This window comes from Meleagris gallopavo, chromosome 3 (genome assembly GCF_905368555.1).
Source record: "Meleagris gallopavo chromosome 3, MGAL_WU_HG_1.1, whole genome shotgun sequence".
In the NCBI taxonomy this organism is placed as follows: domain Eukaryota; kingdom Metazoa; phylum Chordata; class Aves; order Galliformes; family Phasianidae; genus Meleagris; species Meleagris gallopavo.
Genome location: NC_139406.1, coordinates 60,419,020 through 60,559,019, shown reverse-complemented (window position 1 = coordinate 60,559,019; position 140,000 = coordinate 60,419,020). Strand labels below are relative to the sequence as shown.

The 140,000-nt window shown below is 43.2% G+C and overlaps 3 protein-coding genes and 26 non-coding genes across 32 annotated transcripts; 25 read left to right on the top strand and 4 right to left on the bottom strand.

The window, feature by feature from the left end:
* The first annotated feature begins 38,177 nt into the window (after positions 1-38,177).
* CRH (corticotropin releasing hormone) lies at positions 38,178-39,795 on the top strand. The gene is made up of 2 exons (XM_085221192.1): positions 38,178-38,633; positions 38,844-39,795. Exon 2 carries the CDS (start codon positions 38,858-38,860, stop codon positions 39,359-39,361), a length of 504 nt encoding a protein of 167 aa, XP_085077318.1. The 5' UTR covers positions 38,178-38,633; positions 38,844-38,857; the 3' UTR covers positions 39,362-39,795.
* Positions 39,796-40,640: 845 nt separating this feature from the next.
* TRIM55 (tripartite motif containing 55) lies at positions 40,641-76,839 on the bottom strand. 4 transcript variants are annotated; one of them, XM_010709003.4, is made up of 11 exons: positions 76,511-76,839; positions 75,923-76,095; positions 68,701-68,866; positions 66,772-66,867; positions 62,627-62,860; positions 61,596-61,618; positions 61,371-61,495; positions 59,110-59,336; positions 56,811-57,086; positions 54,564-54,651; positions 40,641-41,010 (listed from the first exon to the last, which is right to left on the bottom strand). In XM_010709003.4, the coding sequence occupies exons 1-11, from the start codon at positions 76,697-76,699 to the stop codon at positions 41,000-41,002; spliced, it is 1,608 nt and encodes a 535-aa protein (XP_010707305.2). In that variant the 5' UTR covers positions 76,700-76,839; the 3' UTR covers positions 40,641-40,999. The 4 variants fall into 4 exon arrangements, with proteins under 4 accessions (XP_010707305.2, XP_010707304.2, XP_010707306.2 ...); XM_010709002.4 differs by lacking the exon at positions 54,564-54,651; XM_010709004.4 differs by lacking the exon at positions 54,564-54,651 and having other exon boundaries at positions 56,846-57,086.
* Positions 76,840-86,276: 9,437 nt separating this feature from the next.
* On the top strand, positions 86,277-86,349 carry TRNAR-ACG (transfer RNA arginine (anticodon ACG)). The gene has a single exon. It is a non-coding gene; the product is annotated as a tRNA-Arg (tRNA).
* Positions 86,350-88,159: 1,810 nt separating this feature from the next.
* Positions 88,160-88,249, bottom strand: TRNAY-GUA (transfer RNA tyrosine (anticodon GUA)). The gene is given in 2 exon segments: positions 88,160-88,195; positions 88,213-88,249. It is a non-coding gene; the product is annotated as a tRNA-Tyr (tRNA).
* Positions 88,250-88,556: 307 nt separating this feature from the next.
* On the top strand, positions 88,557-88,629 carry TRNAR-ACG (transfer RNA arginine (anticodon ACG)). The gene has a single exon. It is a non-coding gene; the product is annotated as a tRNA-Arg (tRNA).
* A 356-nt stretch (positions 88,630-88,985) lies between these two features.
* TRNAR-ACG (transfer RNA arginine (anticodon ACG)) lies at positions 88,986-89,058 on the bottom strand. The gene has a single exon. It is a non-coding gene; the product is annotated as a tRNA-Arg (tRNA).
* Positions 89,059-89,319: 261 nt separating this feature from the next.
* TRNAY-GUA (transfer RNA tyrosine (anticodon GUA)) lies at positions 89,320-89,409 on the top strand. Its single transcript is given in 2 exon segments — positions 89,320-89,356; positions 89,374-89,409. It is a non-coding gene; the product is annotated as a tRNA-Tyr (tRNA).
* Positions 89,410-91,340: 1,931 nt separating this feature from the next.
* DNAJC5B (DnaJ heat shock protein family (Hsp40) member C5 beta) lies at positions 91,341-126,354 on the bottom strand. The gene is made up of 4 exons (XM_010709020.3): positions 126,248-126,354; positions 103,423-103,636; positions 99,259-99,433; positions 91,341-93,976 (listed from the first exon to the last, which is right to left on the bottom strand). Exons 1-4 carry the CDS (start codon positions 126,352-126,354, stop codon positions 93,882-93,884), a joined length of 591 nt encoding a protein of 196 aa, XP_010707322.2. The 3' UTR covers positions 91,341-93,881.
* TRNAY-GUA (transfer RNA tyrosine (anticodon GUA)) lies at positions 106,661-106,750 on the top strand. The gene is given in 2 exon segments: positions 106,661-106,697; positions 106,715-106,750. It is a non-coding gene; the product is annotated as a tRNA-Tyr (tRNA).
* TRNAA-AGC (transfer RNA alanine (anticodon AGC)) lies at positions 107,078-107,150 on the top strand. Its single transcript has one exon. It is a non-coding gene; the product is annotated as a tRNA-Ala (tRNA).
* On the top strand, positions 108,201-108,290 carry TRNAY-GUA (transfer RNA tyrosine (anticodon GUA)). Its single transcript is given in 2 exon segments — positions 108,201-108,237; positions 108,255-108,290. It is a non-coding gene; the product is annotated as a tRNA-Tyr (tRNA).
* On the top strand, positions 108,618-108,690 carry TRNAA-AGC (transfer RNA alanine (anticodon AGC)). The gene has a single exon. It is a non-coding gene; the product is annotated as a tRNA-Ala (tRNA).
* TRNAY-GUA (transfer RNA tyrosine (anticodon GUA)) lies at positions 109,744-109,833 on the top strand. The gene is given in 2 exon segments: positions 109,744-109,780; positions 109,798-109,833. It is a non-coding gene; the product is annotated as a tRNA-Tyr (tRNA).
* TRNAA-AGC (transfer RNA alanine (anticodon AGC)) lies at positions 110,161-110,233 on the top strand. The gene has a single exon. It is a non-coding gene; the product is annotated as a tRNA-Ala (tRNA).
* Positions 111,278-111,367, top strand: TRNAY-GUA (transfer RNA tyrosine (anticodon GUA)). The gene is given in 2 exon segments: positions 111,278-111,314; positions 111,332-111,367. It is a non-coding gene; the product is annotated as a tRNA-Tyr (tRNA).
* TRNAA-AGC (transfer RNA alanine (anticodon AGC)) lies at positions 111,695-111,767 on the top strand. Its single transcript has one exon. It is a non-coding gene; the product is annotated as a tRNA-Ala (tRNA).
* On the top strand, positions 112,821-112,910 carry TRNAY-GUA (transfer RNA tyrosine (anticodon GUA)). Its single transcript is given in 2 exon segments — positions 112,821-112,857; positions 112,875-112,910. It is a non-coding gene; the product is annotated as a tRNA-Tyr (tRNA).
* Positions 113,237-113,309, top strand: TRNAA-AGC (transfer RNA alanine (anticodon AGC)). The gene has a single exon. It is a non-coding gene; the product is annotated as a tRNA-Ala (tRNA).
* On the top strand, positions 114,363-114,452 carry TRNAY-GUA (transfer RNA tyrosine (anticodon GUA)). The gene is given in 2 exon segments: positions 114,363-114,399; positions 114,417-114,452. It is a non-coding gene; the product is annotated as a tRNA-Tyr (tRNA).
* On the top strand, positions 114,780-114,852 carry TRNAA-AGC (transfer RNA alanine (anticodon AGC)). Its single transcript has one exon. It is a non-coding gene; the product is annotated as a tRNA-Ala (tRNA).
* Positions 115,696-115,768, top strand: TRNAA-AGC (transfer RNA alanine (anticodon AGC)). Its single transcript has one exon. It is a non-coding gene; the product is annotated as a tRNA-Ala (tRNA).
* On the top strand, positions 116,822-116,911 carry TRNAY-GUA (transfer RNA tyrosine (anticodon GUA)). The gene is given in 2 exon segments: positions 116,822-116,858; positions 116,876-116,911. It is a non-coding gene; the product is annotated as a tRNA-Tyr (tRNA).
* Positions 117,239-117,311, top strand: TRNAA-AGC (transfer RNA alanine (anticodon AGC)). Its single transcript has one exon. It is a non-coding gene; the product is annotated as a tRNA-Ala (tRNA).
* On the top strand, positions 118,365-118,454 carry TRNAY-GUA (transfer RNA tyrosine (anticodon GUA)). Its single transcript is given in 2 exon segments — positions 118,365-118,401; positions 118,419-118,454. It is a non-coding gene; the product is annotated as a tRNA-Tyr (tRNA).
* On the top strand, positions 118,669-118,741 carry TRNAA-AGC (transfer RNA alanine (anticodon AGC)). Its single transcript has one exon. It is a non-coding gene; the product is annotated as a tRNA-Ala (tRNA).
* TRNAY-GUA (transfer RNA tyrosine (anticodon GUA)) lies at positions 119,793-119,882 on the top strand. Its single transcript is given in 2 exon segments — positions 119,793-119,829; positions 119,847-119,882. It is a non-coding gene; the product is annotated as a tRNA-Tyr (tRNA).
* Positions 120,097-120,169, top strand: TRNAA-AGC (transfer RNA alanine (anticodon AGC)). The gene has a single exon. It is a non-coding gene; the product is annotated as a tRNA-Ala (tRNA).
* Positions 121,256-121,345, top strand: TRNAY-GUA (transfer RNA tyrosine (anticodon GUA)). Its single transcript is given in 2 exon segments — positions 121,256-121,292; positions 121,310-121,345. It is a non-coding gene; the product is annotated as a tRNA-Tyr (tRNA).
* TRNAA-AGC (transfer RNA alanine (anticodon AGC)) lies at positions 121,672-121,744 on the top strand. The gene has a single exon. It is a non-coding gene; the product is annotated as a tRNA-Ala (tRNA).
* Positions 126,355-140,000: the final 13,646 nt, after the last annotated feature.

Here is a 140,000-nt window from a genome sequence, read left to right as displayed (position 1 = left end):
CCTAGGCTGCAGGTACTCAGTGTGGCAATGTCTTCAGAGAATTTAGGTACCAAATACTAATAAGTCTTTACTGGGCATGTGTGAATAAAGATCCTTGAGAATTAGTTAATTCGTCAGAATAGCAAAACTCACATCTCTGACATCAGAATGAAATTTCTGATCCAGACCAAGGCTCTTGAGTTCCTCAATGTGAAATTTCTTTCAACTTGATAAAAAAAATAGTTTTTCTTTAAGATCATTCTTAAAAGCACCCAAAATGTTATCTGCTGAATTTAAGAAAAATTATCATTGTAAAGCAGATACCTGTGGAAAATATGAGTCAAAAAGGTGAAGTCTGTCAAAGAGTGAAGCACTTGCAAGCTCTTAAAATAGGTTTCTGTGAAACATCTTCTGGAAGTGACCCCATCAGATTTCTCTATTCACAGCCTCAACTTCAAGTCGATTGAAGTTGCATAACATAGCATTTCACAATCAAGCAGCAACTTACTGCTTGCTCTACTAACTAACCTTTTAGCTCCCTCATATGTATTTTATTTCTTATAACAAGCTCATATGTGAAGACTTGAATGTAGAAGATTATATATTCAATTCTTTGAAAGCTGGCAAGAAATCTTACTCATCTAAGAAGTGAAGAAAGAAGTCAATCAGACTTCTTCAGACTCCTGGGTCAGCCAAAACAGTCCTTTGCTGGAGGGCAAAGGAAAAGCAATCACGGAGCATCAGGACACACTGTTATGTTTAAAACACAGGAATAGCGTAAAATGGATGTGCTTGTAATTACAATCAGAAAAAAAAACAATGTTAATAAACATCTAAAACTGTTAATAAATATCTAAATAATGTAGGGATCCTAGTGGCTTGTTTTAGATGTTACAAAACCTAAATGAATTTCATAGCCTTGCAGTAGCAGATGGAAGCCTGTGATGGAGCTGTGTCCCAATAGCTATCCCACTTTCTCCTATCCCACTTTCTCCAGCTCTCAAACCCTGAGCATCCTGGTGCTCCTCAGCTGCATCTCTCTGGTGAGCTCCATCAGAGATACACAGGAATGGGGAACATGTATGCAAGTGCCTTGACCTATTTATTTTGCTGAGAGGAAACTGAATAAAAGCTACATGCTATTATTAGGCAGCCTGCACCTCCTGGACTTCTCCTCTTCCCCTGCCAGCAGCATTCAGCTTGTCAGAGGGACAGTGAACTACCATCGTTCAGCTCGTGAGGCCACTTGTGGCTTAAATGAGATGGAGAAAGATCATCTCTGTCCCCTCTTTATCAAAAGTGATGACACATCTGAGGAAACGACTGCCTGTCTCCAGTGAGGTATGAAGAAATCCATGAATTATTTATTAGTTCAATTAGTTGACATTGGTGAAGAGTGGCGAGGGCTGTAAAATAATTGCTTATTGATTTGTCTCTTCTTCCTTGAACCACTTCGCAATTTTGGTGCGACACAGCTAAAGTACAAGGGCTTGGGAACCCACTTGCTTTCCATTCCGGTTACAGTGGAGCTGGCATTGCAAATAATGAGACTTCAGCTTTGGACATGTTCAAATATTGGTGCTGGCACAGCAGATGGAATAACTTCATTTGCTACAGCACAGATGCTGTAACCCCATTATTTTCTACAGGCATGTTAAGCAACAATCAATAACTCTCTGTCTACTTATGGCATTTGGAAATCTCTGGAGACTAGTTATGACACTCATTTGTTTTTCATGCTTGCCATTAAATCATATTCAAAACACCCTAGAACTTCCAAAGGTGGCTAAATAATTTTTGTACATATTAATACTAATGAAAAAATCTACACAACTTCAGCGAATGACAGCTATCTTACCTCATATAAAGAAGGCAGCAGGGATAACAGCGTATTTTACTGTCAATCAGAATTCTGCACAGCTTCAGTAAACTTCTTGAGCTGCTTCTTTATTGTTGCTACATCAATAATTACTGATGTTTACAGTTTATATCAATGCCTATATCCTGGGATCATCAGGTAGGAGACAGCCTGAGAGTGATGTCTGTACGTGCTTGCGATGGTGTAGATATCACTTTTGTTGAGCTGTTGCTATAAGTCACTGCTCTTAACTGTGGAGGCTCTTCACAAAACCCTTTAATTAAACGTTTTGAAACTTCAAGTAAATTGCAAAAGAATTATAGAACAAACGGTGTGCTATTTTGAATAAATCAGAAGCTTTAATGGCATTACTGGAAACAAACAGATCAAATCACCTCCTAATCCTCGTGGAAACTCACATCATAGGGCAATGGTGTGACTAAGAAGCTGTACCATGGCTGAGAACCTCCTGCATTTTGGAGCACAATGGTTCTTGAGTTTTTTTACTGTTGTCAGATTGCAAGTTAGAACATGACAAATATATCATCGTTAGTCATCATGGTCTATGGTCAAGAAAATGTCAGGTCCACTCAAAATCATTTCCAAGCACAGAAGAACATGAAGACATTTCTATCATAGAACTAGCCTGCGGCAGACAAAAGTGGGTATGACAAGTGCTGACATTTAAACCTTTGAATCAAAGTTAGAGGTCTGAAGAGAGAAGCAGATTTTCTTTAGCTGGTGACTACCGTACTCAGACTCCTAGAGTCACGAACTGCAGGGCCATTTGCTTTTCTGTATTGGCCAAAAAAGTTGGTCCTCTGCACTGAGCAACTTGTCTGAGTAAAAGTCTGCAAAGTGAATTCACCCTGTTGCCTTCACATTACCAACAGTGCAGTTTTATCAGCACCGTTCTCATGGGACACACAGTGTGTCACCTTATTGTGTACAATGCTGGCACTCGCCAACACCAGGAAAATTGAACTTACGTTCTTCTATGCTGGGGTGACCCTGGCTAGGCGTTGAGACCTGCCCAGCCACCCACTGGGAGACCCACGCTGTCTCCCCTCAGCGTGATGGGGGAGAGAATGACAAGAGGAAAGACGACTGGTGGGCTGAGATCATGCAGGTTACTAAATGAAGGGAAGAGAAAGGTGAAAGGGCAGTCATTCCCATGATGCTCCGCTAGTCTTTGATCAGCACCTACTGGCCAGACAAAGCCCTCAGGCTTGATAGCTGAGCAGGATGCTCTCAGGATGGGGATCCCTTTGCTCAGTGTGCCATCTGTCCTGGCTGTGACTCTTCCCAACGTCTTGCCCACCCTCAGCATGCCCCCCAGGGAGCACAGTGACAAACACGATCTTGAAGCTGTGCCAGCACCCTTCAGCAGCAGTTAAACATGGGTGTGTTATCAGCACTGATTTAGTCACAAATCCAAAACACAGCACCAGACGGGCTGCTATGAAGAAAGTTAACTCCATCCTGGCTGATCTGGTACAATTTCATACAGGTGCTTCCTTGTGAAATACTTGGATTGAGGTTCTTGCCTAGCTCTAGTCCCTGATATGCAGAGCCGGTCACGGTTTGGCCAGAAGCCACAGCCAGAACAGGCCAGGGAGAAAAGAGGTTTGAGAAGTCTCATTTGTTCCTGGCTGGTCTGCCAGGAAATGAAGGGAAACTTCATTTGCTTTAAAATAAAATAATCCTACTCTAGGAAACTACACATAAAACAATTGAGAATACTAGTATGGTTGAAAGCTTCAAGCACTGAAAGGTACAAAAGGTACAAAAACAACATGATTTGGTTGCCTTTGCGATCCCTGAACAGTGGATTATCACACCTCATCTGTTTGCCCTCTGACTGCCTTCAGCTCCACATACATACACCGCCTTTTCTACAGACAACTTTAATGCCAGCATTTCCTTAAGTGCTTGCCTTAGCAACGCCAGTGTTCTCAGCAGTTTCTCTTTAACATAATGTGGGTGATCTGTAGATATTTGGAAGAGGTTTTTGTGCTCTGCTGTTGTCTTTTTTTCTTCTTTTTTTTTTTCTTCTTTTTTTTTTTTCCAATAAAATATATTTTCAGCAAGCAACATTGAAGACCTTTTTCCTAAGGGGGGACCAGAGTAAGAAATGCCAATTCATAGTTTGGGCATTCAGCTCATCCAGTAGGTCTCCTAAATTTTTCTTGCAATCTCTCTGAGAAGTGAGCACTTTCATCAAGTACATGTGATACATGTGAGCAGGAAATTAGGAGAAAGTTTCCAGTAGTTAAGGGTTCTTATGTTCAAGTGTTATTTTGAAAATATTTCTGGTTAAGTGCTAACACATTTTCAAGTGTCATTTAACAGGTATAATGGCACTTCATGTGGGAGGTGAGCGTACACCAACAACAGTACTCCTTCAGCATGACACATATGTTCATTTTGTGTGCTGGAACACTGCGGTTTTTACAGGCACCTTGTCAATATCTACACTGCTATTGTTCACAGAATAATCCGATGGGTGGTGTTCCCAGGAGGACTGTAAATTTAATTACTGTCAGAGTGCTTAGAGGCATTTTTGTACCTCAAATCAAAATGCATAAATAAATAAACAAACTTCTCGCTTCAGTAGAGACACTTTCTCCCAGCCATAACGCCAAGTTCTGCTGCCAGCTCCTGCCAACTATCCCAGTCCCCATCCACGTATCCAGGAACAGAAGTAGAGCTTAACTCCATCAGCAGCCACATCAGTTTCTGAGTGCTCTGGATAAGGCAATTTTTGCTGAACTGAAGAACCAGGATAAATACAGCTGCTGGGAAGTATGGTTGTTCTGCAAGGGGAGTTACGGCTGGCTGAGAAAAAGGTCAGAAGCAGCCTCCAACCAGATCATCCATCCAGGTGGGTGTTTGACAGCCTTCAGTGTACTCCTGGGAGGAATTACAAGTCTTCTGGAGGTGAGCTTCCCCTTGGGTCCTTGCTTTGTTTTATTCTGCAGTGGCAATAGACAGTACTTCCATCCTTCCATCCATTGCCTTTTCCTCTCAGCTATACTGAAGGTCTTTCTTAGATTGACACCATAGTATTTTGTTTCCTGACAATTTTTTCTTACACAGTTTAGCAGCTAGTAGTAGCAAAGATGTCAAAGGTCAGATCAAATATGTGAATTTTACCTTCATCTGCTCTGATTGTGGAGTTTATGCTCTTGGCATTGACCTGTGTGGAACACCAAAGAGGGAGCTACACACTTTTTTCTATACCTGTATTCTGCTGATGTTTAGATAAAATAAAATCACAGCTAGTTTTAATAAGTCAATATTAACACACTTTGAACAAACAAACTTTTCAGTCGTTAAGAATTAATGCTTCTAGCACATTTTATAAGGCGATATAAAAGGTGACACTGGATAAATATTTTTCTAGTTTCTTCCTTCCAGATGTCTTTGTTATCTTATGTGGACTCAGAGTTCTTGAATAAGGACACTCTAAAAATAGAGGTGCTTGCTAATGTTCAGAATTAAGGCTGCATGACTAACTGATGGTTGGCAAAATGGGGAGCAAAATGTGTACAGCTTGAACCATGTGTAACTGTCCTTTTCTTTTCACTGAACATTTTGGTTGCAGTAATTCCTACTTTAACTCATAATTTAAGGGATAGAACAGACCCCACCGCAGCATGGGAGACACTGGATCAGTTTTTACTCCTGCAAAATGAATTCAAGACCACATCTCTCTCTGTCTCAGATTTTGTAAGATGGGGGGTGGGGGTGGGGGGGGGGGCAAGAGAAGGCAAATAAAGAAAAGGTTCTAATCTGCTCTGGTTCCAATCCCAGATGAACCGTCAGTCTGTTGGGACAACCTTTCACTTGACTGCCCTCCACAGGACGTTCCCAACAATCAGACTGCTGTGTGGTCTCAGTCTCTCTAAATACTTACTGCAAAATGGTCCAATCTGAAAGGGGAAAACTAAGTGGATATCCCTTGCTTACTTTTTAGATCATTTGAAAGTAGTGCAATTGAAGGAAATGCATCTCCACTGGTGACCTTATTCACGGTGAGAATGTCAAATGAAACTCCCCTATCTCCCAGTGGGCATCCCATCTAACTCCAATTGCTTCCTGACAGCATGATCCCAGCTGTGAGCTGTATAGGATACTGAGCAAACATACAGAGAAAATGATTAATGTGCCTCGTGAAGGGATGAAAATCCAACAGATCTTGAAATGTCTTTTATTCTCTCTTTCTCTCTCTCTCAAAAAAAATAGTATAATAATATATATATAATGCTAAGAAATTAAGGGAATTAAAGAACTAAGTAATTAAGATTTTCCCAAGCTTCCCCATCCTCTATGCCTTCCAAATGGAACTTGATATTTAGAACACTGTCTGGATTCAGCTCCAGTCACATAGAGGGGATAACTGCAATCAAATCTTCCATATCCAGCGAAGGAAGAACCTCATTTAGAGATTACATTCTTACCACTTACAGTCTAGTCCACAAGTATTACTTGTCTAGTATACACTATTACTAATTTTAATTAAATGTTGGAATCGTTGTTCTTTTCTTCCACAGAAATCCTAGCCCTCATGGATTGCCAGGTTCTAAGAGATGTCACAGATAAATGCCTCTGCCCAAAGATCTAGATGGAGCACCATGTCTTATTGTGGAAGGGGTGAATATCCAGTAAATCTAGAAAGGTTAGAGCTAGTGTTCCCATGTTTGGATGCATTTTAAGTCAAGCTTCATGATAAGTGATGTTTATTTTTCTCAGTTATGGACATTTTACCACAGGCTTTATGCCTGAAAGAAATGTGTTTAAGGCCCACTTGTTTTACAGCACAGAAATTATACTGAATTTAATGGTCCAGATTTTCCACTCTATTGGCATAAATTCATGTTGGTCATGTGGCCTCAGTGATTTCATACCTCACATGCAAAAGAACAAGGGCCAAGGCCTAAAGGCTGGTGTATATCAGCTGGGAACAAAACCAGCATGCTTTGTTTTAACAGAGGTGCAGAATTTCCACTTGTCTTTAGTAAGTCACTTGCCTTTAGGCACTCATCAGAAGTCCCAGATAAAAAATTCTGAATAAATCTGTTATCATTTCCATCTCTTAGACGTGTAAACTTTTGATGATATAAACTGTTCTGGCAATTATCATTTCATACGTGTAACAATAGGATTATTTAAAAGAAATATTGAAACTATGATTACCTTTTAAGGATTGACCAATTTGTTTTCTTTTTTCCTAATATTTTTGTTACTTCTTTTTAGCCTATTATTTCTGCTTTGTGTTTTTACCATACGTTCAGGAGCATCACGTGTATCTAAAGCTGTTGGGGCCTTTCCTATCCCTTGCATGTCTTTAGATTGAACGCGCAGCAAACGAGCAGAAAAAGCCATAGACTTTTTATTTTTATTTATTTATTTATTTTGGTACCTTGGTGTGTGATGGGAGCTGCTTCAGATATTTTTTTTGTACACTGTTGTGTGATGAGAGCTGGTTCAGATATTAGGAAGCAGTTCTGAACATCATGATGATGTGTGAGAAATGTGAAACTGTGTCTGAATAAGGAGTCAACTCAGGAGCTTGTCACAGATGATGTAATAACTTCAGGACACATACATTCACCCACTTGATTTACCCTGAATTTCCATGGGGTAACTGAGAACAAAGTTTCCCCACGATCTTTAAGATGAGTGCCAAGTGTGCCCAATGGATTCAGGAAACATTTGGGGTGGAAGAAAACCAGTAAGGGCCCACTCAACCTGCAAAAGATAGCTCAGATCATCACACCTCAACTCTAGATGGGAAAGAAAACCATTAGTTCATTGGAAGATGTTACAGATCTATTTAAAGTAAAGGTCACTGATCTGATTTATTTCTTTTAAGTAATAAAGACCTTCTCTTCCAGAAATATGTATTGCAAAAGTCAGCTTGAGCCCTTCAGGTGTAGGTAGAGGGCATCACTCTGAAAAAGGTCAGAGCAAGCAGCAGCTTCTCTTCTTGAAAGGAGCCAAGACACAACAAGGACTTAAGACTTGTTCTGCAAAATCATGCTTAGATTTTGAACAAACTATTTTCAAATGTAAATGGAACTTTACAAGAAAGTTCTCAGTCTTTCAGGTATTCTAAGATATGTGAGCAAGGCTGTTAGACAAGAGCCATCTGATGATGAACCAGCTTGATAAATCATTTCCAGTTGAGAACATAGTAGGATTATATACCGTTGTTACATTTATTTTTCCACCAGTAAATGAATGTGAAACTTCAATTTTATTTTATTTTATTTTTTTTAGATGGAGCCACACAAATTAAGAATTAACAGTGCAGGGTATATCAATTTGAAATGTTTGGAAGAAATTTTTTACTTCTGCTGTTGACTAAATAAATACTTAGTAGCAGAATTCACGAAGTATGAGTACTTTGTATTATCATTCCAGTAATGACATTTTGTGACATTAAAAATAATGGGGGACATTAAAATGGTAAACTGGAAATACAGCCATGGTCTGGAATATGCAGGTGAAAGAATTATGAGAATGTGATAGAGAGGTAGAAAAACCATTTCAAAAGAAGTACATCCAGAAACACTGAAATGTTTTTTCATGTATAGATTAAGTAATTTTGCACACAGTGTAAGGAACTGAGTGTTGTGTGCTGATTGGCATTAACAAGCTATCTTTTTTAAATACAACACAATTTTTAAGGCCAAATTTAAAATGGTCAGGCATGTAATTTGTAGCCATGCTCTGGTAAGCTGTGTGCATATCGGACCTCATTTGCTGAGTAACTGGGGAGTGTGTTGCAAATCTAAGAATAATTTCAGGAATAGAACTAATTCTCACTTGGGTACGGATTGGTTGCCACTGATGTGTATTACCAAAATTTTACTGTGTTCCAGGTTGTCACTCACTTGGCTTCTCTTGTCTTAAGCCTTTGTGCTGGCCTCATAGCCTGATGCCATAGTTAGCCAATAACAAGTAAAACTGAGCTGTTATCACTGGCAAGATTGTTGAGGCAGATGACCCAGCTTTATTCTGTTTGCTTTAGGTTGAAATACACTGCTTCTGGCAACATGGACTGTTGAGATTCTATGGTTTGCTAACAGGGTATTCTGTGACCAATCCAGAATTAGAATATTTATGACTTTTAAATAGAAGAAGAGAAAATGAACTTACATCTGCCTGCAGATATATCCATGCAGACATATTTGGCTGTTTTATGATCTGCCTCATCTCAGTGGAGTTGATTTCATTAAAGCCAAACTTCCTCTTTGTCATTTCATTCTTTTTCCTTCAGACTAATACACTCCCTGGATGAATGATGCCCCAAGGTGCTATCAGAGTTCCTCTGAAGGCAATTATTCTTGTACAAGATTCATTCTGGTGAGAACTCATCCTCCTTAGCAATCTACAGATCTTGAGCCATTCCTGTAGAGTTACAGTGACAATATTTTCTCACTGTAGGTACAGTTTTGATGATGGAGAAATGTTGATAGCTGCAGAGCTTGCTTTGAATCTGGAAAAGAAACAGGGCCCACTTAGTCTGGGCATTGTGAGTGTGGTGAACCTGCATCCATGTATGAGAATGAGACTGTCATGAGACTACACTGCAAAATACGCCCCAAAAACACAAAATCATGTCTTTTGCATATAGAGGGTAGAGCAGCCTAGGGAACATTGCTGCAGGCACTGTTTTAGAATAGTTCCATTAGGCTGTGGAACTAGTCGATATGATGGCATAAAATTCAATCTGCTAAATGGAACTTCGCTGAGGTTTTAGTGGGTGTAAGTCAGTGTAACTCCATAGAAACTGATGAGTTCATGCTGATTTACATTAATTAATGGATATCCCACAGTTTGTTGCTTATTTCTTTTAGCCTGCTCAAATTTTTGGTATCTTGCATTTTCTTTAATTACTTAAAGCTACGGTGAAGGATTGACTTAAGAGAAAGCATCTTCCACTTACTTGACATTCAGTGGGCACAGATTCTGAAGATGCTTTGTGATATCTAAATCCTACCAAATTTCTTTAGAAACTGAACATCTGCCTCCCAAAGAGTCTTTTGAATATTACTTCCAAAACTGATGGAGAGAGTGGGTCCCAAATTGGCCAAGAACGCAGTAATAGCTTCAGTGACTTCAAGTGAGGTAAATACTAAATATAAATTTCCAGTTTGAAACAGAATCCACTGACAGCAACCACAATCTGAGATCCTTTCATCATGCACGATTATAATCACTCATTGGCATGAAGCACCTATCTGTCACATTTATAGTTAGAAGCAGTGGAGGCAGCTGACATCTGACAGGGATGGAGCAGACCTGACAAGCACCCCCATCTTGGCTTGCTCTTCCCCTCCCTTTCATTCCTGTTTTTCAAAGGCTGGTAAGACATCTCGTCTCCATGGTGCAGGCTCTGCCCACCCCAGTCTTAGTGCTGCAGAGGGAAACGTGACAGTATGGAATGGCTTCACAGTCTCTGTGCTGTCCTGATGATAGAAGGGGCATGGGCTCTATTCTTCATAGAGTGGAAACCCATTTCAGACAGGGCTTGTCCACATTCTGTTTGTTCGTGTTCAGGAACTTCTTTTTTTTCTGGGCACTCTTTAAAAGCACAGCAGTGCTGGATCCTTCCTGAATATAGTCTTGGTAGTACAGATTGGTACCCAAGAACACAATGATCCTCCAGAACAAGAGGGTGTCACACCTCTTCCACAAGGAGCATGCATTCTTTCAGCTGGTCAGGCCTGTAAGAATCAGTGTTGTCACAGAAGATGAATAACCACATCATGACTAAGTGTTTTATCTTCTGCTTCTTTTAAAATCCATGAGAAGATAATGTCTACCTACCCTTTTCCTGGCAAAGCTCACCTCTTTCCTCACACTTGTTTACTGCAGGAAGCCATGACTTGATGGAGGTCACTCTCCATCCACACCCAGTCTGTAGTGATTCACTCCCTTCCCAACAGCAAATGGAGGAAAGAATCAGCTCAAAAGCTGGTGCCAACATGTCTCCTCAGGTCAATTCATATGATTATAATAGATCCTAATTTTAATAGATCCTGCCATACATATAAGATTGTCTACAAAATAGCTTCAACAGACTAAGAGAGAAGAACAGTGGGTGTCTTATTTCTAGGAAGCCCCTTCAGTTTTGCTAAAGCTTGCTGTAGAGAGGACTGGGAATTTCTTACTGTTTATTTTACAGTATCAAACTGATCTAAACTGGTCTCTAAAGATAAGGCTTGTTGATAAAATTTGCCATTAATACTTAACAGACAAATATTTCAACTTATTTTTCTGAATTGCTATGCCACAATCACAACACTTTTAGTCTTTCCATTGCTGAAAAAAGGAAAGACATTTTTTTCTTGTTTTCTTACAACAGCACAGATAACAGAATAACACCATCATTGAAATTGGTGGAAGAATTTGTCCATCAACATTTTGTGAGTTTTAAAAAACAGCAAGGAATTGAAAAGAAACCCATTGTTTCCAACTTTGGTAGAGGAACTTTATCTATCAGACAGCTGCTGTAGTCTACCTGCAGTTGATTGATGTTAGCTTAATAATGATGATCGATTGGATCATCAGTGTCATCCTTAGAAAGAATGTACTTTGGCTAATGACATCAGTTGACTAATAGATTCCTGTTTAAATGTCAGGGGGCCAGAGAAAGACACTCTGCTAAGTACTTACATTGTACCTATTGAAAAAAAATCAAATTGTCTGCCTTACAAAGGACTTTTGTGACATAGTTATAAGACCTCTTTTTCCTCTACTACCAACAAGCAAATTTTGCTTAAAGATGCAGCTGTGTAAAGCTGAGTTGCTCTATTTGTCTTCAAAGTTTGGCTCAGCCTTTCTAGAAATCCTTAGATATAAATCACTGAGCTGTTTGCTGTTGTCATTACAGAGGGCACATCTCCAGCCCTGAAAGCAGATGCACTGGATGTGGCTTCTCTGTCCATTGTTCGCTGTCTTAGAAAAAAATATTTTGGATTGAATTTTCTCTTCCAGTTTGCTTTTGGAGAAAAATTCTTCTAATTGCATTACACATCCCATGAACATCTTGAGAATATCTTGTATCGTTATTGCTGTAGATAAACTGCATGTCCACATCCCTTCAAGCAGAAAAAGCTGAATAAATTTTACACTAATAGACACAAATTAATGATTCCAGTTGGCTATGAAATTTTCAAACATAATTTCCTATTGATTTTTAAATTGGATTCAAGGAAATACTTGCTTAATGCAGACTTGCAGTAGGTAAATGGGAATGTCATCTTATTACTATTTACTGTATGGATTCCTTATGGGGAGGCACAAGCTATGTCATAAGCTATGACTAGCATATTCATTTAATTTAAGGAGGTTGTTGAACGAGAGGCTTGCTCTTCTCTGTAAGTGCACAGCAGAAGATAACTTTGTTCTTTGAGCTTGAATCAAAACGCACAGAACTTTGAGCAGATCAATTTATTTTAATAGTATATCTAAGAGCTTTCTTGCACTGAAATTTAGTTTCTGGACTGAATTTTAGTTTATGCTTTTCAGAAGACCACTGCCAGCGTAAAATGAAGTTGCAGAGTAGATAGAGCCAGTATTACATATCCATGTTTAGATTTCTCTGTTCACAAGCGTGTCTAATTAAATCTACTTGCCCACCTAGCAGTGATTACATTTTTATAATTTGAATTTGAATGTGTTCAAGTACATGAATTAATTGGGTGGCTCAGGCTCCCTGTTAAGACAAAAAACTTCATGGAAAGTTAACTACAGACTCTGCCTGAGCAAAACAATCAAATAAAATATTACCGAATAGGAATATTTGCTTAGAGACCATGAGAAATTTAATCCCTTCTGATCTTCAGTTCACTTGAACATGTTCCTTCTGGGGCAGGCAAATCTGAGAGAACTGCTGTGGCAGTGAGGAACAACTGAATTAGCACTGCTGATCCCCAGAGAGTCAGAGGAGAGTCTCTACCTGCAGAACAAGCTTTATCCACCACCAAGCTCCCAGGGAGGCAGAGAATAGAGACTCTTGCCTGTTTATCACTGTACAAAACAGGGGAGGAAGCAAGCTAGGGAAGTGCATATATAGAAAAATATTCCATCCCAGGAAGAGGCTCAAACATAGATGACAATGCGAGAGAATCTGCAGCACTTGATTTTATAAGTCCAGCTTAAATGGCTAAGTTTAACCATGGGAAGCTGAGAGCCAAAAGACTTTTATTGGACTGATCTGGCAATGGGCAGATTCTGATTTATAGCAGTGTTTTTCCAACAACATCTTTGGCTTTAGATTGTGCTACCTTGCTCCATCAGCATGGAGGATTGATGAGAGAATCATAAAATGGTTTGAGTTGGAAGGGACCTTTAAGATCATGTAGTTCCAATCCCCTGCTATAGGCAGGGACACCTCCCACTAGACCAGGTTACTCAAAGCCCCATCAGCTTGGCCTTGAGTGCTTCCAGGGAGGAAGACATCCACAACCTCTGGGTAACCTGTTCCAGTGTCTCACCAATGGTATGTATCACAGTATGAACATCACAGACTTCCCTTTGCTTTTCTTCCCCTGCATCAAACTACCTCTCAATGCCAGAAAGGCAAAGACAAAGGTTCTCAAGGAGATAATGCAGATCTGAGCACCCTGGATAGGGAGAAGGATTTTATTTGTGGGGTTGTTTACACTGCACAGAGTGCAATGCAACCTGAAGAGACCTGAGGAAGTTTTATATGAGCTAATTCTAGTTCCAAAAAAAGCCTTGGTACTGCAGTGCAGCACTTGGGGTAAAGCAGGCTATAAGCAGGCAATCTGCTGCAGGAGTGGCTGTGCCAGTAGAAAATGCCCCAGGTTTCATTGCTGCCCGCTGTCAGGCAGCGTTGCTGCTCTGGTCTGCTTACTCAGATATGTTTGTGAGTGCTCCCAAACACATCTCAGTGGAAATGAGCAAGTTAAATCTGAATTTGGTGTTTAAAGCAGGCTGCTTCACTTGACCTGGCTCATACACATAGCTCAGGAGGTACAAACAGAAAAACCACTTCCATAAGCTGGGTGGCTGTGCAAAGCATGGAGCTGTAGCTTTGTGTGTGCTGCCGGGAGGTTAGTGTCTTGTGCTGCACCATGTCCCAAGTATATGTTGCTCTTCCCCTCCTCTTGTCAGAGGGGGCTGTACTGTCCCCTCATGAGGCTCACAGAATATATATTGGGCTGTTATTGTTCAATCTCTTCTTAAATTAGCTTTGCAGTCTTAACCTTGGCAGCTGTCATTGATATGGAGTGAAGATCTCAGCTAGGTAGGTGATTCCCTCTGGGATTCTGCAGCTCTATGAAGATAGTTGGTGGGCTAGGAGGGTCCAGGATATTATTTTTAGGAGCATGAAGTACGTCTCCTGGGTGTCTGACTTCAGAGGACTTTGAATTGGGAACAACACCCAGCTCCATGTGGTTCAGCAAGATAAAAGAGCTGAGCACTCTGTGCTGCTCAGCGAATGGCGAAAGCAGATCTCGCATTTCAGAGGGAAGGTAAAATCTTCCTATGAAGGCAACAACTCAGTAAGTGACATGGGTTTGAAATTGAACCAACTATCATAATCAAAGAAAAAAATAATACAACTTGGAAGGTCAGCACAGAATTGCTCTTTTTAATTTTGGGATGAGGAGAAGCGCTCATCGTCCCAATGCATGTTGCATTGTTTGCTCATTCCACCTTTATCTTCACCAGAGAATAAAAGCATGCTGAGGCTGTCTTTTAACAAGAGGAAAAACAACCTGAAAAAAACATCTCCATCTCTATCTACCTGCCTACTAGCCATCCTCTAATTTAAATCTTTATAAGTTAATGATATATTACAACAACCTCTGCAAATTTAAAAGGTGTATGGAATAGAATTCAGCATTTTTTGGAAGTATTTTTGATTTTTTTAAACATTTTTGTTTCTCTGGAAAATTGATTGTCTTAACAGTGCCTTTGGCAAAAGCGTCTTTTAAAATTTTCTGCTGAATGGATCATGCTGTGATTCACGGAGTGGAATTGTATAGGTCACATCAAACTTCTTTCTTTGAGGAAAACATGATGTCACATATACAGCCCAATGTGATGTGTCAGAGCACATGTGAGGTCATGCCTGAAATGTGATAGAAAGCGTTCTCAGATTCGCTTAAAATCTGAGGACAAGCAGCAAGGAGCAGCAAAGTGCTAGATAAAGCTGTCTCATGATGTTAATAGTATGAACTCTTATGCTTTTCTGTGACATCCTTAATTCTGAAATGTGACCATCTCTGGAATGAAGGAATTGTTTTCTATTTTAAGTGCTGCTTAACAGGATCTTTGCTTTTTTATTTCCTTAAGATATAGTGACTGAAGATGAATTTCTTGATTTCAGTGACATACTCAGGTTTACGCTAAAATACAAAATCTTGTGGGATACTGAGATCCTTAGGTTTACAGTTTTAATTCTACTTGACATAGTACCGTTGTGCGTAGAATGTTGCTTCAATAATAACATGAGAAGAAGACTTCCCCCTAAAAAATTATCAGCAGTACATTGACCCAGAGCTACAAATGTATCCTGAGTCCTTGACTCAAAATATACTTCTGAAAATTCAGACTATTTTTGATGACCACTAACACTATGAATCATATAATCATAGAATAATATAATCAATAAGCTTGGAAAAGACCATTAAGATCATCTTGTCCAACCATTAATCCATCCCCACCATGTCCACTAACCCATGTCCCTCAGTGCTACATCTAAATGGTTCCTGAACGCCTCCAGGGATGGTGACTCCACCACCTCCCTGGACAGCCTGTGCTAATGACTTACCACTCTTTCTGAGAAGAAATTTTCCTAATATCCAACCTGAACCTGCCCTGGTGCAATTTTAGGCCCCTATTACCTCTTGTCCTATCACTTTTACCTGGAAGAAGAGGCCAACAACATGTGTGTCAGTTGTACATCTATTACTATGGATTCCCAAGTGTGTCGAGGAACATGTTTATCCGCTTTCAGGTTAATGTTGTTCAGGAAAGAACCAGTGATAAGAAAGAAGTTTTACTTACAGCAGACTGACAGTTACAATATTTAAACTATTCTCCATGTGCAGGCATGAACTTACAGATATACACGTATTTTAGAAGTTAATAACAATTTGACTTTTGTTCTACCAAGTAGTAACAATTTTTCTTGGTACATTTTATGAAAGTGGGCACAGCCATCATCTCAATGAGAATTTATGCCGTAAATTTAGCTCCAAAACCTCTTAGAAAAGAAATCTATTTTGCAGTATCACATTCTAATAAATTTTTGGCCAGATCTGCTCAAAAATCTGAGCAACATTTGTTTTTGCTTTAGCCCAAGCCTACCCTCATTCACAATGTGAATTATGTTTTGTATGTAGTGATGATCCCTTTCTAATTACTCTCATAAAAATTGTAGCTCATTTTTTTTCTCTCAGTTTTTTTGCAGCGGTACAGTATTTTTCTTCTTTACTCATACTATGGCAAAGAAAATTATATGTCCATGCCATTGATCTGTCAAATAATAGATCTATATTGGATTATCGTATTTAAAGTTTCAGTCAAGATTTCTAAATATTCCATAACACCGCACTGTTCATGGGAAGAGTTGCCAGATGAAAATGATTATGTCTAAGTTCTGTGCTTCTTAACATTTAGCAACCTTTCCTTCCCTATTGAAAATCTTCACTGTTTGGTAAAAGTGCCAAGTTTTTTGAAGTGTGGGATCAAAATTCATTTCATGTCTTTGCCTAAAAAAAACAGTCTTTAATTTCCTGACTTTTCTGTAAGAACAAATGCAGTTAAAAAGAGCTGATTGCTCTTTTCTGATACTGCCATTGGAGTTATGTTCTGGGAAATGCAAGTCATCATTTCTTCTTCTCCTAAGCTCTTCTGAAATGTCACTCTCGACACATACTGTATATACACTGCAAAGTGTGCCCAGATCCAAAATCCAGGCTTGGATCCAAACCTCTGGTCTGGCCAAGTTTTTCGTTTTTACTGCATACAGTCCACGCACGTGTCTTTGCTTCCATTCTGATGCATCAGTTCAAGAAGAATTCAGTGCTAAGGAGTTACAGGAACATGTCCTTAACCCCCCTTTAAATAGAGCCATGTGAAGGACTAATCCATGGGAGAACTTGTCTGCGTACCGCTATCTTAGCGTCTGGTGTGCCCAAGGATGACCACAGGCCCTCCTGTATTTCCCACTGGAGATGAGATGGGCTTCACTTCACCCTGAGCTGCCTCCTGCTTGCTGAGATGAGAAAGAGTTGATCTGGCTCCATGTTACTGCAATGCCACCCAGCTTTGGTCCAGCCACACAAAGGCAAAAAGAACCATTTTGGCTTTTTTACTGCAAGAGGTGAGGTTGTTCTCAGGGTTAGCACTGATGGCATCCCTCTGCTGGGACCAACATTGGGCAGGCTGTACCCTCATTTGCATGTGAGGAAGGACCTGTGCAGGCAGACCTGGGTAGGGAGCTCCTGGGCCGCAAGCTGGCTCACATACAGGTCCCTGACTGATCAATCTGGCTACCACCAGCTTCACAATTTTACAGAGACAAGACGGAGAGTCAAGAAAAGTTAAATCCCAAGCAAAATGCATTCTCTCATCTTCAGGTGCACATCAGCCTCCATGAATAACACTTCATCCCCAGATCCTTGTTTCTGTTTATTCCCTGCTCCTATCTATATTCAGAAGAAAGGAGAAGCTGTTTCCTTAAAATATTCATAATCTTTTTTTGTGAAACCAGTCTAAGCTCTAAATTTAACTTTCCCCCTAAAGCCACAAAACACAATTGTTAATGAATTCTCTCTCTTTTTTTTTTTTCCTATTTGGGGAGGAAAAGAAATTGTTTATTTTTAACAATTCAGTTCAGAGGAAAAATTATAACACAGTGAATAGCAAGTAAATTAGCAATTCCCTATTTAACCAAACCAGCAGGTCTTCAATTAACAAAAGCAATTTGTGGCCCTTAGATTACAAGATCAATCAGGCAATTTATTTTTATTTAATGTCAGGGAATTGAGTAATTGTAAATCACTCAAAAGCTACGTGTAGGCTTTTTATTTACCTGTACAGCATTGATATAGCTGATTTAACATTACTTTTTTATTCCTTTTATTTTCTGAAGTTGGGATTGCTGATTGTATGCAATGAGTCCCTAATTAAGGGCAGTTATTTGAGACCCTCTCCAACACCTCTGTTGCAGACAATACCTTCACTCTCTTTAAGAAATATGCTTAGAAAACCTGACACCCTGCCAAAGGTACATTAACTATACCTAAACTGGGACAGGGAAGCTATTCCAGATACTCTGTTTTGTTTGCAATTTTACTTGAAGTTTAAAAAAAAAAAAAAAAAATATATATATATATATATTTTGTCAGGCAGGTATGTTGCCACACAGAGCAGCTGGTGAGTTAGCTGGACAAGGGACCTCAAATGGAACTTAAATATGCCAGTTCTTTTATGTTCTTGTTCTGAGGCTGGATTTTATTGAATTGTAGCTCTAAGTAATAGGTAAGAGATACAACCATTATGCACAAGATGGAATGGGGAAGGATGAGACCTAATTGAGACCTTCTTTGCCTGTAGGTCTTTACTGCTTACCACGCCTAGGAAGCAGGAAGCTTTGCACGTGGTCTCTTTTGGTCACTTGGCTACCTATAGACATTAGACATATGTCAGCATCCAACTTCAATCTAAAGGCAGTAGCAATTACATCTGTACACGCAAATCAAGATCTTGTTCTGAGGTATTGAACTTGTGCCATGAAGTGGAGCCAGTCATACCTGTTGATACTGGGAAGCCTAGAGACTTAGCCAGGAAGAAGAAGATATCAGGATGTCACAACTGATATAACAGCCATTGCCTCCTCAGCTTCTGCAGCCCTAGAGGAACACTGGGACCAGCAGAATTCAGAGCAACTTTAAGACTGGTCTGAATTATGCCATGGTCTAAATCAGTTCTTTGGAGCCAGTAGCCCACAGAAGCAGTGTGAAGGCATGCTGATAAGCACTAGTGTAATTGACGTTCTGCTTTACAACATAGAATTAGGGCTAGAGATCTTCCTTGGAAATTCAAACAGCAGTCAGCTGCATTACTGGATTGCACTGCTTTGCCATTGAAGATTAAAAGAATTGGATGGCTAAGATTAAAGTATACTTTCACTGTGTGAAGGCATACAATCCACCTACTCAGAGAACAAGATGAGTCATTCTAAAATTCAGTGCATCAATACATTAGTATTTATACACAAATAAAATCTGAATTACCAGTGGCAACAAGTTTGAAAAAGATTTGAAGCGGAACATACCCCTGGAAGAAAACATTTATGATAGAGAAGATATCAGTTTTAAAAAAGTCTGTTTCTAGAAAGGCTGATGTCAGAAGAGAAATAATAGATGTATTTTGCAAGACTGGTCCTGCTGCTGGTTCTACATAGCCATGGACAAAATAGGCTTGAACATCTAGCCTGAAATCCTCTGTGCATCATGTATATGCAACTCAGCATATCCTCTAACTGAATTCAGTAATGTCTGATGAAAGACCTCTCAGAAAGACACTTGGTCCTGTTTTGAAAACACTAAGAACAGGAAAGCCTAGTTCTTGACTAGGCAGGTTGTAACAACAGTTACCCAGTTTCACAATAAAAATGGTGTATCCCTTGTCTGATTTGAATCCGTGTAACCCATGTTTTGCTCCAGTGTTCACATCTTCTTATGCCTTTCCTCACTGAATTAGAGAGCTCAATGGAGCAGAGCAGCAGACAGCCACTTTTCAGTCAGTCATGTGTCTTAATTACTTTGTCAGCTATATGCATGTTCCTGGAAAGAAACTTGGAAATTCCTCCAACTGCTGTAGCCTCAGCCTGGCCTTCTGTTCCTGGAAGCCCATATTAATTATTTCCACAGCTGTAAAACTGAAATTATACAAAGGTGATTCAGCCTGTTAACATCCAGTACCTCTGGGAGAATAGTGTGCTCTCATGCTGTCCACAGACTTCCACTGACTACTGGCTGCTCCTTCTTGCTGCTGAGGGCAGGATTCAGCCACAGCTTAAAGGCAAGTGTAAGATGTGGCTAGGCCTGAACTGTACAGTCAGAGCACTCCTTTTCAGTAGCATAAAGGCTCTTCAGTGTTCCTGTGTCAATGCAGAGGTACCTTACAGTGAATAATAAAAGGAGACCACATTGAGATCATAGAATCATAGAATGATTAAGGTTGGAAAAGACCACCAAGATCATCTTATTCAACTGTCAACCTATCACTACCATGCCTGCTAAACCCTGTCCCTCAGTGACACATCTTTCATCTCAGTACAAGCAAAAATTTTAGAGGGTGCATCTATGCTATTCTAGACCTGATTAGTAACCTACACAGTGAACAGGACAGTCTTGTGAGGAAGTGCCAGCTTGGGTCCTCTGTAGAACAACAAAGTCCCACCTCTCAGCAAGGTGAGAAGATACTGTGTAGTGCATAGCCCATGCAGGGGTTGATTCCTAAATGAACTCAGTAAATACCAATCTATATAGGTCTATATAGCTTCAGCAAAGCATTTGAGACAATATGTCCAGGACACTCTTCTCACACTTTTGGACTTGTGAATGTTTGTAGTCTCTAGTTTCTGTGCTGAAATCCTAATGCAGCCTTTGCTACCTTGTTCTCTTTAAGTCAGTATAGACCTAAACTACAGTGTCCAGGCCACATCTGGAGAAGAAGAAATCCAGCTGTACATCTTTCAGTGATCCTTCAGCTCCACTGCTTCACCTTTGGGATGACACACGTCACAGGTGATTTAATGTTTTCTTCCATAGCTCAGGAGCAGACTGGTTAGTCACTGGGGAGCTCAGCACAACTTAAATAAATTTCTTCCACTACCCAACAGACATTTAGTCAGCTAGGAAGAAAACAATCACCAACAGAAAACAATCCTTGCTTTCAGTTAAGACATTATGAAACTTCATCATTCCAAGTGGTCAAATGTGAGGAAGAAATGAGGAAAATTTAATTAGATATTGCATGGCTTCTCCTCCAGATTAAATGTAATATATCTGTGGTTACAGCTTCCCTTGAGAATCCTCCTACTCATGTCAGACATACAAAAGTGTTAAAACATCTGTGACAGCATGGTGCATGACATAATATGTAATCTGTGGTCACAACTTCAGGGCTAACTTCCAGCCAAAGAAGGTGATCACACTGCAGATACATATGCTCAAGGTCTGAGGCTCTGAGCATTTTTCATAAACTTAATCTCAGAAAATGAGATGGATTTGTACAGCTGGTGCAATTGGAATGCAAAGCATGCCACAGTGTTAGGTGTTATAGGAGACTGCCCTTCAAAGTGATATAGGATAGCATTCCTGTGTTTGGGAACAACACCTTTCTACAATTTCCAGCACTTGGCATTCCCTGACACCACTCTTTGAGCTGCTGTATTTTTTCCTAAGGTCCCTGAAATCATGTAAACACAAGAAAGCATACAGTTGTCCTGAGTTTAGACAAAATACTGTGACAGTGTGACACAAAACCTATGAACCCTCCCTTTTCTCCAGAACTTGGAGAGCAGTTAGTCAGGAAGCAACAGATAAAATTTCAGTCCAATTGGCTTTTGAGACAGTCTAGGAGATATTTGTCTTAAGCAGTCTAGGGGAACCTGGTCTAGATCTTGTATCTTTCTGGTAGTTTGTGGACTTACCTCTATTTTTTTGTATGGTATCAGTGGTGCGTTTCAAAATAGTGATACTTAGTAAAAGCATATGCACACTCCTATGCATATTGGGAAGGCAAAACAAGGAGGGAGGAGAAACAAACTTTCATCTAGTTTTCACAACACCTAATTCTCAAATGGTGACATTGCTCAAGATGGTTCATGAATTTATTTTTCCTGAAGGATCGAGTGGTTCCTGTTGAATGAAGTTGAAGAAGATTGCTCTAGGTGAAAATAAACTATATCTAGTGCAGACCTGGTTTTAAAAAGTCTTATTCTGAAAGTAGTTATGATTACCTTTCCAACTGAGGACATATATCCAAAAAGTTATAAGATGGACTTGATATTCAGTGTTTCATTAATGGTATGGATGATGGAGTAGAGACTATACCTGTTAGACCTGCATATGACACCCAGCTGGGAGGGGCAACATGAATGGTAAAGGAATTAAAAAATATTGACAAAGTGAAAAAGAAACACAGGGCTAAAAAGCTGCAGCCCAATAAACAAAATTCTATTCTTGGAACATGGGTTTACTGAAAAGAGTCTAGGAATTACAGCCTGAATGCACATCAACCATGTCACACTGTTGGGATAAAACAATCCATGAGGATGTGTAAAGAAGAATACTATTTGCTTTACTCACTGCAGATAAGGCTCTTCACTTTAACACTGTGCCCACTTTTGGGCATCATCTTGCAAGAAAGATGTTGAGTCCAGAGGAGGGTGATGCATTCTCCATAAGCAAAGTGTATGTGGATCAAGGAAATCAGTGGGGAGGGGTTATTACAGAGGATACTGAAAGACTGATCGCAGTCTTCAAATAATGTTGGGTTTGTTAGGTTGAAAACTCATGGGCTATGTGGATACCGATGTTAGGTTTTAGGAGACCTTGCTAATGGTCAGGAAGGATTGATAGGAGAGGATGTGGAGTCTCTGTGATCCTACTTTGAGGTGACACAGTGGTTTGATACATCTCAGCCAGGGCCACCAGACAAGTGAGGCTGTCTGGGTGCACAGCTGCCAGCAGCATGGATGTCCTATCTACCTTCTACTCTGTTACAGTCAACTAGGAGTAATTTGTGGTGTATTTCACATGTTCCACCTCCTATTTTCACTTGTGTTGAGCTTCCCCTATCCCAGGTGCCGGATTTTCCATCTCACCTTTTCACTGCTTCTATATATTTTTACTGCTGATCATCTGCATGAGAGTGCTTTTCTGTACTATTTCTTTCTTGCTTCACACCAAATAGGAGCTTTTAATGAGTTACCTTCCAATGCTGAATTAGTAAGAAACAAAATAATCTGTATTTCACTACATAGTTCAGAAGCCATAGAAGCAGAGAGCCTGTACCTTTCATATAATAGAGAGTACAGTAAGAATTACTGTCAAAACAGTTTCACAATGCAGAGCTCTCGAGTACATAAGAAACATTAATGAACTAAGTTGCTCTATGCAGAAAGTAGCAGCTAAGAGTAAGTACAGTTACTGTGGTGCAAACCGGGTCTAGCTGAGAAGAAAAACAGGCTCCAAGAAACTTGACTCATGATATATTATCATAAGATCAACTTCAGCCTCAATAGACAAGCTTCCCACATTGATTTTGATTAAACTCTTGTCACATGTAAAATTGATTTCTACTGAATTATTTCTATTCACACAATGCGAAGGAGGCAGTCTGTCCCTATGAGTATAGAAGGTCTATGTGTCCTTCAAAAATATATAGAAGATAGCCTACCCCTCCAGCATTGATTATTGTTTCAATACATGCAGGAACAGGAAAGCATTATGCATGTGCATTTCCCAATGGCTAGTTTCTGCACTGAAGGGAGAAGTAACATTTGCATTCCTTAAAGAACTGATTGAGATTCTAAAAACAGATTGGAAACTTAATGGTAAGAAAGGCACAGCTTGAAAGTCTTTACTTTTTGGCATGAAAGTGCAGACCAGATTGACACAATCTGTGACGTAGTTTCTAATGAAGCATTTGTAATGAGACATTTAAAGCAACTCAAGAGGCCTCTCTATCCTGCTGGGAAAGGAACACAAGGAGCACATAGTTGAAATTCATTCAGCAATGAATACATAAGCTGATCTTGACATGAATTTAGAATAGGATTCAATTGTAGATAGGTGCTTGGGGAAGAAGTTGCTTGTAACAGAAAGAGAGAGAGAGAGTGAGAGATAAATTAAGACCTAAAATAGTTGGAGGAAACTCTTGGGAAAATTACCAAGAAGGGGAGAGGTATCTGCTTATTGAGCTGTTGAATCATGGATTTCAGATTTCAGTCAGAAAACTTTGTGCTGGGATTTCATGCAGAGGCAAATCTGGTTTTCTCAGAGGTAGGTGTGGAGGGTGGGACCTCCAGATTTCTGTTTCTCTTTAAATGCTCACCAACACAATTTAACAAGCCCATTTTGAACCTCTGCTGTAGCTGGGATGACTGTGATTGAAATGCTTTTTCTTTTCTTAGTGTTTAGATGTTTATTAATTAGGCAACTCCAAGCATCCCACTAGTCTTGGACCCACTAACATCATTTAAAGCCATAGTTTACCTTATTTGCCTGTTAAAAAAAACAAACATGTTTCCCTACAGAAAGCCACAACAAGATGACTATGCTCTAACTATCTGACCTGGCTTCTGTAGCTCCATTGTCTGATCCTAAAAAATAGTTTTCGTTTGCTTCCTTTGTTAATTAGTTAGGGATTAATTTTCTACCTAATCTTATGTGGTTCCTTGAATATAGAGTGCTTTGAAGTGCCAAATATTGCTATTATGCTGATTAGGTTATTAGGTAATAATCAGTAGCTGAAATAGGACTTCTCAGAATGAAAAAAAGTCTGGCACTCTTCCACCCTCTTTTCCACCCTACAAGTAACTGACTTGCTTTGAGGTGTGTGCATGGCATGCTTGTAAACACCTCTCTGAGATGCGTGTAGTCATACACACAGATGCCTTTTAACATCTGGTCATGCAATTAACTTTTGGATGTCATGACAGTGATCATTTGTAATGACATGAGCAGTATGCTCTACACTCCAATCATCCTTCAGGGCTGTAAGGCAGAGATGTGAATGCCCCGAAAGACTAATGCTTTGATTCACATGCTTTGACTTTTGCCCCAGTTTCTGTGCTTAATTTTTCCTCCTGGCTGGCTGTAGGCTTTCAGAGGTGCTAATTGAAAACACTTGGTACGAGGAATTAGGTGGAAGTTAGGCTGAGTGAACCCAGGCTCAAGCTTCCTTCTGTGGCATGTGAACACTGGAGAAATGGCTGATTACAAAGGCTGTCATCTTTCTCAGGAATTGTGGGCCGAAGTCTAGCTCAGTCACAAGGCAAATTCTTGGTCTTGAGACACCCTCTGGTTGATGTCACTCTTGGGATGTAAGTCAGGAAGGTACTCCAGCCTCCAAATTTAGGTCTGCAGCATCTTCTTGGCCTAGGCCCTGAGAGCACTCTGCTGAACCATGTCACTGGAAGAGCTGGATTTATGTTGTCAAGTGTAATAAACCCAAATGTTAGCATGAATTTACTAACAAATGAAGGTAATTGGGCTCTTTAGGAGGCAATGAGATGACAGCTTTTACTGTACTTCAAATATCAGTCCCAATTACTGTAAATACGATCATGATGCAAAACATTAATTAAGAAAATCTGAACTGTTTGAAATGTAGAGTCCCATATGAATGATTAACTAAATGCAAAATATTGTGCCTGATTAGAGGCATTCTACAGAGAAATCCATCTGTGAGCCTGAAATAAACCCAGTGGGAGCTGAGGAGAGAGCGCAGCACAGGGGCTGCACAGTTGGGATGGTGTAGGAAGCTACTAGGCTGTGCAGATCTCCTGTAGGGTTATTGGGCTTCCCGGACAGTAACACCTGTGTACCCTGTATTCTGTACAGTAAGAATCTTCAGAAAGAACACCTCATGGGTAAGGAAGTCAGGCAGTATTGGAACAGTTTTGGACTCACTTAAAGTCACCTGGGATGACGGAAGCAGAGAACTCTAGTTCTTATGTAATGGTATAGCAATGAGCAATCATGGAAAGATCAGGAGCTACAGCTCTGTTTGTAGGATACCACAAGTGCTCTTTCTGGTTGTGTGAATCCTTGTGATATTGCTTTAGCATGTGTTCTTAAATTACTGATGCAAAATGCATCTGGAAATGCTGGCTCTAGCTATTTCCCATGGTACAAACACATTTGCTGGTCACACTGAAGACACAAGCAAACCTTAAGACAGAGAACATTCTTCTGAAGTAAATAATATCTGGATATGGCCTTTAGGATATAGCTCAGTAAGAGAAATAAAGTAGGATTTTTTTTTTTTTAAGGAAAGAAATAATCTGACCTTATGACTATATTTTATTCATGTGTTTTTTGGCAGAGATGGAACATGAGAACTCAAAACATTGTCTTGTGTTTTGTACCTTATTTGAAATGCATTGGTCTTCTCAGTTCATTAGAAATACTAAATAACTACACTATTGCTGTTTTATTATGAAACTAGGAAATGTGTTGCCAAATGGGATATTTTAAGCAAAATATTCTGTTGTAGTATAAATGTACTATTGTTCCCCATTTGGACATATATCTGTAGCCACTGAAAAATAAAAGCTCACAAAATGGCATTGCTTTGTCAAAACCTTGGTGAAAGATTCAAGCAACAAAGGATAATTGCTCTTAGTTTGGACTCCCTTTTTCAGTCCGTTCTTAGCCTGAAAGTCCTCTCTCTTTTTTTGGTGATGGTGCCACGTTCACTGCTGGTAGAGCTGCTCACCACCAGATCTCTCACTGATCCAGCTGGAGCACAAATATACGCTCCCATTTCTGTCAAATTACTTGGATCACGTGCTGTGGTATTTTTGCTGCCTCCATCTTCTGTGCCAGCTCTAGGGGGGGACAGATGATATACCCAGAACAGCACAAACCCTGCTGATACAAAATTAACTTGCTTTTGAAGAATTCCTACCCAGCAGCTCTTTGCACCAGGTGGCTGCAGCACTTTTGATCCAATACTGGCAGGCGCCCGGTCAGATTTGCAGTGTTGAGTACTCAGAGCTGTGTGCCCAGAGCTTGCTCTGATCATGTCATGAGCTTTTCTGCTTTTCTTTCTCAGCAGCTTTAGTCTTCTCAGCCTTGTTCAGATGTATAACCCTCTCAAAACAATGTTTAATGAACTTCCCCCGCTAATGATGCTGACGTACGGCTTTATTGGTGATGTGTGTATATTTTGGGGACAAAGAAGAGGATCGCTTATTGTCTGATTCCCTAGAGTACAGCAATTGATACTTACATCTATCCCAAAATAGAAGATGGCTGTTACACTGATTTGTTTCCAGGCAAATTGGTCTAGTGCATAACAAGACAATGTTATACAGATTATATACAAATACAACAATGACAAATTTAAACTACATACCACCCTAGAGTTTGAATTTCTTACCTCAGTGTGCTGTTTTTTTACGATGAAGAAAAACAGGTTTATTCCTGAGCAGCTTAGGAAGATTTCACTTAATTTGCTCTGTCAGCTAATTGTGTAGGAGTTCTTCAAGAAATTTTCAAACTACAATTTATTAGCTTCATCTCGTTGATTCTGAAGTAAAAGTCTTCAGTGCTGTTCTCATAGAATAAATGAAGTTAATGAAGGAGGCTTAAGGTCCAGATTTTAATGGAAAACATGTTGGAAGCTGTAAGAGGGTTCATTTGTGTGACTTTGAAATCAGTTGCTAAAGGGTGGTACAGGTAGCAACTCATACATGCCGTTGGGTGATAACAAAACCGGTTATTCACTGCTCTTGTTGAAGTCTGCTCAGTTTGATTTGAAAATATCTGCACTGCAAAACTGCCCCTGAAACTTCACTGTGTGTTTCTCCCAGCAGAGATGTGCCCACTCTGCCTAACATTGCAGCAGGTTGCATTGCTAGCACCGGAATTTCCTTCTGAGGATGGCAGCATCGAGGGCACAGTTTCCACAGATTTCCTAGCTTGGTCACACATCAGGTAGACAAGAAAAAAAACTAGGTACTGTAGGTGCTCCATCAGTGATGATGTACATGAGTTTCTCCAGTGCTCCTTCTCATCCAAGGCCCCTGATCCATCAGAAATGTGACGTGAGTTCCTATCTGAAGTGCAGCACATTTCACTGAGGCAGAAGATCTTCTGAAATTCACTCTCAACGCAGGACTACTGTCACTGATGAAAGGCCTGGTGTTAGTTTTAAGCAGGGTTGGATTCTTGAACATTTTGTAGTGTGTTGCTCTAGTGCTCAATTTAGGAACAATGAGACAAGATTAACTCATGAATATTTGCATCTGAGGTAGTTATGCTCATTATATTGATAATGATTGCTTCTGGCTGTAGCCATGAGTGAACAGTTTCAAGAACTCTAGGAAGTGAGCAGTTAGAATTGAGGATGATTACTTTCCAGAACAGTTAATCTCCAAAACTGAAAGACAGGTTATACTCCTTCCAATGGCACAGACAGCTGAGAGGCACTAAATGATGTGGGCTGGAAACATTATAGAGCATGGTGAGTGCAGACATCTTTTGCATCTTTCCATGTGAAACCCAGATAGACTGGGTTAGATAGACTTTTGCTAGGTGTGAGCTGAGTGCTGTGAGCACTACCACACTACCACAGGCTCCCACCTGTAGAGATGGGATGATTCAAGCTAAAGAAATGAATAATGGGGAGCCAGAAATCTTCCCTTTTTCATTAAAGATCATTCCGTTCTTCTCTTCTACTTGGGGAGATGTTGTTTCCCCAACTAGACATCCACAGAAAGCAATATATTGCCTCACAAAGTACTGCTGGGCTTTCTGGTATTTCCACTGGAAATCTGAGCTGTGACTGATCATCTGCTTTGTTTATATTGTGGAAAAATCATAATTCTGTAACATTTACAAAACATTGTCCTTCCTTTTCCAACGTAAAAGCAGCAATGTCAGATGCAAAGACATCTTTTCTAGGAAAAGAAGGATCTTGCCAGTTTTCTGGATGGGCTATATAGCTTCTCTTATCACAGTCATGTTACATGCTATGATATGTTATGGGGCTTGTTTATTTTTACTGTAGATGTCATTTACAGACAAAGCGCTTCTCAATCAAACTTTGTTCAGACAGATTAGTGAAAGAAAAATCTATATTATTCTATTAAAATTCCGTTCTGTCAAACACAAAGCCTGTCACTTGATCACAAAGTCCCCAAGCCACAGATTGCTTCCCCAGAGCCATGCAGCTGGGCAGAAGGGCAGAGAGCACCATTTGACTAGATGCTTAGTCAAACGAATAACACATATTTTTGAAGTATAGTAAACACGATGATGTTTGTTACTTCTTCAGCATTCAGTCAAGTAGCACGGTTGAAGACATAGCTAGTTTTATGGTAGAAAGTGAAGCATCTGTGAGTTTCTGGGTGAATAAGAACTTGGGATGAATGCAGCCTGGATTAGGAGTCATGGACAACAACTCAGTTCAGTCATCCTCAGACAAGACAAGCCACTGGAAGATTTACTTCAGTTTCCACTCTTGAAAACACCTTAGTCTGTCTGAGCTACGTCTTACTCATAGCTGAAGGCTGAAGAAGTAGACTATTTGCACTTTGGCAATGAACAGACCTTGGTAGCTAGATAGAGCTTGGAGAAGGTGTCAAAGAGCATGAAGAGATTCACCAGACCCAAGAAGAAAGTTGGTATCTTTCAAAACTGATTCTTAGAATACAAGAATCAAACTGAATAGCACTTCAGTGATGGAAGTATAAATGGAAAACTTGTTGCTTGTGGCTCCGGCAATGATGAAGGGTAGCATGGAAAGATATTTAAGTCACGGCATTCATTCTTTGGAGCATGAGGTGGCACTGCGTCAAGGTCCAAGTGGAAGCTCATCAACAACCACGTAAAGCTACAAGGTTACACTTCAGGGTGGTGTTTGGTATTTGAAATCTGGCCTTGATGCAAAACTGGGATTTTGTTTTTATTCTCTACAAAGGAGGAGTCAAATACCATTTTCTATCAACAGATTTTGACTCTGCTTTGTGTTGATTCTTTTGGATTTTATAGAGGGATCATTATATAGCTTTTTTTTTTTTTAAATGAAGCCTGGTTTTAAGAGACCAGAACTAGGATCTTAATCTCTCAGAGTTATCTAGGTAACAGAGTTTATTATAAGTTTATCCTCACATGTGGCTAAGCAGAGTAGTGAGGACAGTCACATGCCTAAGGCAATGTGCTCAGCTCCCAGCTACAGCAAAAAATTTGTGCCATGATTCCTTCAGTCTCAAGATGGATTAATACCTTAGTACCTTAATATCATTCCCTTTCTCCCCGCAGAAGCTACATGAGTGTTTAAATAGAGTTGTGGTGGAAGTGCTGGTTAGTTGTAAAATGTACAATATTGCTTCTTGCTCATTTCTTTAATTTGGGGTTTGTTCCTTAACAGGAATAACGAATGCAGAGAGCAATTCCACTCCTTAAGCACAATCTCTAGTACTGAAATTAGAAAGTATCTAGACTCACATGTATTTACCTATTGTCATGGTTCTTTTTTGACATAATAGGATGCTATAGTGCAGTTCAATCACCTATTGCCATGTGCCAATTCACTTATCAGTTGCCTGCTATTGGCATCTCCTTTTCCATTCCTGTTCTGCAACAGTCAGCCAGCCTCCATCACACAGCTCTGCCAAAAGCTCTGCCAAGACAAATAGGAGGAATGTGTGTGCTTTTCAGTTCTGGGCCAAAACAAGTTTAATTGCAGTCAATGTCAGAACCCTAGATTTCAGGATGCACAATTTTTATCTCCACAGAGTTGAAAGCAGTATCTTCTCCTCCTCGGGAGCATTAATACAGATAGGATAAGGGAGGGACTGGGATGTATTCCCCACATTACAACCAGGGGCCCTCTTCCTTTTCTTTCTAGCAGAGGAAGAGACCTTTCTCAGTTTCAAGCCTAAGAGCGATTCTGACTAAGCCATAAGTGCTTTTGTGTCACAGCTTTTACTGGATGTGTCTCATGGTAGAAGTATTTCTGAGCAGATGGCCTGGGGTGGCACCCTTGGATATTCTGAGGATCTGCCTATTGAGACAAAGATTTTCAAAAGCTTCCTTGAGCACAAGACACAGAAAACTGAAAAGAGACCACCCCAGGGAGTGTCTTTGCCAGCACTTCACATGGCTGTCTTACAGCAAGACACAAAGGTCAATGACACTCAATGTTAACACCTTAAATTTGGCTGCTCTAAAATTATTTTTCACAGCCTTCACTAAGGGAACTGTCGGGACATTCCCAACCTTTGTATGCCCATAAATGTGACTGCCTCAAAAGAGATTATTTCAATGCAAGTGTTACTTAAAATTAGATGTTATTAAAATAGAGGCACTGATTACTTTTCTGACATTATTTTCTAAGTTTATAAAAAGCTTTGGCTGCTTTGGTAGCAGCCGTCTTCTCCCATTTGAAAGCATCCTTGGAGAAACTGTGAACGTGTAGCTCCTAATGTCTGTGGTACCACCCTTTGGCTTTTAGTTCTTCTCTCCTAAAACCTCAGCTTTCCTCTGTCACTTTATTGGGATGAGCCAGGTTATGTCAGAGATGGGTGCTGATGAGCTCTTGACGTTTACCTAAATGTCTATAGCCAAGGTTCAGTTTAATTGTTGATCCAGGGACATGTACAGCAGAGCAAAATGAGAGCATGCGGAGCTGCTCCAAACCCATGTGCTTGCTCTTGCACAGAAAAACAAGGAGCCACGTGCTCTCAGCAAAATTCTTACAGGAAACACAGCACTCCATTGCCAGAGCAGCATGATGCAGGCTGGGGTAGTCCAAGCACCTTCACATCCAGTGCAGGAAGTGGGCCTGCCTGTAACACCCAGTCCTGCAGCCATATCCATGCACATGCTGTGGGGCTTGGTTCTAGGTGGTGCAGGACTGTCTCAATTTGCTGGGGAGTGGAGGAGAACTTGGCAGAAGTTGAGGAACTTGCTCTGGTGACACCACTAATGCCACTCTCTTCCTGGTGAAGAAGAAATAAAAAACATGTAGAATCATAGAATCCGTAGAGTTGGAAAGGCCTTCTGAGGGCCATCTAGTCCAACTCCATACAATGAACAGGGACATCACAGCCAGATCAGATTGCCCAGGGCCTGATCCAGCTTCGCCTTGAAAGTTTCCAGGGATGGGACATTAACCACAACACTGGTTAACTTCTTCTAGTGCCTCACCACCCTCTAAATCTACCCTCCCTGAGCTTGAAACCATTTCCCCTTGTTCTGTCACCATAGACCCTGCTAAAGAATCTGTCTCCTTCTTTCCTGTAGCTCCCCTTTATATACTGAAAGGCCATCAGGTCATCTCTGAGCCTTCTCTTCTCCAGGCTAACAGCTCCAGCTTTCTCAACCTGTTCTTATAGGAGAGGTGTTCCATTCTGTGAATTATTTTTGTAGCCCTTCTCTGGATGCTCTCCAACAGGTACAGGTATGCATCTAAGAATGCACATTGTCCATCTTACTTAATTTTAATATCCACTAACCTGAAATAGAGGCATTTATAATGCCATCCTACCATTCAGGGACCCCAGGCCAAAGATGTATCTACTTCTTCATTTCCTGGAAGCTCATAGTTGTAAGGTAGTAGCTACAGTACCTCCACTGCTGCTCACCTTTGTCTCTCAGCATCAGAAATGAGGAGTAAAGCCAGAATTTTCTTCCAGACTAAAATACTCCTGTTTTCTATAAGAATAGTCTATGACAACGTGTGTGGCTGTGCCCACTGTGGCTCCTGAGTTTACATCTGCAGTGATGATAAAGCAAAAGACAGGTGAAGGAAGCCACTCAGTGAGTAAATTCATTAAATACATACTTTGCAGTAAAAGTAAGCCATAGTGATAATGGAATAATCAAAGAATCTATAGACTTTGTCCAGTGGAGACTCATGATTTCCTCCATTTATCGGATGGCATGATTTGTGGTTCCATTGTGTGCTTTGATTCCTTCACCCAGTCTTTCATCTTGGCCGTATCAGAACCCAGTCCAGAGCTTCCAGACACTGCAGCCCTAAATTAAAGGAACCAGACAAAAAGTCCTGCCAAATTCCCAACAATAGACTTTATTTTGGTATTAGCATTGTCTTCTCCTCATAAAAATAATGTCTTGTCAAATAAAACTTTGTTAGCCACCAGCTTTGAGAAATGTTTGTTGATCCCGTACATCAGAGATGCTGATGAAAGCTACCTTCATGTTCCCAGCTAATTTAATACTACTGTTTACTATGATGTACTGCTTGAGTTGCAGTAGCACTTAGAATTCCTAGTCACAGACTGGGGCGCCGCTGTGCTAGACACCAGGCACTCATGGAACAAAAAAGAAAGTCCTTTCCCTAAAGAATTTGCAGTCGTTGGCATGAGTATGGTCATTACAAAGACAACAATCTTTTTTTCCAAGAAACGCCTCATCTTGTTCATTATCCTTGCAATTAGTCTCATGGGGTTCCACTTCCAGCCACACGCACCTGTTGATAAGCGCAGCCTAGTTGGAGCTAAGACAGACTTTGATTCTTCCATTTTTTAATGAACAACAAATGAGATTAGAGATGTTTGCTCCTTCAAATGTGCAGACATCTGAATTTCTAATTGTTTAGCATTAGTCATAACTTAAGTAGGACAGAGCGGATTCTATATATAGTCCAATGCCCAGCCATTCAAGATAGATAGTGTATTTGTATTTCTTCCCATACCTCCTCGCTTGAAAAAAGTGAGAAGGCATTTGCTACATCTCCATTCTCAAGTATTCCAAAACTGTGCTGCTCCCATCTCTTCCTCCCCCAAATATCGAGATTGTTTTCAGAATCATGAGATTTTTTAAGAAAGTGACATTCTGAGCTCTTCCTGCATTTATTTGGAGATTCTCAGCCTTAATAGTGTGGTTGAATCATGTTTTTAAGCATGAAGGTTAAAGTTTTCTTCTTTTAGCAACTGTTGAGGTTGTAACAAGATTCCAGGAGCAAGAGTTGCTCTTATTATCTAAAATCTCCTTTAAATCGCACTGAGTTTTTTCTCTATCCTGTTTTCATTTCCTTATCTTCTCATGCAGTAGATGCTCTTACATATAAACACATTGCTGCTGGTGCTCATGGCTGATGGAGGCCAGGTGCCATGGGATGGTACCAAGGCATGGTCCTCGGTGCCAGTGTTGCAACAGAAGACTGAAACCATAATCAACCATTCAATCTGTGATTGTTGCTTTTAGTGAGAGTGTAGCTATTCCATGTTTTCTTTGACTGATTAATCCTATGCCCTTTCTGTAACTATTCCTGTAGGATGCAAGCCAATGAAACGTCTTCTATTGTGTTTGGTTTTATTTTGCCCTTCTCTGTTGTGTCATCTGCCCCTCATGTCTTCCCCAGCCCATGGGTGCCCTCACCTACATACCTGTGAGTAATTTCAGCAGGTGGCTGAGACACACCTGAGGTTCCAGACCCACCCCTGCCCCCTGCCAGACACAGGCAGATGGGGGAGGGGACAACCAGCTAACAAGCACACAAAAAACTTTCTTTCACAGTGAGATGCATGCAGACACTGAGACAACTTGGAATACAAATTGCTGGGTGCTTTAACAGGGTGCTCGTTTGATGGAATTTCCTTGATGCTAGCAATAATTGTAAGATCAGTTTCTGCAGAATTATCATCAACAGTGTGGAGAGCTCGCATATGTACCAGCACAGTCCTCTTCATCCGTTATCTAACAAGAATAGCAGCTGACTAGTCTTGTGAGGTAAGTATGAAGGTCAGCTGTTGCATCCCCAGATGAGGGCTGCTGGGAGGAGAAGGGCACAGCCTTAGCATGCACAATCCTCCCATCCTGCTCCTGCAACACAAGTCCTTCCACTGGCAGTGGCTGTGGGCACAGACACTTCTGGGGGATGTCCAGGGAGGTGCATGCTCAGCTCCTGTTAGTGCTGGTTGATAAACCTTGGGTGCATGAGGCACTAAGAAACGGTGGGCTCTTGCTCAGGCAGTGGTGTTTGCTGGCCTCAAGAGGAAAATGACCCCCAGAGATCCAGGAAAGCACAGCACAGTTGCATTCACTTTGGACACGGGAGTGACCCAGACGATGCTTCTGAAGATACTTTCCTTCTGTTGAGACCTCCAGCCCATAAATCTAATCAAAAGTGTGACATTAACCCATGAATGAAGAGTCCTCTGGTTGAGATCAGGAATTTGGTCTTGGAAAATGCAGGATGCAGTCCTGTCTCACACGCTGACCTGTGAGGCATGCTCATGGCATGACTTGCTCTCACATTGCTCCCTAATGCAAAATGTGGAAAACTGAGGAATTTTTCTCTCCATCTCTCAAGACTGTAGGAAAAACCACTGTAACTTTAAGAAGTTATGAGTGGAGCGCTGATATGTTGGTGGGCCATACCAAGAAACTCCCTGTGATATGAGAGCGTGTTCTCCTTCCCAGAGTGAAATCATCAAAAAATTGTCTGAAGGAGAAATTAAAATGGAATTAAGAGAGTTTTGGAGACGTATGGGTTGAGAAGCACTGACCAATAGCTGAGGCTCTTATTATTTTTCCTAATCCTGGAAGAGAATATACCTTTTTTTTTTTGGTATTTTGTTGATATATTTTTTTCTGGATTGTCCCAGAACCCATAACATTTAAGGCACTGGATTTAGATTTCTCAGTATTGAGAGCAGCAAAGGGTCAAATGAAAATGTCATGTAAATGCAGGCTGCTGCATGATTGCTGGCACTTCATAATGGGCAAGATGTGCTGGGTTCATCTGAAATTGTCATACAATGTAAGATGGTGCTTTGGAGAGCTGATCGCAGGCAACAAGTAACGCTGGTGATCACACCGAGTGGTTATGTGAGTGGTTATGGAAGTCCTGCTGAATGTGACAATGCTGGAAGGCCACACTGCCTTGTGACAGAAACAAGAAGTGAATGAAATACTACACTGTGGTGGAAAGCTGATCTACATCTGGTGTGTCTTCTTCCATGTTTGTAGATGGACATCTTCAGACATACCTAGGGTAAGAGCCATACCCTGGGTTTAACACCGTAACTTCTATACCGTTATTTTTAGAATTGTGTGAGCTCACTGCCATGGTCAATCAGCATGGAGGGGATTCCTCTCCCCTAACATTGGCTATTTAAGCATTCAGCGACTAGGCTAAGGTATGCCCCTTAGTGCAGGGGCCCTCCCTTTATAGACAGAGGAGTGAGGTGAGCTTGTCCAGAAGCCCTAAGATATTACATTGCAGTGGATTGTATCATGCACTGGGCATGCCTTCTCTTTACCCAGTCTACAGTGGGGGTCTATAAATTGCCTTCCAGTAGATGCCTGAGTTTGCTGAAGCTCAAGGGCTGGTGCTGCCCAACCCAAATCAGCACAGAGAAGATGGACTTTGCTAGCACTTTGTATTTCTAGACAATGTTATTGTGTGATTCACTGCAAAAATTGTGTCTGCCTGTGGTGTTTGCAGAATGAGTCAAATACAAATACTTTTCTTGTGAAGAGTATGTTAATCTCAAACCATGCCACTAGCTGTAATCCAGATCTACTCGATATCTGCCTGTTTCCCTTCTTCACGCCTCCAGTGAGAATCCATGATTTATTTCTTCTGTTGCAAGGATTAGCAGCTGCCATTTCATAGAATCATAGAATACCCTCAGCTGAATGGGACCTATAAGGATCATCGAGTCCAGCTCTTGGCCCCACACAGCACCACCCACGCCATATGTCTGAGGGCACTGTCCAGACACCTCTTGAACTCCAGCAGCTCCATGCCATGGCCACTGACCTGAGGAGCCTGCTCCAGTGCCCGACACCCTAGGAACGTTCACCCGGGAACTGGTTACTCACTGGAAAAAGGAGTCCTGTCCTCACATGGAGTCAGTTCTGCATCTGAAGTACTGAGGGGAGCACTTTTTATTTCATGTACATGTGAAGTTCTATGAACCTGGTTATCAATTTATCCCAATTCCTCACAGCCTTTCCCACATTGCTGTGAGCCTCCTAGCACATCGCTCTGGGTCTATGTGGAGAACATGGGCAAGTGTGACTGGGACCAGACAGAACGATGAGATCGTGAGAGCACACAGACCCTGGTTAGGGCTCAGGTGGGAAGGACCCAGCATGTTGCATCTGCAGATGTCCGAGTCCGCTCCTTTGCTCTATTTGCTACCACTTCAAGGGACAAAACTGCCAAAAAGGACCTGAACACCACTGTAAGTAATGAGAAACATAAAATAATCAGAGCCAATTCTGACTGGCATCAATTTTTCGGAGAGACGCAGCTCTGTATCTTATTCAGATCGCACCCACAGAACTAAGAAGTATGTATTTGGATCAGAATTTTTCCTTCTCTGTGTTTATGGCCTCAGTATTTGAAGAGGTTTTGTGTTCTTTAAGGGCATATTAAACTTAAAAACAGAGTCACTGTGATAATGTCCAGAGGGCTCAGTTTTAATGAGTGCCTCTTACATTTTCCATCACCTGATTGAACGCAGCTCCTGCTTCTTTGAACCTCTTGTTTTTCTCGCAGGAAGCGGCGCTAACATGCTTTAAAAGCATACAAATAGCTTCTGCTGTGACGAGCTCCTTGAGATATCCTGCTCTGTTTAGTTGTAATACGCATTTTGGTTCACGAATGCCTGAGCTAACGGAGGTGATGCCGAGACAAATCCCCTGCATTACAACCTGTTTTTCCATTTGTTTGCTTATGATGCATAAGATCTGATTCTCTGGCACTTCAGCAACGTCTGAGGCCGGAGGTAGGTGTGACAGCAGCCCGAGTGTGCGGCGTCCCTCAGGGGATGCTCAGAGCTGGGCTGTGGCCAACCTCATACGCTCAGTGCTTTGAACTTTGTTATTTCATTAAGGAAATGGATTTTAGGTTTGTCGTCGATTCAGCATCCATAATGTGCAGCCACCTTCCGTGCTGCGTTCATCTCCTTGCTGCTGTGGGAAACACACAGGTGTGTGACCCTGAGCACCCGCGTTTGGGGCAGTACAAAGCCGGGAGGGATTTCAGTGCAATTTCTCAGCTTAAAGGGAGGGATATGATGAACGTTGCAAGTGAGGCGATGGGGAAGCAGGACTGAGACGCAAAGCTGTCGGGATGCGCAACCTGAAGGAGGCAGACTGCATGCCGGATGGGAGTTCGGCAGAAGTCACCGCGCTGAACGGTGCTCCCTCCTGGGGAGATGCCGAGCAGCCCGGCTGGAGGCGGGGGGTGGAATGTACGGGCACCGTGCTGGTGGGAGAGCACCCCAAAGGGACCTCAGAGGGACCGGAGGTAGGGCCTTCTGTGAAGGGGACAGGCAGGGAAGCGCATGGCCCCGAGGGTGCGGAGCAGGGGAGGATCGCGGGAAGTGGCGGCCGGGGACAGCCGAGGGAGAGGAGCAACGTCCGGAGCTGGGAGTGGGGAGCCGTCCAGGGAAAGGCGGAGGCTGCCGGCGCCCGTCGTCTCGCGGAGCCTCCCGAGCCCCGTGCCATTGCGCCCCGTCGGTGGGGCCCGGGGACGGCGGCGGAGGGAGTGGAGGGCCGGGCGGAGGGAGCCGTCCCGAGAGCGGAAAGTTTCCCGGAGTGACCTCTCCGCGTACGCGCCCGCTAGGAGATCTCATTCAAGTGTTTTTGTCAATGGGAAGGGGGGGGGCCCGCGGCTCCCCGGCCCCCGGCCCCGCTGACGTCACCGCAGAGGCGATAAATATCTGTTGATATAATTGGACGTGAGATTTGGGGTTGCGATAGCGAAACTCGGCCCATCGCCGCTCCGACGGGCCCCCATGATTTATTCAGCAGTGGATCGGGGCACGCAATCGGGCTGTCAGGAGAGCGTCAGCTTATTAGGCAAGTTCTGCGTGATTCCAGGAGAGGGTCTAAGCTATAAAAATCCCGCGCCCCGGCTCTGATTAGGACCAAATCTGATCACAAGTTCGCCGGGAGGAGGCTCCGAGGCAGAGCCAGAGGAAGGACGCCGGGCACAGCCGGGCACCGCCGGGCACCGCCGGGCACCCGCCGAGCCCCGCCGCCTGCCGCCGCCGCCGCCCCAGGTAGGAGCGGGGCCGCGCTCGCCCCGACGGCGAGGGCTGGGCGGGCCGGGTGGCGGCGGGCGGGCGCGGCGGGGCGCGGAGCGGCGCGGAGGGGCTCGGGGTGCGCCGGGAGCGAGTTTCAGCACCGGGACAGCGGCCGCGCTGCGCGCCCCCCGCCCGAGCCCGGCCGTGTGACCCGCGCGTGTCCCCCACCCGTTCGCCCCGCTGCAGGTCCGGCCCCGACCATGAAGCTCCAGCCGCTGGTGTGCGCGGGGATCCTGCTGCTCGCCCTGCTGCCCTGCCACGAGTGCCGAGCGCTCAGCAAGAGCCCGGGAGCCGCCCGCGGGGCTCTGCAGCAGCCCGATTTCTTCCCGCAGCAGCAGCAGCAGCAGCAGCAGCAAACTCTGCCCGTCCTGCTCCGCATGGGAGAGGAGTACTTCCTGCGCCTGGGCCACCTCACCAAGCGCCCCGCCGGCCCTTTCTCCGCCTCCTCCGGCGGCCACCTCCGGCCCGAAGCCTCCGCCGAGTTGTTGCGGGCGGCCGCGGCGCAGCTGCAGCGGTCGGGGAGCCCCGAAGGGGACGAAGGAGCGGGTGAGGCGGTGGAAAGAGAGAAGCGCTCCGAGGAGCCGCCCATCTCCCTGGACCTGACTTTCCACCTGCTGCGGGAGGTGCTGGAGATGGCCCGCGCCGAGCAGCTGGCGCAGCAAGCTCACAGCAACAGGAAACTGATGGAAATCATCGGGAAGTGAGGCGGCCCCCCCGCGCCTTGCCAAAGGGACCCCGCGGTCAGCACCAGAGCCATCACACCGCCCGACGTACCATAGTGCTGCTCTGATGTCATCTCTTTATTTTTATAGAGCTTCGAACCCCGAAGGGCGCGCTCCGAGCCGCCGCCCCCCCTCAGCATGCGCGGACGCGCGGTGCCGCCGGCCCCCCCCCGACCCTTATTTATTTCTCCATTTCCCATAGCGAGAGGGCTCCGCAGGGACGGCCGGGGGCGGTGGGGAGCACGGGGAGAGCCGTGCCGGGGAGGGAGGCGGGAGGGGAGCCTCTGTCCGCTACTTCGAGTCCACTTTTACCCTGTACGACATTTTCACAATAAAACATCTTTTCAGCGCTCGGTCGATTTTGTTGTGTAAGAGAATGTTTAATATTTATATTTTTAATAAAAGCTGCAAAGGAACGATGGCTGGACACGCTTTCTTGCCTGGCACCGTGGGCCACCCGCCCCGCCCGCTCCTCCCGGGGGTGGCACAGCGCTCCGCTCCGCTCCGCCGCTCGCTGCGGACTGCCGGGGTCGCGGGGACACGACCGGGACCACCACCCCGGAGCCGATCCTCCTCCTGGACGGACGCGGCGATGGGAGGTGGGAGCAACGCTCCGCTCTCTGTCAGCCCCAAAGCTCTGCGCAGCCCTCATCCCCCCGAAAGTTCCCCCGCAGGAGCATTTTCTGGAGGCAATAAGCACCGATCGGGGTTGAGTCCCGCAGTGAGGCCGCTCCCGCACAGCCCCGTGCCCCCAGCTCCAGCCCAGGGCTCGGCTCTGGCACCGAGCGCTTCCCGTCTCCCTCAAGCACTCTGTCACCTTCAGTGAGCAAGGAGCACTCATTTTAAGACAGGAATTTTGTCAGAAGAATCACCTCAACGGTTCAACTTCTGCTGTAACCCGAACATCTGCCCCATGCTGATGGGGTCTGTCTGTCCCTATCCCTCCTGCCGAGCACCCTCACTTCCCCCCCCCCCCTCTCCCAGGTGAGCACGGCCCTTCGGGAAAGTAGATGCAAGAAAGAGAAAGAAGAAGGGGCAGTTTCCCTCTCCCTCCCCCAGTATGAGATGCCGTGGGGACCGCAGGTGACAGTGGGAAGGTGACAAACATCACCCCTCTCTTGGGGATGCCACAGGGATGTCCCCAATGTTGCTGGGCACAGGGTGCTGCTGGTGAGCACTGCAGCAGCGTCTGCCAGAGGCATTGGGGAGCAGCCACACTCACACAGGGATACATCAAAAAGCAGACAAATGACAAAACATGAAGAGTACTTGTCCTGCATCTGTAGTGATGCCATTTTTCCCTTGGAAACAAGAAATCATTGGAAAACACTCTGACTACATAGAGAAGTACAGCCATTTGTCCCCATGCTCCCGTCCCTTCCAGGACACTGCTGTCTCCAGGGCTAGGTACGACGTGGGTGGAGGTCAGTGGGCTCCTGGGAGCATGACCTGCTCAGGTGTCCCCTCCTAGGCCCGCTCCTGTGCTGACCCCGGGTGGCCCCTCCAGGTCCTCACTCGGTCAGGGAATTCAGCCAGGAGAAGGAGAAGACGTGTCTGGTCGGCTCAGTGCTCTGCTCGCTGCTCCCGGCAGCGGCCTCCGCTCGCCCTGCAGGGGATGGCTCAGAAGCAGCCTGCAAAAGAAGGAGAGGTTGGCAGGTGGGCGAGAGGAATTGGGTTAAAACCCGCTCGATTTCGATTTCACGCCACGCAGGAAGACAGAGTGGAATGGGAAAGGGGAGAAAGGCGGGGAGCGTGGAAACCTGGGGAGGGCAGGCTGACAAGCCGGAGGAGATCATGCCAAGAAGGACCACACTGTGTGAGCAGAGCCCATGCAAGGGGCTGCATCCAGATTTGGGCCGCTGGGATATCACTGCATGAAGGTGACAACTGCCTGTGTCCCAGTGATCCCTGTAGCTAAGCCAGAAATCACCACACGGCATTGCCACTCGGCACAGTCAGTGTTCAGAAATCTGCCTTCAGTTTGCTTCGATTTTTGTTTCTCTTTAAAGTCTTTTAATATTTAATTCACTTTAATTTCACTCAAGCCAGGAAAAGAAAATGTAAGCTTCTGGTTCTACAATCCATTCTACTAGCTCAGAACAAATTCTGCTCATTATATGCCCAAGGAGCCTACATCTCTGGAAAAAAAAAAAAAAAAAAAAAGGAATCTGGACATGATATGCTGTGCCTGCTGACCACAGGAATTGTCATTATGTTTTAAAGGCAGGTAGGTAGATCTTTAACAGGCCACTATAATATTCAGATTCCTTTGGCAAAGAGTGAACACCGGCTTTGTGAGAACAACCAGAAATCCTATTAAAGGTAAAACACACAAAAATGGATGATGGCAGCTAAGGGATGCCTTCTGTCTTCATAAAAAACCATAATTTAACACAAAATACACAGGATATCTTAGCACTCTTTCTGTAGATGCACATTATTGCACATCCTTAAAATTCAAATAGTTCTATGGTCTTTGGGTCAGTACTGCCCAAATCTCTGTGCAGGGTTCCTCCTTGCTCTGGGAAGTTCAGCCTGATCTCTGAGAACTGCTTGTTATCACTCAGGGAAGGGAAAGTGGCAGCATTGTGTCCTTTAACACGTTATCTTCTATAATACCATCCTAAAATGGAAAAGTTACCAAAGCAGCGATGCTAACATACATATCCAGGAACAAACAGGGAAGCAGGGATGCTTACGAGGAACTGAAGCACGGAATGATGGTTTGGCTTAGCATTTTTTAAGTACTTCATGTTAAAGTGTGCCACAGGAATCGGTGAGGGGACTGTGGTTATGTGCCAGTGGGCTGCTGAGCTTCATTCAGTTACTCCGTGTTCGAGTGCCGTGACATAAACAGATAAAGCAGAATGGAGGGATGAACACGCAGCTCCCTATTTCTTCATTTGTGTCTCATTAGATTTCTGAGTTCCCTTTTTAGACCTGGATCCTCAGGTGCTCTAGGCTGGCATTGCCCTATTTGTTCCAATGAAATACTATCTGAGAATTTGCTTTAATATTTTAAATACTCACTCATCTTTGGCTTACATTGGTATCTGCAAAGCAAGGCAACTCTCCTACTCACAGCAACACACGGGGCTCAGAAATGAGTTCAGCAGTGCCATGAGAAGGGTTTTCCCAGGCTTGTGCCAAAGCATTGCACAGAATGGGGCCTGTGGGGCCAAAACTCAGCTGGAAAGGCCGGAGCTGACTGAGTGCCGATGTGACTCTCAGACCGGGAAGTGCTGAGTGCAAACCTTTCAAGTGAAGCGTTCCAGCCCAGATTACAGAGTCAGATTATCAGAAGTGAATACGTGGCAAGACTTTGAGAGACGTAAGGGATTCTGTGCTCCCTATATCTCAGCAGATGCAGGAGCGTGGGTGGTTTATTAGTCCTCCGTGGTGTTGAAAACTATGCCTTTTATTTTTGGAAGGACAACTGGAGTGCCTGGACTGGCTAAAAGTGGCTTTGAAACTGCTTGTGCAGTTGTGCACACTGAGCCTCAGCAGTGCATGTGAGCAAGCATGGGGCAAACCCCTCACTGCATTCACCTCACAAAGGAGTAGGGGTGGCAGGGATCTAAAAAGTCATCTTCTGCAATTTTAAACTTTTTTTCCAAATTTTTAAACTTAAAACCATCCCAGTATCTTGGCATTTGTCCTCTTGTGCAGGATGGGCTTTCCTTATCACCCCCACTTGCTATTCTGATAAGCCATTATCCAGAATACCCACCAAACTAAGCTCGACGTTGAAGCAAAGAACGATCTATGTGCTTCACGTTAGGTAGGCTGTTCCATGGCACCTAGCACATCAGAAGAGATAACGACTTGGATGGAAAAGGTGACCGCATTACCTCGCTAACCAACATTGCTGGTGCTGCATTTCAAACAAAACAATCTTTGTCTTGTTTGAACCACTGTCAAGGCCATGTTTCATCATGCGTTAACTCCTTCATATTCTACCGAGATGACATCTCCCTGTGTCAGCACAACACTGTCAGAGCCCAGCACGTTCCCATCGGATCTGGCTGAATGAAGAACACCTTCTCCCAGCACCTCAGTGGGCTCAGCAGGCTGCCAGCCTGCAACACCTCCATCTGCTCTTCCAAGAGCAACAACGCAACAGCAGGCCTGGTCAGGTGTGAAGCCAACACAGAACTGGCAGTGGGGCCATTCCCTGGCTTTTAGGTTTGTGTTTTCACACCTGTGACACTTTGGTGTTGTTTATGCACTGAGTCACACAGGTCCCAGCCCTGCCCACTTGCCTTCCTGGAGTTTTGGACTTAACGCTTGGTAATGTGTGCTCAGGGCTGTGAGGTAACTGCTGTGAAGCTGCTACTGGAACTTGATCTGAGTTGTGACGATCTCATGGGTAGCACTTGCTTTCCACACTACTTAGAATAACAAGTCCCAGCCCTTGATTTGGGTCTCTAAGAGTAAAAAGGAATAACTGAAGTCTTTCCCTCAGATTACATGAACCGCATTAGGCCAACGCTGAGAGAGTGCTGAATACTTACTCCTTAATTTATATTTTCCCCCATGGTGTTGAGTGACATTAAATGATGCTTTTAATGAGCACCAGGAATTTTCACCAGGCCAGCTCATAGAGCAGAGGGAAGCACACCCTGCATGACTGATGGCTGGATCTGCTTTTCCCATCAGAGAAGTCCAGGCAGGACTTACGTGCCAGCTCTATGGAGGTGCTGAGCAACCGCAACTCCCACTGAAAATCCATTTAGCACCCCTCAGTAGCTGGCAGGCCAGGATGTGCCCGAACAAACAGTGCAAGATCTCAGGGTTTTAACAGATGAGTCGTATCGAACTTGCAGGTATTCAGCACCTTTCAGCATTTGCTTCCTTAAGCACAAGCATGAGCTAAATCTTTGCAGGGTACTAGCAAAGAGCACGGAAGGAAGGAGGGCAAGTGGGCTGGCTTTGCACAACCTTTTCATTTATCATGTTTATCTTGTAGCAGTTATCCTATTTGTGCTGGGGAAAAACAGGCAGTCCAGGCCTTCCAGAAAGTCAAAACGGAATGAAGTCCACATGCTGTTTTCTGCTCTGCCACTACTTATCTCCATAGCCTTTAGGTGTAGGTGGGACCCATGTGGGGTACTCAGTCAGGCAAACCGTATTCCTTCCCTCAATGGCAAAGGAACCATTGGAGGGTGATCTGCCCTGTCCTACAAGAGGTGTCTTCAGAGGATGGATTGCCCTCTGAAGGTGCCTCTTTTTCTCTCCTGGCTCTAGAGATGATCTTGGTGACCAGGTTAGATGAGATTTGGCTTTTAAATAATTACACAGGAAGGGTGTAATAATTACCTGAGTATATCAGAAAACTCTTAAGAGAAGAGCTGCAAAATTTGATGGCACCATTACTTTCTACAAGATCAACAACTCCTATACATAGGAAGTGGGGAGGAAACGTGAAAGATATTCATAGTCTTTTTCAGTTTTATTTTTGTTTTAACAATTTTTTTTAACTTATTTTTTGATTACTTCTGATAAAGTATATTTTATAATGAACCTCTTGGAGGTTGCATCACACCATCTTGCAAGGAGATGTGAGAGAAATGAAGGCTGAAATAGCTGTTTCCTCCTCCAGGGCTGTAGATCACCCACAGTTACATTTCATCTAGCTTGAACGTGGCTAAATGATCAGAATTCTGTGTAATTAGTAAGAAAACAAAAAAATAATTGCTGGCTTTATGCTGGTCATAGGAGAATAGCAAAGACAATTCTGCAAAGCAAAAATTACCTTCTCGCATTTTTGAACAAATATGGTCCTTCATTTTGTACTGATTGAAGGCTTTATGAGTATGATATTTCTGATTTCTTCTTACAGCTATGTAGGTGGATACACTAGTTGGTTACAAATAGTCCTCTTGGACAGCTATATGAATATTTGCTGGAGCAACAGCACTAACTAAAGAAGGTCGTGCCCCTTGGCTCCCCATCCACCTCTTCCTGCTTTCCCTCCATGGCTCACTGTCCATTTGCACCACTGCAGCTGTTTGCAAGGCTGTGCTAAGAATGGGAATGTCACTGGAATGACATCAGTTTTTTTGTTGTTTTTGAGGTGAAGAGCGATATTTTTAACCTGGACCATTTGATTAGATTCCAACACGGCCCAAAAAAACAGCTGCATCAGCACAGCTGCCATGCAAGTGGTGGCATCTAGGCAGGAATAAGACGCAGGGCCACTTGGCAAGAAACTCCTGAACTACCTTTGCTGCCAGAAAAAAGGAGACCTGCACCCTTAGAGGCATGTGAGCTATGCAATGCCTTTGCTGCCTAATTTCGACCCAGCATGATAGCAAGAATGTGAATTTGTAAGAAAATGTGGATCTTGGAGAGAAAAACAGTGAAACTACAAGATTTTTTGCTTCTGTGGAGTCTCTAACCTCAGAAAAGGAGCGAGAAATTAAAGTTAATTCCCTTATTTTTGCTTGCTTGTTTAGAAGCAGCTTCCAGTGTTGACAAGAACAGGCATGATTAAAAAATTCTAGCTGGTCTCAAAGCCATCACAGAATCTGTAGGCTATGTTTGTCTGCCTCAAATGTCAAGTGTTACTCTTTTGGCACTCAACACTTCCAGGCAGCGGAAACAAAGGGAGCACAACAGGTTATTTTTAAATAGTTTAAACTTTAGTTCAAGCATTTTGTTTTCATATTTTTATGCAGTCTAGCTCTTTCAGCAAAACACCTGGCAGCTGTCACACATATCACAACCATTCTCTTTCAAGCTAAGGAGTGGCTTCTTCTGTATGGATCTTTTCTTTTTATTAGTGGGAACCAATGGAATATTCTGTGAAATAATTGCTACGATTATCTGTCACAAAAACACACATGGTGGCAGACCAAATAATAAGCGGAGACAAACTCCATCAATCACAGTACTAGCTATGTCACTTTCATAATAGTGGTTGGCAATGAATTTTAAAAGTCTATTGGGTGAAAGTGAAGTAAGGCAAATGCCTTACTTTAATAGATTTTCATTATATTGCAATTAACATTGTGTGGCTACTGCCTGTCACAAGGTCTCCTGCATAATGACCTTAAACGGACTAAATGTGGTTCAGAGGGAAACAGACCAGTTAGCTTATTTTGGTGTAGGATATGCACATCTCTCATGCAATACCAAGTTCCAGAACCAGTGCTGGAAGCTGTTTTAGAGAATAAGAGGCTGCTTGACTTCTAGCTGGCACTTGGGACAAGCAAATTCACTATGTAAGAGATCTTCATGATTCAAAAAGAAAAAAAAAACAAATAAGACACACTTCTTATGTTTCACCCATTGCTGCAGCGGTATCAAGGAAAATGAAGGAAACCCAATATAGGAGGAGTATTACAAATGTGAGTATTAAGGCTGCATGATCAGAAGTGTATTTTCTGGATTTATCCACCCATCATTCTTTGCTCCTCTGACGTTGAAGTCCTTGAGGATCTCCTGATCAGCTATCCAACCAACTATCATTTCTAATTTCTACTGCACTTCCAGTCCTGCTGGAACAAGTCTAGCAAAGGAAGAAACATCCTGAAAGGCTGCAGAATAAATGGACATCAGTGCCAGAAAGCTGCTCGTGGCTACCACCTCTCCCCTCTTCCTTTTAATTCTTCTTCATTCAGTTAGTAGATATGATTTCAGATCAACAAATTAAATATGAACTAAAGACCTTTGAAGAGCTTCTCTACGATAGTAACCCATCTATTCCATGTTAGAGAAACTTCACTCTTAACTTTCAGTGAGAAGGGACAAATTTAGCAATGGTTTAATGTCCTGTTTGTCTCTGCTATACCATCTTTCCTTTGTAACATGGAGTGTTATAAATTAAAACTTTTTCTTCCTCTGCAAATGGTATTTTTTGTAAAGCCAATGGATGAGACACAGTGCCAGTTCAGACAGTGACTCACTCCAGAGCTCCATTCACTGGATCAGATAACAGAGCCAGAATAGCAGCGAGGTGTGGACACATACCAGGCTCCGGAGATTTAAACATTGCTTATGCTCGCATCATGAGCAATGGACTTAGTTGGGTTGTTGTAAGCATGTTGTGGTGGCATATGTGAGCTGTGGACACAGCACACATATTCTCTGAGAGAATTACACTGATGGATATGTGGGAAAAAAAGCTAGAACATCAGCTGAAGCAAGAGGTTGCCACCATCTGATGCCACTGTGCAACAGACACAGAAAGTCTATGGCACAGCAGATTCTATCTCAGTTATTGAACCAGTTATTATTGGTGTAGAGTACAGACCACAGACAATGGTCACCAGCGCCAAGCTTCAAAATGACCTGCATCTGAGCACCAATTTCATTAAAAAAAAAAAAAAAGAAGTCTATTTATTTTATGAGATGAAGTTATAAAATTGCATGCAAATGTAAAAATGAGTGCATTTGAAAAAGTAAATCTGGTGCCAGACATTGAAAATGTTCCCATTAGTGATGGAGGAAACAACAGCCACCTTTCCTCAATAAGGCATTTTGTAATAGAGCAAGTGTGTCATCATGAAAAATAGTCACTTCTGTGTGCAGAAGTGCTGAGTCAGGAGTGCTTGAAGAGATGGGCTATGTATCAGTCACCACCTTTCGTAGCTGAGATAGGTTCAGGCAGATTTTATAGGGTGCTCTCTAAATGAAATAGAACAATAAGAAACTCAGATCACTTATTCTCCAGGGCTGTGAGATCCTCATCCTTGGTTCAGTGAAAGGAGAAGTGGGTGTTACATCTATGTGGGACATCTGGAGTATGATTTGGATATCACAGCACCAATCTATCTCCATTGGACGGAAATCTGGGATAGCAGGTTGTCTGAATTAGTCACTGGCCTCTTACCTAACGACCTGAAGATTACTGTAAAGGTGTCAAGAGTATAAACCACCTGAAAAGGGATCTAAGACTGAATCACTGCTGTGTGTGATATGACCCTTTCCTTTTTTCTGTCTCTTTCTGGATGCACACACAGCCATACAACCTGCATCTCCACGTCAAACGCACCAGTCCTCCCTGTCCTGCATCCAGAAAAGCCTGGAAGTAGCAGGGCAGGATATTCAAACACAAGGGCCCAGCCCTAATTAACTACTAATTACTGCTAGTGGGACTTTCCATACGGCTAGTTGGATAGATTGCTATTTAAATATTGGTCCATCTCCAAGGGTTCAGAGACAACAGCCACTGCTTTAAGTGGCTCAGTTCACAGCTGCAATGAAAGTCTGAAGTGTCTCAGGGTAACGGGATGACAACTAACCAAACACTGTACAAACAGATGGCGTGTGTTGTTGTGACATAAATCTTCCATAATACGATGTAAGATGATTAAGAAATACCTTTTGTTCACATTCTATTTTCTTTTCAAAACGTCTTAATGAACAGAGTGAGCAATGCTTTGGGGAAGAGGCTTAATGGAAGCAGAATTCAGTATTTAAATGAGCTAGTTGCTGAAAGACAACATCTAGGTGAGCCTGGCTTTGTATTAATTTCAACAGGAGAAATAACTCTGTCCGTGCTGTCATTGTTGAATCCTATTGCTAGTAATGGAGTGAAAAATAAAATATACATAAATCAGATGGTACCTATGACTCACCAGACAAATTGCAGGCCAGACTCTTCAAGGTAAAACTTCAGGTGAAATATTTGCCACTCATATTAATTATGAGAAACTGTTGTCTGAAAGCTGGCCTTAATGCATTGCCCTTACGACTCATCACTGCTGCCTCTGAATCACTCAGATAATTCTCAGAAGTGAGGGAAAGAGGTGTTAAAAGAAGAGCAATCAAGACTTCCCTGATTTTCTCTGTGTGTGTCCACTAAGCAAAAGAAAAGAAAAAAAACCACCTCACCTTAAGCGCAAAATCAAGATGCAAAATGGAAATGTGCAGGCAGAATTTGCCACCAACTACATAGCAGACTCAGACCTGAGCGCTGTACCTGAGTCCCATCTCGGTACTTCAAGTTATGGAAAAGCGGAGGTGGATTTTTTTTTGGAATGTTAACAGTGATTTTTGCATATAGGGTCTGCCCTGTATTTCAGCACAGGCTGAAAACTTCTTTCTCAAAGTGAAATTTAAGAGGCACTTAGGATGAAGCTTCAAACAGAATTCAGCTGGGGCTTGTAGGCTAACTGGTTCATGGGTCTTCTGCAAAAGGCTCAGCTTCGCTGAGGATAGATGACCCATTTTCCTTTCAGTCAAATCTGGCAGATATTTTAAGTGTACAGGCATGGCAGAAAACCATCCAGGTTTTTTCTTGAGCAAAGACAGGCTTCAAGCATACACAGAGCTAGGTGGTAAATATCAAATCAAATTCTGCTCTCTGTATCTCCAGACCTTTCAATAATGCTCGGTACAATTGCTCAAGAGAGCGTATTATCCTTGGAGCAGTCTCTGCTGCTGACACTCACTCCTCATCCTGCTCTGTGATACACTGTAGAATGGCTGTGTTGGAAAAGTATCATTCCTCCAAAATCCGGCCTCTCAAGCAAGCCATCCCCCCTCTGGGAGCTGTTGGTTTTAGAAGTGTCTCAGCTTGCTTACCTGAGCAGATAAGCAAGATCGAGTTTGTAGATATGAAACAATTATTTGTGTATCACCAGCATCTGTGCAGTCATCCCAGAGCAGCACCCCACTAAAATGGGTACCTGTACCTTTTATAGAGTGATGGAGAAATAGAGGCACATGAGCAATGAACACAGTGTGCATTTTGATTTTAAATGATCTTATTTTGTCCGGATTGTCTTCATAGTGACATGACAACCAATTGGCTAAAATGTAGCTAAATACTGACCCTCTGACTTGTGATTTGAAGCTGTCTCTGGAAAAATATATGAAGGATCACCTGCTGAAATTGAAGCGTTCAGCAGCAGGGCAAAGAGAGCTACAATACATGAATACAGAGAGAACTGTCCCTGTGGTAATTTTGGCAGATGGCAGAAGGTTGCGAGCAAGTAATAGAAAATTTTAAAACTAATAAAACAAGATTAACATAGGCCACTCTATTAGTATTTCTCCTCCCAAACAGCTCAGTCCTGATTATATTTTATATCCTCGTGGAATTAAAGCACTGTACTGTACTGGCAGCAAAGGGAAATTAGATTATAATATTGTTTGTGGATGATTAACTTGCATTTCCTTTCAAACTGGATGTGTGTGCCTGAGTCCTCCGGTGCCTCAGATGGGCATTTCTCTTGATGGGGGTTTTGAGCAACAGAATATGGGGTCCAGTACTTCCTCTGAGGTGAAATAAACCAGATAATCACAGACCCGAGTGAACACAGAGCTTTTATAAACTCTCACAAATTTATATGATGTCACTGCATGAGAGATGTGGCCTACAAAATAAAATGATAAGGGCAAAAAGAACAAACTTTTCCTTATTTTTTCTATCAACTACCCTGTGTATTTTAACCAGACAAAAATAATTTGAGCTGCCTTCTTTCAGTGATAACACAAGAAGGTTTTATTATACAATAGCCCACCACTGCTGATGTTGGGATTCCTCTGTTATAGACTGAGGGACAGAGTGGTTCTGAATGTGAAGCCAATTTTAGGATTATACATTCCTGGAAAGAGCTCTTCTGTGCAAGGCTTTCTCCAGCTATCTGAGGTCTGCACAAAGGAACTGAAGAGCAGAACTTAGGGCCAGCTTTTCAAGTTTGGTTGCCTAAAGCTGGGCAGCAAGACAAGCTTACATCACTGTATTGAGCATTTGCATTTGTCGAAGAGACTGATACTGAGGGCTCCTAGAAACCAAAGGAACTGCTAAGGATGACTCAGTACACATCTGGAAGTCAGATTTATGAGAGACTGAAGGCCTCTATCCCCTCCAGGTATACCACTCTAGCAGCTGGGTGCCACAGGTGTTTATAAAACAGACACACTGTTCTTCACATGCCTAAAGCCTCCACACCTGCATGCCACTGGTAGCATCCTCCAGGTATAATGAACACAAAGCACACATCTGAGTTCTGAAACATCAAGCTGTTGAAGGAGTTTCTTAAGTTTAATGACAAAATGTGCACTTTTCTCCCTATTCCACTTAGCACTTAGTTTTCTCAGACTGAAGACAAGGAGACGATTTAAGACTCAGTAAAGGCTAGTTTCACCTCCCTGTTACCTGTCACACACACCATCTCTAAGCTTCCTTGTTTTTGTTTGGACTCTAAGATCTAAGTCTCCTGTGCACCGAGAGGGCTGCTTGTTAATGCCTGTGTCATTCTCCCTACTACATGACTCCCCACAGAGGCAAGGCAGCGCGTGGATCTGTTCCCACCCCATCTTCCAATCTTTCACTCCTGTCTGTCACTGCAGCAGCTCAGATTTGCTTCAAAACATCCCCCTAACATCAGACGCTGAGCAGAGACACCTGGGTTAGGAGCAGTGTCACCTCCGTCTCCGCTGATGGATGTGAAGAGGGTGCCAAGAGCGCAGTGGCTGTTCTTAGCAAGATGCCTCTCACTGGCAATGCCTCTCTTTCTCCATTAGCTGCAGAAGCAGCCCACGGTGACTATGCCCCTAACTTTTCACTCCCTGGAGTGGGAAGTGTCTCTGTAAGGCTGAGATTTCTATATCCTTCACCCTGAATCACCTAATGCTGCCCTTCCCCAGACCCAGGAAGCCAACCGCCTGCGGGCTGCACCCTCTGCTCCTCTGTCCCGAGCCCTCCTGTGCTATGGGGGAACAGTCAGCAATGTCATCTCTCATAGTGAAGTGCCCTTAAAAAAAGAAATTTGTGAGGATCTGGCTTCTTGCTGCTGAAAAACATGGAAAACCCTATCAGGGCTTTCTGCTGAAATAGCCTGGAAATAAAGTATACAGTGCTTTTACAATAGTTCTGCAGATTTATATTACTATTACTATTATTATCATCATTAAATGTCATTAGCATTTTTATTTCCAGTAGTTTTGTTATTTGGCTTTCAGGGGCTTATCACACAAAAACGAAAAGGGCAGGGACCCGATACTCCACACGACAGATAAAGACACATAACTTGACTGAACAGCCACCGCACTGCACGTGGGGAAGCAGATCATTTTGATGCAAATAGAGTCTGAGACCAAAATGTCTTTCTCCCTCACCTCCTTTCTATTTCATGATTAAATAAATCATAAAGCTGTCACCAGAGACTATACAGAAAGAGGTCTCAAATGGTAGAAATGGAGAGCTTTCTGCACTGGTCTATTTTTAATTTCAAAAGGTATTTTGAATTAAAAAAGAAAGAGAAAGGAAAAAAAGAGCATAATGCTGTTTGCATGCCTGATTCCCCAGGAGTACAAACAAGCTCTGTGCCCTCTTGTAATAATATAACAAATTTTCAAAACCAAACACAAATAAATGAAAATTAAACGATGCTCCGTAAATTTAATTGAGATTCACAGTGTCCGATGCTTTTCAAATTCAAATTACCACCAGACAGAGCATCTTTTTACATAACTTATGCAGATAAAGCATAGATGGTAGATTATTTTTCCCCTCCTTTTTTTTTTTCTTTCTTTATTTTTAGGAGAGGTGGACTTCAGTCACAGTGCCAGAATCTTTGCATGTAAAATCTGAACAGAAATCTAACATTTCTCATAGAGGCACTGTACCATATTGTTATATTGTACAGTGCTTAAAGTGAATTACAGAAAATGAGCATGGAAAAACAATCATTTTTGTATTGAATAATAGACCAAAACTGCATTTCTCTGTCATTAGAGTGAACACTCAAGGTAACTACTACTGCTTTGTGTTAGATGCCTTTCATCTTCAGTAAATAAGATTGAATGCATGAGTGGCAACTCAGAATTCTCTGCAGATCAGTCGTATCACTTCAGAAATGGAATATAAATACACAGCTTACCTAAGGAGGGTGTGAATTTGGAGCTGGAAAAACTAAACCATGGACACTGGCTCTGAGAGAGGAACTTCTCCAGAAGAGAAGTTATGAAATAGTTAAAGTTCAGTTTACATTCGTTGTATTCAGGACAACTTCATTGCCAGGTGAAGTTCCTAGTCCTTGGTCTTGTAGGTATTTCCTCTCTAATTACTGCAATCTAAGGGAAAAAGGCTTTTCCTACGAGGGGGGAAAAAAAAGTACTAATCATGCTTTGCTGTGCCTCAGTATATAACAGACTCCTTAGTTTAGATCTACTTGGGAAAAAAGAAAAAAAAGGAAGAGGAGTCAGAGTATTCATAATCTGCCCTGGAACTGATGTTTTGGAATCAGCTCCTCTATTTATGACATAAATCATAGAACAATAGAATGATAGAATAATAGAATCATAGAATGGCCTGGGTTGAAAAGGACCTCAGAGATCATCTAGTTTCAACCTCCCTGTCGGAGGCAGGGTCACCAACCACTAAAACAGGATGCCCAGAGCCACATCCAGCCTTGACATGTTGGCTGAAAACCTGGGAGTACAAATTCTAGCCCTTAAGCTCCTATCCAAGATATCAGTTGTTAAAGCACAGATATTTAAAAGCACACACACAGCCATAGGTGTCTGTGCAGTAGGGCAGCAGTCCCATCTAGTGTGTCTGGTGAGACTGAGTGGTGCTGTTGCCTGCTGCCATGCATCAGTGCAGGCCCAAGTCTTCTTCTCCTTCGAGTGAGGCCTCCTGTGTGCCTAGGAACACGGGAGAGGTGGCTTTGGATGCCTTTTTTGTAGAAAAAAAGAACTGGCAAGGAGTCCTCCACTGCAAGGTATACTGTATGGGCTGTGGCATCAGGTCCCCACAGCAGTGCTCCAAGGGGATAGCCTGGGCTCTGCTGCCAGGAGGGGACAGATTGCTCACAGCGCAAGTACCAGCAGCAGAATTATTCAGCTTTCTTTCTTTCCCGATGTTTTACTTCCCCATTTGTTAGATTTAACAAGCTTGGCTCTGCACATCTCCTGTCAAACTTCAGGGTCTCCATCCTGCTGGTCAGCTGAACAGCAATTGAAATACAAGCCCACAAACCGGAGGACATACATTTCTCTTTCCATTTTGAACCAGGGAGATGCAATGTTCAACCATGCAGGAGTAAGCTGAAGGGTGGCATTTGGAAGGTGCGAGGAAGAAATGTCTTAGGCAGTTTGAATTATGAAGTAGCATGATGTTTTCAGATGGGGGAAAAAGGGGAAAACTTCCTTTAAGACCATAGAGGAACATCACCAGAGACACTATTTGAACTGTTAGTTAACAGTAAAATGAAATATTTCCTACCCATTAAAGAATAAATGTATTGAATCAGATTCCAAAGATGGTGTAGTATGATAAGAAATGCCAAAAGTGATATGCAGAATGCTAACTCCTGTGAGAAAATAAGAAGAATGCTTCACCAGTGTTGTCATAACATGAACTTGTCTTTACCACTAAGCATTTTTCCTTAACACTCTTTAATTGGAGTAAGGAGGTAAAAACAGTGGCATAGGGAACATCAATCAGGGCAGTAAATAAATAAATAATACTGTCATTTGAGAGTTGGTTGTGCAAAAGTCACACTCAGGAAGGAAACAAAGTGAATGTTCACTAGAAAATGACAACTGACATGGAACAGTGGCCATTTTGCTTGTGATGCACAATCCAGCTCAGATCTATGACTCTGGCCATGGTATCACTCTGCTACCAACTTAGCTTGCTCACTCCTTTCTATTCCTCAGAACACTCTGCACCCTTTCGCTCCCTCTGCTTTTCCATTTTTTCCCATGCCTCCAGCCCAGGGACAATCCCCTCTTCAGTTCTTCCACAGTTCCCAGAACCACGCACTATTCTCAGCATTCTTCTCCCCAAATGTCAGTGTCACTCACAATCCTAGAAAATATCAAGGGACAGCACCCACAAATCCACACAGCCACAGGCACTGGCATCTTTCCCACTTGCCTGTTTTCACACCCTGTACTTGGCCATGAGGGGAGCTGGGCATACTGCACTGCTGCTGCATGTGACCGAAAGCCACAGCAACCCTTTTCCAGAAAGTTGGCCATACCAAGCACTAGTTTTGTTCCTTTACTTCCTGCTGGTAAATCTGGACCCAAAGAAGAGTACCAGAGTCAGACAACACTCTGGGTAATTATCCAGTAAGGACTTCACCTGTCTCTGCTGAAGTTTGTGATCCTGTTCATTTGTGGAACTGATAAGAAGAAACAGCACCAGCAAATTGTGAATTTACCTTCTTTTGCCAGATCATTTGGAATATACTTAAGAAGATAAGGTCATTGTGATTTGATAATTTTTAAATGTGTATTTTTTATATATCAAAACCTGACTTTGAAAAATAGCTACTGGAATTTGTAGGTCAGTTTTTGCTCTTGTTACAGCTGAAGTCACGACAATACTTCCACCAAATTCAAGTGTCACTACATAAAGCTTTCAGCCAACAGAGTTCTAACTTTTTGCCCATCACATGATGGTTTATTATCTTAGGGCTGTTCATGTATGCTGAGTGGTCAACTCTAACATTTAATGAAACAGCACTGAAGTATTTACTGCCCGCTTGTGCTTTTCTGCATGCACACACAGACTCTCCTACCATCACATACATGCAGGTAATGTCTTTGTTAAACCATACAGCTTGAATCTGACTTCTGCAAATTGGGACGGTCTGATTTAGTGTGCTGCTGATGGGCTGGTCATCCCACTAGAGCAGGAGCAGGTGTGATGTGCAAATGCTTCCCATGCAGCCCCCTCAGCTCTGGTTCTTGAGTCTTTGACTCATTAGACGTTTACACACAAATGCAGAAGAAATAATGTTCAAATTCAGGTTATCCCCACTCTAATATTGTTCTTTTAAGGGAAACAACCTCTCATAGCCCAACACATTAATCTCTGTTATCTCATCATGCTGCTGGCGGTCCAACACAGAACTAGAATATATTACCATCATGCTCTCCTTTAATCAAGTCACAAGAACTCACAGAGGAAACCCCCTGCAATAGACCTGAACCCAGTAAATCATACAGCTTACTGAGAGCCATTCAAGCACACAAGAAGGCATTTAGTGTTTGCAGGGAAAAGCTGTACACCCCACCTGCAGCCACCAAGCTGCAAAAGGCAAAGCCAAGCCACAGCTGCTTATCCGCTGGTGTACACAAGATGCACATAGGCTTCCAACAGGTGACAAGAGTAATCTTGTGCATGGGATTTGTCAGCTACTAACACATGCAAGCATCTATGGGCAGAGCCATCATAGCTCTTCTGGCAGCTCGTGCATAAGCCACTCCGATTAGGTCCATTGGCAGCTAAGCACAAACAACTGCTGGCATGCTGCTCTGCAGCTGACAAACAGCCTGTCATATCCTCCAATCATCTGTAAATCCAGGGGATTGGCCAAAATGACCATCTGGGCCGTTTCCATATTTCTCTGATTATTCTTAACATGCAGAAGAAAATGAGGTCAGGTTTTCCTTAGCAGCTGCCGCTCCCGCCTTGCGGCGCATCACAACCCTCTGGGCTGACCTCGGTGGCACTGACCTTGGATGTCTCCGCAGTGGCATTACTTTCCTTACCACTCCCTGGTGCGCTCTCCTCCACTGCTGGCACTTCAGAGGCTTCTGCCTTCTTTGCACTCGTTACCGGAGAAACTTTCCCCAGCTCACTCTCTGGGGCTGAGCTTGGACTGCTTGCTGGCCGTGGCTGAGCCTTATACCAGCTAGGGTAAAACAAGGGATCGATGGTTTCTGCTGCAGGTGGCACTTGACTGTCAGACTCTGCAGTCTGTTGAGAACCACTTGGTGTCACAACCCCATCCTTAAGCAGGACAGATAAAAAGAAGAAGCAGAGTGCACCACGTTACCTTCCTGCCGTAGCCAAGGTTTCTCTGCATGCCCTGTTTGTTACACCTTTCTGCAAGGAATACATTTGTCCTAATATAGGGTCTCAAAGAATTGCAATCAAATGAAGCAAAAGCAACCAGAGTTCGAATAACACAGATATGGCAAAGAATGTAAGTTACCAAAAGCTAAAATAGAAGGGCTAAATTAGCTGGGAAGGGGCAAGTGGTTCCTTAATCTATGCTTGAGCCTCATTTTAAATCCATTTCCATGCCAGGAATAAACTTCTGGAAGTGAACTGAGGCATGTGGCAACAACAATGGGCACAAGAAGAGAAGGCACCATATCTCAAATACACTGTCCAGTGGCCGGCCAGTACAGAAATACAGCTGCCTGGCAAATTACAGGTTCTTAATTAATTACTGCATTTCATCCCATACACAGATAAAAACCCAATCCGATTCTGAAAACATAAGATACCCTGTTTAAGAGCCCCATTGGCTGGCACCAGGCACAAATAGTAGGTGTAGGTGCTGGGTTTTGGATGAAGCAAAGCATTTGGCAGCAAATCTCTTGATATAAGCAGTCAGATAAAGAGGATATAAAGACACCAGAGAGAAACATTCTCCCGGTCCCACTATCATGTCAATACAACAGCCAACCTCAGTTCTTCTGTGCTGGGAAGAGGAGCAGCTATAAGAGCTGCAGTGGTCTGCTCACACCAAGTTCTCAGGGCTCACTGAGAGTGCTATAACTACTGCATTTCAACTGTGCCTTTCTCACACCAGAAGACAAAAGCTGAGAAACATATATCCCGTGCACTGCAGTGCCACATGCCATGTCAGACTCCATGTCTGACCAAGTCATAATGGAATTTACAATTGCTACAGCAGCATGCCACCCCTTTTCCATTTTAGCCTTAGAAGTGATGGATTTGATATTAGTGGGCAGACTTGCTTACACCTACTTTTTGTTTGCATATCAGTTATGCTACACAGGTTTAGTGATATCAGTGCAAATCCTCAGAAGACAAACTGCAGTCAAATCAATAAAACCTGATTTAAAAGCATCTTTACACAACTGGTGCAAATTCATGTGTGCTTTTAAATCAAAGTAAGAATGAATCTACAGCAATTTTTTTCCTCTTTGTTTTATGTGGGAAGCTTGCTATAGTCAACAATTCATCACTTGCTCTCTTGTTTTCACATTGACCTCTTCAAATATCATCAGAGCAGCCTTTAACCACTCAGCAGCTCCACCGGAAAAGCTGCATAAGAGCAGAACTTGCTAACTAATTGTATCTATGGGCAGATAACCTGGTATACAAAATATAAATATTTTTAAGTAGTCTTTTAGAATATGCAGCAATTATGGTCTCATTCTAATAGCATTCCTTAAGGAAAAGTGTTGGCCTGAATTATTTACACCCTGAATCTGTTTGTTGCCTGACTGTATCACTGCTAGGTTAAAGGCAGCTTCCTCTTTGGTTTGGTCTACGATACACCTGCATCCTCCTAGATGATAGCCTGAGGACAACCAGAGCAGAGAAGAAGGTAAACGTCATTCCCAGTAAAGAAATTAGAAGCATGATCTGAAAGCCAATGGTGGAAAGCTCACTGAATCCACAGGGAATGCCAAATTCTCTTAGCATAAATATTTTATCAACTGTTTCATTTATAACAGTTAGTCTGAGTTAAAACACAGGAGGCAGCAAGCAGAACATCCATTATAATGCGTTTAACTCCCAAATTGAATCTCTTTTATTTATATATTATGTAACCCACATATATTCTGGTTTATATAGCAAGGTAATTTTTTGCCCATCACATGATATACACGCAGGCTGAGAGGACAGGGTACAGCTGCGTGTATGTGTGAAAGGGCAATAAGCAGCCTTGCTCTTCAGTGCAGGGACTCCCTGGTGCTGCAGGAGTGGGGCTCTGGCTCTGCCAGGCTACTCAGCAGAGCTGGCAGGGCAGCGGGGCCATGGGGGTGGTTACCTGGCCAGCCGGGGTAGCGGGCAGCGGCACTGGGACAGGTTCGGCTGGGGGCTCACCCACTGCACTCTGCGGTTCAGGGTCCTGCTGAGATGGCTGTGCTGCTCTCTCAGCTCCTTCCTCTTCCTCCTTCTCTTCTTCCTCCCCCTCCTCTCCTGATGATTCTGTGTGGACTTCATCCAGATCTTCCCCTTCTACCGTCTCCTCCTCTTCCTCTTCTGCCTCCTCCTCTAATGAGACAAATGTAGAAGGAGAGGGCTGAGCAACACGTGAAGATACACAATTAAGGAACCACAGAATGGCTTGGCTTAGAAAGGGCCTTAAAAACCATTCATTTCCAACTCCCTCGCCGTGGACAGGGTTGCCAACCAACTAGTTCAGAATGTCCAGGGCCCCGTCCAATTTGGCCTTCAATGCCTTGACAATGGCTACCCTGTGTAATGATAAAGCTATTTACAGCTGCACAGCAAAGCTGCTGCTCATCCACCTCCCTGGCAGAAGTGAGGAGCCTGCATGGGGCACTGCCGCAGAGCCTTGCAGTGGGAAGCACATTCCACATACATGTTTTAAAGTCTTAAACCCAGAGCAACCCATTGCTTTGTAAACTGTGGAGGTTTAGGATACCAACTTCCCTAAAACCAGGCTGTTAAACTTTGTCAAATCATGGTTTTACATCCTACGACACAGCCTACTGTCAGCGTTTGTGGTTGGGCTCTTTTCCAGAGACAGCTCTCTAACAATGTGTTTGGTTTTGCATAATCATGTTATTCATCCTCACAAACACAGGGTGCTGCTCAGAGACATCCCGGTACTTCAGAGTATAATAATCTGAGATAGATGCATTAGCCCACAAATTGGCTATGCATTTTGCACAGCTTGTGGTTCTGCCTGAACCTGTATAAGCAATGTAGATCTGCAAATCAAATAACACTCTTGTATTGCAGAAATACAACTGCAAACAACACTCCTGAATCTCTACTTCCACATCCTTTAGAAGCAGATGACCTGATTGACTGCAGCAGGTCTGAAGTCCTGATTCCCAAGGGCCTTACTAACGCCTTGTCCCCAAGAGGTGGGTGTCACATTCTCTATCACATGGCAGAGAGCACGAGGTCATGATCTTGGCAGACACACATGGATGGCAGGGACGTGGCAGCTGTGGCTGATCACAGGGACAAACAGGGCGTGAGGTTATACTCAGGGACTGTCCCTCACAGCATAAATCCCTGGAGGTTCATGGCTCTGCGAGATGACACCTGCTGTGCTGCTGACTGGTGGCCATGGCTGCTATCCCGCTATGCTATGTCTCCCGTGCCAAGTAAAGCTAGTTCATGGATCTCATCCCATCCCATACAGGTGCTCTTATTGGGACCAGCCACACACACTGAAGTTAGTGTAAGTTGTGGCGTGGGAGCAAGTGATGGGTGCCATTTCACTGAGTCTCAGGATTTACAGTCTATAGGATTTAACTGTAGTAGAGGTAAATGTAAATGTATTAACATAACCCAGCACTAGCCACAGAATTAGAGATATCCAGATGATCATTAGTAGAAGAGATGAGGCCTTTTAATAGGAGAGATCTGCTTTTTTGAAGCATTTGTATCCATTAATTTCTTGTGGCTTACTCTGTAAAGTAAAGCATAGGTGAGCGTAGATTTCAGGCTACCTTGATAAATGCAGAATTGCAACTTTGCATTGGGCTCATAGAGCTATGACGTATGTTTAGTCATGATGTCACAACAAATCATGCAACAAGATGTTAAATGTATGAAAGATTATGACAATCTTTGCTTCCTTCTATAACTGCGATCCTGAATTTCCATCACACTTCTGTTGCTTTTCTCTATTATTACAAATTAAAAAGGTACATCTTTTCTAATTTCTTTCAGTAGGAAACATTCTATTTCTTTAATGATTTTTGATAGAAGATAAGCCATAAAATAATGGCATCCTTTGGGTGGGAAAAAGTACTGCACAGACTGAGATAAGTGCTTAATTTTTTTTATTCCTTCACATGAGGGAAGATTGAGTAAAGATCATGCTCTTAGGGAAGTCTTGAGGCTACATAAGAAGTAAAATTCATGGTGCAAACAGATTATGTGATTTTCAGCTGTGATGCTTTATTTTTTTATTATAATGGATACAAAATGGTCCAGTTACACCTTGGGATGAAAGAAATATCTGATTCAAGTGTTCTTAATCATCATTTAGATTACATACAACTGCAATTTAAGACAACTATTTAGGTGAAATAAATGACATACCTCTGTCAAAATCAATTTCTCTTATTATCTTTTCTTCTCTACTGAGGTTCACTGTGAATTGGTTCATATTTTCATACCCATCTTCTATTTTTTCCATCTGAAATCCTTTAGATGCTTCAGTAATTCTAAAACAGAGGGATTGGTTATTTGCATTTGGATTTGCAGATAAATTTGCAATCTGTAATTTATTATAAAGAATCAAGTGTCTCAAGTTTGAATACTTACTTTTGGAGCAATGTTTTTGCATTCTGTGGAAACAAAAAGAAAACAACTGACTTCTTAAACAGTTCAATTTTTTGAGATATATTATACATTGAGATGTAATTTTTACACTAGCTGCTTCTAGACGCATTAATATGGATCTCAAAAATTAGTAATGAAGTCTGTGAATGAGATCAGACTTCTAAACTTGAGTAATCTCCTCAGTTCATTGAAGACTTTAATTAAAATCTGACAACAAATATTTACAAAATATTTACAAAAATGAAATAGAAATATTTTTGCTTTTTTTTTGTGTGTGTGTGTGCGTGTGTGTGCATTTGTAGTGAAAAGCAATTGTTCTGTTACAACCTCCCGTTACAACATCTTTTACAACATTATTGAGGGCATACATCTGGAGCCATATAACTTTATTTGTCTTGAAAGAATATTGTGCTCTTCAACAGCAATTATTTGATAAAAGTACGCTTTTTGTTCTTGCTTTCCTTTTGGAAAAGAATTTTTCAGCCTTTAATACAGAGGAACTGTAACACTGCAGGACAGAAATTCTTCACCAATGAATCCAGGGAATAGGCTACCAATGGTTTCCTAACCGTCTGTTCTGAGCTCATATTATAAAAATATAGAAGTTTTGAAGTAAAGGCATTAAAACTGGACTTACAGTATCTACATGTAATCCTAGAAAGTTCCTCATTGTTACTGTGCAACTGAAATCTCTAAATCACAGAAATCTCTCTTTGTATTTGAGGGGTGAGAAAATAAAAACATATAGAAAAATATTGAAATTCCTGTTTCCCCTGGGAACACAAAGCCTTTATACAGGATAGTATACTTTGGTGCAAATGGCAAATACTCGCCCTTCATTTGGATACTATTTGTGAGAGGCCTAGTCTGCACTGATGTAAGTTTTAAAATGAGTTTGTATGAGAATTCATTCAAAGTTGACCAAATTCTGGATGTGCCTAAAATTCAGAAATGCTTACATAGTACTTCAGTAAACATCACTCTTCTTCTGCCTCTGCTTATAGACTTTGTACCTGCAAAAACACGGCCATTTCTGGTTCTTCCATGAACTGGATTCCTGACTCAACCAGCTTAGAGACAGCTTCCAAATGATCCGCATACTTCTTCATCAGGGAGCGGACATGTTCCAGTTTCTCCTCCTGGGTTCTAGTGATTATTTGTGTCATCTCATTTTTTCTTTCTTCCAGTACAGAATAGAGATAATCAAATTTTTCACACAGCTGCTCCTTCTGTCGTCTGCTGCATTCCTGTGAATCATTTGGTTTATGTTAAACATGTTATGTTCTTAAAAGAGTTTCTATTTTTACAGTTACTTGGAAGCATTTTCATCAAAGAAATTCCTCTTTTTGAGCAGTGCAAAGGATTCTGAATGACCCTGGAGACTTTCATAATTTTCGAAGTTCAAGCTATTGGAACAAAAGTTTTAAAACTGTTCTCAAACTCTGGATTTCAAACCACTGAAAGCCCCCAAACAGGTTATTGTATAACTTGTCAGCCCACTAAAGAACTGTGAAAGGTATTTATGATGTCTGTAGTGATACTTCAAAGCCTGCAGGAAAAGTAAAAAAAAAATCGCCATAGTAGCAGCTGTGTTCATTTGCACGAACAGAATGTTTTTTAAAGGAAATATCCATCTCAAAGCAGTTCTGGAGAATTTTCTTTTTCTACCTGGAACTTTCTTGCTTAGGCCTGATTTTTACATCAGCCCTTTCAGACTCTGTTTTGACAGCAGGTGTCCATTATATCCCATTTACCATGCGCTGAATGAGGGAGAGGTAGTGCAAAAAAATGCTGTGTGACAAAAGCACAAAGACAAGGAGGAGGAATCAGGTTCCAACCCTACCTTCAGGCATTGATTTTCACATCGTTTTCTGAGGCACTTTTCCTGTCCTTCTTCTCAGACAACACACTGCATTTCAGTTAGAAAGGGTTTGATGACTGCTTCACTGAGCACTCTCTAACAAGAACACACTGCACTTGCATGGGAGGATTTACGCAGAGGAAAGCAGGGACAGGTTATCTGTAATGTCTGAGGTCTACCAAGTACTTGATTCATCTCTGGGCCCCAGGGCACACAGACGGGCATGTCTTTATTGTGGTTATACCTGGTTGTGGATGGGGGTGGTTACTTTAATCTCTTTCCTAGGAACTGAGGCTGAATCAATTCCTCATCTCCATCCCTGAAGGCATAAAACTGAGATCCTGGCAGCACAGGGTTATTAACATCCCCACAGTACTTTTGGAGCTTGTAAGACTGATTATTTGCAGCATTTGGCCACACTTTTTTCTTAATTTTTAACCAGAACTCTTTCCTAAGAGCTGGCAATAATCTGCTCTGTATTGTTCAAAGGAGAAGCCCTTCTGAAGACAGATGGGTGGCCAAACACCACAGTATGTGCTGCAGGGTGAGGAACAAATACAGATGTTGTTGCATGGCCCCTAATATCCACTTCTGATTCCAGTGAGGAAGACTTGGCTAAACAGACACTCCTATCTTAAAACTCATGTGGTTGTCCTGCCCAAGTCCTGCCCTTGTGGAAGTCCTTGGCACTTCCAAGAAACTTCTCTGACTGATGAATTGTAGGGTGGGGATAAGGAAGCCGGGTGTTGTTCTATTGTTCAGACCTCAGAAAACCTTCCTCTCCTCTTTCACTTCTTTCCTCTCTTTCTCCCTCTGTTTCCTGCATTTCCTCTTGCTCCAGACTCTGTTTCAGTCTACAATGACCTCCTCTAAATGTCACCCAGATCACTTGTAAAACAACCTTAATTTAAGGACAGGTGTGTGCTGTCTTCGACATCTGATACAGGACAAGTGCTCAGGGAAGAAGAGAGACAGAGTGCCCTGAGAAGTCCCTCCCTATTTCTAAGCTTTAATACGTATTATTTTCTGCCAGCAGACATTACAGAGTTGTGAACCTTGTATGTTAGAATGCAAAACTAACAGCAAATGCTGAAATATTTGTTTTTCTTTTTCTGTATAAAATGTTTCCATATTAAGTTTCTGTTTGACGGAATTATCCTAATCAGATTCAGAGTAATAAAAAAGGTTAATAAAGACATGACTTCTCATTCTAAAAACATCTTAGCCTTTTTGCTTTTTAAAGCACAGCTACAGGAGAAAGGAAGGAGTCCTTGTCACTGAGCACGAACAGTGCAGAGTTCTGGGAGCACGAGCAGAACACTGCTTGTTCTGAACTATCTGTATTGACTTGTCACTGCTATTAACATTGAAAAGAATCAATGTAATTTTTCCTTTATTATCTGACTCTTTATTTTTTACAGAGCTAAACACTATTTAATTATTTCTTGTCATTTTCCACTATTTTTCTTCTGCTTTTTTTTTTTTTTTCCCTCAGCATAATATGTGAACTTGGTCTACTTTTCCATCCATTAAAAGCTATACAATTATTAACCAGATACTTTTTTAAAAATTGTTTTGCTTTTTTTTTTTTTAGGTTTGGATAGGAGTAATAGCTGAACATAGAACAGTAGGCTATTGCTTTCTCCAGCTGAAAGAAAAATGATCATGTACTTTCTGCTGGAGCAGACATTGTTCTCTGCAAAGCTTTAAGTAAAGGAAGAGACAATCCTGGATTATGAGTGCTACTTCAATGTGTGCGCATTTCTCAGCTCCAGCTGTAGCTTTTCAACTTCAAGGACAAACTGATGTCAATTCAGACAAAGCTGTTGCGTGGTAGGAAATGTGATTTGCTTGAAATATAACATGGAAGTGCCAAGGTAAGCTCTAAGATCTATTTTCTTCCATCTCTGACTTTAAAGGTGAAAAGCTTCTTAGAAAATCTGAAGGTAAAATGGCTGCACTTTCTTTGGGCTCCGAGTTTAAAGGTTAGGCTTTAAGCTGAGTGGATAATTCTGAAGAATCTAGTTTCAAAACTGTTGTATTTTTAAAAATATTTTTAGCACAGTGTTTTCTCCATACTTCAGATGATGATTGAAGTTTTGTTTCTGTATCAGCTAGTTCAACTGAAACGAGTATGAGCTCTTGCTTTTGAATCATTCAAATTTCTGCAGTTAACCCACTTGAAAGGCTTGTTTCTGTCTGCAAAGTCCTGATAGCAGCCAATTTCATCCTTACAGTGTGAAAGCTTCCTGACTACAAAGTTCTGACTCTGCTGCTAACACTCTCTCATTTATTTGGGCTAATGGTTTTATGTTCTCTGAACTAAGCTTGGACACTTTCTCTTCTTTTTGTGCTCTGAGGAAACAGGAGCCTACTGCAATTGTGTACATAGATTATAGAATCAATTTTTCTTATCATTTAGAATCTATACATCTTGGATTATCTTCTATTTCACTCTAGTTTCCATTTCTGCTCCAGCTCTGATGTGCCAATAGAATTCTAATTGGACTGAGAGGGATACGACTCTTTCACCAGATGCTTCACAAACTCTGATCATTAAATCAATTCATATGAGCTGCTTTCAGCCTATTACTCTGTGATGCTCAAATTGGTCAGAACTGAAATTTACATTTGCTTCACTGGTACACACATCTTGGAAGAAATTAAGGCCACTTCTGTTACTGAATGACACAAAACTAATTCCAGCTGTATCAGAGGAAGACCTTTACCAGAAAATACAAATTCACAGTAAGAGCCCAAGCTCATCCCACCCAAGAGCAACACAAGATTCCTTAAAGGACTGCACACATGTATTAAAAAACTACTACACTAGAAACAAAATAGCCAAATAGAGAGTTCACTAAACCATAGCTGGAAGCTATGCTGTGGCTACCCATGTGTCTGAGAATAAGGTTCTTCCCAGAATCAGTGAAATCTTAGACTAATATTGGTCTTCTACAGCTTTAGCATCTGAACTGAGAGCTCACAGTGTTTTTTGGATCCGTTTTTAACTTGGGTTGTAATCCATGCAACTAAGAACGCTGAGCAAGACACGCTGATGTGGATTACTTTTACTCTTTGTCTTCAGCCACAGGATCAGTGCCAGGGGCAGGGGGCTGAGCAAGACACATTTTTTAGATGAGGCACTACAACTGGTACTACATAAAGCCACAGGTTTTTCAAAATGATATGGGAACCCACCTGGGTAAAGTGAGGTCTAGTAGAGTGATCACTACCACCAGTTTAAAAGCTGCAAATCCACACTAACATAACTGCATGAGGAGGAATGATACTTACTTCAACTGTCTTGCAGGTCTCCTCCAGCTGCGTGACTATCCCTTGCACTCTGTCATTGCTGCCCACCAGGACTGCGATGCCGTCACTCAGCTCGGACTTGGTAGTGAGGAGAGAGCAGGAGAGAGGGTGTTAGACACTCTGGGGGCTCTGGAAGCCAGCCATCCACCATCCCATTTTGGAGTGGCCCATGTAAAACTGGGGAGCGTGTGATGAATGAGCCATACTAAGGTGTTAGCTGCATTTTTCACCAGAACCGTGGAAAACTGGAGCGCTTTGACGTTTGTTTCCTTTCCTACAACAATCAAAACACTGGCATTTTGAAAGTGGAGAATAAGCTGTGATTTGGAGAGGAGGAAGCACTTTCTTCTAGGAGGTTCTTATAGATGCTTTTATCTAAAGCACTATGCTTCAAGAACTCTCAAACATTCATTTGGGCTTGTTGACAGAGAAGAATTTCTGTCTTTTGAGAGATTGTTTTATTCAATTTTCTGGATCCAGCCACACCACTGTGGTATTTCCCTGAGGACTGTAGGTCTCAGGCCTGGAGAAAAGGCGGTCCATGGACCTGTAGGGACCACGGGTACCATGGAAGTTCTGCCATGAGGGCAGTGGAGCTGGCAGCTGTGCTCAGAAAGTAAGGAAGAAAAGGGGGAGAAAAGGGAGACAGAGTCACAGGCACAAGGCATACAGTGGAACCCTCTCACGGAGACCAGACCAGTGGGAAGGTGGAGGGCTCTGCTGTGTGATGGAAAGGAAAAATGTGGAGGGAGAAAGGAGCTGGAAATGGTGAGGCAGAGACCTCTGCGTGGAGGAAGAAGGAAAATCCCTGCCACAAGTGAGAGGAGGGAAGTGTGGAGATGGGGATGACTCTGAGATGTCTTTAGAGGAGGAAGCTACTCTCTAGAGAACTTACTGAGGGTTCAGAGGAGGACAAGGAGCCCTTGGCATACTGATGTAGTAATCTAGCTGTAAAGACAAAGATGTCTATGGCCTCTCCAGCTTTGTAAGGGGTCCTTTGAAGCATACATCCCTCAGCCTCTGGATTACACATTCAGCCTTGAGCATGAGAGCCCCATTCCACAGGCACAGTGGGAAAGAAACCACTGCTTGCAAATTTCTATGGAAAGAGAGTGATTGAGGGCATGGATTGTATCCAAGAAACTTCTTCCCTTCTCTCTCCTTTTTTGATCAAAAAGAATGCTTTTCTAAAGCGACTTCTCATTTGTAGTTTTCACACACAAACATCATGTGACAAAGTTGGAGACTGGGACTGCAAACTTGGTCTGTCTGATTGCTTGGCCCACCAGGGCCCTCCAGAAAAATGAGCTGTTTATCTCATGAGGATAACCCAGTGAGTCAGGTTTTAAATTAATACTGTATTAAAAATAAACAAATATTTTACTGGTGACAGCAAGGGCAGAGGATGTTCGGTACTTCCTGTGCTACCAACTATTGAATATTCCTGCATTCAGTTGCAGACAGAGGTTTTTCACTTATTTTTTTCTTTTTTGTAACAGATGCTTAAAGGCAAAAGTGCATGATAGATAGCAGTTTGATTTGTAATGGTCTGTTCTCTTTCCATCATGTGCTGGCAATCATACTTATTGTTCTAAGAGTAATGAAAAAAAGAGATTAGGAACCCCCAAAGGGAGATCCTCAGCTTCATGTTAAATCTTGGTGTAAAATGTGTAGTCATTGTACTAAGAAAAATTGAGACGTCATATCAACATTCTGTGTGATTTCTCATAGATTTATTTCTCTGTACTCTTAAATAGTTTGAACAGATTTGTGTGAGCCCTTTACTCACAAACAGGAATGAAAAAGGCACCCTCAGGCCACTCTGGAAACTTACAGGAAGCTCATGGGAATACCTTCCTGTTGATGATCCCTTCAGTTGCTGGAGATAGTAAGAAACAAAAAGATATTTACCTTCTGTTGCTGATAAACATTTGTGAGAGGAGCAACCTGACAGTCTTTGTGGGCACCAAAGACTTTGCACAAGGAGCAGGTGGGTATTTCACAGTTCAAACAATAGATATTGATTCTCTCATCTTCATGCTCTTCACACATTGGCAAGTCACACTTTCTTTCAGGCCTGCAAAAGAGAGTAAGTTTAAAACAAACTTGGTCTCCTAAGTTTCTGATGATAATACTGAGGGTATCAACATGACGTAGGGTACAATTACACAGCAGTGTCTGAGGCTGAGCTGAATACTTGTAGTATATTTAGACCTGTCACAAAGGATGACTAAATAGACAGAGATACCAGTTAAGATCCTGACATGATAGGATGTGAGAAGAATACAGTAATGTGACTTCATATTGCGATTTGAACTGGGAGTGTGACTGAGTTCTCACTCATATTTAAAAAAGTAAATAACCTCACTAAGATTGGTCTTAGACTACCTATGTACTTTAGTCAGTATGTTGCCCATCATTTGACTGAAATAGGAAACATACATAATTCCTTTAGAATTCATCATGCAAAATATTGGGTACTTGGCCTTGAAACAGCAAAGCTGCTACGTAGGGAGCTAAATAGAGTAGGTGTCAATGGGCCTTTGTGTACCATCTATGATTTCTGCTAACAGTCCTTCTGAAGTCCACGTCAACTCTGCTAATATCAAATGGGACGGAGTCCCTGCAGCCTTTACACCATGCCAGCAATCAAAATAAGGTCTCACACAAACTAATTTTAGCTGTGCAGCATGTGTCTAGATGTTTGGACTTGGTGATCCCCAAGGTCTTTTCCAGCTCAGAAGATTCTATGATTCTATATCCTGTACATTGTTGAGCTTTTTAGCAGTAGCTATTTTGATTCTACCAGCCACTGTGGAGTGGCAGTGAGAGACTCACTGTTTCAGTTCTGATCTTCTCTTCACCAAAATAATGCAGCCATGTACACACTAGTCAATTCCTGCTATTACAGGAACCAACTTAGTTGAACTTCCTTTAATAAGCTACTTAACTGACATGCCCAGTGTAAGAGAAAGCTCTGTCCCAGTCTGTATGGGCAGGCTGATGCTTTTCTAAGCCTGTGCACATAAGTGTGTGGCAGTGTGGTACTGGATGGGAGTAGCAGAGTGATGGAGGGAGTGTGCCTGGGGGTCCAAACCTCCAAAGGTTGCAGCTTCTACTGTGGCAGTGTGAAATCTTTTCAGTATTATTCATTATAACCTAATGCCTGGATGGAGAACTATGACTCACCTGTAGCAAGTGGAGCAATGACAACATAGAAATATGTCATCATCCTTGGTCAGAAATACTTCCAGAAACTACAGAATTTAATGGCATTCTAAATGGAAGCTTTTTTCTGTGTTTTTTAGACCATTTTTGCAAGGAGGTAACCTGTCATTCATTCTACTGAAAGTTAAAAAAAAGTGTAAAGATCATTATTTTAGATTATATTATAGCAGAGTTTTTCATATAGCTTGGTAGAGCAGACATGGAACTTATTTTTTAGTAACAAAGTACAGGTTTTCTCTTCTAATCTTAAGAAAAAATTGAATGGAATGTGATCAATTAAATGAGTGTAAAAAAAGATCAAGCAATAAAGAAAGTCTCATGCCTTTGTTTTTTTAATTTCAAGAGAGCACTGAGATTGAAGGGATTTATAGGAAGAACCTGTGATCTTCAGTATAATACGATTTACAAAAATAAAACAAGAAGGACCTTTCCAAAGGAAGCTTGTATTATTTGGGACAGATTTTTAGCACGTTTACATAAGGCCCACAGTGTGTCAAATCAAGCACCATAACAACACTAGTCAAAAAAGGCGTGTCTCTGTATGCTTTAGGTTGTTTGCAAATGACTGCAAAAACCCCCTAAAATATCCATGTTGCTGGATAGTGCAAGGGCCCACGTTAGAGTAATAAAAGACAATGAATATCAGTGCGATTAATTAAGCCTGAAATAGCTGTTCTTCCTGAAAATGTTTACAAGGCCAGAAATGACTAGAATGTTATTTGACACTGGAGCCCTGCCACTTGCATGAAAGACAGACACATAGCACAGGGCAATGGTGTCAAGCAAGTCTGGCCAGAAGTAGCCAGCCTTCAAAGACACCGCGAGGAGCTGGAAGAAACCTGGCAGAACTCTCTGAACTCGTCAGGCCCTGAAGGCAGTGACAGAAGCCTAGAGGTGAACACATTTACAGCCTGCTTCTGAGGCTTTGCAAAAGGACGGATGTTTTCAGAGGAGATCTACTATGTATATGTCAGTGTAGCAGCAGCTGAAATGCAGCTCCTAAGTGTGAATCAGCGTCTGCTTCTGAAATGGAAGATTAAAAAGTAGACAGTAGGAAAATGACACATAGCTTTTCTTGGAGAATAGATTCATCATAGATGTGGTTGTGACCACAATTAGCAGGTAGCTTTAACAGCCTAATAGCTCTGTGTTCTTGTTCTCTGGCTCTGCTCTTTGAGATGCTAAGCTTGCATTTGAATAACACAGACTTATTCTTTCCCATTAAAACTGGATTTGGGCCTTAATGTGCAGGTCTTGTGCATTTTCTATGGAGAGGAGGGTTCTCAGCACTGGAGAGGCCATACTTGGAGTAGTGTCCAGTTCTGGGCTCCACACTATAAGAGAGCGTCCAACAAAGGGCCATGAAGATGAGAAAGGGATTGGAGCACCTCTCTTGTAAGGAGAGGCTGAGACATCTGAGATTGCTCAGGCTGGAGATGAAGAGGCTTACAGGGATCTCATTAATATCTCCAGATACCTGAAGGGAGGATGCAAAGAGGATGGAGACAGGCTCTGTGCAGTGGTGCCCTGGTTGTGGGCCTGGGTAACCTGCTCTGGGTGTCCCTGCTTTAGCATGGGTTAGGCCAGACGAACCCAGAGGTGCCCTCCAATCTCAATCATTCTGTGATTCTATAATTTGGTGAAGAATTTCAAAGCTACTGGAGTCACAAAGGAGTGTATTCTAATTAAAGATATAGTAAGACCTTAGCAAAACTGACATTAATAAATTGATATGTAGAAGTGGATTTATGCAGATTTACATCTACAGTGACATTTATGACCTCATACTCACATTCCTTTCTCACTTAAAAGTGAATTCAGCTGAGCCTGACAGCAAAATTGCCTATCTTGAATAAAACATGCTATTGTATATATTAACCTATTCACCAAGTCAGGCCTAAATGGCACAGACTTAAAACAATTCCACTCCCATTGCATACATCCCCTAGCATCCTGGGCACTTCCCTTTGTTGAACTAAATGAAACTCCTGCTGTCCCATGTCTCTAACCATTTATCCTTCTGATAGGAAGAGCAGCCACTTAGTGTACAAGCCACTCCTCACAGTTCTGTATCACCTGCCGATCTGCTAGTGGTAAACTCCTGCCCAATTGTCCAGGTCATTAATGACAGTATTAAACTGCACTGGCCCCAGTATCAACCTCTAGCTACACCGTGCATGCCTGGTCTCCACCTGACTTTGTGCTGCTCCTCATAACCTGCTGATTTGGCAATTCAGCCAGTTTTTAGTCCACCTCACTGTCCGCTGTCCACTCTAGACATTATTTCATCAATTTGTCAATGAGGACATTATGAGAGACAGTGTTGAAAATCTAAATAAACCACACCCACTGCTCTCTTGTTCACTGAGTTTGTCATCTCTTTGCAAACGGCTATTGGGTTGGTCAGGCATGAATTGCACTTCATAAATCCACATTGACTACTTCTGATCACCTTCTTATCTTTTAGATTCTGAAAAGGCATTTCAGGAGAGATTGCTCCAACATCTTTCTAGACGTTGGTGTAAAGCTGATCAGACTGTAATTCCCTGGATTCTCCTCCCCACGCTTCTTGAAGATTGGAGTGGCATACATATGCATCACTACTGTGAATTCCTACCCAAGCAAACCACTGGTGAAGTTGAGGAGGAGCTTTCTTTCCATGGAGCCTTGGAGAAGATCCAGGTGATCTCTATACTAATCTCTTTTGCTGTGCAATGTGTGGGGCTCCTCTTGTAGCATCCTTGCGCTGTGACTGACCCTCTCTAGTGCGTAACACCTGTCCATCTCCCAGGTCCAGCCTATCTGAGAGCCTATGAATTCCCACAGCCTATACTGGAGAGCCACAGCCTCCCCTGGGAGCTTGAGATGAGGCCTCTGAGGTGTCAGCACCTGGTGGTGCTGCCCTGCTGTGGATCCCCAGTGCTACAGAGCCCACACACTCTGCTCTCTGCATGGCTCCTGGCTCCTGCTGTGCTGCATCTGCTGCTCCACCTATGCACAGCAGGGCCAGCCTTCACCTAGTACTGTCCCTTGTAGGTGCAAGGGAGGAACATTCTACAAACCCTGGAGCTGGATCCAGCGGAGAGACCAAAGCACCCTTTGTTCAGGAATAGCTGGCTGAGCTCAAGCTCATTAGAGGCAGGAGAGACTGTGAGGAGCTGCAGCCTCCTGCAGCTACCCTTTCCTGGCAGCAGCAGGCGCCCTGAAGCTCCTCAGAAAGTTCAGGTGATCAGCAGTCTAAAGGCTTTCAAACACTAGAGTAATTTTTTAGTTAACCTTATTTCTGTTGGATTCAGCACTTTACTCTCCTTTAAAGTTTTGCAGGAGTCACATCCTGCTTGAATATTTTTCCCCTTCTCTTGCTAATAGATACTAAATCGGGCAACAGGTTATGCCGTCATCGGCTGGAGTCTGATGTGCAGTATGATAAAAGACAAAAAAGTGATGTAATTTTTTGTAATAAGATGGGCTGCCTGTGAGAGCTTTGGTAGAGCCTCCCCATCTGATGGCACAACTCCTCCCTCAGCTTTTATTTTTGAAAGAAAAATGCCTTAATTCATACAGAAACTAAAATTAGGACAAAAAATGTATATTTTTGAGATAAATTATTTTTGCCTAAGCAGGAGACAAAGCTTGCTCCTTATTTGTATTTCAACCCCTCTCCTCAGCTGATGCAAAAGCAGTTGGGAACTGGCACTGTTCTAGCATGTGCAGTTGTTATGGTGAATTGTACCAGCAGGAATATCTTGGGAAAGAGGGTCCTTTTCTGGAAGTTACAGGAGCTGCCAGTCTGAAGGGCTGTCCTGGAAAGAAACAAAGGTGACACCTCTTCCTTCCTATGTACCTCTGCCAGAACCAACCCTCATACTGAAAGAAACTGATAGAAAAGAAAGAAGACCCGATTTCCTTTAACTTTTTTGTTTCAGTGGGACAATACAGGGTAAAGCAGTGGCAGATCTTGCTCACACAACCAATGGGAGCCTGAGGAATTTTAGGCAGAGGGAGATAAGCAGCTGAAGCCTACAAAGTGCCAAATAGTTTAGATAATGCTGTTATGCATTGTTGCTGCTATGTAACCCCTGATAATTATTTTAATTCTGAGGACGTTCGTGGAGGTTAAATAAACACCTGAAAAGATTAAGCAAACAGGGGTTCTAGACAGGTATCTATGCAAATACATGATTTGTGATTATATTTTTTCCTATTCTCCCCTTTTATTTATGATGTTGTATTTTTGTTCTCTTCAGTTGCTTGAAAGGAGATTGTGGCAAGGTGGGGGTTAGCTTTTTTTTCCATGTAACAGCAATAGGACAAGAGGTAATGGCCTTCAGTTATGCCAGGGTAGGTTCAGGTTGGGTATTAGGACAAAATTCCTCTCAGAGTGTGGTGAGGCACTGGAACAGGCTGCCTGGAGAGGTGGTGGAGTCACTGTCCCAGGAGGTGTTCAAGAAATGTGTAGATGTGGCATTAAGTGACATGGTTTAGTGGTCATGGTGGTTATGGGTTGATGATTGGACTAGGGGATCTTAGTGGTCATTCTATGATTTCATTTTAGAAGAATTTTCAAAAATCTACTAAATCCCTTGCATTTTCATTTAACTGAAATTGGTTCTGTTTGCCCATGAAATACATAGCAACACTGAGCTGAAGTTTTCATATATATTTTTTTTAATTTAATACAACCCCTGAGTTGGAAAAAGAAATATAAGACATGAGACCATAAGTGTCCAGCTTATTTGGTTGAGTGCAAAATCCACCACTCTGCTGATTCATTTCCTCAGATATTTTCCTGACTCAAATAATACTTGGATGTCAATGACACACATGAGGATAGATGACCTTCCCTGGCCACGGAGTGCTAAGGGCAGCAGAAAGGACAATTTTAAGCCAACTTTGTGCTCTCCAGTGTTTTGGAGCTCAAATCCTTGTGCAGCTACAACTGTTCTGTGAGGACTTAAACAGCCAGGAGTAGCCAAAGCCACTGCTGTGCTCCAAAACAATCTCTGTGCTGGAGGAAGGTAGAAGTGCCCTAAGTCACCCAAGGAGCTGGGTCCAGTGCTTGAATCCACCTGCTCCAGTGATATCACCACTGTTATCCCTGCAAAGCCCAGCTGATTGTGGGAGGAGGCCAGGATTATACCTTCCTTCAGGTGTATAAATACCCTGCCTTACAAACCTGTCCCTACAGGTGCATGCTGGTGACAACAGGCTGTGTCCCTGGGTCAGAGCTGCTTGCTTAGTGGTCTGGGACTAACCCGTTCCTCTGCCCTGGGATTCTAATACATAACCATTTAGCTCTGATACATATTATTTCTAGCTGTTCCTACATTTCTATGGAATCCTAAATAAGACTCGATTTTATGTGTTCCTGTCCCAAGCTGACAGAAGTTGAGATTTTTTATTGCGTTTTAATGTAATGTTATGATCCAGGGTATTTTCTGAGTGCAATTCAGCTATCTCCTTGTTTATTCCTTAGGATTTTCTAATAAGACTTGAAATCCAATTCCTTTAGCATGTGAACACACAAGTTAAAGAGAAATATGTTTGTTTGAATAGCTTATAAAATAAACAACATGAATCTAGCTACTTTTCCCTCATTCATGAGAATACCCTTGTTGACTACAGATAAGTACTGCTCAAGGGAATGAAAATGACAGTTGTCTTCTGTAAGTGGAAGCAAGGAAATCCAGCATCTATCTGGATACCGCTTTCAGAACTGACTTAATTGCACAGCAAGCAGGCAGGCATGCACAGCAACACAACCCTTTTCTGTATTTCTAAGAGAAAAATTAACAAATAAACCTCCTGCCTGACAAACAGAAAGACCAGAAGGACAGCACAGCAACCCTAGTGGTGTCTGCTTTTGTGGCAGATCTCCCATGAAGAGTACTAGTTCACTTGTTACCTTGTGGACTCCTGCTTGTATATATCAATGATGTTCTCCACCAGCAGGTTCCTCTGCAGCCCATACACACCATGCCGGTCAAGGACCACTTCATGCCTGCAGGAAGGACAGCGAAACCGGCCTCCCGAAGCCACGGTTGTGCCTCCCCTGGTGGGCAGGTAGGGGTTCGAGGCCTGTTCTTGCCAAGCAGCACAAGAAGAGGTGAGTAAGGCCACATGCAGCTTTACCAAAATGTATTTTGACAACAAGGCATCGTTTTTGGCGCATGACAGACCAAAATCTGATGAAATCAGGGCACGTCTCTCTCCCTCTTCTGCCCTACTAGCCCAATGAACTCTAAGTCAAGCCATTCAAAGCAAATATCTAAAGGTCTACTTGGAGAAACTGCTGAAGCCATTTGGATGAGGCTCACAGTGCTGCAATTATCTGTGCTAGAGATAATGCAGCTCCTTCAAAAGCACCAGGGCAGCCCCCCCAGCCTCAACATCTATGAAAAGCAATCAACTGAGCCGGGCGATACTCGGCTTTTCCATTCATTCAACTGAGTGCTGCCATAATCTTCAGAGCTTTCCACGGGAGTGGACCTACCTGGAAAATATCACTGGCACATTTCCTGCACAGGTTATGCTGGCAGGGCAGGATGACCACCGGCTTGGTGAACATCTCCAAACAGATGGGGCAGATCAGCTGCTTCTCCAGGTTATCCATGGTCTGTTGCTCTTTGGAGAAGGACTTGTAGCCCAGAGAGGTGCTCATCCCTAGCTTTTCCAGGGGCATATGCTCAGGATCACGGTGTCACTGCTCAGTTTCCGGGTGAATTTTCCTTGAAATAAATCCAAGGCTCCGGTGTGATCAGAGGCTCTCTGGGCTTCGCTCACTGGAGGACATTGTTTGAACGAGGGGCCGGAGGGAGCCGGGGCTGTTTTTAGCAGCACGGCGTCACGAGATGCCATTCTGCTGTGCCCATATAAGCTGTGAGAGAAGGATAGGCTGGGACAGGTGACAGCTCTAGGGGCTGGGGGGGGCAGTGGCCAAGCCCTGGCTCTCCTCACTCACACATGGCAGCCTTCACCCCTGGGAGCAGCCGAGTGATAAGCGTGCACCATTTGAGCAGCCCTTATCTTCACAGGGCCAAAGCATGCTTGCTGCCCAGACTGACAGCCTGTACTCCTGTGTTATATAGTCATCGGTCTGAGCACAGAGCTGAGGCTGCAGTGTGCAATCTGTGTGCTGTGCTGCTCCTGTGTTTCAGCAGGCTCCAGCAGTTGGCCCTCCCCAGGCGTGGAGCACTGAAGTTCCTGGAGAATACAACAGGAGAGATGGCTGCTCTTGGGCTCAGATCCTTCAGGGTGTAAGCATGTCACTGCCTTACAAACCAGCTGAAAGCACTGCCTACCAATAACTGCACTTTCTTCCAGTATGATTTTTTTAGGAACCAAGAATTTAATGTGTCTGTTCAATCTAGTAGCTTAAATATGCCCAAAAAACACTATCTGAATTTTCTAATGAGAAAGAGACAGAAAAATTACAGTATGAAAAGCTTTAATTTGTACTGCTAGAGAATAGGTACTAATTGTACACACACTCTCTCTGCCTAGTTTAATTCAAATGCATTTTGGTTTTGGGCACTGCTGTTTGTGTCTGTTTATTAGACACCAGTATCCTCTCAGCTTGGCATTTGTTGTAGAGTTATTTTTAAAATGACAATTTCCCAGATAATCTGTGGCATGTGATGCCTGATCTTAAGGGAAAGCCATCTGTGCTTCCACTTGCCAATAATTTATTGCACAACTGTACGAGTAATAAATATCTCACCCTCAATTTAAGCCAGAGTCCCTGCATGTACTGTATAAAATCACTTTGCCACTGTACTGTACATGCAATCAGTATATTGTCTGCTATCTTAATCAATAACTTCTCCACCAAGGGTCTCACAGAAAGCTCTTGTGTTTATGTGTACTTTTAACCTAGTAGTGCTCAGCTATGACATGCCTTATACAGCAGCTGAGTGGATCTCCTGTGTGTCCTGGGCAGACCTCATCTCCTTCTATCTGTATGCAACACCAGTCTGCACACCGTGCAGTTCAGGGAGATATAAAAGTGAAGGTTTTCATTGATTTCCACGTGAGAAGTGAGTAATATTCTCTGCATGCAGTGACAACAGATCACATTAAAATCAGTGTATTACCGACTAGCTTTTATCTTCAGTGCCTTTAAGCATTTGGGTTAAATTCTGTATCCACTTGCAGCCCCGAATTTCACCTACACCTATAAATTTGTCAGTAGCCCCATAAAAACAACTAATTTTTTCTGAAGTCCTGCTTTGATGAGAAATTTGTAAGTTTAGTTACCCTGGTCTGAAGTCACACCTTTGCTCCAGCTCCCCAGTGCAGGCAAGATCTCAGGAGCTGCAAGGGGAAAGCTGTTCCAGCAGCTGATCAGCAGACAGCTGGGGCTTTTGGCAGGAGTGGCAGGGCCATTCTTGGCAGCAGCAAGAGGATAGTTCTCCTCCCTCCACTCCATGGTCAGGTCAGAGGTGACTGGTGTCTGGAGGAATCTGAAGGCCTCATGCCGATCCTCCTGTCCCTGCATCAGCTGCCCCTTGCACATCAAAACACACGTAAATAAGGAGCTTTGTGTTGGGTGAGGAAAGCTTTCTCTGCATGGTGAGGCAGATGCTTCCAGCCTGCAGCACAGGCAGAAACAGCAGAACTCTGCAAAGAAAAGCTGAGGGCTAGATATGCCACTGTGTAGAGACAGTTGCATACAGTGGTGTACAGTGATGCAGGAAAACCCATGGACACTTGGATCAGTGAACAAAGGCACTTCTGAAGGTGCACTGTGTGCCTGGGATGTAATTCTGAGAAAATAATGCTAACCTGTGATAATTCACTAATGTCTTCTGTTAACTGGTTGAGGGTGACCTCTGATGCATCTGTGGAGAATGTCTGCTGGCATCTGCACCCACCAGCCTCATGGCTCTCTGCACCAAGCCAAGCTATCTCTCAGTGGAACAAAATGGGAGTAGAGGATTTGCCTTAGCTCCACTCATGCACAAAGACTCTGGATGTCTGCCAGCCATCACCAAGAAGGTTGCAAGGATATTTTTTCTGTCGTATCTTTTTGCGGCATAGCTTGCCTGGGAGTGTCTCCTGGCCTTGCTGACACAACCAGAAACTAGCTCCTAGAGTTATGCTTGCTCTTCTAGGCATTGCTTCCAACTCCTCTATTTTTGTAGTGTATCACAGCTTGTGGGCTGTGGACTGAAGGCCAGGAGAGCCTGGAAGGCTGACTGCAAAGTAGAAGGGTTAGGAGAAGAATTTGAAGGAGGAAGGAGAGATTGAGTGATTCAAGTTTCAGTGCTGTAATGACATCCCTGGGTTTTACATTCATAGAATTTCCCATTGAGACCTCTTATCCTGTACCAGCGTCATCAAGTTCTCATCTGTCAGTCATAGGAAATCTGTCCTCTGTCTCTTATGTGCCCAGAAAACAAAGCAAAAAGTGTATTTTCACCAGAAGGCAACTCCTGCATGGCTTATCTTGCCATAAAACTCAGCAAGGACAAAGCTTGCTCTGCAAGACTGCATCTCTGGCCCCACCAACTGCTGCATGGAGAGAACCCCAGACCCACCTCCCTGTCTCCCCAGCAAAACAGTCACTTGAGAAGTCCTGGTTGCCCCCACAATGTAATGTCCTATGAAAAAATGATGAGGTGCTTCCATCTCTGCCACCTGAACATAAGATTTAGATTAAAATGACAATGCAATGCCCCTTCCTCCCCAGTTATACTAACTCTGCCTGTTGTTTTGACTGCAAATATTTATATTTTTAGCCAGATATTCTAAGGGGGCAGAGGAATATCCTATCTCCTCTCCATCTACCCCACCTCCTACCCATAGAAGTGCCAACTGCAAATGGTATCTTGTATTTCATGATTTTATTTATCCCATAACAAATACCAAACCTACCCTTTGATGTACCTGACCTGAAGCCTCAAAAGAAAGCCTCTGCAACAGAGACAAGAGATTTCAAAAGCAATTACTTTCTGATATCTTACCATACAACTTAGCATGCAAGTTCTGCATTCATTTTTCACACGACGATAGGCAATGTGCCCATGTGCAATATGATTTTCTAGAAACAATTGGGTGATGGTTGCACACCTCCAGTGAAACAGGGACTACCACCCTTTGCACACAGGAAATCATCTTCTCTGTAATTTTCTGTATTCTCAAAGCTCTCAAAATGAGTGAGTCTGAAAAGACAGCTGCCTATGCAGTGGAGTAACAAATACAACATTACTGTTCAGCTGCTCCCTCACTCATACATAACTTTGCAAGCCCAAAGGTCTCCAATCCTCATCTTCTTTTGTGTACCTCAGACCCTCAGCACATTTCTGCTACAGAGAGGTCTAAACTTCACATGCAAGGCATAAAATCATGTCCAAATTACTGTGCAGGGCAGAAAGTGCCCAACATGACCGTCCATCTAAAAATAGGCCCTCTCCAGGGCTATGGACAAGTTTCACAGATAACAGACTTGGTTTTCCACACACTGAAATATGTGCTGCAGAAACATGCCCAGAGACATGAATGAAAAGGCTATAAATAAAATGAAACCAGTTAGGAAATGGGAGAATGCAATCCTGCTTCCTCTTGGAGATGCAGTGACCAAATGCTTTAGTCTTTCAGCACTTTTACAGCCCTTTCCCCTTTCCTTGGCTCTAACAGCACTGCATCCCATAGGAGTCTGTAGATCATCACTAAATATCACCCCCATTACCAGAAGGGAAAGCATGACCGGCTCCTCCCCAGGTTGTTCTTGAATTTCATGGAATAACATAGGAATTGAGCACTGGATGAGCTAGCGCAGTGATAGTGGGGCTGTCAGGTAGCCCAAACACAACAGTAGTTGGGGACCTCCCAAGCTTGCCACAATGTAAGGAAAAATAATTGCAGTTTCAGCAGTAGGAATTTTGACCAGAGGACAGATTTCATTTCTACTTTGTCCATAACAGCCCATAGCTCTGTTGTTAGAAAATGACAGCAATGGTCAATAGGGAAGTGATTTGTGTTTTGCAGCACAGATCCAGCTCCGGCTTCCCAGCTGGTGTCAGCTCATCACTTCACAGAGATACAGCCCTGGCCAGAGTCACATTTCTCCCTGCCCTGGTCCACTCAACATCAGCCTCTCACAGGCTATTTCGGTCTGCTGCCTCCAAGTTCATCTGGCAGAGCAGAGGAGTATGAGTGTTTTTTTCTCCAGCACAGTCCTTAGGTCTGTAATTCAAAGGAAAGGTTGTTTTTAAGGTTATTCTCAGCATATGACTTCACATCATGTCAAAGACCTGCTTAGACTCTGTCCCAGGTCCATCGACTTGTTTACATGTTTTCATCCCTCCTCGTCATGAGGGTCATTCCTTCAGGACAGAGTAAAGCTGGGAGATAAAGGACTGAGGTTTATGCTATTACAGTTAAACAGAAGTTTGTGGTGTGGGAGCAGAAAAGTTTTCAGACAGCAAGGCATCACCAGACTTAGTGGAGCACCTGCTTAGCACATGGACTGTGACAGAGGTCTCTGTCCATTAGTCTTTTTTTCTGCTGTATTTCAGTTTTATCTCTATTTTCCTTTCATGTCTTCCTTTGCCCTGCAAATGCTCTTTAGATGTACAGCAAAACCAGCATGACTATTCATTTCTGAATGCTGATGCCTTTTTTCTTTGAAAATCAGCTTAGAAGAGTAAGTTCCTCTTTTGGACATCTACCAACCAAATTCTTTCCCTCACTCCCTCACATGTGTTTCATGTGAGCATGGAAGAATACAATGACAGCAGCTGGCAGAAGTGCCTTCAAACCAGCCAGGAACTGAACGAAAACAATTTAAGCTATGATCAGAGATGCCATCCATTGTGACATTATGTTCACTGTACCAAGCAGCAGTGTATTAGATTAATATTCTTTCACATTGTTACTTCAAGAATCATCTCAAGCACGTCAGCCTGCATCCGTATGTGCAGTGTTGAGTCCCCATCTCCCACCATACTGCAGTTGTTTCACTTTCCAGGAGTCAGCCTTTTCAATTCTGGCTGAGAGAAAGCAGAAAAGGAAATGGGAAACAGTGAGTCATTTGGCCACAGAACAAATTAAACTTCTGGTACCTCTTCAAAGGCTTTGACCTTGCTAACGAAGGAGAGCCATGGTGCTTTCGGAATAATCCTCAGTCACTGGTTCAATTCCAGCTCACAAGAGAGAGTTTTGGGGTGGGTATCTTGCCCATCACTGGGTTTTTTATCAGACTCTCTGGAGCAACATTTTGAGGAATGTCAGGAATCAAGCCCAGGGGCTGAACTCCTATTCCATGCCAAAGAGCATTCCCAGTTACCTCTGTCATCAGAGGATACCTCGGCCACTCTTATTCTCCAGGTACTCACCTTGTTCTTGCAGCCAACATGGGGCAGGCATGGCTATCACTAACCTTTCAATCACTCCAGGGAAGTATAAATGTCCCTTTATCAAGTCAGGTGTCACCCACTCAATTATCAACTAATATTGAAGAAGGTGACAACTCTCCCACCCTCCCTCTAGTGACTCATGAAATATTCTTTACATTGACCTTCATAGGCTACACCAGACTGGAAATGGAGAAATAAAGCAATTGAATAGGCCAACATACAGTGCAGGAAACACTCTCTTCTAGTGATCCTGCTTTAATTCTTTTCCTTACTTTATAGCTGGGAATCATTTCTGGGGGAAATATGTCTGTTTCTGTTCTCCAGCTTGGGCTGCTGTTATCTCATTCCTCCCCCAGCCTCACATGCTGCAGGGGTGCATTTACTTTCAGCTTAGTGAGGAAACTGCCACAAGCTAACGAATGGGTATCTCTGCATGGTCCCTGTGATCTCTCTGTAAAACTGGAGGGAGAAAGCTTGCAGAGGGAAACATAGATAGGAAGATTTGAAAAGACACAGCAACATGGTAAGGAACAAGAATGCATGTGGCACAGCTGTGAGCCCCAGGACGTCCTATACACTAAGCACTGTTCTTATACACTGAATAAGCTCTTATACTACTAATACCCCAAAGCCCTGCACAACTCTCCTACCTCTTCTACTTGCAGCATCACAGCAACTTGCTTCCACACTTACTGCTCCTTTATCCACTTCCACTTACATAATGGACTGAAAATACAAAAGAGTAGTCTGCTGCTCAGGCAGAAACAGCTCCACTCAATCCTGACCCCAGAACTAACTTGAATCAAGACATTCCCTCCAGAACAAGGCTTGTGAGGCACACGCATTTTGCCACAGGCCCATAGGAGTAATGACAGCAGGCAGTGGAAAGGAGAGATTGTTACGTTTTTTACAGAACAACAATAAAATAAAATAAATAAAATAAAAAAAATAAAAAAAAGAAAATCGTGGCTTTTCAGCTTCAAGCCAGTGTCTTTCCCATGACAGAACTCTCCCTTAGCCTTTCAGTCAAGGTATTGTTGGTTGGCTAGGTAATGCTAAAGGAATAAAGTCATTCTTATTTTTGCTGAGAAAAAGGGTCAGCGTGTCCCATCCAAATAGGATGAGCTCCATGTTAAATCAGGAATTTTATTTTATTTTTTTTTTTTAACAAGGAAATTAGATATGAGAAGCACTTCATTCCCCTATGAAGAAACACTTCTTGGTCAACATAGCCTGAAGCGTAAGATGTGGAGGAAAATAGGCTCCCTGCTCTCTGCTCAGCATGTCAAGACAGCCTGCAGCAAAATGCCTGGATAGGAGGGAATGGCCTTGCTGATTTAATCTTCAAAGCAAGTAACTGAAGTCTGGTTTTCTCTCATTTCTCCACCTACCTCTTTTTAAAGGTTTATCTGTCTTGACAGCTGTAAGCAAATGTTTTTATTTGCATTTTGTCTTAACCTGTCTTGAATTAAGCATGATTTCAGTGTAATTGGATACTAATGACTCGTTCCTTGCCAAAGGATGTGGTAAATCTCCACATAGAGCTTGGGGCACCTTACAAATCTCTTAGTTGCCAGCTTGTTCTCCACAACATCCAAAGTATTATTGCATGTGCCTTCCCTCGGCTGCAAGACCCCCCTGCTCAAGCAATAGCTGGAAGATCTCTTCTAGAGATGGGAGAAAGAAAGGCTGTGAGAATGGGTTCAGATGCAAAACTCAGGAGCTTCTAGGGAGCTGCTGGAGGATTTATGGGGTGGTGAGAGAGCGTGGTTCTTGCTTTATGGGCTGAGGAAGAAAGCTGAAAACCCCCTTCAATGAGAAAAGAAGCTACAATAGGAAGTTTAGGAGCAGCCACCAAAGTGTTTAGCAGTATGCTGTCAGGCACATGTCCTTCCCTGCCTGCACCCCCCTTTACATTTCTTACCTGTGTTAATTCATTTCCCTAGCCTGTGTTCCTTTCTCTGACTCCAGCTTTCTCCAGGCATGACCAAGATTTTGCCTGAGGCCATTATTTTTGGCTGCAGCCCTGTCTGGGCTCTGAGCAAATAGGTGGGATCCAGACATTCTGCCTGGCCTAGGCGGGTGGTGGAGGACCTGTCTGACTGCCAAGTGGGAGAGTAACTGTGAGTCCAAGCTACCCAGCTGGGAAAAGGCGCTATTCCTACCTCTACAAACTTCTGTTTGCAATTACATTTTTCCTGTTATTAAATGCCTAGCAGCAATTTAGACATGTTCACACCCTTTCATTCACTTTGTGGTTTTCCATGATTAACCCAGGGGAATAAAAGTTAAACCCATCTGCAAAAGAAGAGCTATTTGCAAGTCTCTGCTTATGAAGGGGCTACTCAGCACCCACCTCCCAGCAACAGCCTGAGGCAAATTATGAGGAATCTGTCCTCATCTTCTCCACCCACCTTACTAACACCTGCAAAACATAAGGAGAGCAAGAAGGAAAACAGAAAGAAGACAGAGATAACAGATTGAAAGTAAGGTGTCTGTGGAGGCACACAGTGGCTCACCTACTGGATACCTTCTCCACTTTTTGTGCTTATTCCCTGGGCTGCCCAGCTACCCTCCTCCCAGTATCTGTCTTCTGCTTTGTCATCTCAGCATGACCTCCTGTTTCACAAGCAACTGCAAGCAGCTGAGCTGCTCTAGCCACTGGGATTGGGGAGCCCCTGCCTCTTTCTCCTTCTTTGCACCACTACTGGCTGCAAGGTGTGGCCCTCCTGTTTGCACAACTGAGCTGATTCACCTCTCTCGCCAGTGGGAAATTACACACTTTGATAAATTATCAAATTAACTCAGATGCTGGAAGTGTCCACAGACAACTAGCGAGTGGACAAGCTGAGTTGCAAGGCTTTGTGCAGTGGAGGTGAAGCAATATCTTCTACTTTGAATCAAGAAAATGCTAGAGTGGCCTGTCCTCTTCTTTGCTATCCAGAGCATAGTATGTTCGGTATCACACAAGATGGTCCATAACTTAAGGAGTATTCACAAGCAAGTCAAGCCTTTTCTGCAGAGAAACTACATCTTCTCACCATCTGTTTGTGTGTCCTAGGTAAGGAGAGGACCTGTGGCTGAGCAAAGGGCCTTCATCCATGTTCACTCATAGTCCAGAGCAATGTTTGCACCCTAAACCACGTCCCTGCACCGGAGCCCGTTGAGGAATTATCCGAAGTGGAGGATGAAACTAAACCAGCTCGTTCTTATGAACGAGGCTAAGGACTTGCTCTAACTTTGCCAAGGCACCATGCAAAGCACAGCAACACAACGCACAGGGCTCTCTGCTCATGGCAGCAACCTGACAAAACCACCACTGCTGAGGGAGGGACAGCAGCCATTATGTGTTCACAGAGGGCTGTGTTGACTAATGTCTGTCTCCAGCAGCTACTGGCACTTTCCCTGGCAGTAAATGGTGTGAATCTCACCCTTTTCCTACGGAATGGAAAGAAGAGCCATTCATGTCTTACCATGTTCCAAAATGTCCAGTGCTTGCTAACTCTTTGCCTAATGAAGCTGAAGTTAAATACCACACAGAGCCTGCTTTCAGCAGCTGGGCTCTCTCCAGAACAGGCCTGTTTATGTCAGCCTTGGACAACTGTAGAGAAAGTAACCAAAGAGCACCCAGAGGCTGTCACAGGAGGACTGCCAGCAGCCCACCCACAGCCAATCTGCTACTAGTGCAGGCAGAAAGTGTCCCCTAGAAGTTCTGAGACTAAGTCCAAAATGTTATTAAACTCCGAGGGGATCCCCATCTCTCCCTGGGCTCTCTCCACCCCGAGCTGGCGAACATCACTTTCCCCTCAGTGACGGGAACACGGGGACCCTTAGGCCGATTACTGCAGCGCCTCGCCCCGCCCCGCAACCCAACACCGCCCGTGCTGCCGCCGGCGCCCGGGGCCAGTGGCGCAATGGATAACGCGTCTGACTACGGATCAGAAGATTGTAGGTTCGACTCCTGCCTGGCTCGTTGAATTTTTTTAATTATATTTTATTTATGATTATTATTATTTTATCATTATTATTTTTTCTCTGTCAGACCAAGAAGAACACCCAGCCCAGTACTGGCTGGTCCTGCAAGCTGCCTGCTGCTACTGGTCCTTTCCCACTCAGATACCTAAATGAAGTGCTTACTAAGCTTCTCTACTATCCCGACACTAGATATGCAGTTATTTAAACACAAGCACATCCTAGACAACTGAAAAGCCGAGCCAAACAATTATATTAATGCATTAATTTAATAGGGACATAGCTCGAGAGGCTAAAATCATCATAGAATCATTAAGATTGGAAAAGACCTCTTAAAGCATCAAGTCCAACCATCAACCCATCCCCACCATGCCCACTAACCATGTTTGTGAATGCCACATCTAGATGTTTCTTAATACCAGTGACAGTGACTCCACACCACCCTGGGCAGCCTGTGCCAGTTCCTGAACCTCTTTCTTTTGCAAGTCCTGAGGTCAATGCATACTTCTTTTCTGTTTTTTGTTTGTTTGTTTGTTTTTTGAAGTGTGGAGGTGCTCATTTCCTCTTTTTCTTTCCTGGCTTTCATTCCAATGAACATTTATTTATTTATCTTCCCCCATCTTGCACTTCATTACAGGTAACATACAGTTACACAGAAAAGCATTTGTATCTATACTTCTTGGGTAGGAAAGAAAAAGCATCTGGCCTCAAGCTGGCCAGCTTGCATGACGCAGAAGAGATGAGATTCTGAGCGTACTTTAATTTTGTTCACTACCCTCTAGAAACAGGAACAAGAGAAAGTGCCAAATGAGTAAAAAGGAATGCAAGAGTTTGTATGAACTTCTGCAGGAAGTAAGGGGCAAAAAGATCTATGTACAAAAAAAGGTGAGTCTTAATCATGAAAGACTGATCTTATGGGCCTAGGTGGAATTGGTACCCTGTCACGCCCTGGAAAGTAACAAAGAATGTTTTAGGATTGTAAATTCAGATCTGACGGTTGGTGTGTGCTGGTGTGTAAGATAATGGACGCTGAAGGAAATGGATGTCTCTCTTCATTTTCTGTTTTCCAGATGCCCTTGTTCCTCTGCTTTCCTCCTAGGTTCTTCTTAAGAGGAGTGTATTTGCACCATGCTGTACAGAAAAGGAGATGTGCGTAAAAAAGTACACCTAAAAATGTGAGTACCTAAAAATGTACTAATTAACGGAGTCCTTATCTGGGGCCAGTGGTTCAACGCATACAGTGTTTAACTTCATACTACAAGCCTGGAGGTTTGACTCAGGCTGAGCTTGATCTGTTTGTCTGCTGACAATTTTCCTGCCTTTCTTATTTCCACAGGTAGCAGGCCTTCTTTGCACTTGTATCTGAAGAGCACTCTCTCACGTGGAGAACATTCATTCCAGGTTCTTTTGAAGGAGAAAACTGCCTTTCTTTCCGTACAATGCAGACAGTCGGTTGCCTCGAGACACACGTCTTCTTTCCCAGCCAGGAGTCCTTGCCAAGTGTGTTCTTCTGCACACTTGTAGCACCTGTAATGAGAAGACATGAAGGAAAAGAGGATAAAGGACAGCAATACAATAGAACATAAGACAGGAAAAAAAAAACCAAAAACATAATATGAGTGCTTTATTATTCAGCACATGCCAAGCAAGCACACTACCACGTGTATAATGGATCCCTAGCACAGAGCAAGCACTCGGCTGGCCTGGAGCAAGGCCCTTTTAAAATGCAGTCAGCTTCTGGCGGGTAACTGCTGTGGGAATGCAAGAATCGCAAAACTCTCCCCAAAAAGTAGGAAAAAATTATTGCCGTCTCCTTCGAGCCGGAATCGAACCAGCGACCTAAGGATTCCCGCAGGGAACGCCACTACAGTCCTCCGCTCTACCAGCTGAGCTATCGAAGGGACTTACGTTGCACTGGCCCGCGGCCGCCCAAGGTCCCGCCCCTCCCTGCGCGTCGTGCTGAGCATGCGCATTCTACAGGCAGAGGGCCGACGCATGCGCACGGCGGGGTGTCTCTCATTGCTGGCAGATATGCCCGCGCCGGAGGGGCGGGTTGGCGGTGCCACATGGTCCTCACGCCTCTGTCCCCATTCCGCGGCCTTGCGCGGGACGCAGCGTGCGGCCTGGCGTCCCCGCATACTGCTGTAATGCTGGGGCTAACCGAGCAGATTGCTGAGTGGGCGGCGGCTCGGAGTGGTGTTTCGTGCGGGGCCAGTGGCGCAATGGATAACGCGTCTGACTACGGATCAGAAGATTGTAGGTTCGACTCCTGCCTGGCTCGCTTTGTTTTGGCGCTGCGTTTCGCCCTGCAGCTGTGTCGTGCAGAGGTGACTGCGGAACAGCTGCTGAGCCTTCAGCGGTCTCTCCCGAATGGGCAGCAAAACCCTGCTTGCTTGTGTGGGGTTTGGAGCACAGCACCGATTGACACTGCTGAAAAATAAACAAATAAACCCTATTTTTTCCCACTTAAAGACACAACTCCCAAATTAGGAAGTACCAGAACGCGACTGCCGGTGGCTGCGCTACAGGGTCCAGGAGACAGTTCTCCGCCGGGCGCGCACCAGTACTAAGAAATGAGTTCGTGTTAAAAGAAACCAGTTCTACTATGTGTGCGTGTAAGAAGGAGGAAAAAAAGCACGAGCCAGGCAGGAGTCGAACCTACAATCTTCTGATCCGTAGTCAGACGCGTTATCCATTGCGCCACTGGCCCGACATACCTAAGGTATTTCCTCACTACACTCTAGAGCCCACCACCTCCGGACGCCTGGGCTGCCGCCTTCCTTCACCACTTCCTCTGTGCAGCCTCGGCACGCGCCGCATCTCCTCGCGCTCCCGCCAGCCCCTGCCCCACGGCACCGTGAGCGCAGGCTCCAGCCAGTTCCCTCAACAGAATCTTGGCGCACTACGCATGCGCCACTGGGCCGCCGCTTAGTACGTTGATCCATTGTACTGGAGCGCCAACCGCTAAGTCCCTTCGATAGCTCAGCTGGTAGAGCGGAGGACTGTAGTGGCGCTCCCTGCGGGAATCCTTAGGTCGCTGGTTCGATTCCGGCTCGAAGGAGACGGCAATAATTTTTTTTCTTCCCTCACAGTACGTGAGGCCGGGCGCTGTCCCTCCTACACCACGGTTATAACTGGCTCCCCCGAAAAAGTACTTGTAACTAATTACTCTTTAAGCAGCTGCCGGTTCTTTGTTTTCTTCTAACAGACCCGCTCGCACTGTATACCCATCCTCCCAAAGGCTTGCTGTGATGCTCTGACCATTGGCAGCACTGGGAAATGAGACGTGTGCTTGCTCCAGTTGACCACAAACACTCCCAAAGCAAGTAATGGCTTGCCCTGAGAACACCTTTTGGGATTGCTCCGGTTAACCAGGATGTTAAAGTGGACGTTGAAGTTCTCAGTTTTCTCAGAACCTCCTCTCCCCCAAACATTCTGACTCTGTTTTTCCAGCACAGGGAAGCACCTTGGTGTTTCCATGCAGTAAGACACTGGTTCCATACTCAGTCAGGTGCCCCCCAGTGCACAGTGACACCCTGCCCACCTCTCAGAACCATTAAAGTTGGAAAAGACCTCTAAGATCATCTAGTCCAACCATCAGCCCATCCCCACCATGCCTTCTAAGCACGTCCCTCAGTGCCACATGTGTCTCTTAAGCACCTCCAGGGACAGCGATGCCACCACTTCCATGGGCAGCCTGTGCCAATGCACTGCCACTTTCTGAGAATAACTTGTTACTAATATCCAACCTGAATCTCCCTGGGTGCAACTGAAGGCCGTTACCTCTCATCCTAATGCTGTTACGTGGAAGAAGAGGCTGACCCCCCATCTCCCCACAGTCTCCTTTCAGGCAGTTGTAGAGAGCAATGAAGTCTCCTCTAAGCCTCCCCTTCTCCAGAATGAACAATCCCAGCTCCCTTAGCTGCTCCCCATAAAACTTGTGCTGCAGATAGCTTCAGTGCCCCTCTCTGGACGTGTTCTGCAAACAGCCACTGGTGTGGTTGCATGTGGTGCCTGACCAGGGACAGCAGTTCCCAAGTTCTGCACATCTCCATTTATTTTTAAAAATGATTTTATTTATTAAAAAATAAAAAAAGCAAAAATGCAATTTAAAAAAAAAAAATCATACCCATATTTTAGCTATTAATCCTTAGGGAAGGAAAGTGATGAAATGAAATAGAATGCACTAATGTTTGATGTGTCTTGGATTAAGCAGAAGAGTTTACTGTACAAGGACGGCTCTGAAAGTAATGCCCCACAATATTAGAGGCAGATGTTTGTGGTCAGGCAGTAGAGGTTTAACCTTCCTGGCAGTATTCTATTACATTTTGTTGATGTTAGTCCTAAACTCGCTAAGATATCTTCCATTCTGCATTTTGAGTGAATTTGGGTATGTGTTAATACTCAGGCACTCAAAAGGACAGATCTTATAGAATACCTCCAGACAAAGCTGCTGCTCCTCATCTATTTTTCAAATGCTTGAGCTTCTGTGGTCACAGAGGTTGGATACCATCTTAGTGGGAAGCGCTCCTGTCCTATACCAGGCCCAGGTTATCTGTCACTCTGTGCTGGCTCTTGGACAGATGCAGAATCCCCCATTGAGCTCCCAGCTGCAGGGAGCTACAGCAGCTCTGCCATAGTCTCAAGCAGCAGCATGGACCTTGTGCTGGTGGTAATCTTTCCATATGGGCCCTTATGCCAGCAAAGCTGTTGCATTGCATCACTTCAACCCCCTGCTGAACTTTCAGACAAGCATGCTGCATTGTGTAAAGGATGCTTTTGCAGTGTGTGGCTACACCCCTGGCTGCTTTACATAGATCTGCTGCAATCCAAGACCCTGTTCCTTTTCAGGGAAATCCTGAGCTGCAGCATGCCAGGTTTCAAGGCCTTCCTTTTGGACAGCAGACTCAAAGGCTGCTTCATCAGTTACTGCAGTGAAGTTGTTGATGGTTTGGAAAAGTAAAGGGAGTGCTGCAATTTGTATGTGCAAGCTTTATTAGTCAGAGGGTTTGACAGGAAAGGTAGGTTGGAATACATTGCACTTTACATCCAAAGAAAAGCAGCACAATAGAACGAAAAATTGAGGAATTGTACATTTTGAGAAAATTAATGGGCATGCGACTGAGTTTTACATAGAAACAGGTCATGTAAGCACAGCTGTGTTCCCTTTAGCAGCTTTTTTGAAAAGCAAAACAAGTGAACCCACATGGGACAGCTGAATCCTAAAATCCTTATTCATCCTTTCTCCACATGTCCTCAAATCGGCTGATCCTGACAGCAGGGAGAGTGGCAAATGCTCTGCTACCCTGAAATCCACCTTGTCTTTTTGAAGCCAAACTGTGGTTCAGGTTTTCAAGCTATAAATCCAGAGGAACCAACTCAGAGGTTCAGCCAATGGTTTGTTTGGGGCTTTTGGCTGTCACATTTTGTGGTTCTTCTGTTCAGATCCTCATGTCAGTAAAAGGGCTTTGCAAACATGCAGCAGCTCGCTTGTATTTGCATCACTCTGCAAGTTAGAGTCATAAATCTTTCCCAAGCAAAATCTCTTACTTAGAAAGAGTGAATGAGAACCACATGACTTACGGTACTTCTCCAGCCCATGGAAATCATTTCCTTGATTTCAGTAAACTTGGGATCTGGCACATATACTGGGGTCCTGAGGGCCATCAAGGGTGTTGTCTGTGAATAAAATTGCCAAAATACTTTTACTAATCTGGGATTTACCCCTCTTTCCCTGGCTTCAGGCCTGATCTGTGGCTGCTGGTGAAACCAAGGCTGGTTCCATGGGAGCAAGACGAGGGACTTCACAGGTAGAAGATTTCCTTGAGGACAATGTGAGCATCAGGTGGCCCCAGTGCCCGTGCCTGGAGAACAGACATGTACTCTGAACTAGAGTTGATAGATTTTTAAATATCCATGCATTGTGGGAATTTTAAAGAAATGTTGAAAGTAGTACTTCTTGACTCGGAGTGATTGCTAGTGCTATGAAACACACTCTTTTCTCATAAATTTAGCTGCCACTAAATGATATTTGATGTGAAAGGTGAGAATAGAAGGAGGACAATAATGTTTCACAGCCACAGAATCCAATTTTAAAGAAGAGAATAAGATTTTTGACTAGCTATACGTTGACTGGTCTCTATATTTAGTGGTACATTACTTCCCCCTTTGAGCCAAAGCACTGTGATTAGAGGAACAAAAATAGCAAATGTAGAGAACTGACAGTGATTGATGTAACATGATCAATAAAGTGAAATTCATCTGTCTAAGCCTTAAACTACTGTGTTAAATGAGCGAAGTTCTAAGTTTAAGATCTCAGAGTTTCTTCTTTATCTCTTACAAATTAGGGGTCTCATTTCTCTATGCTTGCTTTAGGTGTACTCACATGTAACTCCACTGATTTGCACAGTGGTATACACCTGATTCATTTTTCAGAAGTGCACATGCATCACATTTTTGCTCAAAACCGAGTGTTTTGTATACTCAAGGATATCACTGTCAGTGTGCTTCTCATCCCTACCTCTTTATTTAAAGCCATGCAATATGTTCTAAAGCCCCTGTGCTGGGGAAGAGAGGAGGACCCAGGCTCACCTAAGGACAAACACTGCCAGGAGGATGCTTGCTCCTCTGCCCTTCCAAGTCCTCACTGTCCCACAAGGCAGCACATGTGGCATGAATGCAATCCCAGTGCCAGCAGGGTGGTGTGGACTGTGGCCAGGGCACCGTGCAGTGAGCAAGGCCGCAGAAAGCTCTTGGCTGGGTATCAACTTCCAGCACATTGCAGCTGCAAATGGAAAAGCTGAGGCTGCATGGCATGAGCAGCAGACCTATCCATGCAGGAATGGGAAAGCTTTGTGACGGTGGGGATAGGAGAACCCAAGCCCAGCAACCCTCTCCCTAGGGTGTTTGCAGCTTGTGCAGGCATGGTCTGCATGTGTGCAGGAGAACACAGAGCCTGCATGCGCATCATTCTGGTTGGTGCTTCTGGGTTTGGACTCATCTGCCTTGTTAACACCACCTGAATGACCCTGGAGCAAATCACCCTGGCTCAGATTTCCAGTTGCCAGAATTGGGCTGATATCACTAAGGCGTTGCTTGCTTTCCAGAGAGTGCTTCCACTTTGCAGAAGCCCCACCAGCCTTGCCACTGATTTTCCTTTGAGGGAAATCTTCCCCAGGGCACAGAGAGATGGGGCTGGTGTGTCTGGAGAGGGCTCGGGACCATGTCTGGGAAGTGAAACCCCAGCTGAGGGCTGGAGAGAAAAGCAGTTGCACCAAGGTGAGCATTGCAGAGGGAAGATGGTGCCAAGAGGGCAGTCTGAACCAGTGAGAGCTCTGCACTGGCTGTAGGCATTTCTTTGCAGAGAGTAGATCTGAAACTACTTGAAGTGGCTTAGAGGGAGATTCTGTCTTGACAGGAAATTACTCTGAGGTTACTCTTTATTAGTTACAGGAACAGGCTGCAGAGCTTGTCATACGTTTTTCCTTGCTGTGACACCCTCTGGGAAGCACCACCAGGCTGTGTGTGCCGGCTCTAGGAGTCTGTGCGGTAGCTCCGATGGCTGTCCCCTATGAGCTGCGTCTTTTCAGTTGCATTTGTCGGCTGAAGCACAATAGGAGTTTCTCCATCTAAACAGAGGAAGGAGACAAAAATTACTTGAAGAATCCTTCACTTGCTGCCAAAGTCAGACTTCTTTTTGGCACCACAACATTTCATCTGCTGTCCTGGCCTACGGCTTAGTCTTGGCTTCAGAGACTGCTGTGTGCCTGCTGAAGAGACAGTGATGTTCACACCGTGTCCACAGATGCTCTTACAGCTTGTCCAGGCATAACAGCAGATTTCAGAGTGGCTATTGCTACTGTTATTAAACTGGGCAATGTTTTACCTGGTGTTGTGTGGAGGTTGGCAGGTAAGGGTTCCTGCCTGTTCCAGTCACAAGTGTTCCTGCAAATGTCGGAACACACAGCGCTGCTGTGACTCAGCAAGCATTGACCTTGGCAGCGTGTGCAGGAGTGGGCCAGGAATGAGTCTTGAGGAAGACAAAGTTAAAAGTGAAGCAAAAAGAGAGTTAAAAGGAAAAAATAGTGTGAGCAGTAATGTGCTTGAGAGTGAAGAAATCAGACATCCTGAAAGCCAGCAAGCTATATAAAAATGTTAAATTGCATTCTGAAGTCCTATGTAATATATTTTCAATAAGATTTTGAGAACTATTGTTTTGATGAGTCTGGAACTGCCAAAAACTCATATGATCACTATATGACTTCTTAGTACTTTGCTTTCTCATTCCATTCAGTTATACACTTGGTTTCCCAATATATCTGTAAAAAAATACATTTGTTGCAGAGTGGAGAGAAGCTCAACCCTTGCAAAGTTCCCCAGTGGCTGTTTGTTCACTCTGACGATGAAGAACATTTATCTGCCTTCTGGCTTCTTTCCAAGCCACCTTTTTGGGGGGAAGGAGGCTGCCTGGGTCTCAGAGAGTGCCTCTTAAGGATTCAGTAGTTTTGATGATAGTGCTTTCATATGAAAATCTCTGTGCTATCTCTCTCTTGAAATTAACACAGGGTTTAGAGTAATTGAATACAAATTATGACTTTTTTCCCCATATGATGGAGTGCTTAGGAAAAAAGTCATAATCTGACATTTCCTCTTGTTTACATGGCAGTTGATGGGATGAATCATGGGCAGAAGATGTAACGTACAGAAGTAACTTAACCCAGAGCAGGAACCTAATGGCATGCCATACGGCTTCCCTTCAGTGCGGGCAGAACTGCTTTGACTCCTACAATGTGAAAGGCAAGGATGATTAAATGCTGAGCAGCTTCTCTGTATGGGCAATTCCTAATTTAGACACAAGGACAAAGACAGACATGTTTCATAACTTCTAAAAGTACATGAGTAATTAATTCTTAGAGCTCAGTGCAGGTTATCGTTAGTTTGGCAGTTCTAATCCATTTTTTAGTTGCTATGTATTTTCCAGTCTTCTCAGCAGCATTCACTCCCACCCTCCGCTGCCTCCAAGTTGTTCATTTCTTGGAATATCATTTATGGAGGGCTGGGACCAGCAGTTAATGTTGCTGTAATATCCAGATGTGCAATAAAGGAACAGAACCCTCTGCAAATATGTTGTGTTGCTTCCAACTGTTCCGTGGACAGTCCTGAGCTGACACCTTCCATAAATATTTTGCTGCCTGCACCTTTCTAAGATGTATGGTGCTTTTTATCAGAGCAGGGACCTCTGGCATAATAAACTGAATAAATATAGCTTGTTAATGGAGAGCTGCAGAATGGAGGTGCAACAGAATTCACAGTTTAAACTGCTTTCTATAGATAGCTCTTGCTCACTGTTCGCCTACATTGGTATCATATGGAGTGCGGAGGAGACAATGAAGTGCTAAAAACTTATTGCTTCTGAGTTGTGAAATTATTTTGTTACTCAAATTCTTTTTCCTTTTTTCTTCTTTTCTCTTGGATTTCATTTTCTGTAAAGTGAAAGTTGGTCTAGAAATGTTGTGTGGTGATAATGAAACAAGAGAGGAAAGCAAACCTGACAAACAGTTTGAGTGCATCATTGAAGCACCAAGGCAATCCAAATTCAAACATCATCTCACCTGGGGCCACAAAAATCAGCAACAGGGTTGCCTTCAACAGGAGCAAAATCTGGTGACCTGCAGTGTTTGTGTGCATCTGAAAATAAATAAACATCACATGCCCACATTGGAGACATGTGCATGATGCTTCCCCGTGCCAGTGTCAGAGGGTCTTGGGTCATCTGTAAAACTGTGGTGTGATACAGATTACTGTATTGATGCTTTTTTAATGTCATGTCTAAACCTCCACTCCCGGAACACGCATATTGCATTTTCTGAGCAGAATAGCCGGCTCCAAGCAGCTCCCACTGAGCACAGCAAGAACTGGTGGAGTTGTTCCCAGAAGATTTTAGCATCAGGAATTGTGATGTCTTACTGCTGTTGCCTTCCTCAGAAAAGCAAAGAATGACTATCAAATATTTGGATATAACAAAGTATAGCCTTAGTTTCAGAATCCACATTTTGACCTCAGTAAGAAAAGTTCTGGCTAGTGATAATATATACACTGGGTACAGCGGGAAGCAAAGAAATTAATCACTGTCCAGAGTGCTCAGTCTGTGGACAGAGGGCATGTAAAGAATTTGGATTCTTGTATTGTTTCCTCCTCCAAAATGAAATCTGCTGCAGGAGTGATTACATTTGCTTCTCAATTACCTATGGGAATATTTCTAATCATTACATAAAAGACATATTCGTTTCTCTGGCACAAAATTGGAAGATGTCTATCGAAGAAGCCCAATCTGCATCATTCTAAGTCACCTGAATCCTTTTGACCGGCATCCCTAAGTTCTGGCTGGGGGAAGAGGGAAAGGAAGTGCAGTTAAAGCCAGTTAAAACCAATTATCCTTCATCTTTCTAGATCATAGAATCATATTATCATAGAATGGCCTGAGTTGAAAAGGATCACAGTGATCATCTAGTTTCAACCCCCTGCTATGTGCAGGGTTGCCAACCACCAGACCAGGCTGCCCAGAGCCACATCTAGCCTGGCCTTGAATGTCTCCAGGAATGGGGCATCCACAACCTCCTTGGGCAACCTGTTCCAGTGCGTCACCACCCTTTGAGTGAAAAACTTCCTTCTAATATCTAACTTAAATGTCCCCTGTCTCAGTTTAAAACCATTCCCTCTTGTCCTATCACTATCCACCCTAGTAAATAGATGTACCCCCTCCTGTTTATATGCTCCTTTCAAATATTAGAAGGCCACAATGAGGTCTCCCCATCTATTTTCCTATCAGTTGCAGAAAAGATGCTCACATCATCCTCTGTCATGAAGTTTTTCCTTTTATTCTTGATTTGTTGTTTTTTTCATCTGACTCTAAAACGTGTAGAATTCTACTCTAATTAAGCAAGCTGGTTTTGATGGGCAAGAAAATACAGCAAGACTGAAGAGAAGTCTAGGAAAGACATAAATAACTAGATTTCTTCAGGCCCTACCTATACACTTAATATTGTCTTCAAAGTACTTAAAACATACTGGCACTTTGCTAAACATGCACTCTTTTTTTAAAATGGCTATTTTGGTGAGACTTGGTAGGAGTAAAGGGATAGGATGATGGCCTAAAATTGCAGAACTTGTGTCAGTAGACATCACCAGTACCAAAAGGAGAGACCACATTTTTTCCTGACTCTGAGGAAATTGGTCCTGGATTTTTGGATTTTTAGGGGACAGCAAAATGCCTGCCAAATTAAAAAATAAAAACAAAAAAGAGAGAGGCATGCAGAACTAAAAAAATTTATTCTTCCAAGTTTTACCTTCTTATTTCAGACTTGATTATGATGTCATAAATTCATAATAGATTCACAAGTATCAAGACTAATTTTATGTTTGCAGTTCTCAGGTGAGATCACAAAATTGAATTGTTTGGGTTAGAAGGGATCTTTGATGATCATCTAGTCCAACTTCCCTGCAATGAACAGGGACATCTACAGCTAAATAAGGTTGCTCAGAACCCCATCCAGCCTAACTTTGAATGTCTCTCTCTTAATGTCTTACAGTACATTATGTTTATTTAAAGTAATGCATTGTGTTTATAAATGTTCCACTCACTTTTTAGGGGGCCTTTGCACTAAGTGGCCAAGTATGATCAATTTTTAAGCTGGCTATATTTATTGTGATATGCCTGTAGGCAAAACCAATGTAAAAACAACATTCTTTGACATACTGGTTATATAAATAGCATTTGTTTCAATAAGGGTTTTGTGACATATTTATGGAAGGGTAAATTAGTGTGAAAAGGGAGGGAAAAACTCTTCCTCTTAAAGAAATGTGACATTTGCAGTTGCATTATGCTAATTTAAGCATAATAAACGTAAGTATATAACACCATAAGGCTTTCCATAATGATGGAAGCAAACAAGGGTGAGCTGACTGCTTAGGTCTTTCCTAAAAAAAACCCATAATATTAATAATAGTTAATATAAATTTGCAACTGAGTAAAGGCAAAACTGGCCAGACAAAACTGTCTCATTTCAACAGACGAGAATAGGGCTCTTGGATCAAAATATATGACTAGTGCCAAATAGGAAATCACCATCACCATTTTTTGGTAAAGCCAAAACCTGCAGATGTAGACTGGGGTGTGCATCAAAGCTAAGCAAAGAGAGTGACAAGTTGCAAAGGGGTCCTGATGCCTCAAGCCTGTGCTCCCTTCTTTGAGTTGTTGTTAGTGTAAGGCACAGCAGGGAGTTAAGTTGGTGAAAGCTATTCACTTTTTAGAGAGGATTAGTTTTTATCTGGATTGTATTCAAGATTTTGCTCTTGGTGACAGCATAATTGCTACTACCAGTGCAGAAGACAGAGAGCAGCTTAGAGTAGAGGAGGCAGTTCCCATTCAGCCATTCTTAGGCTGCTGCACAACCTCACTGTTGGAACCTCTGCTTCTTTTCTTTAAGACTTTTCTTGAATGGGTGCGTTTGGCCCATGTCAGTAAGCAATGGATGTTACCTGAACGAAAACTGGATGTGCTAATTCATGCAGGTAAGATGTGGCAAGCAATCGCCCAGGCAGAGCCTGATGCATACATGCAGTATCTAGGATATGAAACAACAGGGTTATGTGGGTTAGAGGGTGAACAACTCTTCATATGAGCCCTAAGACTTCTAATGTTGGTGTCTGATGGGAGTTAGAGGAGATATTTAGTTATTGGTGCCACGTTTAGGTTTTCATTAACATGCAACTTGAGAAGTTCATCTGGTCACGGTGTTAGCTGGAGAGAACTGGCACATCTCCATCCAGGCCTGGAACCAGCCTGAACATTACAAGCAGAACGTCTGGCCTAGAGGTTCTGAACAGCTTTGCTGCACAGTAAGCCACACACCTCTTTCCATGTCGTTCTTAATTTGCTCTTCCAAGTCTTCTGGAGACACACAGAACTCCTGTTCTTCCCCTTCGGGTGCTTTGGGTTTGCACTTTCCACAGCAGCAGTTGAAGCAACAGCAGAGGCAGCAGCAGAGGTAGCAGCCCGTCAGGAGGCCACAGACTGCAAACAGACCCTGGGTTAAAGATGGGGAGAAAAACTCCATGAGCAATGACCTTCCTGAAACTGAAACTTGTGGCAGCCTCTGCAAAGAGGCTCATCGAAGGAACTCAGGCTCCCACCTGCTTGGCACTCCAAGGAGTCCAGCGGCTGGACAGAGGCCTTAAGTAAGGACCAGACCTTCCAGAGCCCTCCTCACCCACCAGCTCCTATGTGATGCTCAGGATCACATCTGCCACCAATCAACAGGTCCCTGCATGCCCAACTCCTCAAAGTCTGTCTTCAGCTGCCGGCCCTCAGAAAACACCTCCAGGCAGTATGCAAAACCGCACCCACCTTAAAATGACTCATTTCCATCTTAAAAATGACTCATTTGCCCAAGCTCTTTTTCTCAAACACTTATTTACTGGTAGGTTCTTGTCAATAACAAAGCCAAGAGAAAAAGAAGCAAAGACCCAGCTGCATCACACATAACTTTAGGCACTAAACTAAGGCATCTAAATTAGGTCTGTAGTCTCCATGAGTTTCCCACGTAGATGATGGAAAGTTAAAAGCTCTTCCAGAGGGTGATTCAGCCCTGGGAGGACTTGAGTTGCCCATTGGAGGTATTTCTTTCTTTTATTTAGGCTGCGCAGGAGCAGAGGTGACAGCTCTTAAATTAGACTTTTTGGGCTGGGGGTTCTTGATCTGGCAACAAGAAACTCTCACCAGCATTGACTAGATCACTCTTGTCCCTGGTGCACAAAGTGTGAAGGCTTTAGGAGAGCCAGCATGGCTCCTTGGGACCGAGAGCAGTGATCTCAGCCAGATCTCTCTGAAAGAAAGAGCCAGAAAACTTGAACTTTCAGCAGTTTTCTTCCTGCAGATCAGGTCACTGTCTGGGTTTCCAGCACAGTTCCACAAATACTTGTGCTCCACAACTCCACTGAGTGCCACAAGGAGGTGGTGGGACAGGGGCTGCCGGAGGGGAGTCCGTAGGATGGCACTGACTTCTGGTGTTTGTGCATGTGCCCAGGCCTGAGCAAGGTGTTTGTGGTTAAGAAGAAGCCTCCACATGTCTTCATGGACATAGTAATAGAAAAGAAAAGCAGAGCCAGTGATGTTCCTGAAAGGGGAATTACAGATGATATGTAGAATATGGTTGTATAAAGACAGAACACCTTTGTGGCCACCAGATATGCATGAGTTAGCTTGAAAGTATATCCAAACTTTAGCGTTATTGATATCCAGGCTGTCCTTTACTACATACAGTTTGACTTACATGTTCTTGAAGTTATGTTCATAAATAAATATGCTGGTGAAGAAGAAATAAAACCCAGATTCCAGAGTATTGTCAAACTTTGACAATGAAGCTGTGTAAATAACAGTTATGTCTCAGGCAGCGTTAACTTGGGCTTTGAAGGTAATAAGATCATTACATGCATAATATTTACTATTTATATGTTTGCAGGCTCAAGGCCAATGATAATCCATTCTATTCACAGATACACTAAGAGTGATCAAGATGTTTTTAAAAGACAAGAAGGACTCAGACATACTGTTTTAAAATGTTTTCCTTCCATCTGAGATCTGAAACTGTTAGAAATCTCAGAATCCCTGAAAGAAGTTAAATGCCTGTTTATCATTTATGTCATAATGGAGAAAAAAATCAGCACAACTGACAGAATGAAAAAAAGAACGAATGTGTATAAAGACAAATACTTGAATTTATTAATAATACTTTAAATGTTCAATTTTTTTTTTAATTTAAAATATCATAGTTGGTAAATCAGGAACTATAATGTGATCAATAGACTGTCTTCACAGAAGAGGGAAAATTGCTTTTTGCTATAATAGTTGAATGAACAACTCCTCTGCCTGCCAGTGAATGAGCAGTTCAAGTACCCATTATTCACATTAGTATGTTCCAAGATTAATATGTCTGCTAAGAAGACTGACAGTTCCAAAAAAGTAATTTTCACTTTGCATTTCTCTTTTCATTTGATTTTTTTTTACTTCTAATGATACACCTCCTTGTGATTGTCAGATTTTCTGAGTGTGAGTGTAATAGAGAAGAGGATTTACCAGGAATTTTGGTAGTTGAAGAAGAAAAGGAGCAAAAGACGTTGCTTCTACCTTCTTCAGACCAGAATGGAAGAAATTAGAAGTACAGAAATCATCTACAGTCAGACTCCAATAATATTCTGATAGATAATACGAAAATCTGAAACTGACCCAGCATTTGTACATGAGAAAAAAAGAGATGAGGAGCAGTGACCTCAGTTTGGGAAAAAAAAAACCAAAAAACATTTGGTGACCTGTCTGTGCTCTAGAAATGGCAAGTTTTTGGGATGGAGGAGGGACAGAGAGACTGCTGGTAACAAACCTCAGGTGGTGCATATTTTGGATTTTTCCTGGGTATTCTACACAGAATTCTTAAAACCCAGGAAGTGGTGACAAATTTTTCTGGAATATTCAGTGTATCTATTCTCATCTCTAGTATATAGCTTCCTTCAATCTATCCACACACTCCTTTAGATCTTAGTGATTTACTAGTTTCTCTCCAGTTTCTTTTCTCTTCTTATGAGTCAAAGCCAAAGTAGTTATTTCTGTTCCTGATATGGTAACCACAGAGGATCTTGCACTTCATAAAATCTGTTAACAGTCAGCAAGCAGAAGAGGAAATAAAAGCTAAATGCGAAGAAAACCTTATTTTTCAAGACTGTTAGAGGAGTCAATACAGCTGTTCTCTCAGCTCTGAGGGAATGCTTCCTGGCACCCGAGCTGTGACAAAGAGGATGAAGAAGAATATGAAAGGACAGCAAAGAGAAGAGGGAAGGATCCATCGGTGGCAGAAAGCAGCAGTGAAGGAGCCCAGTCTGCAGCAGGATTTAGCTGCGGCAGCTGCAGGTAGGCAGCCTCCAGGCAGCTTCAGAGGAGGCCACTCCAGCTGTGTGGCTGTCATTTCAACATTGGGAATTTTTTGGCATTTGAAACGTTTCCATATGATCCAGCGTACAAATTATGGCTTCCAAGACCCACAGAACTGCGCAAGTGATCTCCCTGTTGCAAAGAGTGGTAAAGCATTGGCCTGATCCATCATGAACACAATGTGTTCATGTGTGTGTTCCACCGATCTCAGATCAGAGCTGTCATAGCATGCTTGCTTCGTGCAGTTCAGACCATTTTCCATTTGTTACAGCAGATCCCTCGCTTTCTGGTCATTTCGTTGGTGGGAGCTGGTAGGGAGAGCATGAATTTTGCATACTGCAGTCCTGCTGGTTTGTTACATTTTTGTAACAAATCTCATTTCTGCTGAAACACCAGAATTTGACATATAGAAACACTGGGGGACAACAGTGACATAATAGAGCACACAAATGCAACTCTTATCACTAGAGCACTCCGTGATGTGTTTTCCCTTGAGCAATATACCAGCATTTGATGCATCATGCTTTCTTTTCCTGATCTCTTATTCCACTCCCCAGTTCTCACTTCTTCCACATCCCTTCTCTCACCCCCTCACCACAAACTGACAGGGCACATATATGACACCATAATCCCACAGTGTTATGTATTATTATTGCTTACTTATGCCGAGTGCTATATATAGCAAAGAACACAGCTATATTTATACTGTAATAACTTATTAACTGGTTGTCACGTAAGTGGGCCTTCTCATTTTTGAACAATGAGTCACTTGTATTTAGTCATTACAGAAAAGAAAGTCAAAGTTAACCTGAAGCACCAGATTCAAATCTAATTAATGTCTGAAAGTGTTACAGAATTCAACTATTTACCAAGTTAGAAAGAAGAAAATATTTTATATTAGCTCTCTTCTGAGCTGATGGTGTATCTGCCACTCTTAATTTTCCAATATTTATTATTGCTTAATTAAGCTTTTATTAGCATTTTAAATCCTGATCTCCTCTTTGTCAAATACCATGTTTTTCAAAGGGTTCCTTGTATATGTAAGTACCTGTGTGCCTAGCAGTACTTACTTTTCAACAGAAAATAACAGCTTACCTTTGCCCACCAGCTGGAGAGCATGAAGTACGTGTTAACATTTTCCTCCCCGAACTGTTCTGCCACGTAGAGCCCCAAGGATCCATACTTGTCATATATGTTTCTCTTGGAGAGATCAGTCAGTGTTGCATGAGCATTGTTAATCTCTTTAAATTTTTCGGCAGCCTCTGGATTGTCGGGGTTCTTGTCGGGATGATATTTCAGAGCCAATTTTCTTAAACAGGGAGAAAAAAAATAAAAAAAAATTTGTAGTGTGTGCATATATGTTTATTTACAAAGATACAAATAAAGCATTGCAAATAGACTCAAATATTTTGAACACTGTGTTCACCCTGGCCTTCTTATTTCCAGATCTAATGCATGCAGAGCATTCAGTGAAAGGAAAGTGCCACTGCAAATTAAAGGTTTTTTTTTGTTTTGTTTTGTTTTTAAAGAGTTGTTACACTAAGCATGAAAGTTGTGCCTTGATACTTAGTCAGCTCCCAAGGTCATTGAGGAAGAGATGCTGAAAGCACAGATTTTAGCATGATAATAAATCACAACCATTTGTTACACTACACTGCAGTACATTTGCCAGGTGATTTGCATCCATTAGCAGGTTTCAACAAAGGTAAATATTTTGTAAAAGTTTTTTTAAAAAACATTGTTTATCCCATCAAAATTATCTTTATAGCAAGTGTTTGATTGTTTATCAATAGTAACTATAGTAAAATTTTGTAAACAATGTCTGTGTTTGCAGGAGCTTAGACAGTGATGAGGAAAAACAAATTAAGGAGTTGAAAGAGCATCTTTCTGAAGTACATGATGGAAAGGCATAGTGAATTAGGCCCAACTTCTAATGCCTGTCTTTGGGTCTAATTTGCCAGTGCCCTATTTCTGAAACAGTCTTAGCACAGCAGAAGCTGATTGCTGACTTCTTTGGGCTGTGTGTGCTGCTTAGGCCTTTGCTGGGACAGAGCTCAGTGCTGTGACTTTTCTCTGACTGCATTCATTGCTATGGCATATGAGTACAGCTGCAACTTGTAAGCAGCAGCACAGGACCATAGGTTCACAAATAACACCGGGGACGTGCAGCTTTGGAGAAAAGGTTGGCTTCCAAGCACGTTGGAGCAGTGTGAGCTCACGTGTACCTGCAGAATAAGCACAGACGTATCTTTTCGAAAATCTCTTCTCCCTTTGAAGCAGTGACAATAAGATTTTCCCAGGACATTTATTTAATGACTAGTGCTGACCTCTAGTGGCATTAAAAGCGATTGAGTAGTGTGTTCCCTTCTGCCATCCTCCCCTAAGCCCAGCTATGTGATATTTTGTGAACGTTCTTTCTGAGTGCTTCGTGCCCATTATGCCAAAACAAATAAACAAATAAACGAATTAATGAGAAAGTAAATAAGTAAATTGTGATAAAAGGCTATGTGCCCACATTAACAAATCTATCCTTTGAGAGTGGTACTACTTGACTTTCTACTAAAGTCTCAGTTTACATTATTCACCTGGTAAAATGCTAGTGCTTTGCTTTTGATGCAAGTACACGTCTTGGAGACATTTTGGTGATATCAAGATTGATATAAGCCTGGGATTAGCCTCTGCCAACAGTCTCTCCAGTTCTGAACACTGAACTCAAATAATCTTCTCATAGATCATAACTAACGCCTTAAACACTTCTCTAATAAAATAAATAAGTTCATGTTCAGCCGGATTTAATAAACCATGCATATGGTACCTTAAACGTAATAAAAGATGAAATAGGAAAACTGGAAAAACAAGTTAATTCTTGCATGACTAATGACATAATGTACCATCCAAGTATTTAAGTAGCTTATGCAATCTATTCCTTTTCTTAGCTGAAAACAAAACCTAGCAATTAGAATGAAAAATAGGAGAGACATTGATCTCAAAATTCATACTTGACTAGAAGGATCAGGCAATCAATCTCTGGCCATTCTCCAAAAAAAAAATAACAGACCCAAGGACCTCTACTGCCCTCTTCATATCCCCCCAGACCCATAAAAATAATAATTTGAACTCAATGTAATTTCAAAGAGTGAAAAATATGCTAGTTGCATGCTGCTATAGCTTAGTATTACCTTACAATGTTAACAGTATTCAACATAGTACTGTTAATAAAATAGGAGACATATTCTTCAGTTTTGGGAAAACTCATTAAAAACATTACAATAACAAAACAACCATCCACACACGAAGACAACATAAACTAATCAGTGATAATTTAGTAATGAGAAAGAGATCTATATGCAGCAAGTGTAATTCTTATGAATGAGAGAAAGAACAGAAAGACTAAGGACAAGAACTACAAGACAATATTGTCTTCTATGACAGGGTTACAGTGCTGGTGGATAAAGGAGGAGAAACTCACATAACTTGCTTGGACTTGTAAAAAACATTTGAGGATGTCTCACACCACATTTCTGTCTCCAAATCAGAGAAACAAAGATTTGATGGAAAAACTGTATGCTGGAAAAGGAATTGGTTGGAAAGCAAGGATCAAAGATCAATCAAAATGGAACCATCCATGGCATGGCAAAATTAGTTACTTTTTTCTGGAGAGAAGCAGAATCTCTTATTGTGAACAGACATTGGAATGTTTCCTGACAAATAGGATTCTGAATTTTACAGTGGAATTTGTGAGAAGAAGAAAGAATAGTGATTGGCACAAAAGCATAGAATATGCAGAACCGTACTTTCTCTCATCAGGAGAATAAAGCAGTGGAATTGTGTCCACAGGGCCTGTTTGCAGGATGACTTGAACTTTAGCTGAAAAAGCCCTGGAACCTCTAAGTAATACCCAAATCCTAGAGGTGGAGGTTGCCTTACATAGATCACAGCACAGCAAGGAGAGTAGACCTTGAAAAAAAAAGTGATGTTGTGTGGGATTTTTCCAGTTGTTCTGAGTCTGCAGAGGAGTCAGGAGAGCGGATGAATGATGATGAGGTGCCAGAGCAGAGGTCAAAAGTGAGTGGTGTGTGATTGGGTGGAGAGAAGTATCTTGCGGATGTGTGTCCTGTGTTTCTGGCAACGTAGAGAGTGTTCGGGAAGGCTGTGCTGTTTTTTGAGTGGTGCTACTGGAGAAGTGAGTACCTGAAGTCCCGTTGAAGGTGCAGGGGTGTTGGATGTGAGCGTGTCTGTGTGTGAGCAGAGGCATGGCTGTGCTGTGTTATGGCCTTAGGCACAATGGGGATGGGAGCGTGAAGGGTGTGGTGCAGGGCAGGTCCCTGTGATTCCTTCGATAGCTCAGCTGGTAGAGCGGAGGACTGTAGGCTCCCTTGACACGGCCATCCTTAGGTCGCTGGTTCAACTCCGGCTCGAAGGAGTGCTCTTTTGGCTCTTGCCCCGACTGAGTCTGCAGCACTGGTGCATTTGGAACGCTGGCCACGCATCTTGTATTTGATGGGATTGGAGGCCGGAGCTCTGGCGGGCCGTGGAGAAGAGGACGTTGCTCTGTGGTGGTTTGTGTAGAAGATAGGGCAGGTGGTGTTGGCGTTGAGCACCTGTATGTTTGAAGGGAGCAGCAGCAGCAGCTGGAAGTTGGGAGTGTTTGTTGGGTTTGTGAAGAAGGGTGCTGGGTGGGCAAGAGTAGTGTGCAGGGCCACGTGGGTGAGAGCTGAGGGGAGGTGAGGTGAGTTGGAGGCTGTGTGCTGGGGAATTAGCTCAAGTGGTAGAGCGCTCGCTTAGCATGTGAGAGGCAGCGGGATCGATGCCCGCATTCTCCAATGCTTTTCAGCCCCATGCCTGCATTCTTGGCACAATGGACACCGTGACCTCTGGAGCTGCATCGGGAGACCTCTGTGTGCTGGGCGACAGAGGATGGAGAGAGTTCCTGGATGGAACTTGATCAAGTACAGAATGGGATCTGGCACAAGAAAGTGCTTCGTTCACATTCCTCATGACTTTGGCAATGGTGCCAAGAGTACCATGCCCGTTTGGAGCCTAAGTACATTAAAACTTTTAGATATCTCAGAAAGTTCAGAACTCTAGCATGCTAGCAGGACGTTTATGGCGCTCTCGCACTTTCCTGAAAGAAAATATCATTCAATATTGGACTATCCATGGCATGGCAAAATGAATTATTTTTTTCTGGAGAGAAGCAGAATTCCTTATTGCGAACACAGGCGGCAAATTCAGGATCCTGTATTCTACTCTGGAATTTGTGAGAAGAAGAAAGAATGGCAAACCTGGATGCACTGAATTGTTGAGCCGTTAAGGATAAGGTGACTTTCTCTCATTAGGGTAACAAAGCAGTGGAATTGTGTCCACTGGTGCTGTCTGCTGGCAGGCTTGAACTTTGGCTGACAAATGCATGGAAAACCTCTTCTGAATACCCAAAGCTTCTTACAGGTGGAGTTTGTCTTAGAAGGATCTCAGCGAAACAGGTGGAGTGGAGCCTGAAAAAAGGGATGGGGATTTTGTGCGGGATTTTTCCAGTTGTTCTGAGACTGCAGAGGAGTCAGGAGAGCGGATGAATGATGATGAGGTGCCAGAGCAGAGGTCAAAAGTGAGTGGTGTGTGATTGGGTGGAGAATAGTTTCTTGGAGCTGAGTTTCCTGTGTTTCTGGCAACGTAGAGAGTGTTTGGGAAGGCTGTGCTGTTTTTCGAGTGATGCTACTGTAGAGATGAGTACCTGAATTCCCGTTGAAGTTGCAGGGGTGTTGGATGTGAGCGTGTCTGTGTGTGAGCAGAGGCATGGTTGTGCTGTGTTATGGCCTTAGGCATAATGCGGATGGGAGCGTGAAGGGTGTGGTGCAGGGCAGGTCCCTGTGATTCCTTCGATAGCTCAGCTGGTAGAGCGGAGGACTGTAGGCTCTCTTGACACGGCCATCCTTAGGTCGCTGGTTCAACTCCGGCTCGAAGGAGTGCTCTTTTGGCTCTTGCCCCGACTGAGTCTGCAGCACTGGTGCATTTGGAACGCTGGCCACGCATCTTGTGTTTGATGGGATTGGAGGCCGGAGCTCTGGCGGGCCGTGGAGAAGAGGACGTTGCTCTGTGGTGGTTTGTGTAGAAGATAGGGCAGGTGGTGTTGGCGTTGAGCACCTGTATGTTTGAAGGGAGCAGCAGCAGCAGCTGGAAGTTGGGAGTGTTTGTTGGGTTTGTGAAGAAGGGTGCTGGGTGGGCAAGAGTAGTGTGCAGGGCCACGTGGGTGAGAGCTGAGGGGAGGTGAGGTGAGTTGGAGGCTGTGTGCTGGGGAATTAGCTCAAGTGGTAGAGCGCTCGCTTAGCATGTGAGAGGCAGCGGGATCGATGCCCGCATTCTCCAATGCTTTTCAGCCCCATGCCTGCATTCTTGGCACAATGGACACCGTGGCCTCTGGAGCTGCATCGGGAGACCTCTGTGTGCTGGGCTACAGAAGAAGAAGAGAGATGGAGGAAGGAACTTGATCAAGTACCTAGTGGGGCCTGACCCAAGCAAGTGATTCGTTGACATTCCTCATCAGCTGGGCAATGCTGGTAAGAGTACCGTGCCTGTTTGGTGCCTAGGTTTATTAAGACTTTTAGTTATCTCAGAAAGTTGAGATTGATAGCATGCTAGGTGGATGTTTATGGGGCGCTAGCACTTGTGTGCAAGAAAATATTAATCAATATGAGACCGTCCATGGCATGGCAAAATGAATTATTTTTTTCTGGAGAGAAGCAGAATCCCATATTGTGAAAACAGGCGGGAATTTCCGGATTCTGCATTTTACTCTGGAATTTGTGAGACGAGTAACGAACCGCAAACCTGACAAAAGCACTGAACTGTTAACATGTTGCGGATAAGGTGACTTTCTCCTGTCAGGAGAACAGGACAGTGGAATTGTGCCTACAAGGGCAGTCTGGAGGCTGACTTGGACGTTAGCTGAAAAAACCATGGATAGCCTTTTCTTAATAGCCAATTCAGCTTAGAAGTGGAGGCTGTCTTAAAATGATCTCAGAGAAACACGTGGGGCGGAGCTTGAAAAAAGGGATGGGGATATTGTGCAGGGTTTTTCCAGTTGTTCTGAGTCTGCAGAGGAGTCAGGAGAGCGGATGAATGAAGATGAGGTGCCAGAGCAGAGGTCAAAAGTGAGTGGTGTGTGATTGGGTGGAGAGAAGTATCTTGCGGATGTGTGTCCTGTGTTTCTGGCAACGTAGAGAGTGTTCGGGAAGGCTGTGCTGTTTTTTGAGTGGTGCTACTGGAGAAGTGAGTACCTGAAGTCCCGTTGAAGGTGCAGGGGTGTTGGATGTGAGCGTGTCTGTGTGTGAGCAGAGGCATGGTTGTGCTGTGTTATGGCCTTAGGCACAATGGGGATGGGAGCGTGAAGGGTGTGGTGCAGGGCAGGTCCCTGTGATTCCTTCGATAGCTCAGCTGGTAGAGCGGAGGACTGTAGGCTCCCTTGACACGGCCATCCTTAGGTCGCTGGTTCAACTCCGGCTCGAAGGAGTGCTCTTTTGGCTCTTGCCCCGACTGAGTCTGCAGCACTGGTGCATTTGGAACGCTGGCCACGCATCTTGTATTTGATGGGATTGGAGGCCGGAGCTCTGGCGGGCCGTGGAGAAGAGGACGTTGCTCTGTGGTGGTTTGTGTAGAAGATAGGGCAGGTGGTGTTGGCGTTGAGCACCTGTATGTTTGAAGGGAGCAGCAGCAGCAGCTGGAAGTTGGGAGTGTTTGTTGGGTTTGTGAAGAAGGGTGCTGGGTGGGCAAGAGTAGTGTGCAGGGCCACGTGGGTGAGAGCTGAGGGGAGGTGAGGTGAGTTGGAGGCTGTGTGCTGGGGAATTAGCTCAAGTGGTAGAGCGCTCGCTTAGCATGTGAGAGGCAGCGGGATCGATGCCCGCATTCTCCAATGCTTTTCAGCCCCATGCCTGCATTCTTGGCACAATGGACACCGTGACCTCTGGAGCTGCATCGGGAGACCTCTGTGTGCTGGGCGACAGAGGATGGAGAGAGTTCCTGGATGGAACTTGATCAAGTACAGAATGGGATCTGGCACAAGAAAGTGCTTCGTTCACATTCCTCATGACTTTGGCAATGGTGCCAAGAGTACCATGCCCGTTTGGAGCCTAAGTACATTAAAACTTTTAGATATCTCAGAAAGTTCAGAACTCTAGCTGGCCAGCAGGACGTTTATGGCGCTCTCGCACTTGTCTGAAAGAAAATATCATTCAATATTGGACTATCCATGGCATGGCAAAATGAATTATTTTTTTCTGGAGAGAAGCAGAATTCCTTATTGCGAACACAGGCGGCAAATTCAGGATCCTGTATTCTACTCTGGAATTTGTGAGAAGAAGAAAGAATGGTGGATGCACTGAATTGTTGAGCCGTTAAGGATAAGGTGACTTTCTCTCATTAGGGTAACAAAGCAGTGGAATTGTGTCCACTGGTGCTGTCTGCTGGCAGGCTTGAACTTTGGCTGACAAATGCATGGAAAACCTCTTCTGAATACCCAAAGCTTCTTACAGGTGGAGTTTGTCTTAGAAGGATCTCAGCGAAACAGGTGGAGTGGAGCCTGAAAAAAGGGATGGGGATTTTGTGCGGGATTTTTCCAGTTGTTCTGAGACTGCAGAGGAGTCAGGAGAGCGGATGAATGATGATGAGGTGCCAGAGCAGAGGTCAAAAGTGAGTGGTGTGTGATTGGGTGGAGAATAGTTTCTTGGAGCTGAGTTTCCTGTGTTTCTGGCAACGTAGAGAGTGTTTGGGAAGGCTGTGCTGTTTTTCGAGTGATGCTACTGTAGAGATGAGTACCTGAATTCCCGTTGAAGTTGCAGGGGTGTTGGATGTGAGCGTGTCTGTGTGTGAGCAGAGGCATGGTTGTGCTGTGTTATGGCCTTAGGCACAATGCGGATGGGAGCGTGAAGGGTGTGGTGCAGGGCAGGTCCCTGTGATTCCTTCGATAGCTCAGCTGGTAGAGCGGAGGACTGTAGGCTCCCTTGACACGGCCATCCTTAGGTCGCTGGTTCAACTCCGGCTCGAAGGAGTGCTCTTTTGGCTCTTGCCCCGACTGAGTCTGCAGCACTGGTGCATTTGGAACGCTGGCCACGCATCTTGTGTTTGATGGGATTGGAGGCCGGAGCTCTGGCGGGCCGTGGAGAAGAGGACGTTGCTCTGTGGTGGTTTGTGTAGAAGATAGGGCAGGTGGTGTTGGCGTTGAGCACCTGTATGTTTGAAGGGAGCAGCAGCAGCAGCTGGAAGTTGGGAGTGTTTGTTGGGTTTGTGAAGAAGGGTGCTGGGTGGGCAAGAGTAGTGTGCAGGGCCACGTGGGTGAGAGCTGAGGGGAGGTGAGGTGAGTTGGAGGCTGTGTGCTGGGGAATTAGCTCAAGTGGTAGAGCGCTCGCTTAGCATGTGAGAGGCAGCGGGATCGATGCCCGCATTCTCCAATGCTTTTCAGCCCCATGCCTGCATTCTTGGCACAATGGACACCGTGGCCTCTGGAGCTGCATTGGGAGACCTCTGTGTGCTGGGCTACAGAAGAAGAAGAGAGATGGAGGAAGGAACTTGTTGAAGTACCTAGTGGGGTCTGACCCAAGCAAGTGATTCGTTGACATTCCTCATGAGCTGGGCAATGCTGGTAAGAGTACCGTGCCTGTTTGGTGCCTAGGTTTATTAAGACTTTTAGTTATCTCAGAAAGTTGAGATTGATAGCATGCTAGGTGGATGTTTATGGGGCGCTAGCACTTGTGTGCAAGAAAATATTAATCAATATGAGACCGTCCATGGCATGGCAAAATGAATTATTTTTTTCTGGAGAGAAGCAGAATCCCATATTGTGAAAACAGGCGGGAATTTCAGGATTCTGCATTTTACTCTGGAATTTGTGACACGAGTAACGAACCGCAAACCTGACAAAAGCACTGAACTGTTGACATGTTGTGGATAAGGTGACTTTCTCCTGTCAGGAGAACAGGACAGTGGAATTGTGCCTACAAGGGCAGTCTGGAGGCTGACTTGGACATTAGCTGAAAAAACCATGGATAACCTCTTCTTAGTAGCCAATTCAGCTTAGAAGTGGAGGCTGTCTTAAAATGATCTCAGAGAAACACGTGGGGCGGAGCTTGAAAAAAGGGATGGGGATATTGTGCAGGGTTTTTCCAGTTGTTCTGAGACTGCAGAGGAGTCAGGAGAGCGGATGAATGATGATGAGGCGCCAGAGCAGAGGTCAAAAGTGAGTGGTGTGTGATTGGGTGGAGAATAGTTTCTTGGGGCTGAGTTTCCTGTGTTTCTGGCAACATAGAGAGTGTTCGGGAAGGCTGTGCTGTTTTTTGAGTGGTGCTACTGGAGAAGTGAGTACCTGAAGTCCCGTTGAAGGTGCAGGGGTGTTGGTTGTGAGCGTGTCTGTGTGTGAGCAGAGACATGGTTGTGCTGTGTTATGGCCTTAGGCACAATGGGGATGGGAGCGTGAAGGGTGTGGTGCAGGGCAGGTCCCTGTGATTCCTTCGATAGCTCAGCTGGTAGAGCGGAGGACTGTAGGCTCCCTTGACACGGCCATCCTTAGGTCGCTGGTTCAACTCCGGCTCGAAGGAGTGCTCTTTTGGCTCTTGCTCCGACTGAGTCTGCAGCACTGGTGCATTTGGAACGCTGGCCACGCATCTTGTGTTTGATGGGATTGGAGGCCGGAGCTCTGGCGGGCCGTGGAGAAGAGGACGTTGCTCTGTGGTGGTTTGTGTAGAAGATAGGGCAGGTGGTGTTGGCGTTGAGCACCTGTATGTTTGAAGGGAGCAGCAGCAGCAGCTGGAAGTTGGGAGTGTTTGTTGGGTTTGTGAAGAAGGGTGCTGGGTGGGCAAGAGTAGTGTGCAGGGCACGTGGGTGAGAGCTGAGGGGAGGTGAGGTGAGTTGGAGGCTGTGTGCTGGGGAATTAGCTCAAGTGGTAGAGCGCTCGCTTAGCATGTGAGAGGCAGCGGGATCGATGCCCGCATTCTCCAATGCTTTTCAGCCCCATGCCTGCATTCTTGGCACAATGGACACCGTGGCCTCTGGAGCTGCATTGGGAGACCTCTGTGTGCTGGGCTACAGAAGAAGAAGAGAGATGGAGGAAGGAACTTGTTGAAGTACCTAGTGGGGTCTGACCCAAGCAAGTGATTCGTTGACATTCCTCATGAGCTGGGCAATGCTGGTAAGAGTACCGTGCCTGTTTGGTGCCTAGGTTTATTAAGACTTTTAGTTATCTCAGAAAGTTGAGATTGATAGCATGCTAGGTGGATGTTTATGGGGCGCTAGCACTTCTGTGCAAGAAAATATTAATCAATATGAGACCGTCCATGGCATGGCAAAATGAATTATTTTTTTCTGGAGAGAAGCAGAATCCCATATTGTGAAAACAGGCGGGAATTTCAGGATTCTACATTTTACTCTGGAATTTGTGACACGAGTAACGAACCGCAAACCTGACAAAAGCACTGAACTGTTGACATGTTGTGGATAAGGTGACTTTCTCCTGTCAGGAGAACAGGACAGTGGAATTGTGCCTACAAGGGCAGTCTGGAGGCTGACTTGGACATTAGCTGAAAAAACCATGGATAACCTCTTCTTAGTAGCCAATTCAGCTTAGAAGTGGAGGCTGTCTTAAAATGATCTCAGAGAAACACGTGGGGCGGAGCTTGAAAAAAGGGATGGGGATATTGTGCAGGGTTTTTCCAGTTGTTCTGAGACTGCAGAGGAGTCAGGAGAGCGGATGAATGATGATGAGGTGCCAGAGCAGAGGTCAAAAGTGAGTGGTGTGTGATTGGGTGGAGAATAGTTTCTTGGGGCTGAGTTTCCTGTGTTTCTGGCAACATAGAGAGTGTTCGGGAAGGCTGTGCTGTTTTTTGAGTGGTGCTACTGGAGAAGTGAGTACCTGAAGTCCCGTTGAAGGTGCAGGGGTGTTGGTTGTGAGCGTGTCTGTGTGTGAGCAGAGACATGGTTGTGCTGTGTTATGGCCTTAGGCACAATGGGGATGGGAGCGTGAAGGGTGTGGTGCAGGGCAGGTCCCTGTGATTCCTTCGATAGCTCAGCTGGTAGAGCGGAGGACTGTAGGCTCCCTTGACACGGCCATCCTTAGGTCGCTGGTTCAACTCCGGCTCGAAGGAGTGCTCTTTTGGCTCTTGCCCCGACTGAGTCTGCAGCACTGGTGCATTTGGAACGCTGGCCACGCATCTTGTGTTTGATGGGATTGGAGGCCGGAGCTCTGGCGGGCCGTGGAGAAGAGGACGTTGCTCTGTGGTGGTTTGTGTAGAAGATAGGGCAGGTGGTGTTGGCGTTGAGCACCTGTATGTTTGAAGGGAGCAGCAGCAGCAGCTGGAAGTTGGGAGTGTTTGTTGGGTTTGTGAAGAAGGGTGCTGGGTGGGCAAGAGTAGTGTGCAGGGCCACGTGGGTGAGAGCTGAGGGGAGGTGAGGTGAGTTGGAGGCTGTGTGCTGGGGAATTAGCTCAAGTGGTAGAGCGCTCGCTTAGCATGTGAGAGGCAGCGGGATCGATGCCCGCATTCTCCAATGCTTTTCAGCCCCATGCCTGCATTCTTGGCACAATGGACACCGTGGCCTCTGGAGCTGCATTGGGAGACCTCTGTGTGCTGGGTTACAGAAGAAGAAGAGAGATGGAGGAAGGAACTTGTTGAAGTACCTAGTGGGGTCTGACCCAAGCAAGTGATTCGTTGACATTCCTCATGAGCTGGGCAATGCTGGTAAGAGTACCGTGCCTGTTTGGTGCCTAGGTTTATTAAGACTTTTAGTTATCTCAGAAAGTTGAGATTGATAGCATGCTAGGTGGATGTTTATGGGGCGCTAGCACTTGTGTGCAAGAAAATATTAATCAATATGAGACCGTCCATGGCATGGCAAAATGAATTATTTTTTTCTGGAGAGAAGCAGAATCCCATATTGTGAAAACAGGCGGGAATTTCAGGATTCTGCATTTTACTCTGGAATTTGTGACACGAGTAACGAACCGCAAACCTGACAAAAGCACTGAACTGTTGACATGTTGTGGATAAGGTGACTTTCTCCTGTCAGGAGAACAGGACAGTGGAATTGTGCCTACAAGGGCAGTCTGGAGGCTGACTTGGACATTAGCTGAAAAAACCATGGATAACCTCTTCTTAGTAGCCAATTCAGCTTAGAAGTGGAGGCACGTTGCTCTGTGGTGGTTTGTGTAGAAGATAGGGCAGGTGGTGTTGGCGTTGAGCACCTGTATGTTTGAAGGGAGCAGCAGCAGCAGCTGGAAGTTGGGAGTGTTTGTTGGGTTTGTGAAGAAGGGTGCTGGGTGGGCAAGAGTAGTGTGCAGGGCCACGTGGGTGAGAGCTGAGGGGAGGTGAGGTGAGTTGGAGGCTGTGTGCTGGGGAATTAGCTCAAGTGGTAGAGCGCTCGCTTAGCATGTGAGAGGCAGCGGGATCGATGCCCGCATTCTCCAATGCTTTTCAGCCCCATGCCTGCATTCTTGGCACAATGGACACCGTGGCCTCTGGAGCTGCATTGGGAGACCTCTGTGTGCTGGGCTACAGAAGAAGAAGAGAGATGGAGGAAGGAACTTGTTGAAGTACCTAGTGGGGTCTGACCCAAGCAAGTGATTCGTTGACATTCCTCATGAGCTGGGCAATGCTGGTAAGAGTACCGTGCCTGTTTGGTGCCTAGGTTTATTAAGACTTTTAGTTATCTCAGAAAGTTGAGATTGATAGCATGCTAGGTGGATGTTTATGGGGCGCTAGCACTTCTGTGCAAGAAAATATTAATCAATATGAGACCGTCCATGGCATGGCAAAATGAATTATTTTTTTCTGGAGAGAAGCAGAATCCCATATTGTGAAAACAGCGGGGAATTTCAGGATTCTGCATTTTACTCTGGAATTTGTGACACGAGTAACGAACCGCAAACCTGACAAAAGCACTGAACTGTTGACATGTTGTGGATAAGGTGACTTTCTCCTGTCAGGAGAACAGGACAGTGGAATTGTGCCTACAAGGGCAGTCTGGAGGCTGACTTGGACATTAGCTGAAAAAACCATGGATAACCTCTTCTTAGTAGCCAATTCAGCTTAGAAGTGGAGGCTGTCTTAAAATGATCTCAGAGAAACACGTGGGGCGGAGCTTGAAAAAAGGGATGGGGATATTGTGCAGGGTTTTTCCAGTTGTTCTGAGACTGCAGAGGAGTCAGGAGAGCGGATGAATGATGATGAGGTGCCAGAGCAGAGGTCAAAAGTGAGTGGTGTGTGATTGGGTGGAGAATAGTTTCTTGGGGCTGAGTTTCCTGTGTTTCTGGCAACATAGAGAGTGTTCGGGAAGGCTGTGCTGTTTTTTGAGTGGTGCTACTGGAGAAGTGAGTACCTGAAGTCCCGTTGAAGGTGCAGGGGTGTTGGTTGTGAGCGTGTCTGTGTGTGAGCAGAGACATGGTTGTGCTGTGTTATGGCCTTAGGCACAATGGGGATGGGAGCGTGAAGGGTGTGGTGCAGGGCAGGTCCCTGTGATTCCTTCGATAGCTCAGCTGGTAGAGCGGAGGACTGTAGGCTCCCTTGACACGGCCATCCTTAGGTCGCTGGTTCAACTCCGGCTCGAAGGAGTGCTCTTTTGGCTCTTGCCCCGACTGAGTCTGCAGCACTGGTGCATTTGGAACGCTGGCCACGCATCTTGTGTTTGATGGGATTGGAGGCCGGAGCTCTGGCGGGCCGTGGAGAAGAGGACGTTGCTCTGTGGTGGTTTGTGTAGAAGATAGGGCAGGTGGTGTTGGCGTTGAGCACCTGTATGTTTGAAGGGAGCAGCAGCAGCAGCTGGAAGTTGGGAGTGTTTGTTGGGTTTGTGAAGAAGGGTGCTGGGTGGGCAAGAGTAGTGTGCAGGGCCACGTGGGTGAGAGCTGAGGGGAGGTGAGGTGAGTTGGAGGCTGTGTGCTGGGGAATTAGCTCAAGTGGTAGAGCGCTCGCTTAGCATGTGAGAGGCAGCGGGATCGATGCCCGCATTCTCCAATGCTTTTCAGCCCCATGCCTGCATTCTTGGCACAATGGACACCGTGGCCTCTGGAGCTGCATCGGGAGACCTCTGTGTGCTGGGCTACAGAAGAAGAAGAGAGATGGAGGAAGGAACTTGATCAAGTACCTAGTGGGGCCTGACCCAAGCAAGTGATTCGTTGACATTCCTCATCAGCTGGGCAATGCTGGTAAGAGTACCGTGCCTGTTTGGTGCCTAGGTTTATTAAGACTTTTAGTTATCTCAGAAAGTTGAGATTGATAGCATGCTAGGTGGATGTTTATGGGGCGCTAGCACTTGTGTGCAAGAAAATATTAATCAATATGAGACCGTCCATGGCATGGCAAAATGAATTATTTTTTTCTGGAGAGAAGCAGAATCCCATATTGTGAAAACAGGCGGGAATTTCCGGATTCTGCATTTTACTCTGGAATTTGTGAGACGAGTAACGAACCGCAAACCTGACAAAAGCACTGAACTGTTAACATGTTGCGGATAAGGTGACTTTCTCCTGTCAGGAGAACAGGACAGTGGAATTGTGCCTACAAGGGCAGTCTGGAGGCTGACTTGGACGTTAGCTGAAAAAACCATGGATAGCCTTTTCTTAATAGCCAATTCAGCTTAGAAGTGGAGGCTGTCTTAAAATGATCTCAGAGAAACACGTGGGGCGGAGCTTGAAAAAAGGGATGGGGATATTGTGCAGGGTTTTTCCAGTTGTTCTGAGTCTGCAGAGGAGTCAGGAGAGCGGATGAATGAAGATGAGGTGCCAGAGCAGAGGTCAAAAGTGAGTGGTGTGTGATTGGGTGGAGAGAAGTATCTTGCGGATGTGTGTCCTGTGTTTCTGGCAACGTAGAGAGTGTTCGGGAAGGCTGTGCTGTTTTTTGAGTGGTGCTACTGGAGAAGTGAGTACCTGAAGTCCCGTTGAAGGTGCAGGGGTGTTGGATGTGAGCGTGTCTGTGTGTGAGCAGAGGCATGGTTGTGCTGTGTTATGGCCTTAGGCACAATGGGGATGGGAGCGTGAAGGGTGTGGTGCAGGGCAGGTCCCTGTGATTCCTTCGATAGCTCAGCTGGTAGAGCGGAGGACTGTAGGCTCCCTTGACACGGCCATCCTTAGGTCGCTGGTTCAACTCCGGCTCGAAGGAGTGCTCTTTTGGCTCTTGCCCCGACTGAGTCTGCAGATAGGGCAGGTGGTGTTGGCGTTGAGCACCTGTATGTTTGAAGGGAGCAGCAGCAGCAGCTGGAAGTTGGGAGTGTTTGTTGGGTTTGTGAAGAAGGGTGCTGGGTGGGCAAGAGTAGTGTGCAGGGCCACGTGGGTGAGAGCTGAGGGGAGGTGAGGTGAGTTGGAGGCTGTGTGCTGGGGAATTAGCTCAAGTGGTAGAGCGCTCGCTTAGCATGTGAGAGGCAGCGGGATCGATGCCCGCATTCTCCAATGCTTTTCAGCCCCATGCCTGCATTCTTGGCACAATGGACACCGTGACCTCTGGAGCTGCATCGGGAGACCTCTGTGTGCTGGGCGACAGAGGATGGAGAGAGTTCCTGGATGGAACTTGATCAAGTACAGAATGGGATCTTGGCAAAGAAAGTGCTTCGTTCACATTCCTCATGACTTTGGCAATGGTGCCAAGAGTACCATGCCCGTTTGGAGCCTAATGTATTAAAACTTTTAGATACTCAGAAAGTTCAGAACTCTAGCTGGCCAGCAGGACGTTTATGGCGCTCTCGCACTTGTCTGAAAGAAAATATCATTCAATATTGGACTATCCATGGCATGGCAAAATGAATTATTTTTTTCTGGAGAGAAGCAGAATTCCTTATTGCGAACACAGGCGGCAAATTCAGGATCCTGTATTCTACTCTGGAATTTGTGAGAAGAAGAAAGAATGGCAAACCTGGCAAATGCACTGAATTGTTGAGCCGTTAAGGATAAGGTGACTTTCTCCTGTCATTAGAACAAAGCAGTGGAATTGTGTCCACTGGTGCTGTCTGCTGGCAGGCTTGAACTTTGGCTGACAAATGCATGGAAAACCTCTTCTGAATACCCAAAGCTTCTTACAGGTGGAGTTTGTCTTAGAAGGATCTCAGCGAAACAGGTGGAGTGGAGCCTGAAAAAAGGGATGGGGATTTTGTGCGGGATTTTTCCAGTTGTTCTGAGACTGCAGAGGAGTCAGGAGAGCGGATGAATGATGATGAGGTGCCAGAGCAGAGGTCAAAAGTGAGTGGTGTGTGATTGGGTGGAGAATAGTTTCTTGGAGCTGAGTTTCCTGTGTTTCTGGCAACGTAGAGAGTGTTTGGGAAGGCTGTGCTGTTTTTCGAGTGATGCTACTGTAGAGATGAGTACCTGAATTCCCCTTGAAGTTGCAGGGGTGTTGGATGTGAGCGTGTCTGTGTGTGAGCAGAGGCATGGTTGTGCTGTGTTATGGCCTTAGGCATAATGCGGATGGGAGCGTGAAGGGTGTGGTGCAGGGCAGGTCCCTGTGATTCCTTCGATAGCTCAGCTGGTAGAGCGGAGGACTGTAGGCTCTCTTGACACGGCCATCCTTAGGTCGCTGGTTCAACTCCGGCTCGAAGGAGTGCTCTTTTGGCTCTTGCCCCGACTGAGTCTGCAGATAGGGCAGGTGGTGTTGGCGTTGAGCACCTGTATGTTTGAAGGGAGCAGCAGCAGCAGCTGGAAGTTGGGAGTGTTTGTTGGGTTTGTGAAGAAGGGTGCTGGGTGGGCAAGAGTAGTGTGCAGGGCCATGTGGGTGAGAGCTGAGGGGAGGTGAGGTGAGTTGGAGGCTGTGTGCTGGGGAATTAGCTCAAGTGGTAGAGCGCTCGCTTAGCATGTGAGAGGCAGCGGGATCGATGCCCGCATTCTCCAATGCTTTTCAGCCCCATGCCTGCATTCTTGGCACAATGGACACCGTGGCCTCTGGAGCTGCATCGGGAGACCTCTGTGTGCTGGGCGACAGAGAAAGGAGAGAGTTCCTGAAGGCAACTTGATCAAGTACAGAATGGGATCTTTGGCAATGAAAGTGCTTCTCAGCATCGTCTCATACTTTGGGAATGGTACCAAGAGTAGCATGCCTATTTGGTGCTATAATGTACAATTAAAATTCATTAGATCCGAAAGTTCAGAAATCTAGATGGCCAGCAGGGAGTTTATGGGACGCTAGCACTTTCCCTGCAAGAAATATCAATCAATATTGGACGATCCATGGCATGGTAAAAGGAATTATTTTTTTCTGGAGAGAAGCAGAATTCCTTATTGCGAACACACACTAGCATGTTGCCCGGCAAATAGGATTCTGTATTCTACTCTGGAATTTGTGAGAAGAAGAAAGAACGGTGGATGTCACTGAATTGTTGAGCTGTTAAGAAGATATGCAGAAACTGACTTTCTCTCATTAGGGTAACAAAGCAGTGGAATTGTGTCCACAGGTGCGGTTTACTCTCTATTTTTGCTGGCTGGCTTGAAATTTGGCTACAAATGCAGCAAAAGCCCTCTTCTGAATACCCAAAGCTTCTTACAGGTGGAGTTTGTCTATAGAAGGATCTCAGCACAGGATGGAGTGTGCAGCTTGAAAAAAAGGGATGGGGATTTTGTGCGGGATTTTTCCAGTTGTTCTGAGACTGCAGAGGAGTCAGGAGAGCGGATGAATGATGATGAGGTGCCAGAGCAGAGGTCAAAAGTGAGTGGTGTGTGATTGGGTGGAGAATAGTTTCTTGGGGCTGAGTTTCCTGTGTTTCTGGCAACGTAGAGAGTGTTCGGGAAGGCTGTGCTGTTTTTCGAGTGGTGCTACTGGAGAGATGAGTACCTGAAGTCCCGTTGAAGTTGCAGGGGTGTTGGTTGTGAGCGTGTCTGTGTGTGGAATGGGAGCAGAGGCATGGCTGTGCTGTGTTATGGCCTTAGGCATAATGGGGATGGGAGCGTGAAGGGTGTGGTGCAGGGCAGGTCCCTGTGATTCCTTCGATAGCTCAGCTGGTAGAGCGGAGGACTGTAGGCTCCCTTGACACGGCCATCCTTAGGTCGCTGGTTCAACTCCGGCTCGAAGGAGTGCTCTTTTGGCTCTTGCCCCAACTGAGTCTGCAGCATTGGTGCATTTGGAACGCTGGCCACGCATCTTGTGTTTGATGGGATTGGAGGCCGGAGCTCTGGCGGGCCGTGGAGAAGAGGACGTTGCTCTGTGGTGGTTTGTGTAGAAGATAGGGCAGGTGGTGTTGGCGTTGAGCACCTGTATGTTTGAAGGGAGCAGCAGCAGCAGCTGGAAGTTGGGAGTGTTTGTTGGTTTGTGAAGAAGGGTGCTGGGTGGGCAAGAGTAGTGTGCAGGGCTATGTGGGTGAGAGCTGAGGGGAGGTGAGGTGAGTTGGAGGCTGTGTGCTGGGGAATTAGCTCAAGTGGTAGAGCGCTCGCTTAGCATGTGAGAGGCAGCGGGATCGATGCCCGCATTCTCCAATGCTTTTCAGCCCCATGCCTGCATTCTTGGCACAATGGACACCGTGGCCTCTGGAGCTGCATTGGGAGACCTCTGTGTGCTGGGCTACAGAAGAAGAAGAGAGATGGAGGAAGGAACTTGTTGAAATACAGAATGTGGTCTGGAGAAAAGTAAGTGGTTCACTGCAGTTCCTCATCACTTCTGTAATGGTGGCGGGACAACTATGCCTACTTTCAGGCCTTAATGGACAGTGAGAATAAGGATGGGCAGTAAGATGAGGAGCATGCCAGAATGATTTTTTTTGTGGGTAGCAGCCCTTCCCCTGAGAGACAACCTCAGTGACTGCAGAGGTTTTCTGAATGTGGAGAAATCACGGGTTTGTGTGGTGCAAAGGAGAATCCCTTGCTGGGACCGCTTATTGGATCATTCCCTATCCAATATGAAATTACTGTTACTCTGCTAATTGTGGGAAGAATGGTGCAACTCACTGAAGCAGGGGAGGTGCTCACAAGAGCACTTCCCTTTTTTCTTGATTTTGTATTGTATGTGATAGTAGTCTTTGGCTTGATCTTTCCTGATCAAGGAAGCTATTTGTGAGAGATAATTAGTTTGTAATAATATCTTGTTGAAAGATTAATTTGTACTTCTTATCTCGTCAGGGGAGTTTCCTTTTTCAGTCTGAAGAGAGGGTTGTCTGGGGACTTTCCTTGTGCTGGTCCCTTTTGATTTTACGGTGGTTATAGAAAGGACATTTCCAGGTCTATTGAGTTCTGACTGGCAGGAAGATGAAATAGAATGGGGCATGATTATTACTGAAGGGATATAGTTATTATATTTTTTGTGGTTTTACAGTAGAAGGAGGTTTTTATGTAGTTTTTATTTTGGAGTTTAGTAGCAGCTAAAATAATAAAACCCTTTGCTATGTGGTCATAGCACGAGTCACACTATTTTTTTTTTTGCCTTCTTCTTTCCTATTACTGCTTCATCCAAGAAAGTCCTTATCTTGGAAATATCAAAATTCATTTACTTTCTGAATAGTTTTTTCTTTGTTTACTAATAGTAATATATTTTATTTTTCTTTGTCAAGATTTTGAATATTTGTAGCTTTAAACTACTCTGTAGGCTTAGTATTCTATGTCTTAAAGTTCTTGTGATATTCATTGCAGTTCAGTTTGCATTGTGTTCATTTTATCCTTCCCTTTTTAATTTATTCTAATAGTATTATACATGGATATATTAATCTTGTAGGAAAAAATTACTTTATAGTTTTTCATACATTACAGCACTCTTGAGTGCTTTAGTATTAAGGAATGTTTTTTTCTCAATGCTCTGGTCATGTAAGAAAGGTCTAGGATTTCTGCATTTCTTCCCTGCAAATGCAGAATTTTTGTCACTTTGGGATTTACTGTCTAGGGAAACTGCCTAAAGATTATTAAAAACGTAAAAACCTGTGATATCTTTTACTTCAACAGTATGTACTGTGCCTATTGTTTGAGTGGAACTTGTGATCAGTTTATGCTTTCACTTTTCAAAACTGGGTCTTTTCAAGCTTCTGGAGAGAACAGGAAATAGCATGTCCTTCTGCATACTACTTCACTGTCAGACTGGAAAGCAGAAGTGAATGGACAGTTTAAGTTATTATGCCTTTTTTTTCTAAAGATGATTTTTTTTTTTTTTTTTTGGGTAGAGAACTGAAGTTACACAGATCTCCTTTGAAATTCTGCTGATTAAAAGCCCGTTAGCGTTATCTGCTTGAGAAATTAGATTGTGCCAAACTCCAAATAAAAGCACAGAGAGGTAATTCTGTCATGTTTATTAAAAAGTAAATTTTGCCCTGGGCTGTGGTAGTATGATTAATACTGACTTAATTAATAATGGCAAGAAACTCAGAATCAGGTATTGCTGGTTTCATACCTTATACTAAAGAATACCAGTTCAGCAGCAGATTTTTGGATTAGCATAAATTAATCTATAATTAAAGCAAATCTGTGAGACTGACTCATCATTTTATCTTGCAAATATTTACAGCTACTTCATTAAAAGTGAATCCCTTTGACATTTCCACTTTAGTCAGAAGCAGTCCTTTTTTTGCTATAATTACTAATAAAGATGGATAAAGCACTACTGTCAGTTTTACCACACATCGTTGTGTAAATCATTCGTATTCATGTTCAGCATCAAACAAAGTTAATTTCATTCTACATTCTTCCATGACAACTCTCTTCTTTGGGGACTAAAGAAGGCCTCCTTTCCAGAATATTAAATAAGAAAAGCAACAGGAAAGCACAAAGTTTGAGATGGTTTCTGCAGCTAGGCTGTACTACAGGGACACAGGAGGTGCAAGTCATGAGTGAATTTGATACTGTAGTAAGTTTATCCCCCAGTGGTATAGTTAAGCAAGACAACAGAACCATGATATAGTTTTGTTTCTGCTGTGCACAGTTTGGCTGTTCATTACTGTTCCTGCTTCTGTTGAACACATGCTTTTTAGGAAACAGAGAGATACAATTTGTTCAAAAAGAGTCCCAGCAAAATTCAAGCTAAACAATTGTATGGGGCGGCTGAATCATGGCCTGAACCTCTGATTGATCACCTGAGGTGAGCAATGAGTCAGCCACAGGAGCACAGGTGAAGGCAAATCACCTGTGCTGCAGGAAGGGGTGGAGCCTGGCTCCAACTCTCCTAGACCCATTTAAGAGCTGACTGCCAGTGGGGAAGGATCTCTCTGGAGATCCGCTCCATTGGAGTTCATCTTGTGAGCCCAGGATAGGGTGAGTGACTTTCTCTCATTACTCCAGTATAAATTATATTAGCCAAGCTGCTGGATATATATATATATGTATATGTATACACCATCTGTATATCCATTGACTATTTACCATCTTTACATCCTTTGATTATACAACAATAAAGCAGAAAGATCTGTATCATAACCTCTTTTTCAGTTCAAATATATTCTTATATTTGACAGTGTGTTGAAGCTGGTTCACTAATACACTGCAATGAATAATGTCCTTTACAATGGTATAATAGACATTTTACTATATTTATTAAGTCTCTAAATACAGGCCTGGCATATTTTGATGTCAAGAACATCTATTTCACTGATGACATTTTCTCTTTTAGTAGCAGCAGAACAGATTTAAGAGCAAAAAGACCTGTAAAATCTGGATTTACTTCTACGCCTTGTTAAATATCAGTAATAAAATACATTTCATCATATCGATAACTTCTGCTTGAGTGAAACTTATTTCAAGTCCTCCCTTCTTTTTCAAAAGAGAAATTCTTTTGCCAGTTTGTTTCAGCTGCTGGTTACACTCACTTAATCAAATACCTCATTTTGGTTTATTGCTTAATTGGTTTTAGAGTCCATACAGCTGGTTTTAGTTATGTCTCTCTTCATAAACTGAAGAACCCCCCTGCACCTAACATTATTCCTTTTCAAAGTCTTTGCATACTGTAATCAAGTATGTTACCAGCTTTTTTTATTTGTTGCTTAACGATGAGATACAACGAGTACAATCTGTTTATCTCTTAGTGTTGTCCTTGAATCATTGCGCACTTTTGCACATAGGCTTCAGTTTTCAACATACTTCTGGAAAAAGTGTTAACACAAGAACTTGATGTGCTATTGTAAGGTTGTGCTTTACAAACATGGTCTGCTTTCTTCAACAGTAACAGTCTGACCTCTCATTTGTCTGGATTCAAGCAATTAAGATAAAGTGCACAGGTTGCTTTTGGGATGAATTCAGTGGGTTCAAAGAGAATCATCTCTGAATCGTTTCAATCTCACAGAGGAGAAGGGACTTGTAACAACGAATTCTGAAGTGCAAGTTACTCAAAAGGGCTTACTGTTTTATGTGCGTCAGATGCATAAACTTTCTTTGTCAAGTGTTGTGGCAAATAAATGTAAATTGTTATACTGGTTCCTACCGCCAGTATGTTTTTCTTCCCTTCGTGTAAATAATGAACTACTCTATGGTAATAACTTGTATAACAATACAATGTTGAAGAGTATGTTGGATTAATTTAAGAAGGAACTTTGCTGAGTGTGGATAATTTCTTACTTTGCAGTTTTACACAATGACTCAGAAGCAAGCATTTCTGTTTGCCATTGATTTAACTGGTTGGCAACTTCAATCTCAACTTAATGATGACATATTAAAATCAACATTAGCTTTTCAACTGCTGACAATTTTAGCATTTTAAAGGATGGCAAGCATTAAATCCCACAAAAGCAGAAGCTAAGTTCAAAAAGGAAAAACTTCAAGAAGAAGTACGAACACATACACATCCAAAGTAAAATAAGCAGTAAGAAAAGAAAGAAATCGCGATCTTAAGAATAATTTTGTTTTGCCACTACAAGATGCTAAATATAAAAATGTTAGCAAAAACATTTGGTGTTTTAGCTCTGTAACTCCTGTGGGAGGATACTCCCAGGGAGTGCAGAATACTGCCTTAATTGAAATAAGAAAAAAAAAAGTTGCTTGTTTTAGACACTTTTCAAAACATGTCTTACATACCTGTAGGACTTCTTAATCTCATCATGTGTTGCTCCCTTCTCTAGGGCCAGGATTCCATATAATGCTTCCCCTGATGTCGACAAAGCACGTTGCCTTTGTTCAGCCATATTAATAGTGCATTACCAAAGCTGCTAATGAGGAATAGAATTTAAAATAGCAGGGATTGTGAGTATATATGGATAATATTGCTTAGAAGAAGTTAAAATTACTTATACAATTTACAAGATAGTAAAACTAAAATGAAACTTCCGTTAAATTGCTCTCCATTCCTTAAGAGATTTCAAAGTATTCCCCATATGGGGAATACCTCCCCAGATGGGAATATCTCTACAGGAGTCATTCAGGATGACTGCAGTGCCAACTTATGTGCCTGAGGATAGGTGAAATGACTCTGGATCTAGACATGTAAGAGAGTGATCTCATTTTAATAGAGTATGTTGTTTTATTTATTGCAATCTTATGTATGGGAAATACTGAAGTCAACTAGAATCCAATCCTTTTTGGAGCATGGTTTACAATACAACAATTTGGTCAGAATTCATGAGCTGCCTATATATCTACCTTGGTAACCTTAATGTACAGTGCAAGTGAAAGCTTAGCACAGGCTGACAGATTTAGTCCCCTTCAGATCTACCATTCCTTTCTTCAGGTGTCTCAGAGGTAAAGCAGACAAACAAGTGATTCTGCACCAAATAGGCTCTGCTACCTGCTTGCCATTCATAATTCATCCTTCTGGATCTGAGGAACCAAATCTCTTAAAGCAAACCTAGCTAATGCTAGGTAATGACATGAAGAAACTTGTATATGTATGTAAATTATGTGTAACATAATTTAAAACACCAGATGTAGAAAACTATGGTTCATAAAGAGAAAACTGCATCTCTCTGTTGGCAGACTTGCTACAGCAAAACTCTCACTGCAACCTCTTCATTTCTTTCCATGTTGCATCTTTCTCTAAATGCTGACAAGTGATGACAGAAAAAGTCTAAAAGTGAGCTGTAACTCCAGATATAAGAAGAATTTCTAAGAACCTGCTCTGTTCGGTAAGACTACCCACTCTGATCTTTCACCCCTCTCACTGCTGAGCTAGAAATACTATCTTGCTGTTATTCATATATTATTTACTAGTCCACATTTTGGTTCAGAATCAGCCATGTAACACTTTTAATCTCCTCAGCTTTGTTCAGTACTAAAAAGAAAAGCAAATACCATGTAAATACACAGAGATATATAATATAGCCAGTAATACTGGTACACAGCATGTGACTTACTAAGCAACTTACACTTACTCATATTCACTTTGAAGGAAGTTTTCTTTTTCTACTAATCTAATTCAACTCAGGGTCTTGTGAGCAGCTGAGAAAAAATCCTTCCTATGTTTGAGTGTCATACACTGAATAGACAAAATTTTAATTTTTAAATTAAAAATTAATAATGAAATTATGTTCAAGCTTATAAACACTACTTGATCAACTGCAGTAGTTACAATGCTACTTGTTGATAATATGCCTGTAACATATTTGACATAATCTTGGGATCTGTCCTGGTCACACAGGAATCATGCAAAGCACACTGAACCTGATAATGCAAAATGCAATGCTTGGCAACCATGTGAAGTCGCAGCTATACAGGATTATTTAAAAATTCCATTATATAATTATGATTATCTATATGGCAATCCCAGAACATAAAACAAAATTGAAGTTATGATGGATTTTATTCTGAAGAACAATGTAATTTGTACTTTCTCATAAAATAATTTTAATGGCCAGTCAGCTATGGAAATTTAAACTCACTAGCTTAATCAGGCTTCTACTGATTAATAGCCTTGAAGGTCTAGCTACTCAAAGTTATTGCTTACTTATTTAAAGCAGTACTATAAAATACTAAAAGAACTAGGAGATGACAGTTTTCTAGAAAAAGTTATGCTCTGTAAATTAAGGAAGATAAAATGGTTACAATTTTAGTACTGGATTCCTGATGGCTAAAATTATGTTGGAGTCCTATTTTCAGGCTATGTATTTTTGTTCCAATAGAAAAGAGATAAGAAGATACTGTTTACTTCCTTGACTGACAATAAATAAAATTCCAGTAACAATCCCACATCCCCCGGGAGAATGCTAACATTAGCTAACATTAACTTTTTCTGCGCAAATCTTATACTATCTAGGATTAAGTATTTTACACAAGGGTTCTAGTAACAACCCTTTTCTTTTTTTAACCACAACCCTAACTTGTCTGGATTTGCAATGAAAAATAAGGCAAGGTGATTCAAATAACATACCTGCTTCAAATAGTGATGGAACAGTCTGGTGTGTATCAAGTCACAACATCATCAATTTGCTGTCTTTGTGTCTCTAGGCAAATATAATCCAAAGGGAAAGAAGTAAGTGCCACCAGAAGTCCCGTTCCACTGAAAACAGCTGCTGCTTTTCATCCTTCACATTCAAGGTTAAACAGGTCAGTGGAGTCTGATTACTCTTTTTGTTTGTTTGTCCAGTATCCGATTGGTTATCTCTCAGGAAGACCTATAAAAGAATGAATAAAACATTCATGAACCTAGAGGCTGGTATTATCTTAAGAGTTATTAACACAAAAAAGTACAGCACATCCTTGTATTTAGCTAGTTGTTCTTCTGTGCTTTACTCTTGATGGAATCTTGAATTTATCATTTTTTTTTCTTTTTTAATGTGAATGTGTGAAGTTTTTTTAATGATACAATAGCTCTAAATTTCACTTCTTTGAGACCAGCAATGGCTTCAGTTTACTACGCAGTCTCTTCAGGAGCAAGACTAAGTGAAGAAGATCCTTTAGTCTCCTCCTAAAGTTTTGTAATATTTATATCAAAGCAGTTATGGGATGCTTTCTTTTATTCTAATATAGCTTTTCCTCTGACATATCACTGAAAAGTCTAGAGAGCCATTTCTTTCCATTTGAAATTGAGAAGACTGTTAATGCCAGAAACTTAACAGGATGGCTCTTGAGATGACATCTTTGCAACCGAACAAGTTCATCCTTGAAACTAAACCAGTTCAATTACCCCTAAGTAGTGCAGAACGGATGGGGAAGGACATTATGAGTTCATAACAGCTCCGCTTTGCTTCCTCCTCACACTTCTCCCCTGCTCCAGCATGGATTCTTCCTGTGGGCTGCAGTGTAAGTTCTTAGTGCACAGTTCCTATCAGAAGAACATACTTCTTTGTAGGTTCCTTTCCAGAAGGCACAGTTCCTTCAGGAAATATCCACCTTCTCTGGAATGGGATGCCCCGTGGGCCACAGTGTGGATATTTGTTTTTGTGCAGTCCCCTCCACAGGCTGAATGGAAAAGCCTCCTTCACTGTGGCTCTCAAAGGGTACTGCAGGAGAGAGAATCTCTTTTCCACTGTGGTGTCCACCATGGGTTGCAGGAAAACACCTGCTCTGGCTCTTCCTCTGCTTTGTCTGAAGTCTGAGTTTGCAGGACTGTTTTTTACTTTTTTTCCCCTCCCAGTCCTCATTGACTTGCAGTATTTTACTATTTCTTAAACATTTTTCCCACAGTACCACCAGCATAGCTGATGGGCTTGTTTCCAGGACACTAAAAATGGAGTAGGTACAGCTAATTTTATTATGTTGAATGAACACAGTAAAACAGATTGTTCGATCATCATGCCTGATCTCAAACTTTGAAATAACTTTATCATTATTGAAAAAGGAAAAAAAAAAAAGGAATTTTTTAATGGTAAGAAGAAATACACGGGGAAAAAATACAAAAGGAAGAAAATAAAATGACCTTTACATCCTATTAGCAAAAAGAAACCATTCTGCATTCTTGTCTCATGGGCCGTTCTGTGTGAATACAGCTCCCTCTGGTGTGTTAACATTGCTTTGTACCCTATAATGTTTTTTCATAAGAATTCTTGGTTTGTTTGAATGAAGTGAACACTGTATCTGCACATCTAGGTGTTTATTTTTTCTGCTGGGAATCATATAGTCTACATACATTCCAATGAATCTTTTAAGGATTCAAACTTTAGTGAGCTGTCCTAACTCTTTCTTCAAATCATCTATATGATTAGAAGAATAAAACATATTGTTTCATATTTATTCACTCCTCTTGTTCACTTTTGCTTTTTGTATCATAACACGTAGTTACCTAATAGTATACCATGACCCCACCATAGCAGTCAATTCAAAACCAAGACATTCCTTGTCCCAAAGGACCTCATACCTAAGTAAGTCTTACTTACATTTTACGTTCCACTTATATGCTACAAGCATTTCAAAACAAACAAATCTCAACATGTCTGGAAACACAGAGCTGTGTATCGGCCTATAAAAGTTTGAAAGTTGGCCCTGAATGAGAAGGAGGTCCAGAGTTTCTTCGGAAGCTTGCAGCTGCACAGAAGTAGGGGTTGAAGAACTCTGAGTCACTCCAGTCCTTCCCCCCACCTCTCCCTCCTTTTCCTGGCTCACAGCAAGTTCAGAAGCTAAGAGCCTGGAGCTGAAAGACAGGTAGGTACACAAACCTGCATGAAAGGACTGGCATCATTGCTCAACAATAGCATGAATTTTCAGCTTCCAAGATAAGGAAAGCTGGTTTTTAAAAGCTGATTTTTTTAATTTTTTTTTTCTCAGTTTGTTGAATCAGGTGTTGTTAATATTGACATCACCAAAGCATGTAGGAGATATAAGTGATTAGATAGCTCACTCCCAACCTCTAAGAAGAACCTACTGATTCTTGATTCTAATGTAAGCAAGTAAAGAAAACCTCCGATTTTACTCAGAGAAATTTGGAAAGTGAAATATATTATCTTACTGACCTGCTTCAGTATAGTCAGTGGGTTAAGGGAGGTGTTCCTTTCTATCTGCTCAGCACTGGTGAGGCCACACCTGGAGTGTTATGTCTGGTTCTGGGCTGCCTGGAACAAGAGACACCTTGGAATACTGATGAGAGGGCCAAGAATACGATGAAGGGACTGAAGCACCATTCCTATGAAGAAAAAATGAGACTTGGGAGCACTGAGCCTAAAAGATGGGAGATTCAGTGGGGATCTCATCAGCATATATAAATGGAGAGTGAAAAGAGAATGGAGCCAGGCTCTGTTCAGTGGTGACAAGTGCCAGGACAAGAAGCAACAGGCACAAATTGGAATTTCCCTGGCTTAGTGGTTGGCAACCCTGCCCACAGCAGGGGGATTGAAACTAGATGATCTTTAAGGTCCTTTTCAATCCATGCCATTTTATGAGTCTATGATTCCCTATGGTGGTTCACTCTGAACACCAGGAAGCACTTCTGTGCTGTGTGGGTGATGGAGCCACTGGCACAGGCTGCCCAGAGGCTGTGGAGTCTTCTCCAAGTTCTTCAGAAGCCACCTGGACAAAGACCTGGATACCCTGCTCTGGTGTCCCTACTTGGATCACTTGGGTCCAAGGGTTTGGATCAGATGAACACAGAAGTCCCTCCCAGTCTCAACCATTATGTTAACTTGGGTGTTTTATTGCTTTCAGTGTCCTGTTTTATATCATCAATAATTTCTAGAATGATTTCACTTACTTAGTTTCCAGCCCTGATGCAAGCATGTAAATGCTTCCTTTCCCCAAAACTTTCCTAATCTGATTACTTTTATAACTCATTTCTCTGACTTACTCTGCTCAAAGGATGGTGAGAACACTAACATGATACTGGGATTTATATTGGAGACTGACAAGAAGTGAGAAAATAAAGAAGGAAGATGAGGAGTCTGAAACAAGAACTCTTGCTAGCTGATGACTTTTCTCAGGTAAATGAATGGCAACTAGAAAAAAAGACCCCAAACGAGTAAAGCATGAAGATGCGAGTGAAATATGGTAGGTTAATAAGATAAGGGAGAGTATGTATCCCAATAATGGACATATACAGTGCTAATGTGTGCCATTTTTTCAGTCATTGAGCATGATCTATCTTTCATTCTGTATTTGAATATTTTGATGTGTTGATGTCAATTTTTATAGTACCCAACTGAACAACCTAATCAAAGGGCAACAGATTGAGTAAGTGGAAGAGGATGCTTCTGCCAAGATGTGCTGCGTCTCTGGTTCAGGACTGAGGACTGATTTTTGTTTGCAAGAAAAGAGTGCTTCTGAGGCAGCTACACCCTCAAATGTTCTTCTTATCATTTCTTTTCAGTTAGTTCTGAATCACATGCCCTACCTGACGGATATTCAAACAATCTCCTGAAAAAGAAAGAACTGTTTTAAGTGCCTTTCTTAGGAGTGAGTTTTTAAGATCTCAGACGAGCCCAATAATTCTCTGGCAATAAATTACATTCTTGTCACATTCCTGTGTTACTGAATAGTCACTGTCATTATGGTTTCAAAAGAAATACAGAACAGATTTAAATAATATGATTGCATTGCACCCATTTTTAAATACATATAGCTATATTGGAAGTAAGGTATTCCATCTGGTTAGCCATCTGTAACTCCATCTATTCAAGGAGTATTCATAAGAGAACAACCATATATTTGAATTCTCTGAACATATTGTGACCTTCTGTTACTATTCACATAGAGTATCTCAATTTAAATGTATTTTGGGTTTTTAATATCTCTCAACAACTGTACTATTTGAAAAAGTAGCAAACCAAAGAAATACAAACCTCAAATGAACAGTCTGTTGCATATGCAAATTGCTCATGCCTTTACCTGGTCAGTTTGACCCAGAGAAGTAATCCAGAACTGTAACTTCATAGCTCATGCAAATAAAACCAATTTGAACTACCTAAGTGATATATATATAAACACTTCTTTTTCCCAAAAATAAAATTATAGGCAATTAAGCTTTAAGTAATGGTAATGCACTTAAGTTTTTCAACAAGATATTCAGTGGAGCACCAGGAATTTTATTTTTATCTGCAGTTTATTTGAACCCATTTAAAGCTTGGTAGCCATAACCATCAAAGTTATTATGGTTTCTTGCTAAAGAAATGAGTAAATAAGATATGTCATATCAGTCTGTGTAGCATGAAGTTAAATTTATTTCTAAAAAACAAAGATTGGAAGTTCCTAGTTTATACAACTTTGATAACTCAGAGGTAAGTTATCTGTGACTTCAAGCAAAAGTGAAACGAGTCTTCTAATGCTGTCTTTTGGCAGAATCTCAGTAATTTATTTAGTTTTCAAACCACTGTAGCAATTCAAGGCATTATTCTACCACTATGTACTGTAAGTTAACAATCCCACGGTTTGGTAAAAGGAAAATGAATGCATTTTAGCACAGCCTAATTAGCTACAGCTAGGAACCAGGAAGATTAACTTGAGCAGTGTGAGTGAGTGCTTTGACCTACTTTTGAGCTTATTTTACCAGGAACAGATTAGGAAGCTCTAAGAACACAACTCAGTACCTGTTCCTTAGGAATTCACAGCTGCTCTCAGTCCTCTCCACTAGGCACAACCTTTCTCCAGTACCCAATCACAGAATCATAGAATGACCTGTGTTGGAAGGGACCTCAAGGATCATCTTAGAATCATAGAATCACTCAGGTTGAAAAGACCTTAAAGATCATCGAGTCCAACCACAACCTAAGCATACTACCCTAAATCTAACAACTCTTCACTAAATCATGTCCCTGAGCGCCACATCCAAATGGTTTTTAAACACATCCAGGGATGGTGACTCAACCACCTTCCTGGGGAGCCTATTCTAGTGCTTAACAACCCTTTCTGTATTGATATCCAACCCCCCTGCCACAGGCAGGGCCACCAATCTCCAGATATGTTACTAGACCAGGCTGCCCAGGGCCCCATCCAACCTGGCTTTAAACACTCCAGTGATGGGGCATTCACAACCTCTCTGGGCAGCCTGTTCCAGCACCTCACCATTCTTTCTGTGAAGAACTTCCCCCTGACATCCAATCTAAACATTCCCTACTTGAGCTTAAAACCATTCCCCCTTGTCCTATCACTATCTACCCGAGTAAAAAGTTGACTCCCCTCCCTTATATAATCCCCTTTTAAATACTGGAAAGCTGCAATGAGGTCTCCTCACAGCCTTCTCCAGGCTGAACAAGCCCAGCTCCCTCAGCCTGTCTTCGTAGGCTCCAGCCTACACGCTTCTCTTAATGAACCACCTTTTGACACCTTCTGCAGTATGTCTCCACAAGCTCTTTCCTGAAATCCCTAGCATAGTCCTTGGCTCTATCCCTGTCCCTGCTCTTTGCTCTCCCCCAAATTTCCCCACGCCAACTCCTCATCTAAATAGCTCCCAGGAGGAGGGGATCCAGCAGGGAAGATGGCAATCAGTAGTCATCACTCTTTGAAGCTTCATTAATCCACACAGAGGATTTATTACGCTGTCATGGAAATACTCACTTAACTGATGGCTGAGGAAAAAAAAAAATCTTTTTAAAGTGCTGATGAGTAAGTATCTTAAAATCCTGCTATCTGCATCCAGAAAGGAATGACTTTTCAGTAGTTGAGTTAAAAAAATCAAAGAACAAAAGCAATATGCAATCTTAGGAGTAGAAGATTTACTCAATAATGGATGAGAAGATAGCCTCAGATTTATTTTTTCTTAATATTACTTACTTGGCGTAAGTAAAGACTTCCTAAAAATTCATGTAATTAGCACGCATATTTTACCATTAAAGCAAATAAACAAAACGATAAATATCAATGTTACTCTTTGCAGAGTAAGGACAGGGAAAGCAACTGGAAATGCTGCTCAGTTACTCAGCAAACTCACATTTCAGTAAATCAGGAATGTAATTGTTAATAGTTTATCATAACTGTTCTTCAAGTTTTTGTCCTCATTATGACAACATCTTTCAGATGGAAAATGGTCTGACCCAAAATTCAGAGTTTGAAGCTGTGGGCTCATCGCTGGCTTAAGTCAACCTGAGCTGCCAACAAAGGAGTGGTCCAAAATTGCACTGATTTTTTAAAAATTCTTATTTTCTTTTCTTTCTGTTCTGGCTTATTCCATGGCTGGCATCACTGCTAGAGCTGATGCAACAAAAGGGTTGACTTCACTCCTTTCAGCAGCAGTCAAGCTTTACATTGTCTCCAGCTCACCCCAAAACTCCACCATAAAACATATGCACAGGCCAGGATGCCTTACAAGAATGAAGCACAAGTAGATGCCATGCAAAAGCTGGGAGGATGGACACTCTTGTGGCTATAAATATGTCAGTGTTTGACTATAGCCTGTGGCCATAGCACAGACCAATGTTTGACAGTGTTTGTGGCTGTAGTGTAAGTCAAAGTTTGATGGTGTATTTAGATATTTTCAGGGCTGCCAAGTTTAGGTTGCCACCACCCTCTATCGGTTCACTTGGCCCAGAAGAAGCTCCTGTTGGCTGGCTTGGCTGCACAGGGATGGCTGTGAGGACAGGCCTCTGCCCACACGGCTCTAACCCATCATGGCGCAGGCACTGCCGCTTCCTCTGCAGCCAGCAGAGCATGCAGGCAGCTTGAAACCTTCACGGAGCGCTCTGCTAATTTGACAAAAGCATAATCATGTGCCCACGCCTGATCCAGATCAAATTTGTAGTGCTGGGTGATGTGGCATGGCACAGCTCCAGCGGTAATGATTGCGGAACCGCAGCGTTCAGCTGGGGCTGCTGGGGCAGGTGAATTCCTTGCACAGGAGGGAGGTGTATGCTGGCTGCAGCCTATTGCTCTGCGGAGCTTCTCTGGGATGTGCCCTGATCTGTGGGGCACCACTGTGCCCAGCGCTGCCAAACCGCCTTCCTTTGTGCCCTTGGAGGTGCAGGGTTGGCCTCCAACTGACAGTGCCAGGCAAGGGGAAAAAAAAAAATGGAAATTATGTGTCTGAGGTTTTTCTTTCAGGCAAGTCTCTTATAAAAATAAAGGAGTGTACAAGTGTCTTTGTTTTCCTGCCAACATTTATACGAACTAATTAAGACCGAGGAGAGTTTCATTTGCCTGTTTATTTCACAGAGAGAAAAGCTAATGAAATTAACCCATCGATTATTTTGCAGCTACTGGTTTTAATTGGGTTATGATTGAGAAACAAAAGATGAGCGTAGTGGGGTGAGCAGCTGCGGCTGCAGGGCAGTTGTGAGCATAGGGCTGGCAGGACCACAGCTGTGTCACATCGCTGAGTACACCACTGCATCACACAGCTGGGTCCCAAAGCTGGGTCCCCACAGCTGGACAACAGCATGGGATCCCACTGATGGTCCACACCACTGGATCATACAGCTGGGTCCTGCAGCTGAATCCCACCACCATGTTGCACAGCTAGGCCATACTGGTGTCCCACAGCTGGGTCACACCACTGGATCACTCAGCTGGATCTTATTGTTGAGTTGCACAGCTGGGTCTCACTGCTGGATCCCACTGCTGGACCACACTATGGGCCATGCAGCTAGGTCACATGGCACCCACCATCTCTCCCATGGGACAAGAAAATAGTGCCAGAACCACAGTTGCTTCTTTCCCAGCCTGGTGGCTTACTTGTCATAATGTCAGCATAACCACGCAGGTACAGAATGCTGGCATTTGTTCCCTGCTTGAGAACATCCTGCTCTTTGCAATATCATGACTTGACTATGGATGGCAATAGACAGTTCAGGCTGCAAAACTCCATAGTAATTGCTATCCATAAGTGAAGTATTATGCTTTACCAGAAAACAAACTTTGGCAGTAAATATTCACAAGCCTTAGTGTAACTCATATTTCTTAGTTCAGGCAAAGTAATTACAAGGCATTTATTACGTCAAAAAGTGCCCAGGGCTTCATGGAAAAATCTTACAGAATTCAATAAGGAAAGTTATGGCTGCAATCACACCTATAAAATTACTTCAATTCAGAAGGTGATTCTTCTGTATTCACTTTTGATTCAGAAGGTGAAATTCCAGCCCTGCAGAGATCGGTGGCACAATTTCCTACTAAGATAGACAGAAAATTAGCACCCAATCATCTGCAGCTCTTATTTATATTTTTTTTCTATAAATTACTGTACATGACTGGGGATTGTTCCCATACCTTGCAATAAGCAATTCACTTCTAATGCAAATAATATTGACTCGCAGTGTATTAGTATTGCTTACGACTTCTTTAAAGACAATCCTCCCACTGTCTGAGAATTGATTATCTCAGCTAAAGATGCAATGATATACAGTTTGCCCACAGATCATCCAGTTCAAGGTCAGCACCAACATAACCAGTGCTTTAGCAAACAAAGCTATTTGGACCTATTGGTTCTTGAATCTTTGTGCTTTGCAATGAAGCACTGGGATCTTTCTTTAGAGACACTACACTATATTTGTCCTTTTAGAACAATTACAGGTATTTCAGAGTATGTTTTTTTCTACTAATTTTGTGTAATCGTGAATTCTTTATCTAAGTAAAACCTGCATATGCCTGAGCAGACATGGTTTTCCCTGTTTTTGGTTATTCTGTGAAGCACGCTGCTCTGCTACACTTGGATTAATATAATTACTCAGTTAATATATTTTAGAATTAAATTGCTTAATAAAATTATATTAAATATTTAGAGTCTGAGGTGAGATTAAATATTATAAAAGTCACTCATTCTCTTAGGCCTATACTTTAGTAGTGTACAGACTTCTAGTTGTGTAATTCAACCTAGAAAAATGCTGACGTGGTATTGATTTATGTAGATTCAACCCATGTTCTGACACATGACTAGAGGGTGTTCTCCATAATTCCAACTCAGCAAAGCATGTAAGAACATGCATAGCATTAGGTATATACCTTCTACCACTAGTACTTCATCCCAGTCAACTCAGATTTTCACTGCAAATTCAGCTATGCCTGTCTTTTACCATACACATCATACACACATCCCAAGGAGTATGTGGGATTTTAAGCTAGGTTCTCTAAAATGAATTACTTCTTTGAGTAGCTGAGAAATCCCTTACGGAAACCTGGCTGAGAGCATCCGTGTGGGTTTCTCTGACACAGACGATGTGGTGGAGCTGAGGGCGGACACCAAAAGGTGCGCTCTGTCCCTAGCTACATATCTGCACTTTTACCAGCTGTGCTGCTCATCTGGTCCCACTCTCTCTTTGCTTATTTATGTATTTAACTGGGGGAAGGTTCACTTTCTGCTATCATAGCAGAAACACTGCAGGAACAGGAACACACAGCCGGAGGTGTGCGATGTAGCGGCGTGGGAGAGGTGGGATGCAGCATTGTGGCCCTCACAGCAGCACCAAGCTCTGCACCCCTTATTTTAAACCCACACTTCAGTACACTCAGCACCACCACGAAGCCCAACCTCTGCATTTCAGTGCTCTAAACCCCTCCCCCAGCTTTTAAACAAGGCACCCTAATTAAATGCAAAGCTGCTTTTAAGAAATTGATTGAAAAATGTACTCCTAGCACTTGGAGTAGCTTTTATCTGAACATAAAAGTCAGTTTATCAGAGTTAATCCTTTTAGTATGCACTTGTCTTACCAGAACAATTTTCTTTCATTTGGTCAAGACAAAGGAATTCAGGAGTTTCTGTAAACTAACCCTCCCCTCTCTTTGTTGCATTTTGTTGACATATTGGCAACATTCCTTCCAGTTTTAATTGGATTAAGCACATAGGAATTTAGTGAGTTGAAAATCAGACAGGATTCCAGATACCTTTCTGCTATTGTTAAATACAAAAGGTCTAATAAAGAATAAAGCTAAATAAAACCAGAACTATTCTCCTGAAAGTAAGGAAATGTGCTTGCTGCATTTACTCAGGCAGTCAATGGGGGGATGAGAAGAATGACAGCTGGTTTTCCAGGCTTTCAGGGGGAAGTCAGGCTGAAGCCAACTCTGACACATTCTTTACTTCTCAGGGCAATGTCAGGACGCTGCGAGTGGAAAACCTGAAAATACTGAATCCTCTGACTTCTGCTCATCTGAATCGAGTTACCTTCTGCTTCTGTGGGTTTTGGTAGAAGTGCAATCCCATCAAAGAGCTGAAATGGAAGCATAACGAGATGGAATGCCTGATGAATTTTTAATGCAATCTCAAAATTAATGGAGAAACCAAAGCAGTGCATTTGGCCATCTTTTGAGAAGAAAGAGAAAATAATAATTACTTGAGATAGAAAGAAGACTAATCAGAATACTAATTAATATACTTTTTTTTTTTTTTTTTTTTACATCTAATGTGATCCTCTGAATGTATTTGTTATTTCTAATCACATTTATCTCAACCTAATGCTTTTCATGAGGAACTAAGAGCACAAAATGGCATGTGAAAATAAGAGTGAATGGTAAAAAAGTCAAACTGCTGGAGGAAGGTGACTGTAAGAAGACTACTATGTTCCTGGATGTAGTCATCCGAGGTATCAGATGTGCAAATGCTGCAAATTGTTTTAACTCTCATTTCTGATTTGCTTCATACACCAGAGGGATAATGTCATTAATCTATTGTTTTTCTAGGCAGAAATTAACCAATAACTTTAGCACATATAACAAAGCAACTATTCTAAATTCTCATACAAATTAGATTCTGCAATAAGGGAGTGCACTCATCTTCAAAATAATCAGAAATGACATGAGTTAAACTGTTCTTTGAAAAAATCCAGTGTTACTAAGCAATACCTCACTTTTCAGCTTGCACGACAACAAGCTGCTTGCCTTTAGTTTTCAACAGTGCCAAATAGTGAGATTGATAAGACATTGTTTCTTTAGTCAGGTTGGTATGCAGGAACTTCAGCTCGTTATTTCACTTCTAGTAGTACTTGATATTCTCAGTTTTAATATTGCAGGACATCTTTAACACCAGCCAATAGGCCAGTAAAGAATCAGATGAGAC

Coding starts and splice junctions, on each gene's coding strand:
- TRIM55 (XM_010709002.4), bottom strand. CDS start 76,699: ATGCCCCTGGAAAAGCTAGGGATGAGCACCTCTCTGGGCTACAAGTCC. Junction 62,861..66,771: donor AGACCTGCAAGACAGTTGAA/GTAAGTATCATT, acceptor AATGATTCACAG/GAATGCAGCAGACGACAGAA. Junction 59,337..61,370: donor AGAAATTGATTTTGACAGAG/GTATGTCATTTA, acceptor TTGTCTCATTAG/AGGAGGAGGCAGAAGAGGAA.
- CRH (XM_085221192.1), top strand. CDS start 38,858: ATGAAGCTCCAGCCGCTGGTGTGCGCGGGGATCCTGCTGCTCGCCCTG.
- DNAJC5B (XM_010709020.3), bottom strand. CDS start 126,354: ATGGCTGAACAAAGGCAACGTGCTTTGTCGACATCAGGGGAAGCATTA. Junction 103,637..126,247: donor GAGATTAAGAAGTCCTACAG/GTATGTAAGACA, acceptor TCCCTGTTTAAG/AAAATTGGCTCTGAAATATC. Junction 99,434..103,422: donor TCTCCAGCTGGTGGGCAAAG/GTAAGCTGTTAT, acceptor TCTTTAACCCAG/GGTCTGTTTGCAGTCTGTGG.